This window comes from Schistocerca piceifrons, chromosome 1 (assembly GCF_021461385.2).
Source record: "Schistocerca piceifrons isolate TAMUIC-IGC-003096 chromosome 1, iqSchPice1.1, whole genome shotgun sequence".
Taxonomy (NCBI): domain Eukaryota; kingdom Metazoa; phylum Arthropoda; class Insecta; order Orthoptera; family Acrididae; genus Schistocerca; species Schistocerca piceifrons.
The window spans coordinates 222,441,348-222,585,526 of record NC_060138.1 but is presented as its reverse complement, the minus strand read 5'-3'; positions in this window follow the sequence as shown (position 1 = coordinate 222,585,526).

Here is a 144,179-nt window from a genome sequence, read left to right as displayed (position 1 = left end):
ATTAATTTACCTCATGATGCCCCAATGCAGGAGGGAAATTTTCGTTAAATTCTTCTTATCCATAACGCTTGCCCCTTCTTCGATAAAATTCTGTTTAAAACGTCATTCTTAGCAGTGGCTCTATTTTTTAGAGCGTTTTCAAAGTGGAACTTTAATTTTGATCACCCTGTATGTCAGTTTTTCCAAACCTATAATCAGTTCAAAAGACGACAGCAGAGTATCAGAATTGAGAGATCGCGGTGTATCCAATGCCGTATGTACGTGCCGTTGGATGTAAGTGCTACTCTCAGATGAAGAAGTTGGTACGGGAGAGGGAATAGTGGGCCAGTGTTAGATCCACCTGATGAGCACACTGTCCACACCCTTCAGAAAAAAAAACAAAAATAAAATCTTCACTCACATTTTGTCTCATTTACTTTCTTGTTTTCGATTAATATTAAAGCTGATGGTTTACTTAATCGACTTTTCTTACACGTTACTACCTGACTATTTCGCATCCCAGAAGATGAATACATGAGACAATCATCTTGTACTTGTTATTTTTTTCAACATCCTGCAGGCCTCGACTCATTTCTAAATATTTTAAGAACCTCCTACAGAATTCTATTCGTTAGATGCTACTAAACTTGTCCTCAAATGTCACAGAAACAATGACCAATCAGCCTAGCGACGCGATTCATTGCAAACGCAGTGGACAATCCACATTAACACTAAGAAATCTGGCAATTTCATTCACGGTGTCATCATATGCACGTTCAAACACGACAGCTCCTTTCTTCATTTCTGTAGGGCCTGCATGTCGATCGAGCTTCCTTGTTCTTATTTCATAAAACCGACATTGCATGTCATTGCCATATTTTGTATCCCGCTTGGTAGGCGGCGCGTGGGTCTGCTCCTGTAAACTGAAGGGTAGGCCGAATGTAGGAAGCTAGGAGGAGCAGGGGAGGTAGAATACTTGGTACTGCAATTAAAAGTGGTTTTACTATGTACTTAACTTTGGTTGAGATGAGCACGTAGGTGCGAAGCTGTACATCAAGTTACAAAGTTACAAGTAGTGGCTCGCCCAATATGAAATAGAAACATTGTTGCTTGGTCGTCTGCTCGGCATTAAATGGCTAGAATCCACTCCGGAGCGGCGCTCGTAGAGCTGCACAGCGCCGGCTAGAGGGCGCTATCGTCGGTGTTGGTGTCGTAGTGCCAACCTAGCAGAGCGCACCTACGTTGTGGCATCGTAGCTATCGATACCACACCAAGACTTTAGGCATCGGTGTAGGACCAAATGATTGCCTAGTACTAGTTGTATATCGTCTACAGCGCTCGGAAACGATCTCTGTGGTCATCCATGAGAGTGACTAACCTTTTGTCCCGTGGGCTGGTATTACAGGTATCTGTATTGTTTAGTAACGAAGAATCTTTAGACCTCTCAAGTATAGGTTTCCGTTAGAAGGCAGTAAAGTCCCAAATCGGTATGACAGTCTGGCAAATTCGCCGTAAGCATTGAGGCCATCATCCATCCGACGCATCAGGTTGAAGATACCCGTTTCGTAAAATACCATATCCTACAGCTTTAAGGAGACCGTAACTGTCTGCTGCGTAATTTCGTCCGCGGTAATCGTTGGCACTTCAAGGCCTTTTTTAAGCTGCGAAGATGTGATAATCCCGCGCGAGGCATCAGGATGACAGCTTGGGTATACTAGTATCTCCCACTTGAGTTGGTGTAAGTCTGCGTTACAACATTGGCGATACGCAGGCGTGTGTTACCGCGACCAGCAGGGAACTTAGCACCCATTTGACAACGGTGGTTTTCGACAAACATGCTACCTTGTATACATTCTTCATTCTCCGATAGATGTCTACCTATGTTTATCCATTGGCAGCCAAGAAAGAAATAAAGCACATTGATCTTATTTGGAGGCATTTGGTAAAAATGCCGCCATAGGTCCGGAAAGACACGAATGCCACACTGATCCTTTAGCTACACGTCGCTGTTCTTATATCCAGCTCTGAGTCTCTCTACGTTGCATGCACACTAACGTGACAAAAGTCATGGGATATCTCCAATATCGTGTCGGACCTCCGATTGCGCGGCGTAATGCAGTAACTCAACGTGGCGTGAAGGAATTGTCGCAAGTGTTACGCAGAAATACAGAGCCATGCTGCCTCTTTAGCTGTCCAATATTGCGAATCGATGGGATTAATATCGGGTGATCGGGGAGGCCAAATCATTCCAGTTGTCCAGAATGTTCTTCAAACCAAGCTGAAACCCTCTGACCCGGGGACATTTTTGGGACCATGAAGTCCACGAAAGGCTTCAAATGGTCTCCACGTAGCCGAACATAAATAACCATTTCCAGTGAATGATCGCTACACGATGGCTAGATGGCTATGGTGTGCGTTACACATTAAACCAACTGTTCGATAAATGACGGGGTCAGTCCACTCCAAACAGTTAGCTTTGCAGAATGAAGCAGCATCGATTCATGAGTGAACGAATTTTCCATTGCCCTAATTCACTGTATACTGACATGTCCTTGGAGATGGAAATGTGCTTCATCTGTCCACAGAATGTTCCATGGCTATCCATTGTCCAATTCCGCGCGAGAAAAAATTCTAGGGCAGACCTTTGTCTCGCTAGTAGGTCACCACGAGCAACTCCTGAAAGTGGGTAATTTTGTATGGATAGCAATGGAGGATATTTCGTGGAATTTTGTGAACCATGCTCACAGACATGTCCAAAGTTCGAGCAATTCCTCATCCACTGTATGTTTGCTCACCACCGCTTGACTCCTCTTGCAATGTTGCGGCCAGATCTTCGACTGACATCTGATCAATACTCTCCCTCCCTCTGCCACATTACACTTCAGAAGAACATGTCTCCTCGAATTTCATAATCATTTTCTCTAAATCCTTGGCAGACATCGAACGAATGCCTTTTTTTCGTGCCTTTGAGTGTCCAGAACTTCTCAAGAGCTACTGTCACACGGTCACCTTTCTTGTAAAAGAGCTTTACCAGCAACGCGCAGTCCTTCATGGAGACAGTTATGCACAGGATCTCAGACGAAAATTGAGAAACAGCCGCGTACCCCACGTCTTTTATTTTGCACTATGGGACTTAACTGATGAGGTCATCAATCCCCTAGAACTTAGAACTACTTCAACCTAACTAACCTAAGGAAAAGAAAATTGAGAATGCGCTAGGTGACGATCAGTTTGGCTTTAGGAAAAGTAAAGGGACGAGAGAGGTAATTCTAATAATGGAAGCAAGGCTAAAGAAAAAATCAAGACACTTTCATAGGATTTGTCGACCTGGAAAAAGCGTTTGACAATATAAAATGGTGCAAGCTGTTCGAGATTCTGAAAAAAGTAGGGGTAAGCTATAGGGAGAGACGGGTCATATACAATATGTACAACAACCAAGAGGGAATAATAAGAGTGGACGATCAAGAACGAAGTGAACGTATTAAGAAGGATGTAAGACAAGGCTGTAGCCTTTCGCCCCTACTCTTCAATCTGTACATCGAGGAAGCAATGATGGAAATAAAAGAAAGGTTCAGGAGTGGAATTAAAATACAAGGTGAAAGGGTATCAATGATACGATTCGCTGATGACATTGCTATCCTGAGTGAAAGTGAAGAAGAATTAAATGATCTGCTGAACGGAATGAACAGTCTAATGAGTACACAGTATGGTTTGAGGGTAAATCGGAGAAAGGCGAAGGTAATGAGAAGTAGTAGAAATGAGAACAGCGAGAAACTTAACATCAGGATTGATGGTCACGAAGTCAATGAAGTTAAGGAATTCTGCTACCTAGGCAGTAAAATAACCAATGACAGACGGAGCAAGGAGGACATCAAAAGCTGGCCTTAATTTGAGGAAGAAATTTCTGAGGATGTACGTCTGGAGTACAGCATTGTATGGTAGTGAAACATGGACTGTGGGAAAACCGGAGCAGAAGAGAATCGAAGCATTTGAGATGTGTTGCTATAGACGAATGTTGAAAATTAGGTGGACTGATAAGGTAAGGAATGAGGAGGTTCTACGCAGAATTGGAGAGGAAAGGAATATGTGGAAAACACTGATAAGGAGAAGGGACAGGATGATAGTACATCTGCTAAGACATGAGGGAATGACTTCCATGGTACTAGAGGGAGCTGTAGAGGGCAAAAACTGTAGAGGAATACAGAGATTGGAATACATCAAGCAAATAATTGAGGACGTAGGTTGCAAGTGCTACTCTGAGATGAAGAGGTTAGCACAGGAAAGGAATTCGTGGCGGGCCGCATCAAACCAGTCAGTAGACTGACGACCAAAAAAAAAAAAAAAAAAAAAAAAAAAAACCTAAGGACATCACACACATCCATGCCCGAGGCAGGATTCAAACCTGCGACGTAGCGGTCGCGCGGTTCCAGACTGTAGCGCCTAGAACCGCTCGGCCACTCCGGCCGGCCTTTCTCATATTCTGCCGAATGAAGTGCCATCTAGTTGTAAAACTTGTCAATATTTTTGTTGTTTCCCCTTAAAATTTCCATCTTGTTCGAAAATATTACGTTCAAATTTGACATCATTCTGAGCAATTGTTTTTTTTTTTTTTTTTTTTTTTTTTTTTTTACAGGCACTTAAGTTATAATCGCCCTGTTTTTAGGAGAGGCAATATCGTATTTTAGGTGTGACTCCCAGGTGGAAATAATACGGAGTGTTAGTTAGAAGAAGTCAAGTCGGAAGCGAAATTTAAAATACACTTTTCTCCTTTGTACGAGCATTCAAATTATGGACCACACTTCAGATTTTCCTCTCATTTTTAATACTCCTCTAACTTCTCAGTTCCGCTGAATTTTTTGTCTACTTTCTTTTGATACGCAATTGATAACATACACAGAATTTTCATGACTGATGTTGTTTGTGGATGCATTGTGTCACTGACTACTCACGGCAGGGCAGGTACCTATCCTACTTCTGTCAGTACGTATTAGAAGAACGACGCCTGCTGCTCTGTGAGCGCTTGCTACCGACGTGCGGCTAAAAATCGGCGGGGAAGTCCCGCTTTGCGGAGAGATTCCAGGGAAGCGCAGCGGCGCCTTAAATTAATCACCGGTGCCGACAAGCGGGGGCCGTCGTCTTGTGCCTATCCGGCGTCAATCCATCACGGCCTGGGGGAGGTATTTATTAAAAGTAAACAGGGAACCGGGCGGCGCGGGCCCGCACGCCTCGGCCGGATAATAAGTTTTAAAAAGCCGGCCGCAGGGACGCTGACGTCTCTCTTCCAGCGCGCCGGCGACCACGTCGCTGCCACCAGCCGCCCCGTAGCCGGCATTACAGCTTAAGTTAGCCCTAATCCATTTAAATGATGCGCTAGTGGCAAACGAAAAATTACCTCCCGTAAATGCGTGTAGAAGGAAACGAGTGGGCCGGTGTTGAAAAAAAAAATGGTGCCACGTCCCTACTTGATTTTGACGCCTTAGTGGCACAAAGTTATTTGCGACACTCATTTTCCGCAACACACGACATTATACGTATATTATTATTGGTTTCTCTGCCATAATCGTACTGCAGTTAAAGATAATTATACACCAAACACGTTTCGCTTTTATGTAAAAAGCATCTTCCGTGTTCATTCTGGAAATATCGATATATGTATGTTTATATGTACGTGCAGTTTCGTTGTTACAGATTATAAACAGTATTTCTTATAAAGTTGTCGTGCAGTTTACTTACGGTGTTTCTGCCTCTTCTTCACATACAGGGTGAAAAGTATTTAAACCGACAAACTCTGGGAGGTTGTAGGGGACATCAAAACAAATATTTTTCACTAATGTCATTTTTTCCTATGAGGAGTATTTAAACCGGTAGAGGAAGATACCTCTGGAGGCAAATTAATTAAACCAACAAACACTTTTCCATTTTTTATGACTAAGAGACAACACATTAACACAAACCAATTTCAATTACGGTAGATTTTCAAAAATGTCTCCATTGATACGTAAACAAAGATTACACTGTCGGATCATGTTATGTCTGACACGGGCAAAAACATCAGGAGTGTCCTGAATTGTTCCCCCTCACAGAAAAGTGGGGATCGAGCAGGCCACGGTACAGGACCACCTCTGCCAGTCCAAGTTTATGGCAACCGTCGGTCCAGGAATCGATGTACACGACGACTGAAATCTGCCGGCGCCCCATCATGCTGAAACCACATGCGTTGTCTTGTAGGGAGCGGGACGTCTTCTAGCAATTCTGGCAATGCTCTAGCGGGAAAATTGTAATAGTGCCTGCCATTTAATGGTCTAGGTATCAGATACAGCCCAATTAAACAGTCCCAGCAACACCGATCCACTCATTAACGAAGAACTGCACTTGATGAGCGCTAGTAACTGTGGCATGCGGTTTATCCTCACTCCAAACATGCGAATTGTGGATGTTGAAGATTCCATCACGCCCGCACGTTGCTTCTAGGTAAACAATACAGAGGATGGAAATGTAGGATGCATTTCACACTGTTCCAGGTACCACTATGAAAACTGTGCTCTGGATGGATAATCAACTGGTTCCAGGTTGTGGAGTGAAATGGACGTGCCCGCATCTCGTGGTCGTGCGGTAGCGTTCTCGCTTCCCACGCCCGGGTTCCCGGGTTCGATTCCCGGCGGGGTCAGGGATTTTCTCTGCCTCGTGATGGCTGGGTGTTGTGTGCTGTCCTTAGGTTAGTTAGGTTTAAGTAGTTCTAAGTTCTAGGGGACTGATGACCATAGCTGTTAAGTCCCATAGTGCTCAGAGCCATCTGAACCATTTGAAATGGACGTAACAATTGCTCTCGGACTGTTCTTACACTCGTCGATTCGTCTCCATTTTACGTGCAATTGCACGAGTACTGATTGAAGGATCCCGCTCCACATGCTGCAAGACAGCTTCCTCAAATTGCAGCGTTCTTATCGTGCGACGGCGTCCCTGTCCAGGTAACTGCTAAATGATCCGGTCTCATGCAGACATTGGTACACAGTAGTAAAGGTTGTATGATGCGAGATACGGCGATTAGGATATTGTTGTTGATAAACCCGCTGTGCAACTCGTCCGTTGTGGTGCGCTACGTAGTACGCACCAACCGTATCAGTGTACTCACTCCAAGTGTATCGCTCCATTAGTAAACAGAGACAATGCACTTCTACACTGGTGGACAGCAATTTCCTACAACTGAAGAGCGTAATACGCCCTGTAACAACTGAAGATCGTAATACGGCCTCTAACAACTGAAGAGCGTAATACGGCCTCCACCGGTTTGAATAATCCTCATACGAAAAAATGACATTAGGGATAAATGTTTGTTTCAGTGTCCCCTACAACCTCCCAGAGTTTGTCGGTTTAAATACTTTTCACCCTGTATTCTTCAAATCGCTGTTTTTTTTCCTTCTTTGTTATCGGAGGTTGAAGTCGAAAGAAGCGTCATTGTACATACACCCATAGCCTGAAAGCTAATGATTATGCTCCTTTGTACGTCAGATGAGTCACTTCGTTCCACTTAACGTCAACGACTGCTCTGTTTTTCCGTCTCCCCCTCCATACGCTTTATATACCCTCCGCTGTTTGTGCTGCCACTTGCTGTCTGCGAGTGATTACTGCTTGTGGTGGTCACATGGATGTTACGGACCGTGTACGTCGAAGTGAATAAGAAGTTAATGAGAACCAGAAGTCATAGATGTACATTTACGTGCGTTTAAATACGAGGACTATTCGGAAAGTTAGGTCGGAAAGGTCGCTAAATGGAAATGACAGTGAAAATTCGATGAAGCCTTGCATTGATATTTAGGGCACTCACGTCACTCTTTTCAGTTCTGAGCACACAGTGAGAACGTAAAGATGCCTAGAACAATAGTGTCTATCGTGTCTATCATCGTGTCTATCACCAAATATGGGTCCTTCTACGCAGGGGCAATGAGGACGTCCCTGCAGCGTTTTCGATAGGAAGTGTTTGATCACTCACCACACAGCTCGTACGTGGCTCCCTCAGGTTCATCTCCGTTCACATGACCCGCTGGCTATGAGGACAATATTTTGGCACGACAACGAACTGCAGACCAGCTCAGAGAAGTGTCGAAAAGCACAGCCGGCTGCCTTTTATGACGAGGGTATTGGAAAGCTGATACAATGCTCCGACTAATGTCTAAGTCATAGCAGGGACTATGCATAGAAATAGGTGGAAGGCGCAGCAGACTGTTGCAAATAAAAACAGTTTTGATTTACACTGCGGTTTCCATTTCGCAACCGATTGGATCTTGCTTTCCGAATAGACCTCGCAAATCTGAGAATAGTGGTTCAAATGGCTCTGAGCACTATGGGACTAAACTTCTGAGGTCATCAGTCCCCTAGAACTGAGAACTACTTAAACCTAACTAACCTAAGGACATCACACACATCCATGCCCGAGGCAGGATTCGAACGTGCGACCGTAGCGGTCGCGCGGTTCCAGACTGTAGCGCCTAGAACCGCTCGGCCACCTCGGCCGCCTGAGAATAGTAGAAGAGTCTATTTTAGGTCAGAGACAAATTTCATTTACGGTGACTTTTTGGAACTATGTATACTCTTCTCCGCTCTGTGGCGAGTATTTGAGTTATTTAACGACAGTTCAAACTGAAGAAGTCAACCTCTGTCGTCATCCCTGTTATACTTCTAGCAACTCTTCTCTCTCGTATTTGTAAATGTGACAATAACACGTTTTTGCAATTAATTTCTGATCCAGTGATTTATACCTTGAACAGAAGCGTCCTTGGAAGGAAGCAGAGAGTATACACGACTGAGCGTTTTAATCTTCTTTATCGACTGGGATGAATTTTTTTCTATGGGTTACAAAACAAAATCGATCAAAAAACCAGATTTAAATTTGGTACTGAAATAAACTTAGCTCCACAACATGCGATAACTAAAATAGCTAACGCCACTTCCGACTTATCAATCTGTCACAGACTAGGCATATTTCGTAAAAGAAAGACAGTGACCATCCCGTAACTTTCTTTCTTTATCGTCGCCTTGTCCCACGTCACGTAGGGTAGGGGTTGCTCTTCTGGATCCTTCTCCTCCATAGTACTCTATCCATTGCTATTCCCTCTTCCATCCTTTCTCCCTTAGGTCCCCGGATATCTTATCCTTCCATCTCATCTTCGGTCTTCCTCTCCTTCTCTCTCCTTAAATCTTTATATCTTCAGCTCTGTTTCGGATATGCTCTGCCCCTTTTCTCTGTAAGTGTCCGTATCACCTTAGTCTGCTCTCTTGTATCTTTTTCCCCATGGGTCCCACTTTCACAGCTCCTCTAACAAATTCATTTCTAATCCTGTCCTTCCTTGTTACCCCACACATCCACCTCAGCATCCTCATTTCCGCCACTTTCATCTTCCTCGTAACGATAATCTGTTATTGTAATTCTCACCTCAGACCGCTATCTTATTTCAGGAAAAACGTATGTAAGCCTTGTTCGATGACTGGTTCTCGTTCAGACGTTAGATAAAATAACGACTTTGTAAATATAAAAGATCATACGTATCCGACAACTGTGGTTATGAGAAACGCCTTGGTTGCGGAAGCTGACCGGGGGAGGCGAGTTAGCTGAGCGCGCGGGGTTTGGACGAGGTGTCTTGATTCGACCTGTCTGACCGAGCGAACGGGGAAAGGAGGGCCTAGCATGACACTGTGTTTCACAGTCTTGCAGTGAAATCTACTGAAGGATGGGCAGTGCTCACAAAAGGCACAAACTGGCTCAATGTATTTAGTAGTAACATTTGCCCACCAGCAAATTGTCCTATGTGAGTGCTGTATGGAACAAAATGTGGACCGTAGCACTAGCGCCAGTTCGTGATTGTCTGCAAATCGTCTGCATCTTACCAAATAGATGCATTAGAACAGGGGCCACCGACAATGTTAATTATGCTGAAACGTACAAAAGTGAAATCTGTGACGTTTCATTAACCTAAAAACACTATACATTTATTAGGATACTGTATCTGGTCCATAAAGTACTAATGTTGCATTATAAAAATAACTAACCTACTAAATTTTAATTAGAGATTTGTAGCAGTTTTCGTTAATATAATTTCCAAAACGACACTAATTCTGTCTAATTCTGTCAGAGACAGGGAGCCGTTGAACGGAATGAGGCATAAACAAAAACTAAGGTGAATGAATATGGTTGAACTGAATCAAGCGATGCCGACGTGATTAGATTAGGATGTGAGACAATAAAAGTAATTGTTCTGTTTTATGATTTTGGCAGCAAAATACGAGGACGTGCTGAAAAATAGTGCCTCCGAATTTCTTATTTGAAGCCCGCATCTCTTGGTCGTGCGGTAGCGTTCTCGCTTCCCACGCCCGGGTTCCCGGGTTCGATTCCCGGCGGGGTCAGGGATTTTCTCTGCCTCGTGATGGCTGGGTGTTGTGTGGTGTCCTTAGGTTATGTAGGTCTAAGTTCTAGGGGACTGATGACCGTAGATGTTAAGTCCCATAGTGCTCAGAGCCATTTGAACCATTTTTTTTATTTGAATACTGCTAAACCTTTTTAAATAAAACAAACCTTATTAACATTCTACGTATTTGTTTCTCAGCAGAGTCACCCTGACGACGAACACATTTCTCCCAACGACAGAGCGGTTCCTTGATATCGACACTGTAGAATATTTAACTTCGTTAATGGAGCCACAACCTCACTTCTGCTTGGACCGCTTTGTCATTGGCAAAATGAAATCCTTGAAGGTGTTCTTTAGTTTTTGGAAATAGATGAAAATCGTATGGGGATAAGTTTTAACATTAAGGAGGATGATCGACCACAGTGAACCCAATGCGTAGGATTGTAGGTGTAGCAGCGCTCGTGTGTCGTCTGGCATTGTCGTACTGAAGAAGAGGGCATTGGCTCTTTACTTAGCTTGCATTTATTGCGAATCTCTTGCCCAACGTAAAGTCCCGAGCGAAGGAAAAAAGCGCAGGTGACGTCTGTATATAAGAAGGGTAGAAGGACGGATCCTCAAAATTACAGACCAATATCCTTAACATCGGTTTGTTGCAGGATTCTCGAACATATTCTCAGTTCGAATATAATGAATTTCCTTGAGACAGAGAAGTTGCTGTCCATGCATCAGCACGGCTTTAGAAAGCATCGCTCCTGCGAAACGCAACTCGCCCTTTTTTCACATGATATCTTGCGAACCATGGATGAAGGGTATTAGACGGATGCCATCCATATTCCTTGACTTCCGGAAAGCGTTTGGCTCGGTGCCCCACTGCAGACTCCTAACTAAGGTACGAGCATATTGGATTGGTTCCCAAGTATATGAGTGGTTCGAAGACTTCTTAACTAATAGAATCCAATACGTTGTCCTCGATGGTGAGTGTTCATCGGAGGTGGGGGTATCATCTGGAGTGCCCCAGGGAAGTGTGGTAGGTCCGCTGTTGTTTTCTGTCTACATAAATGATCTTTTGGATAGGGTGGACAGCAATGTGCGGCTGTTTGCTGATAATGCTGTGGTGTACGGGAAGGTGTCGTCGTTGAGTGACTGTAGGAGGATACAAGATGACTTGGACAGGATTTGTGATTGGTGTAAAGAATGGCAGCGAACTCTAAATATAGATAAATGTAAATTAATGCAGATGAATAGGAAAAAAGAGTCTTGTAATGCTTGAATACTCCATTAGGAGTGTAGCGCTGGACACAGTCACGTCGATTCAATATCTGGGCGTAACATTGCAGAGCGATATGAAGTGGGACAAGCATGTAATGGCAGTTGTGGGGAAGGCGGATAGTCGTCTTCGGTTCATTGGTAGAATTTTGGGAAGATGTGGTTCATCTGTAGAGGAGACCGCTTATAAAACACTAATACGACTTATTCTTGAATACTGCTCGAGCGTTTGGGATCCCTATCAGGTCGGATTGAGGGAGGACATAGAAGCAATTCAGAGGCGGGCTGCTACATTTGTTACTGGTAGGTTTGATCATCATGCGAGTGTTACAGACATGCTTCAGGAACTCGGGTGGGAGCCTCTAGAGGAAAGGAGGCGTTCTTTTCGTGAATCGCTACTGAGGAAATTTAGAGAACCATCATTTGAGGCTGACTGCAGTACAATTTTACTGCCGCCAACTTACATTTCGCGGAAAGACCACAAAGATAAGATAAGAGAGATTAGGGCTCGTACAGGGGCATATAGGCAGTCATTTTTCCCTCGTTCTGTTTGGGAGTGGAACAGGGAGAGAAGATGCTAGTTGTGGTACGAGGTACCCTCCGCCACGCGCCGTATGGTGGATTGTGGAGTATGTATGTAGATGCAGAGGTTCATGTGTGGAAGAACTCTTGGAATTCGAAACTTGATTACAGCACACTGTTTTTCAGGCACCGACATAGCTATATTACACACAGCCATGGTACACGCTACCATTCAAAACTCTCAAACTGGGGACGGCTGCAAATATGAAGAATAAAGGTTGAAACGCCAGTTAAATCACGCAGGGCTAACAGGTAATTAGGACTGTGGGAAGTGCCAAGGGAGTTTCAGTAGGATTCATTTCACAACTGTAATTTATTATCACTTAGTTCATGTACACACTATTGACAGAATTAAATTTGCTTCGCGGCTGAAGGCCTACAAACAGATGGTTTAGAATAAGTTCAATTTTGAAAAGATATGACACAATTAAACTTACGAATAAGATAAATCGTATACATATATGAGATCAGCATGCGCAGCGGCTGAAGACCGCCGGATTATATCTTCAAAATTCGAAACATACTATGATGATTACTGAAGGCAGAAGACCACAATGTTTTAAGATGCTAACAGGGCTGATGACCCATAAGGTGCACAGAAAGAGATAAAAAAAGGCAATAAGATGGCTGAAGGCTGCAAAGTTAAATTCTGCAAATTAAGGAAATATATATAGCAACAATCGGTAAAACAATACATTAAGTTTAAAAATTTCCTTTTGCAACACCAACGGTGGAAGGCCCACAACTAACCTTGCCAAATTAAAAATATAAGATACAGTTAAATTACAACAACATTAACACTGGCAAAAGGATAATTAAGAGAACGGCACTCAGAAGTCTCCAGTGGATCGGTCTGCCCTCGATCACTTAGGCGAGGCAGGTGGTGAGTCCAACTACACTTAATTCGTGCGAATCCAGCCAAGGGACAGTCACGGACTGACCGACCAACCGCTTGCTTGCCAAGATGGAGTACACGAGAATTCGAGGCCCCCCCAAAAAATTTACAAATATCATTATCCCCAAACAAAGGCGTATGTGAACTGAGCTGCGAAAACTACACACCATGTTGGGCAGCAACAACAGGTGAGGACAAGACACTGCCTAAAAACTACGTTAGCGGCCAGGGCAGGTAACCCGAACACTAACGGCCACAAGGCAGAAAATTCCGCTGGTGCACTTGACTATGGATAAATTAATTTGGCCAATTCCACCTGGTGGCGGCTATCTCGAACACTTCACTCGTTGTTGCTCACAGGAAAACCTCCACAACAGCAACGCCTGAACCAACAGCGTAATTCTCAAAACCACTCAACCCTCACGTCCTGTGTCTGCGAGCGACGATGCTCGTACCGATCGGACAGCTCCAGACTCCGACACTGCGCAGAGACCGCCAGCGGTCCAGCCGACTACGCCGCACGGAGATGTCCTCGGACCAACCGACCTACCAACAATCCACCAAAAGTCAGATCCGGCTTAAGTGATGCTTGGTGGAAACGGTCCGGCGGGCGATGTCCACGCAGGGCTCACTGCTGCTGCAAGCCGTCGACTGGCTGGCCCGGGCTGCGCTCCAGACGCGTTGCAACTGACGGCCAGGGCCTAACTCACGACCCGAACTGCAGCCGAGAATTCTCCTCCTCGCACGTTCCGACCGACTCGCCTCAGAATGCCGACAACATCTAAAATAGTGGTACGTGGAAATAACGCCAACTACACACACAACCTGACAAACACTGCACGAAGGCTTGAACGATACCCAACAGTCACTAACCACGCACGAAGACAAATCTGGAGTCGATGCACACAGCCGAGTCATGAAAGATCGGCGAGGCAAAACACGTCGTCCGATAGGGCGACCGACCGACGATCCACCAAGACCGTGGCCCGGCTCAAGTGATGCGTGGCGGCAAAGGTCGGGCGAGCCACGTTGGCGCAGACCTCACTGCTGATCTACCCGACTGCACTAGTGCCGCATTGCAACTCCCCGATTGGTAGGTCCGGACTGCAGTCCAAACGCACTCCAACTGACTGGCAGACCCGAACACGCCATCGGAACTCTCTTACGACAGACAACGACCGGGAAGTAATAGCAGTCGGCCGGCTGGAATGGCCGTGCGGTTCTAGGCGCTACAGTCTGGAGCCGAACGACCGCTATGGTCGCAGGTTCGAATCCTGCCTCGGGCATCGATGTGTGTGATGTCCTTAGGTTACTTAGGTTTAATTAGTTCTAAGTTCTAGGCGACTGATGACCTCAGAAGTTAAGTCGCATAGTGCTCAGAGCTGTTTTTAATAGCAGTCGAGCAAAGATACTACGGGACGGGATATATCGATATGCGCTGCTAGCGCCGCTCACGGTCAGGCAAAGCAGCAACTCACTGATAGTAGTAATTTAAATTAAGGTAGTTAGGTGGAAGTACGTTGAAAACAGGGTGTAAAATATATGATGGCGGGAACACGAGCCACGCACAGCTCAAAGGTGTAGAATATTGATAGGTCTGTTTCATTTACTCGTAAAATGGATTAAGAGCATTCTCCCGTAATTGAGGATGGCCGAAGAGCAAAAAATGTAAAATATTGCCTGACAGTAGCAAGAAAAGCATCTCTTACAAAGAGAAAATTGTTAACGTCTATCATAAATTTTGTTAGAAACTCTTTCCTGAAGGTATTTGTCTCGAGTGAAGCCCTGTACAGAAGTCAGAAATAGAGGAAAATCATGTTCACGCATGAAGAGACTGGAAGCTTTCGAAACATAGTGCTATATAAGAATGCTGATGACTAGATGGGCAGATCGAATAAGTAATGAGGAGGTACTGAATAGAATTGGGGAGAAAAGAAATTTGTGGCACAGTTTGACTAAAATAATGGATCCGTTAATAGTACAAATCTTCAGGCATCAAAGAATCGTCAATTTCGCAATGAAGAGACGTGTGCGAGGTAAAAATTTCAGGCTTCAAAACATGCTTTAAATGGATGTAGATTGCAACAGTTATGCCGAAATGGAAAGACTTGCACAGGATAGAGTAGCGTGAAGACCTGCATCAAACCAGTCTTCAGGCTGAAGACCACAAAAACAGTTATAACAAGTTCATTTCGTAATATTGCAGTAGTTTAGTTAATTTAATTTTGCTAGGTATTTGCAATGTTTTTAGTAAAATGAAATGATGACGTGGCCTAAATGAGCGGGAGTCCCCACCTGGGGAAGTTCGCCCGCCAAGTTGCAAGTCTTTTCTTCAGTTGACGCCACGTTGGGCGACTTGGGTGTCGATAATGGTTGAATCATGTTGGGAGCAACACAACACCCAGTCTCCTAGCGGAGAAAATCCCCGACATTGCCGGGACACGAACCCGGGACCTCTGCTTCGTAGTCGGACGCACTGATCAATTTTTTTCCAATTTCATGGAGCTGGAAAAGAAAAATAATAATACACTTAAGTCTCTTTCTATGGTTGTATATTCCTTCACCCTTAAAATATAAAATAATTTTTCCTTCTTATGAAATCATACATGTTCTTCTTCCTTCTAAAAATGAAGCGTATGCTTTTTTGTAACTGAAGAGAAATAAGATATTTTTCTTAAATCCGATTGCTTGTCGTCTATAGAAACTGAGGTTCTTGTTTCGTTTTCAGAAAAAATAGAGAAATGAATAAAATAAATTTCTTCTCTTCCGTCGTAGTATGTTTTCTTTGAACTACCTGTATCCTATTTCGAGATCATAAGATGCATTTGAAATACAAGTAACATAAGAGTAAAAGTATTTATCTTAATTACAACAACAACCTGTATACTGGACTTAAAGTTTTAGATGCAGGGATAGCATGCTCTTGCGTACTTTGCAAGACTGTTATGCTAATTTCGTTTAGTCTGCAGTAATGATGTATTGTTGTCAGTATAACTTAAATTCCGTTTATCTCGGTGATTCTGATGTTATCACGCAGTGTCCGTACCCAGATTACCAAGGTGTTTTTCTGATCGGAGTATGGCTTTTGTTCTTGTGTCACAACTTCTTGTATCTTGGCATATTGCGGTGCCGTCCGCGGTAGTGATGCAAGTTTTGGTTGAGTCCATCCCCAGATTTCGCGTGCTGGGTTACATGTAAACTGTTGTATAAGTGTATCCTCTTCAGTACACCTATCACAGTTCGATGAATCCGCAAGAGGGATAGAGTATAACTTCGTGCGCTCTGGCAGCCTGTCGTTGACAAGTTTGTACCATTCTGTCCTAATATCTGACGTAAGCCGATTATTGAGAATGTTCTTCCAGTCTCCAGGCCAATGGACATGGGGGTATTTCGTTTGCATCCTGTTAGGAACTGAACGTTTCTTAATATGATGGTACCATTTCTTTGCATTACACATTCTGTCTCCCTGAGTTACGTAATGTTCTCGGCGATGGACGTTCTGAGAAAGCTATGCTTTGAATGTATTTTGCCAATACTGACGGGTACTACTTGGCTGTCTGGCTGAGCTGCTCCAGAAGTAGACCTGTCAGGCTGGTAGGGGTGAATTTTGATTTTTTAAGGACATCCTGAATTAGTAACACTTTTCATTTTGCGTCAGTATCTATCAATCCGATCCTACTTTCTTCAAACAGTTATGGTAGTATGCTATATTTTACCTTGAAAATATTTCCAAGACATACGAAATATCCAATCGCTGGTAGGAGACTTTCGGCTTCTGGCACTGTCGCTGACAAACTGGACGCTATGTAACACATTTTCGGCAATGTTAACTCGTTCGGAAGTTTTATTATCTGGATCATATCGAGGCTTCGCTTGGAATGCAGCTGTATGCTGGCTCTAACTTTGTTCAGCATAGATCACCAGTTGATAGTCTGCATTCTTTGTACGTCTGCCATAAGATCTAGCCCTTGACATATTATCCTTGTTGCTGTGGGCAACCATTGTTCTTCTTCCAGCAGCAAGCCTTTCCCTAAGTTCATTATCTTGGATTTCTTACAGTCGATCATGACTCCTGTCGCTCCATACTAAGTGTCTAGTAAACGTTTTGCGTGCGGTATCCGGTCTTGTGCCGATACAAATATGCTGAGATGATCTGCAAATGCTCGACAAACGATACTCATTCCTTGTAAGATCAAGCCTTGGAGTCAGCTGTTAAATTTTCTTAGGAGAGATTCGACCGCAATTTTATGGAGGGCCATCGACAGGCAGCAATCCTGACGGTGTGACCGCTTTATGTCGAATGAGCCAGTTAGTTGTCCATTGACCAAGATGTTGGACTGGATTCTTTGCAAATTGACTCTCACAAGGCGGGAGAACTTGTGGCACACACCAAATTTCCTCATTGCTTTTAGTATAAAACTGTGAGAGATCCGGTAGGAAGCTTTCGAAAAATGAATAGATATTACAGAAACTCTTGTTTTAAAGACGCCGTTAACGGCTATTATGTCACGGTAGTCACTCAGGATGTCATTTATACTGCGCCCAGGGACTGTATGTTTGGTAATCTCCTACCATGTTTTTCATTACGTCCCTTAACCTTGCGTTTAGTATTTTGTCGTCAGTGACGAGTCGTTTAGTATTTCTTGGGCACCAAGACGATGAGTTCCTCGTGGAAGCTTGTAGGGAGCTGAACACGTTAATTAACTCTTCTTCCAATATGTCCTAATAAGTGAGTAAAATTCAGAAAGTATTTCGTCTATGCCTGGTGACTTTCCTTTCGGGCCTCTCAATAGCGCTTAATATACTTTCTCCTATGTAAATTCTTCTCTGAGAGAAATGTTGTCTGCTACTGTCAGCACGTGCTCAGTGTCATCCAGAACAACTGATTCGACGCTCTCGTCTTCGCGGTCCTCGCCTATGTCGACTGCAACATATAACTCACAGAAATGTTGCAGCACTCCTGTTGTTGTATTCTCTTGTTTCCTATCTTGAGTTTCTCAGTTCCTTTCCTTTTGGATGTACGGATTGCGTCGTACAGTGACACGTTCTCTTCCCGGATAATACTGTCAGCTCTGGACCTCATTTTCAGACCCTCTAGTTTTCTTCTCTCTATTGGCATTATCTGTGCTTTACTCTGCTTTATCTGTGAACTGTTAGCGTTTATATCTCGTGTATCTCGATACAGTTCTCGAAGAAATAAGAAACAAATTTTCTCTGTACTTTTCTCACACTCGTTTTTGATGGAACCATATTGTCTAAGCAGTTTCTGTAGGTTGGGTTTCGCATGAGCCAACCACCAATTTAATCTGCTGGAGTACTTCCTTATGTTAGTTACGTAGGCCTTTCATGTTTCCAGCACCGAAATTCTTAATTCCTCGTCACTAAATAAGTTAGTATTTAATTTCCAGTATCCTTTTCGGCGGAAAGTTGTTTGCGCCTGCAAACTGATTCTGTTAACACAACCACAGCGATCGGAAAAATTTACAAGCCAGACTTCTGAGTTGGTGACGTTACGTACTATGTCTGCCGGCCGGAGTGGCCGATCGGTTCTAGGCGCTACAGTCTGGAACCGCGCGAACGCTACCGTGGCAGGTTCGAATCCTGCCTGGGGCATGGATGTGTGTGATGTCCTTAGGTTAGTTTGGTTTAAGTAGTTCTAAGTTCTAGGGTACTAATGACCACAGCAGTTAAGTCCCATAGTGCTCAGAGCCATTTGAACTATTTTTGTACTATGTCTTGTGAGATGTAAATCCGGTCTATTGCTCGCTGAATGGCTAGTGACGTAGGTGTACATCAGTGAGTCTCCGTTCGTTGTCTGCCGTGTGTGAAGCATATTTAAGTATCGAACCATATTCGAGTTCCACGCACCCTCTGAAATTTGGCTTTTAGTATTTTTGCGAATAACAGAGTTAAAATCCCTACCAAATATGAATGTTCCATGTCGTTGGTAAAACAGGCTTGAAAAGCTCGGCTTCGTCTCTCTACGATTGCTTCCAGACGGGGCATACATATGTATAGAGACTAAATTTTCTGTTTGGGATGATATTCCTTTACCGCTTAGTTTCAGCCACTTGAATGCCCTCTTTTGTTAATATCGCCGTACTCACACTTGCTTGGGTTCCCATTTACATATCCTTCTTTACACACTTTAATAACGATTACTCAAATGCACGCCAGCCCCAAAAGATAGATTTACCCTGCAAAACTTTGTTACGCTATTTCTCAGATAATAAAAAACACAGGTAAGCTCTTACAACGCCGTTACAATGACGCAGGCGGTGGTAGTGGGCCGTCATGCGGTGTTTACTAGTGTACGCTGCAGCCAGTGTTTACAAGTCGCATGCAGTCGTTGCTGTCTCGGGTAGCGTCTGCTGTACAGATGCGTTACTCGGAAAGTGGCAGCCTTTACACTTTTCTAGGTGTGTGAAAAAGTGTAAAGTATAAACAGTAATTGAAACCTCCTCTCGGAAGAATACTGTGAAACTGGATTTCAACAAGAACAACGAGTGGTCAACAGCTCTCGAAATTCAGAGGTGGCTAACTACACAGGTGAAACTAACAAGAGATAAAGTAGACAGTGTGCTTTTATTTTATGTGAGCTTTTATTTTACGGCTGTTAAAGATAAAGAATGTTCCTTACTGTATGTATACATGGAATTATTAGTTTTTAAAATCTTAATTACAGATATTTGAAGAAACACATAAAATTATGAATTCATACCCTTTTACCACCTGGTGTGGTTTCCTGATGTATTCTTTTTCTACAATGACTGTTTTGTTTCACAGTTTGTCATCCGTAACCACTTACACCTTAAAGTAGGCAAATTATTTAAGACAAAATTACGATTTGAAAATTGCTATGGCTGTGCCTGAAATTAATGATTTCTGTGTGGAAGGTTGTGTGTGTATGTGTGTGCGTCTGTGTGTGGCTCTGCACTTCGGTGGCCCACTGTTTCCGATCTCTGAAACATAAATCAGAAGCGACAACAGGGAACGAAACAACCCTTCCTTCAACCTAATACTCAAACTTATATAGAAAACTACTTCGATAAAATTGACAATAATAAAACTGATGTCATTCCTTTAAGCGGAACCACCGTACACGAATGATGCAAACGGAACTGGCTCATTAATACACAAGCATCACATGGAGCACGTTATGTGGGCCGTTAAGGTACCACACGGCAATCTTTAGACACGGAATATAGATCGTTCGGTAAGTCTGCGCTCACGTATCAATGATTTAGACACTTGCCAGCTGAAGTAAGAACAATACTATTAAGGAGCGAAGCACACAATAAGAGGCGTGAAATGTCACATCACAGTCCTTGCAACGCTTTGCTGCATCAAGAGCAATCATCATTATATTTCACTAATCGTTGGTAGGACTTGAATTACTTAACTTGATGCCAGCTGCTGGATCGATGTGGCGAAGACGCCAGACGTTGCTTAGTCCGATAGTGACAGCGTGTTTCTTCACGGAAGCGAGCACATGCGTAGCTTCACGAGGTTGCCAAGGAGCCACAGCGCCGGCCCGCTGTTACTGACCCCAGTAGGATCAAGAGCTAACTGCCGCCCGTACTCGGGCACACCGTGCTCGCTGTCGTCTCTACAACGTCTCGCTAATAGGCGCACTTCCGTATGCCGTACCCAACGTTGTTGTCCCTTTCCACTCCGTACTGTCCGCTATATACTGAGCCGGCCCAGCCTCCAAAGACAAACTTCTGCCAGAGGGGATCGATAGTGCCTAACCAATGGTAGCCCTGGCACCAGTCCCGCCACGGCTCAGCAACATTTTTTTTTTTTTTTCTGAAACCAGCTTTGTTTTATTCAGAATTCCAATACACCATATCATTCCCTATTCTTTTTAGCTACAAAATTCTATTTTTCAACGGATGTTACCGTTCAGTGCTATGGCTTTCCGTCACCTTACTGGCAGGGCCTGTATACCCGCATGATATCACTCTACTGGTCGACATCTTGCTGCACAAAAACCTCCCCATCATCCACGTACTGCTTCCTGGGGAGTGCATCCATCATTGGGCCAAAGGGATGGACGTCGAACGTGCGAGACCCGAGCTGTAGGGTGGATGAAGAAGAACAGTTCAATGAAGTTTTGTGAGCAGACTTGTGTAAGAGCGTGTGTTTCATGGAGGAGGATAAATGTGTTTACATTTTTATGACGACGAACACGCTGAAGTCGTTTCTTCGATTTTCTGAGGGTAACACAGCACAAACCACAGTGGATCATTGCACTATTTGGGAGGTTCAAAATGGCTCTGAGGACTATGGGACTTAACATCTATGGTCATCAGTCCCCTAGAACTTAGAACTACTTAAACCTAACTAACCTAAGGACATCACACAACACCCAGCCATCACGAGGCAGAGAAAATCCCTGACCCCGTCGGGAATCGAACCCGGGAACCCGGGCGTGGGAAGCAAGAACGCTACCGCACGACCACGAGATGGTGGCTATTTGGGAGGACATGAAACAGAATGACCCCTTCAGAACATCAGAAGACCGTTGGAATGACTTTACCGGCTGAGGTGCGGCTTTGGACTTTATCTTCTGAGGAGAGGTTGGTGTAGCTCCAATCCATAATTGGTCACTTTGTTTCCGGTTCGAAGTGATGAACCCCTGCTTCCTCTACTCTGACGACAGTCGACAAAAAATTTTGACAATCAGCCTCGTAATGCGCAAGGAATTCCTCTTTGCTCTTCCTGGTCTTCTGTTAGGCCTCGAGATACCCAGCGGTCACACACCTCTCAGTATCCCAAGTGGTGGACGAGAGTGTCAGCATTACCAACAGAGACGTCCAATTGTGCAGTGGGGTATTTGACCCTGATCCGTCAACGATCTCGAATGAGAGTGTCCACACGTTCCAAGATTGCATGAGTTACAGCTGTGTGCGGTCGGCAGCAAGTGGGAGATCGGACAGGTTTGCGCGACTTTGATGACAGACGCAACGTCGAAAGGCTCACTGTGCTTCTTTTTACTGCAGATCTCCCTAGACTTTGTGAAAGATCCTACGAACATCTGCGATGCTCTGGTTTTCATCCAAAAAAAAAAAAAAAAAAAAAAAAAAAAAAAAAAAAAAAACCCTCAGTGACAGCGCTCTGCTTGGAACGCAACCCCCTTACAGATGCAATTTTGAATTATATGTATGGTGGTAACACCTATAGGAATTTCATGAAATTATTGGCTCTGAAGCGGGAATACGCCACCATTTTCCACAACAAATTTCGGTTCTAGGCACTTCAGTCCGGAACCACGTGGCTGCTACGGTCGCAGGTTCGAATCCTGCCTCGGGCATGGATGTGCGTGATGTCCTTAGGTTAGTTAGGTTTAAGTAGTTCTAAGTTCTAGGGGACTCATGACCTTAGATGTTGAGTCCCATAGTGCTCAGAGCCATTTGAACCACAACAAATTCCACGTTTGCTCAAGCGAAATTAGCCGAAAAATTGTGTTGAACTGCTTATTGAACGCCTTTCATAGAGTCGCCGATAGTTTCTAAGAAAACCATTTCAAAACATATCCAATAAATTGTTAGCTCCCCTGAAAACAGCCGATCACTTCCCCCAGCAGAACTTAACGACACAGTGTTGTTCCAGATACTGCCAGATACTGTTAGGCATGACATCGCTGTCGAGACTGCCAGCAACGAATCGTTTCTCTGTGGAGCCACTGAGAGATGCATCCTGTCATTTATATTTAAAAATGCGCGCTCGCAAAACACCTACACTACTCGCCATTCAAAATGCTACACCACGAAGGTGACGTGCTACAGACGCGAAATTTAACCGACAGGAAGAAGATGCTCTGATATGCAAATGACTAGCTTTTTAGAGCGTTCACACAAGGTTGGCGTCGGTGGCGACACCTACTACGTGCTGACATGAGGATAGTTTCCAACCGCTTCCTCATACACAAACACCAGTTGAGCGGTGTTGCCTGGTGAAACGTTGTTGTGATGCTTCGTGTAAGGAGGAGTAATGCGTACCATCACGTTTCCGACTTTGATAAGGGTCGGATTGTAGCCTATCGCGATTGCGGTTTATCGTATCGCGAAGTTGCTGCTCGCGTTGGTCGAGATCCAATGAATGTTAGCAGAATATGGAAACAGGAGGGTAATACGGAACGCCGTGCTGGATGCCAACGGCCTCGGATCACTAGCAGTCGAGATGACAGGCATCTTATCCGCATGGCTGTAACGGAACGTGCAGGCACGTCTCGATCCCTGAGTCAACAGATGGGGACGTTTGTAAGACAACAACCATCTGCACGAACAGTTCGACGACGTTTGCAGCAGCATGGACTATCAGCTCGGAGACCGTGGCTGCGGTTACCCTTGATGCTGCATCACAGACAGGAGCTCCTGCGATGGAGTACTCAACGACGAACCTGGGTGCACGAATGGCAAAAGGTCATTTTTTCGGATGAATCCAGGTTCTGTTTGCAGCATCATGATGGTCGCATCCGTGTTTTCGTCATCGCCATACTGGCGTATCACCCGGCGTGATGGTATGGGGTGCCATTGATTAGACGCCTCGGTCACCTCTTGTTTACATTGACTGCAATTTGAACAGTGGACGTTACATTTCAGATGTGTTACGACCCGTGGCTCTACCCTTCATTCGATCCCTGCGAAACTGAACATTTCAGCAAGATAATGCACGATCGCATGTTACAGGTCCTGCACGGGCCTTCCTGGATACAGAAAATGTTCGACTTCTGCCCTGGCAGCACATTCTCCAGATATCTCACCAATTGAAAACGTCTGGTCAATGGTGGGCGACCAAGTGGCTCGTCACGATACGCCAGTCACTACTCTTGATGAACTGTGGTATCGTGTTGAAGCTGCACGGGTACACCCCATCCAATCTCTGTTTGACCCAATGCCCAGGCGTATGAAGGCCGTTATTACGGCCAGAGGTGGTTGTCCTGGGTACTGATTTTTCAGGACCTATTCACCCAAATTGCGTGAAAATGTAATCACATGTCAGTTCAAGTATAATATGTTTGTCCAATGAATACCCGTTTATCATTTGCATTTCTTCTTAGTGTAGTAATTTTAATGGACACTGCTCGCCGCAGCGCTGCCCCACGGCCAGCGCGGTAATTAGCGTTTCTTGACGTGCGCCAGCGGCCGCCCTGGACGGAGTCTTGTCGCCTGAGGCGGCGGCTGGCCACTCACTGGCTGGCCGCTGCCCGTTACTGCCGCAGGCTTGTTAAACAAACCGCGAGTCGCCAGAGGCAATTAAGCTTAAATGGTTCGTGATACACGGAGGGCGGCGGTCGAGACGGCGGCTGCGGGCCCTAGGCGGCGGCCAGTGGCGAATAACTAAGTAAGTGTGTGTAAGTGGACAAAGTTTGAGTCCGAGGCGGCCAGGCAATATATTCCGGGCCATTAAGTCCGGGGCTTAGGGAGCCGCGAGCCGCCTCCTTGACCTCACCTGGCGCGGCCCCAAGAGGCGCAGATATCACGCGCTACGGGCTCGGGGTGGACTGCTTGTGTGTGTGTGTGTGCCGGTGGGTGTGTGTGTGTGTGTGTGGCACGGCGGGCTCCTAACTGCAAACTGTCCTCGGACCGGCTCGCCAGCTCCGCCCTATCAACGTAAATGATTGCTATGGCCGCGACCGCCACCGAGGACGACGAGGCAGCCCCCCCCGGTAAGGACGAGCAGCCGGACGCGGAAGATCCTGCGGTCGCCTCAGGCCCCCAACGGCCGATGGCCGGCGCAGATTGCAACGAAATGTGGCGCCGCTGTCTGCGACCGGCTAATTCTTCGCCTCTCACCGTCCCCATTTTCCAGTCTTCCCCATTCTTTCTCCTTGCAAATGGTCCCGTTCGACGGAAGGCCCTCTACCACACCACTTAGACCCAAAGGAGCTCCGTTACAAGACCCTATCTGACAAGAGTTTTGTTAGACGTGCAGCTAGTGCACGCAGGGAGATCCTTAGGAATATACTGCTGGTAGATTAGAAGAATCTGCATGTCGACGTTGTGGATTTTTCCGCACACTACATCCACGTAATGCAGTCTAGAACGCAAAGTAGCAACATCATTTATCTACTACTAGGTAAGGAGAGAAATAAGGCCTTTATTTATTTACTAGCTGTTACCTGCTGCCTCCCTCACATATCAGTAGTTTTGCTATGATCAGTGATGGTGAATAAGTAAGCTAGTAATTTTACGAGATGTGTATACAGGGTGTTACAAAAAGCTACGGCCAAACTTTCAGGAAACATTCCTCACACACAAAGAAAGAAAATATGTTATGTGGACATGTGTCCGGAAACGCTTACTTTCCATGTTAGAGCTCATTTTATTACTTCTCTTCAAATCACATTAATCATGGAATGGAAACACACAACTACAGAACGTACCAGCGTAACTTCAAACACTTTGTTACAGGAAATGTTCAAAATGTCCTCCGTGAGCGAGGATACATGCATCCACCCACCTCCGCATGGAATCCCTGATGCGCTGATACAGCCCTGGAGAATGGCGTATTCTATCACAGCCGTACACAATACGGGCACGAAGAGTCTCTACATTTGGTACCGGGGTTGCGTAGACAAGAGCTTTCAACTGCTCCCATAAATCAAAGTCAAGAGGGTTGAGGTCAGGAGAGCGTGGAGGCCATGGAATTGGTCCGCCTCTACCAATCCATCAGTCACCGAATCTGTTGTTGAGAAGCGTACGAACACTTCGACTGAAATGTGCAGGAGCTCCGTCGTGCTTGAACCACATGTTGTGTCGTACTTGTAAAGGCGCATGTTCTAGCAGCACAGGTAGAGTATCCCGTATCAAATCATGATAACGTGCTTCATTGAGCGTAGGTGGAAGAACAAACTAAAATGAGCTCTAACATGCAAATTAAGCGTTTCCGGACACATGTCCACATAACATCTTTTCTTTATTTGTGTGTGAGGAACGCTTCCTGAACGTTTGGCCGTACCTTTTTGTAACACCCTGTATAGTGGTAGAGGCGTAGATATATATATAAATGTATGCAGTGCCGATACGTAGGTAAATAGTTAATGTGTTTCTATTATTCTACTGTATGTCGAGTCTTTTATTATTGTATTTTCTAATTATATTTAAAATGCCTCGATTTATTACATTCACGCAAAAGTAGAGTTTTTCTGACTCACCTAGTACTGACTGGATGCGACATTTTGCCACCAGAGCAACACATACCGACCGTTTCTTCCTTCCAGTTTAATGGTTCAAATGGCTCAAATGGCTCTGAGCACTATGAGACTTAACTTCTGAGTTCATAAGTCCCCTAGAACGTAGAACTACTTAAACCTAACTAACCTAAGGACATCACACACATCCATGCTCGTGGCAGGTCATCAGTCCCCTAGAACTTCTTAAACCTAACTAACCTAAGGACATCACACGCATCCATGCCCGAGGCAGGATTCGAATCTGCGACCATAGCGGTGGCGCGTTTCCAGACTGTAGCGCCTAGAACCGCTCGGCCACCACGGCCGGCTTAAGGACTAACATATACATACACAAATACTATCTTCACCTATAAGAAAGATAGTGATTACTCTGCAGATAAAACCTCCACTCGAGGAAAGCAAGAGCCGCTTTGTAGACAAAGTTTTAGTTCTGTACTAAAACACTTCTCTATCCTAAGTGCCCATTAGTGTCACACAGTATATCTTCTTGTATTTTGTTTTAGTTTTTTTTGTTTTTCTCTTTCAACTATTACGTATAAACACATTTGCACACGTATTTCCGACTAAACAGTTCAGAATGTCATGGAGCACTCGCTGCACTTAAAATACAGGTACACTATAGAAAAACTATTCAGATAATGGTCCAACGTCTAGTATTTCTTTACAGGTACGTCTCTGAGGGTTTACGCGTTAATCACTAGTCAAGGGTTCATACCTTCATGTCATCTCAATTTAAGGAATGCAATCATCACTATTACTCATGCAGATACGTTTTCAAACTTTAGTGATTGTAAATACCTACAGTTTCGTTTGTCTTGGAAAAGCAAAAAGTTAACTCACTGGATGTGGGATATGGGTCGTCTTACGTGGGCCGGTATACAACAGTTGCCATTTACTGTGTTTTTTCTTTAGGGTAGAAAGTTATTGGGTTGGATTTGGGCAATACGGTTTCCTCAACAAAATATTCCTGCACACGTCCTAATCTTTTTCCGTGAGTTTCTTTATAATACTGGCGTGTGAAGTGAGTGCAATTAGTGTTTCCTGTACCTTTCTGCTTGCGTGGATTCTTCTTGAGGCAAGTGGGGTTATCCAGTCGTTGACTTCTTCGCTGTTAGCTATCTATCTGATGTTATATAAGGGGTTGTGTAAAACGGCAAACTATTTAATATGTATCCAAAAGGTTAAACAAATTCCACCCAATGTGTACGTTGTGTGCTTGCATATGTGCGCATAATTCTATTAAGCTCTCAAAAAAAATACCTTCAATGGAATTACTTGGCAGATAAAATTTTCATATTAGAATGTGTTTGATGTTACAGTCTTGTACAAAATCTTTCCATCTATTCCATGTTATAACCAGTGAATGTTTTGAGTCTGTATTTGACACAATGAATTTCTACAATGTATAAAAATTCAAAAGTATTTAATCTGCTGGTTGTAAACTAATACTACTTTATCTGTTATATCAGTTCTTATTTTTCAAGACAAAGAATAAACTAATATTGATTAAAGTTTAGCTTTCTCTTTTAACGTTTCATATGAACTTACATACAATACACTTTACAGACCTGAGCTGAAACAGCGACCGAATGCTTCGCACAATACCCAAGAGAAGTATGATAAAGCTCATAGCAGACAACCGATACCGCCACTCTCTTCTTTCTAGCATCTTTGTACATTCGTGCTCTCTGTTAGACTGTTCGTTATAACTATTTGTCATTGGGTCTTTGACCTTATGAAATTTTCCACTTGTCCTACTCGGACATTTTTTTGTTCGTTTATGGCATTACAGGAGATTGTGCAATTTGAAATTTTATATATCACATGTTAAGATGGTTACAGGTTTGCCAGTTGTCTTAATGTAGTGTCTAAGAACCCTTCTGTTTATGGCAGATGCTGGTGTCGACATTATGGTATAGGCTCTATAGCCTGACGTTTTTTGAAGAGATCGTAAAGGGCATGTAGGTACCTAATGCCACCTAGTGCAGATGGTGCTGGGCCAGCAACGTCGACGGATACCATTTTCAAAGGTTTTATTGTTAATATAGAATGTAGTCCTGTTTATTGTTAGTATAGAATATAATTTTTGACAAATAAAACTAGATTTCAACAACTGTTCCACATATCATCTAATTTTCGGAAATAACAATAAATGAAGATTAGTAATTGTTCTCGAAAGAACAGATAACATTGATGACCGTGCAGCCTCTCTAGAATAAATGATAATTGATTGAAACCCTCAGCTGCTGACAGGTGTTGTTGATATACCTCAATGGGGACAGCTGAAAATGTGTGCCCCGACCGGGACTCGAACCCGGGATCTCCTGTTTACATGGCAGACGCTCTATCCGTCTGAGCTTTTTCACATTTTCAGCTGTCCCCATCGAGGTATATCAACAACACCTGTCGGCAGCTGAAGGTTTCAATTAATTAATCATTTAATAACTATAAAGGCTTAGTTTTCTCAGAAATTTCGTTACACCGTAGTGTCCACAGGCATAATACGTACCAAAAATCAATGTGCTTCTACAAGCATCGAGTATACACACATCAGTTATTTTTTTCAGTGTTACGTGTATAGAACAATACTTTACGCTGTAATTTATAGTTTTTAGAAGTTTCTTATACGAATTCTGTGTGAGTAATGTCTTTACTCTGTTCCATCAAGAAGCCGCATCTTGTAATGTAGCCATGTTAGCGCTCATATCTAGACACTATTGCCTAAATCGAGTGTCCTTCATAAACAGAATCCAGAAATCAGTGGTTTGTTCAGATAAGTCTGCAAGATCAGTTAGAGTTTGTGGGAGACACGACTAGGCTCTGCTGCTACATTATCTTCACCTTTCATGTGCACTGTCTCAAAATCATATTTCTGAAGAAATGTTGTCCGCCATGTGATCCTATCATGAAGTAATTTACAGATTAACAATAAGCACAATGCCTGCTGATCAAAAAATACTCTAAAGTGTTTATCGTAAATGTAATAGTTAAATTTCTTGGACGCCTATATAAACGAGAGAGCTTCCGACTCAGTATCCAAATACGCAAGCTGACATTCTGAAAGTGTCTGACTTGCAAAACTAATCGTGTTAACTTCAACGCCGTTGTTTTTCCCAGGCATCTGACGTAGACAGGCTTAAAGTCCGGAAAAAGATTGAAATACAAAAACCCAAATTCATGTCAGGACGACAGGATTTCAGAATTTACTAAAACATTTTTATAGCACAAAAATATGTCTGACGTGTATTCTTTCAACACCATGCTGCTGTTAAGCAACTGATTAGTAACATAACGACGAAAAGACGAACAGAAACCGATGAATGCCTTTAGTTGCCGCTTTGTTCTCGAGCTGGAAAATTCTTTATTGCACTTATTGTGTTAGGGTCAAGTGGTATTCCTAAAGAAGATATAATGCGTACTACAAAATTAATTTATTCCCGACCAAACTTTCATTTTTGAAGCTTGGCTGTCACTCCATGCAGAATTATATTTCCAGCAATCACAGGCCCCGCAGACCACTCGCTGCTTCCATAAACTACCTCCATTAACTGCACCACAAGATGATTACCTCCATTCCTTCCTGTTTTTAGCTTGGTTCCTCCAAGTGTTTACAATCCTTGGGCCTGCCAATTAATTCACCAGGTAGTCCATTCTGCGCTGGTGTTTGGCCTCAAGTGCTTTCTTCAACTGTCTTTTTTTCTGGCATACAGGCTACACGGCCTGCCCACTTCATTCTGTTGCTCTTCAGTTTCTGTAGTGTTTTGGTTGTTGTGCCAAGAGGTACATGTCCTCATTCTTCCTTCATTTTTTATTCATGGGTTCTTCCGTTTCTTCTAGGAGAACAATTTCTTACTTGAGGTTGAATGACAAATACTCTGTTTTTTGTTCTACTGATTTTTGTTTGTTTCAAACTGGTTTTCAGCTTATTGGGCCATCTTCCTGAAGATGGCCCAATAACCCGAAAACTAGATTGAAATAAACAAAAATCAGTGGAACAAAAACAGAATATCTGTCATTCAATCTCAAACAAGCTGTCACTGACACACTGTGTCACTTTATCTAGCAGAATGGGTCGTAGAACTGAATGTAGTGCAGCAGTAAACACACACAAACTGTGACCGAATTTCAGCAATGTCTCTGCCTGTGATGGACGGACGTTGCACTCGCTCCACTTGGGCGATATACATGTAGAGAATTATTTGGTGCAGCAGAAAACGTCTTCTCGTCCTTAAATATAACTTGCTCCCTGTATGAAAGTGGTTTCCTCCTGCAGGCCAGTGCGATGTTTAATCTGGCAGCCTAATGTTGATGTTTCAATGTTTCCTTAACCGCCGCTTTAAGTCCATATCTTTTTTCTCGTTGAGACGACGACGTAAGGTCGACCTGCTCAGGCTTAGCTGAAGGATGTTTCTTACTTGTGTGTTCGACCTGCAACGGTCTTCATTACTGCAGTGGAGTATACTATTGTCTCCATTCTCCATGGTAGTTCGTGGACGTCCAGGGAGGAGAAGGCCGTTGACGTGGTCTTCGTCCGCCATCCTCTTTACCCAGAGATGAGTCTGTATCCTAGGGTGCGGAATATAGTATCCATCTTTATAAAGCGCAATAATGTGACCTTTATTAAATTCCTGGAACTGCGACATATTGCGAGTAGGAACCTACTTACAAAGCAAGAGAGAAACGAAGTGCCGTAAATTGTGGAGAGCACTTATTCCTCACTTCATGATACGAAAAAGATTCCATAAATAGAGGAGTCAAATTAAACACCTTTCAGCCGTCAACTTTCAATCTTATTTCATTGGGCAACCAGTTTCAGCGTTTTACTACGCCATCTTCAACTCCTGTGTAAAGACAAGAATGGTACCAGTATGAAATAGATAACCACAAAAAAGGGGGCGTGGTGCATGTCTAATATACAGTGGAAATATGTAATAACATAACAATAACAATATGAACCAGTACAGGAAGTCACATATAATTACAGATAAATTAAGGAATAAAGTAAGAGAACAGTGCATACCATATTAACTTAAACTAGTGAGCAGAGAATATTCATCATATAAACGTAAAAGGGAATCTACTAAATGGAGGTCAATATTTCATGTTATTCGTAGATAATCACGTTATAATGCCACTGCAATGCCATTGGAACAACTGGAGTAAAATAATGTAGTCATATACTGACGGATTCAGACTGAACAGAAAACGTTTGATTACATACTGTCAGTCTTATACCATTTACTGAAGGTCAGTCCCATAACTATCTGTATCATCAGTAACTATTAATAACTAATAAAAGGAGAATTAAAGTACATCGGTGCAATTTATCGATCACAACTCATAAGATGCAACCTAGTTAATAAAACATTTCTAGTGAATCAAATGATGAATCTGAAGTAATATACACTGTAACGAATTCCCACTAAGCGGTAAGTGTTGAAGTATAGAAAAGGTAAAACAACATTATCACGAAAGTGATAAAAAAATAATATCTGACGTGTGGCTAGGTGATATAAGAAATCATAAGTTATTGAATTAGCATAAAATAAAAGTACTGCGATGCATACGCAGTATATCAGAAAGACACTAATTATATTTAGAACAACCAACGCGTTAACCTCTACATGTCATGTAGCCCTTAAACAAGTGATAGCATAACATACGACAGAAAAACTACCAGAGCACATGTGTCGGGGTGTGCCACACATGTGTAAAATGTCAGTTACAACCCTTGTGATTAGATAGTAAATTGAGAACGTGGATATCGAGGAATATACCGGAACACTGTGCCGAGTACTATCAAGGCAACAGATGTTCAGGTGAGCAACCCATGGCAACAAATTAAATCAGTATTCGCGTGAAAACTAACACTCGTCTCGTAACATAAAAACAATGTAAAGAGGGAAAGAACTCACAACACTAACAATATAATACCAACCAACGTAGCGTAGCAGCCACCGTGGTTACATGTCGAAGAATGAAGGTAAACAAGTATGTAGGTGGAGCCATCGTTAGCTGACGTCACCCGAGACTTGTCAAAATACTAGGAATCTACCAGAAAGCTAACGACATCTGTATTATTTGAAGAACGGTAACTGTACGGCTGTAGTGTAGCCTAGAAAAGTGACGTAACAACCAAGTAATGATTATATGTAAAGAAAATACATGTTGAAAATCACTAAAACAATATCGTATGGCGTTCCACGTTTATTGTAGGAAATTGTTAGCGAGAAATGTGAAAGTCACTAATACAATTATGTGTACATTCCAGGCTGGTTTCTCGTAAGTACAGTACATACGAAAGCGTTGCACTCAGTACTGAGTCATAACCCGGAAACTATGTTGATATACACTCCTGGAAATGGAAAAAAGAACACATTGACACCGGTGTGTCAGACCCACCATACTTGCTCCGGACACTGCGAGAGGGCTGTACAAGCAATGATCACACGCACGGAACAGCGGACACACCAGGAACCGCGGTGTTGGCCGTCGAATGGCGCTAGCTGCGCAGCATTTGTGCACCGCCGCCGTCAGTGTCAGCCAGTTTGCCGTGGCATACGGAGCTCCACCGCAGTCTTTAACACTGGTAGCATGCCGCGACAGCGTGGACGTGAACCGTATGTGCAGTTGACGGACTTTGAGCGAGGGCGTATAGTGAGCATGCGGGAGGCCGGGTGGACGTACCGCCGAATTGCTCAACACGTGGGGCGTGAGGTCTCCACAGTACATCGATGTTGTCGCCAGTGGTCGGCGGAAGGTGCACGTGCCCGTCGACCTGGGACCGGACCGCAGCGACGCACGGATGCACGCCAAGACCGTAGGATCCTACGCAGTGCCGTAGGGGACCGCACCGCCACTTCCCAGCAAATTAGGGACACTGTTGCTCCTGGGGTATCGGCGAGGACCATTCGCAACCGTCTCCATGAAGCTGGGCTACGGTCCCGCACACCGTTAGGCCGTCTTCCGCTCACGCCCCAACATCGTGCAGCCCGCCTCCAGTGGTGTCGCGACAGGCGTGAATGGAGGGACGAATGGATACGTGTCGTCTTCAGCGATGAGAGTCGCTTCTGCCTTGGTGCCAATGATGGTCGTATGCGTGTTTGGCGCCGTGCAGGTGAGCGCCACAATCAGGACTGCATACGACCGAGGCACACAGGGCCAACACCCGGCATCATGGTGTGGGGAGCGATCTCCTACACTGGCCGTACACCACTGGTGATCGTCGAGGGGACACTGAATAATGCACGTCATCGAACCCATCGTTCTACCATTCCTAGACCGGCAAGGGAACTTGCTGTTCCAACAGGACAATGCACGTCCGCATGTATCCCGTGCCACCCAACGTGCTCTAGAAGGTGTAAGTCAACTACCCTGGCCAGCAAGATCTCCGGATCTGTCCCCCATTGAGCATGTTTGGGACTGGGTGAAGCGTCGTCTCACGCGGTCTGCACGTCCAGCACGAACGCTGGTCCAACTGAGGCGCCAGGTGGAAATGGCATGGCAAGCCGTTCCACAGGACTACATCCAGCATCTCTACGATCGTCTCCATGGGAGAATAGCAGCCTGCATTGCTGCGAAAGGTGGATATACACTGTACTAGTGCCGACATTGTGCATGCTCTGTTGCCTGTGTCTATGTGCCTGTGGTTCTGTCAGTGTGATCATGTGATGTATCTGACCCCAGGAATGTGTCAATAAAGTTTCCCCTTCCTGGGACAATGAATTCACGGTGTTCTTATTTCAATTTCCAGGAGTGTATTTTAATATATAGGCACATTTAAATGTAAAGTAGAATCCAGTTTTAATTGACAATGACCAAAATGATCAGACATTTAAAACCTCCAGTCTGTTGTACATTAGTCTACAACCATACATGCGAAACCAAGCCCCTGTATTTCAAGTAGATAAATCCTAAAAGGGAAAATAATGACCGTTTTGCACAAGCCACCGACCGTGGTTATGGTCTAAAATGTTTAACACTGGCATGAACTAAACAAAGGGAAAAAGCAGAGGGAGAAAAAGTATATCTACACGATATTAGGCAGGTGTACCAGTTTCTTTGCCTATTCAGTGTAATAGGAAACCAGATCCCATCACCCATGACAGCGTTAAAAGTACACTGCTGGTGGCGGTACGATGTTCCACTCCCTGAGCCCGAAGTGATGCAGGGCCAGGTTATGTCAGGTACATACAGAGGTAGAAGCCACGGCGCTGTTAAGTTCTGCAATACTGCAGACGAAATTACTGTTACAGAGCAGTTATAGAGTCCAATGAGCCAACTGCATATTTTCCGGTGATGGAAAGCACTGGCAAGCAGTCATCGCTACAGCACATTACTGAAACTCGTAAAATGTAAAATATTTATATCTTAACGATTATAAAACACACGAAATCGTTTCTTGTGCTAACCTGTTTTACACAATCGGCCCTATGTTTTTCAGGGGACAGTAGACCTGCAGCGTCGCTGTTCGCCACGATCCGCCCCAGCGAGGAGAGATCACAGCAGACGTCCCTGAGAATTCTGACATCACTGGTGAGCCTCAAGGTCACCAGAAGCGCAGCCCCGCCGTCGAGCTGTCTGGCTGGCTGGCCGCTGCTCGTTGCGCGGTTTCTCGACCACTGCCAGCCTACAGCAGCGTGAGTGATGAACTCTGGAGGTAATTTCAGAATAGGGACCAATAATGGCGATTTTTTTACAGGCACTTACTTCAACCGTGTTTTAACGTGTAGAATCTGAGACATGTCTGAGACATGCAGATCATCACAACTGTTTCCTATTCAGTAACATTGGTTGTCTTGGTTCTTGGAAATTGGGACTACTGTTTCACCTGAAATTTTATTCCGTAGATATAAAAACAAAACTCCACATGTATCAGATGCAGTAAATGAAACAGACAAAAAACTGACTAAATGTATGAATAACAACCGCGAGACCACGAAAAAATGGATAAGCAATCTTGAGTCGAATATTTATTTTTTAACTATTTCTGATTCGCTGAGATTTAAAATGTTGAATACTGCAAAGTTTATTGCACATTCTTACGTTATGAAAAAGGGTTCAGAGTATTTCATTAGCAGCTGACGGAAACGGTGAAAGTATCCATAGTGTGGATGTCCTACATTAAGAATTAGCACTTCGTATCATAAAATCTTTCTGCTAACTGAGAACCACATTTTTTTCCCATGAACGAACCATTGTCCCTATTGTCAGGCGGTACAGAGAATGTGTCTGACAGTAAGTAGACGTTTTATCTGTGACTGTAGCTCCATGGTGGCAAAGTAAGAATTAAATTTGAACCAGTGAAACAAGTATATGAGAAACAGCATTCAGACAACAGAGACTTGACAAAATTCTCACACTTCGTTAATTTCCTGTGTTTGTGCTGTTCTCGTCTTTGATCTCGCAAACTATTACTAAGGTCTGAGGCTTTCGTAACTGTAGTATCGAACATCGTAATGGCATAGTTTACAGTTTTTTTCTCCAGGATCTTTGTCAATATACTCTGCACGTCGAGCGCTCTGTTTTATTTAGCCCCGAAACATATAGTCAGGTGTGAAGAACGTCTGCGAGGGGTGATGCGGGAAGAGGGGAAAGAGCCCTCCCCTTATCCCCCCTCCGTCCCACTTTTCCCTATGATCTGCGTTTAGGATTGTGAGGTGCCCGGCCCAGTACATACATGTCCGGTCTGTATGGGTTTTGTTACACTCTTTAGCGATGAAGCGTAGAAAGCACAAGTAAGGCCCGTACGAGGATAATTATGTAAGCACGATGAATGTGTGCCGGCCGAGGTGGCCGTGTGGTTCTAGGCGCTACAGTCTGGACTTCTATGGTCCTACCTCGGGTATGGATGTGTGTCATGTCCTTAGGTTAGTTAGGTTTAGGTAGTTCTAAGTTCTAGGGGACTGATGACCTTAGAAGTTAAGTCCCATGGTGCTCAGAGCCATTTGAACCAACCACGATGAATGTGTATAGAGAGGAATAAGGAAATACACCAAAGGAATGTACAGATATACCGAGACTGAGCACTTAGTTGGTGTCATAATTGTTAAATTATGAGACTGGTTTTTCTTAAGAAAAAAGGGGGAAAAGGAAGTGTAAGCTTGATATCGCGAGAAACTCAGAAATCTGTTAATAATCGACTGAAAATACCTAACTGATTATTGCTGTTTAAAATAGGCAGTCCAGCATTCAGGGTAGAATGTGCGGCTAAATGTAGCGCCGAGACACGCTTTTCTGTTTTTGGAGTTGGCACCCTTTTCTTTGTTACTGGTCGTCCGAAAAAACACTGCCTTATCAGTAGACGTGACTGTCAGTTCAGCTGTATGTCATAGTTCACCATTTATAACCTCAGAGGTTATTTCGTTTTTTTATTTACGCCTCGACTACGGAATAAGAAAATTCAACTCAAATGTGATTGTCAGCTCAGTTGTGTGTCATAGTTCACCGGTTATAGCCTCAGAGGTTCTTTCATCTTTTTTTTATTTACACCTCTACCCACGAATAGAGAAATTTAACTCAAATGTGAATACACTAGACATCACATGCTCAGTAAAATCTCCTCCCACTGGTTATGTTTTAAGTGAATAAAACAAAACGTGTACCGTAAGGAAATACACATTTCAAAAACTGCACACACAGTGCCATTATTAGTAAAGTATTGATACACCAGTTATTGATAGCATGTGGACAATTTGTACGACGTTATTTCAGAAGTGTCAGTGCATTGAAGACGTGAGATGGTTTAAATTATTTACATCAGTGGCACTTTCTCCAATCAATAACAGCTACCGTATTCACGGAGTGTCACACATGAAAATGTTTTTAAAGCAGCGCATACTGTCCTGTGTCCTGAGCACGTCGCTGCACTTGCAGCCACATTCCTGTAGCACGCGTTCGTCTCAGCTGCGTAAGCCGCCCTGCGACGCGGAAATTTTCGTCGCTGCCGGCTGAGTGTTGGGAGGGAAGAATGTGTGTAGGTGGTTATCGAAACGTCACCTGCAACCTGCGCGTCTAAACAGGGCTGTTCCACGACACACAAGATACGACAGATGAGAAACTTCATCACAGGTTTCTTTTGCACACGTTCTGTTGATTGATATATACAGGACAGTAAATTGTAAAGCATTATTTTTTAATGTAAAAGCGTTTAAATCTAATACCTCTCTTACACTCACCGTGACGCTTACATAGTTTAAGATTTTCGACGCCTTTAGATTATACCTAAATTACGAGAAATTATGGGCTGATTTTGTTGTGGATGTGCTATGTGTTTTTCCCCCGTGGTAGTTTCTGAAATTTATATTTTACGAATCGTGGATACAAGGCAAAATTTATTATGTCTTATCGCACAACACCTGCTGTACTTCTCTCCCTCAATTACATTCAGCATCAAATATTTTGTGATAGTAAACACAGCATAACTGAAATGTACGCAGACTAATACAGCAGATTTACTGATATGCACCAGTTCTTAATCCACGAAGATGTAGTTAACTATGAAAAGCTTATCCATAAAAAAGTTCGTCGTGTCATTTAAAGTTCAAACATGTGCGGATATAGCTGTTCATGAATGAAGAGTACAGTGAAACTACTGCTGGTACTCTGACTGTTAATGCTGGGCTTTGGATAAGGCTCTTGCCGCTCTTAACCGTGTTTTTCTTAACTGGTTACTTCAACAAGCAGTTTATACAAAACCACTCACCACAGGGACGAAGTTTAGTGGGTGAGGGAAAACGCTTTGGAGAGCAAAAATGCTTTGAAATGTCATAGAATTTTATTACTCTAGTCACTGTCTTTAAATCTCTTGTTCAAAATAATACTTAAGTGCCTAAGGATTACTGAATGATTTACGTGAGAGATTTTAATGAGTGTGTTAATGATTTTGAAATGTCACTTGTTGCAGCAAAAGTTGAGTTTACAACGGAACGACTCTCACATCTCTAATAACATGTTTCCTAATATTTGCAGTATCGTGGTGCTATTTCACATCTGGATTGATTGCTACAAATAACAGAGTTCTCTAGTGGTCTCTCGTGGTATACCTTGTGTATAGTCAAACGACTGTACCACAAGGACCTGCAAGAAAGTTACGTTGTGCGGGTTGCGCGCAAATCAGGCGGACCGTAGTTCACGTCATTCGGACACTTTTGAGCATTATAGTATATGTGGTTTGGAAGTATAATAATGATATTGAGAATAACAGTTTAGTTGTGTTCGGGGCAGTCTGTTACTACTTAATTTGAAAGCATAAACTATGTGCAGAATGGAAGAAATTTCACTAAATTATACTAGCAGAATAGAAAGATTAGAAAATAGTAAGCGATATGGATTACGTTCTCACTGCAGCAGCTAGGGGTTGTTTATGAAGAGTCTAGATTACATGGTTAGTTTACACATTTTATTACTCTTCCATTTCTTTATTGTTCAACAGCTATGTTTAAGGCTCTGAAGATCTTGAGTTTGTGCTCTTCACACAAGACCATTGTTAGTACAAACTTAGAAAAATTATACTACGCTATATAATTACAATTGAACTTTAGATTGGAGATATGCTGTAACTAGTGTTATTATAAATGTTAGAGTAATATTAAGTTGGTAAATATCTAAACCTAAGTGTTTGACTTATGTGAAATGGTGGAGAAGCAGCAGTTTTTTTATGTCGTTTAGGTAGTGTTGTGAGTGTTGGCAAGGATGTGGACACCTAAGCATGAAGGTATCAGCTCCACGGGAATCATGTCGTCACTCAACACTTCCATTTGTCATCCCGACGCTCGCTCTTCACTCTGTAAGTACAGCCTACTCCGTCTAGCCTGTTCATGTGGCAAAATGAATGGCAGTAAACAGTAGACTAGCGAGTCTCAGAAAGCCCGTTACTATCCACAAATATTTTTTCTGCCAGAATGCTGTATTCAGGTCCCATCTCTGAGACATAAGCTCACTGAGATCCCGTACAAGCGCCCCCCCCCCCCCCCCCCAAACCTTCCCCTCACATTTAAGAGTCACTGGTACAAACACAACACATATACTCTCACTCAATACACAATAAGATTTTCAAATACGTGGTACAGTTTTAAAACCCCTCCCGACAGACAATTTACATTCTCTTGTTTCAACATCAAAATCTCGTCTATCTTGAAAACATTTTACGTAGATAAAATATATTCCGAATCGGGCCATACGTTATCTTACATGCAGAAGTATATCCTCAAATCATATTATAATTAGGCTTTAGTCATATCTACATATTGAAAATCAGAACATAATCCTACAGTTTGTCACAGAGCATACATTAACAACAAAAAGCAATATTTTAACCTATGAAAATAGAGAATTAATAAATAATTTTAGGTACAGATCAATAGATCGATGATGGATACATGTTAGTAAAAAGAATAACCGCCCTTCTTGTAGCGGCCTGCTGTCTGTTTTGCAGGTGAGTTAGCCTGGGAAGTTCGCAGCGACATATTTCGCCGTATCCTGCTAACAGTCTGAGAGTCTACGACCTAGATTACTTATACGCTATTTTTCGAGGTTTCCTATAGTCACTTGTAGATCGGATGTATACGGAGTGAAGTCACGCTGACTAATTCAGTTTCAAATTAAATTAGAAAACATTCATTAGTTTTCGGTGGCTATTGAAAAGAGAGTTTTTTTAAACTTGCAAAAAAATTAAAACTGTGCTGGGTCGATTCTAGAACGCAGAAAAATAAATATTATTTTTACAATTTGTTAAAATTTGGTTCGTCAGCAGTTGCAGTTATTGCTTGCCAGATTAACTGCAATCGATTTCGAAGCCACATTGCTCCATCTTACAGCACATAATGTGAGAACCAACGTACACTCTCTGTCCAAAATGTTTAGACACTGATTTTATTCCTGAAGTATAAGTGACGTCGTCATGGTAACTATGGTGCCTTCTAGAACTAAACACTGTAAAACTCGATGTTCAGTCCATCAGTCAGCTGCTGGCAGCCAGTGTTAAATAGTGGACGTCCGACCATAGTGAGTCAGTAGAACAACGAACTGGACATTTCTAAATCAAGGATTCAGGACATTCTTCAGAATGTTTTGTAGCAGTGAAATGTGTATGCAAAGTTTATCCCGCAGACATGACTCATGGAAAAAAAACGCGAATAACCGTTTTCTGGAAAAAATCATCGTGGGTGACGAGAGAGTTTACCATAAAATGACAAAGTGCAAAATGGATCTCTGATGTCTCCCAGGACCGTAGAAAGTGAGATTGTGGAGCGCGAGTTGAACAACATCCCAAAGAAGGACTTTTCTGACAGTTTCACATGGTTGTATGAACTTTCAGTGCTCTGTGCTCAGTCGGATGGAGACTATGTAGAAAATGTGAACTATTAAAACTACCATCATAACTTTTCTCCGTTTGTTATTAATCCAATTTAGAAATTTTTTGGACTGACAGGGTCTAATACATTTGCAATTATATCTGATCATCTCTGTGGCGCACAGTATGTAACTTGAGCGAACAATCGGTATAGTTCGTATAAGATCGGTTATCTTTGGCTATGCCACAGTTATTCATTTATTTGTTAATATCAGCGTTTCCTGGCATTGTGAAATTACTAAAAGGTAGTATAGATAGTAGTAATGACTCGTAGACTCCTCCTAATGTCTGATATTTATTAATAACAATTATTCGACTCACGTACTTTCCCTACGTATCTCTTTGCTGACGTCACGAGCGGTTTCTGCCTTGGCACCTCAGCGCACTGGCTCTGAAAGCGCCACATGGCCAACCGCCTCTGCTAGCCAGCCTGGGAACCTACCACTCGCTCCTTACTCGGTACGTACTGCTTCGCTGATACACTCACATCACGTATGTGAAATAGCAAAATTGGAAATAAAGCAAAATGCGATCTAGTCTGCAAATAAGGCGTACCTTACAAATGCTGTAGAAACCCTCTGTTGCAGCGTCTGCCCCTTGAGTTCTCTGAACACTGCAGTGATGCTTTCGTGCTTACTAAATGAGTCTATAATGAAATGCGCTGCTCTTCTGTGGTATAGAGCAAAGGATGACGGCCACTATTCAAGTATTGGTCAGACCAGGCTTATGTAAGCTGTGTCATGTGTGGATGGACTACACTTCCTGAGGATTCTGCGAATCAATCTCAGTCCGGTATCTACCTTATCTGCAATAAGTGTCGTTCTTCCACTTCACCAGACACAAACTCCTAGATACTTTGTGGCTGTAACAGCTTCCAGTTATTGTTGTGCAACTGTGAAATCAAAAAGTAATAGCTTTTTCTGCCTATTAATCCACAGTTCGTTATGTTTGTTTATTTTGAGGGTTAGCTGTCAGTCCCTGCACTGAGCGTTGATACACTGGAGGTCCTCCTGCATTTCGGTACAATTTGTGACTTTTCTGTCTGTAACAGCATCATCCATGACAAACGTCAGGGAACTTCCGACATTATCCACTAGGTATATACGTGTATTGTGAACAGTGATGATCATTATTGTAACAGTCCTCTAAGGTATGCCTGAAGTTTCTTTTACATCTGAAGAAAGCGTCCTGATGGCGACGTAATTTGAATAGAAGTAATTGTAGACTAAGCGATAATCAATAGTACCAGAGAAACTCAACGTTACAGAACTGTTTTGTGCCTAAGAGTTACGGCATATTTTATCTTTAATTGTAGAAGGCCACTTCTCTTCAAATATTTGTTTTGGTATAACAAAATACATACATTATACAAATTGCGTCCTACTCCACACACGAGTAGGAAAAGAATTAGCTTGGACTGCTGTCGTTCACTGAGCACACTGAGATCTGCTCAACGGAACAATTTCTATTGAGTGGCCAGCAGTCGTACTAAAATTGAACGAACATCTAGGCAGAAACACATTTTCAGACATCAGTGATGTTCCAGAGGCCACGATAAAGAAAATGAAAGATTTGTTGGAACAATCTCAAGACACTTGGCTAAAAAGATCTTGTAACAGGCTCATAAAATATATATTTATGAATTGAGACTCGCGTTAGAAAGCAAACATACACAAACTATAAAGGGAAATGTAGAAACATCCTGTGTGCCAAACACAATGGAAAAGCTTACCGGTTCGCCATATCTAATAAACAATTCCCTATTGTGTCATGATATAATAAAGAACAATTATTTTATTTAAACTATTATTCCGCTTACGCTCTACGAAATCTCAAAGGTTTGGTTCGATATATTACGAAAAAACAAGAAGAAAAATAAGCATAACGGATTTACTCAGTCATTCACAAAATAAAAGAAATATTTTAAGAACGAGAGCGGACGGAGCTCTCAGCTTATTGTCAAGAAATCACGGCAACTTCTCCTATATACGAGGGTTGGAACTTCAATAGTGGCAGCTATTTATTTACGGCTCGTACAAAATTGATACGTGTTTAAAAGTTTTACTGACCTTCAAAGTAGTCACCAGCATTGGGTATAACCCGTTGCCAGCGATGTCGAAGTCGTAGGATACTCAGTTGTGTTGACAGTTCGAGCGGTGCGGTCTATTGCCCGAAGAATTTGTAGCGGTTCTGAAGCGAATGCCGTAAAGTGTTTCCTTCAGTTTAGAAATCGAGTTGAACTCACGAGGGCTTAAGTCAGGGGAGTGTAGTGGGTGGTATAGCCCCATCAGTCAAACAAATCAGTAACAGCTTGCACTGTACGTGCTTGAGCATTGTCCTGCAAAATGATGGTCAGGTCCTGCAGAAAGTGTCATCACTTCTGTCTCTAAGCTGGTCGTAAGTTGTGTTCCAAAAATGAACAGCATATATATATATATATATATATATATATATATTCCATAAAGAACACAGTATGTCATTCTCAACGAAGACATATTTTCAGACGTAAAAGAAACTTCAGGCATATCCCAGGGGACTGTTATATGATCATTACTGTTCACAATACATGTATACAGTGTTAACACACAATATAATATCAAATGTATCACTTTTAAGTATCGCTTCGTTCTTCCGTAATGATCAATGAAACTGTTATTACACTTCAAACATAATGCCTGTAGACATAACATTACGAAAAGCGAACAACTCTCGACTGGAAAAAGAGTCAATTTCTCATAGCTTAGCTATCTGCACGTTTATAAAATAGTTCTCAACTCAATTTCACTTCCTTGACGGCCACAAGTATATCATAAAGAACAACTTCATTTAAAAACGGTTGCGAAACGGTATTTCTTTACAGCCAAATATCCCAGGAGACTGGCAGCTGTGGCAAAGGGGTACCCAACTGGGAGTTGAGAGGAATTTCCAATTCCGGTATTTGCCTTCTAATGGGGGGAAACTTACCGAAATCCTTAGACGGGACCTGGGGGATTGAAATATTTTTAAATATAACTTTTAATTAAGTGTTAAATGACAACCACACGGTGCTGAGATTACCCTTGTTTCAATGTACTATACCATCGAAGTGGTTCTTTGACTCTGTGAATGGCTTTTATTTAATCAACAGTGGTCTAATATGTTACACAAATTCTCCACTTCTTTCAGTCCGTATTATTGCAGAAAATTCGTCGTTCGTATATGATTGGTCATTTATAAGCTCTAACTGTTTATCAACGCCGTTTCCATCTTACGTTTAGTAAAATTATCTCGTTGGTAGTTGTTCTCATTCTTGCAACATCACTGAAATATAGGTATTGTCTATCTTTCACTGCAGAGGATAAAGATATTAATATTAGAGTTAGCCATGAAAATGGAATATTATCTAAAAAAATAAAGTAAAGGAAATAAAAAATATGGCTCACATACTTTAACAGATTGCAAGAAGGAAGAATATCAAAGTAAGTTTTATCATGTTGGCTGAAGACGCAGGAAGGTCAAGAAACCGTTGGTAACATCTTGCAACTGGAAGGAGAAAAAGAAGAAGGAGAGGAAGAAGATCTTTCTTTGCACCGTTAAACAAACATAATCAACGCCCTACTACCATAATCTGTCAAAAGTCAGTTCCTATTACTTAGTACCGTTTTGCTCTCCCTGCCATAAGAATGAAGACACTGTAATAGTATTCGGGAAGCGTGAGGCTCTAATCCCCACAGCATCATCCAGTAGTGATTACTCTGTCGTTGCCTGCACTCACTTCAGGCGAGTGCTGGGCTATTTCTTTAACGGCATTACCTTGATAACTGCGTCGAGTTACTTCTCTGTACGAGAAGTAAAGCTCTCATGTCCCTACCTCTCCGATTTGCCTGGTTGTCTGTATCACCTCTCATTTGATAAATGGACAAAAGAATTGTGCAGAACAGTTACTCGACAGAAGACAGAAATACGATCTAATAGTCTAAATGAACTTCTAAAATTACACCCATCTTCTTGTGATAGAAGCATCTAGCATTATCATGTCAGATTAATATGTTGGAGCGCGAGTTATTTTCTTAATTTTCCTTGACAAACAAACGTCGGTCTTAAAGAAAGTCTTACGGAAGTATTCATTCTGATTCTGATAATTGCTGCTTTCAACTATGTTATTGCTTACGTGCAAACATTGTGGTTCTCCGTAAAGTCCATTATTGCGAATTGTGAGAAACGTTTCTTTCTAATAGAGAGCAACATCAAATACGGTGTAAAAGAAACTAATAGTCTATGGGAAGCGATACACTTTTCCTGTGTTATTGCTCTACCTTGCGTTTCCACTTTTTTGTTGCCACTAATTACGCGCAACGAAACATGTCAGGGAGGGGGACGTAGTACCGAAACACGTCGCTAGATGGGGACGGCGTTGCCAATCGTGCTGTTTCAGGTTGCCTTCTCGAAACAGCCTTTCGTCAGAACTTAAAACCAGATTAACTGCCACACTACTAATTGTTGCCTATGACACCACTAATGCTTCGCATATAATTGTGACAGTTTCCTTAATCAGAACATACCCTCTCACCGCCGGTGGAACATTTAAAGATGAAGGTGCAAAATGGTATAACGCTGTTAGCTGATGATCCCAGTACAGGAAAGGTATATAGGTGGAAAACGCGATTCTGTTCAAACAATACCGAATCCGGGGACAGCAGTAATACGTTCGCGAATATGTGTTGTGTACCTTCTCCGGAAAATGAGAAAGATTAATATCTATAAATGAGTTCAAATTTAAAGAGTTCAAAGTTTAAAAAAAGACATACGCCTCCTCTTGTTTTACTGAGAGAGAAGCTTGAATTGCATGTCACACGTGATGATCTGACTTTTATCTTCTATGTACTTCCATTATTGTGGCTACAGTTGAGTTCACCGGTACAACAAACTTTTTAAATGTTAACATTGTTCCACACTCACTATCATTAAATGGTGTCAAATTTCTATTTATATTACGTCCATTTGCAATACTCGGTGGTTACAGCTGTGAAACTAGTTACGTTGTTCTTAGACCTTAAGTCAGTGGTTACCAACCTTTTCTACCTGTGGCACCATTCGCATCCACAGATTATCTTATGTCCCCCTATGTTTATTTTATTTATTTATTTATTTATTACTTCTTTCGAAAACCTTTATTTCGCAGTAAACTGCAATCCACACTTCGCTGTAAAGGGTTATCAAATGTAGAGTAATACGAAACTATGGCGTGTCAAAGGATTTGGTAGACGAAATAGCGATGTATTTATGTCTTCCGTTAAGTACGTAATGACACTGTTTTCATTGAACAACACTTTTCACATCCAACTTTTTTTTATGTGGTGAAAATCACAGGAAAAATTCAAAAATATCAATGAGACAATAACATTGTTTTTTCCTCGTTCAAGTTACTACCGTGGTTTTTTTTTCATGGTGTCGAATACAGGCAATTTCAAGATTTTTTCCCAACAAAAAATTCTTTTTGTTTATTTTTCAACGCCCTGTGAGCTTATTAGATGAGTTTCTAGACGCACGGGCCGCAGTGAGTCGTTCGAAGGGCATTATGACACAGAATGTGACAATTGGACGTCGTCTTTTTCTATAAACGTGAATCCACACGTAATGCATACATCATCATGCAATCTCCTTTCAGTTAAGGATACAGACTGCAGACTGAATATATTGTGTAAGCAGTAACTTAGTGATGTGCGAGGCAAAGCTGATGCTGCCAACACTACAAAAAGTGCACTGGCTGTCTGTAATAAGATTACAATTCTTTTGATTTGTCTGACAGCTTGTTTCGTTCTACTGAGCTGTTTGCGTCCCCCCCCCCCCCCACCTCCCCCCCTCACCCGTCATCAGGCCCCTGGGTGGCGTGGGGAGGGGATGTGCGCTCCCCAGTTTCGGAACCACCGCTATAGGCAATGCGTGGCCACTTTGATCGCTTATGCGAATGTTGGCAATGTTTTCGTCAAATGTTGATAATACTATTTCTGTTGCACTATGTTTTTGCTATGTTATGTTGATGTGTAATTCTAGTATCGTATTTGGAACTGGTTTCCACGCCGATACTGTCGAGTAATCAATTCATATTGAAACCGCTTAACTGAAATTTTACATAATTTAAAAAAAAAATCCTATGTGGAAAGATAATACCTTGTAATTTCCATGAAGCTGCTTTCTGGTTGGAGAAGTAGAGTTAAATACTAGTATTGTTGCACATATTGCTCATGTTAATAGTATTATTGATAAAACAGAAGGATAAACAACTAAATTAGCATTATTTGAATTCAATTCGTGAACATTACATATTTATTTAGGCTTTCTTAAGTAACGTGCACAAATAAATGAAATATTTTGCTTTATACAGGTAATTTTGTTAATTCAATGCATGTAACACTGCAGTATATAGCGTTAAATATGCAAATACAGAGCCTAAGGCAAGAAAATTTAAATGATGTAAACGGCAATTTTTTTGATTTACAATCTGTGTATGGAAACCTGTATTATTATGAGTGAATACAGGAAATTAATACAAACAACAGTGTCCGTAAATTACAATATGTGGACTTCTATACTGAGTCTTTGAGGTACTGAATAGATATTTTGTTTGGTTATATACTGTTGGCGATATACCAGAGAAAACTTCTGCGAAGCAGCTGCTTAAAAGTCCAGTACTTCCGTAATAAACTGAAATCGATAATTCGAAGCATTTCTTGCTCTCGACAAGGCGCGACTAGGATGTGCATGCCTAACGTCTCACCCTTGTGTGTGTGTGTGTGTGTGTGTGTGTGTGTGTGTGTGCGGCTCGTGAGATGCACAAAGATGTTCGAGTAAGAAGGGTAGTAATTAAATTTATAGTTTAGCAGCGAAACTGATGTTTCAACTACAAAAACATTTAACCTGACTGAAAAGCTAGATAGTTGAGTTGATACTGGGTCGGAGAAACGTTTTGAGTGTTACAAATGTTTTCGTGAGGGCCGGGAGACAGTGGATGACGACGAAAGCAGTAGCCGACAAAGTGACTTCTAGGATGGTAACGAAAGCGCCGTCTGTGCACGAAGATCTCAACAAGCAGAAGCTACTCCTCATGTACTGACATGAGAACAAGTGCACTATCGACTGAGTCTAATCACTATTTGTTATCGACGTTCAACCGTGAGAAGAACTTTTAGACAAGGTTGCTGCTGGTGAAGATACATGACGACCTGATTATGATACTGAAACACAGTGTCGGAGCTGCGAATGAGATGGCGGAACTCCACTAAGAGTAATGGATAGTTACGCCTTCTGAAATCAGTGGCGAATACGATTTTGAGAATATTTTCAGATATCAGTGCCATCATCTACAAAAAAACTGATTGCGAGATTGTAGAACAGAGAACAAGAAATTGTATCAGAAATTGTTAAAACACTCGCTCGTTAGATTCCGAGTACCTCCTCCGAATCTCTCCACCTCTCGTAATTTTTTTTCTGTTGCGTGAGAACTCATTCGGCAATATCAAATCACCACTTCCTTAATATTTCGTTCATAAGGGATGGCATTATGAGGGCTGTTACTGTTGATCACTGCAAATAAAACAGTTTCTGCGTCAGTCGCTCACCCTTCCACACTCTCTATTATTAATTTGTCTCCTCTGATCAGCGTCCTTTGCCAGAAAATGTATCTTAAAGGTTGAAGAATTGAGTAGATCCAGAAGTCTGCGACCTTCCGAAAGAAGGCTTTTTAACACAATTTTGGAGTTGAAAACTCGTGCTGAGCACTGAACTTCTTGCTAGCTTAGCCAGTTGATATATGGACACTTCCGTGTGGCTTGGTACCCAATATCCGACATGACACACATCTTTTTATTTCTTTTGACATAATCACAGAATTCGTTTTCATGTTCGGACGTACATTGCCATCTGTTTTTTGGTAGCAAATGGCGAATAAAGCGTTCTCAATATACAAGGTGTTTGTGGTATAAGAGCAAATATTGTGATAATTTGTACCTTAGTATGTACTTGCTTCATGGAGTTAGGTGTTTTTTCTCTGTGTCTAACAGTCTTCCCGAAAACACGTCACATAATTTATTACCTTATGTTTTCTGCGCAGTCGTAACTGCACCACTAACTGGACTACTCCTGTCAGTATAGACTAACCATTTGGAGTCCACACTTCAGCACTTGACCTGCTGCCCAGAGAAATATGCATTAATGGCTTACTCTTGCCGCATTTACCTTCAGGTGCTAGGTAAACTTAAAACATATTGCTTCTAATAGCTATAATTATTAGTCTGCAAATAGAGTAAATACAGATGTAACGTTCTTCGGTACACTGTCCACAGTCACCAAAAAAGTACCAGTATGTATGTCACGCATGCACTCTTTGTACGTCATATTTTTCCCTGAAATTTAACACACATAGCCAGTTAGCTCATTCAGACACCACTTCTATCTTTTCCCAGTTACTCTTCATTCTCTTTTCGGTTCTCAACGCGAAGGTACTTTCTTTCCCACTATCTTCTCAATAAGAAAGGCAAAGAGAATGTTCCTCATTAAAAGCAATATACCTGTATCAAACGCCAGTCTTAATTCGACGAATAAATTTCTGAGAACGTACTTTGGAGCACAGCATTGGACGGTAGTGAACGAGAGTGTGTGGGAAAACCAAAAAAGAAGAGAACGGAAACGTTTCAGATGTGGTCCTACATATGGCTGTTGAAAATTCGGTGGTCTTGTAGCATAAGAAATGATTAGGTTCTCCGTGGAATCGGCGATAAGAGGAATGTGTGGAAAATAGTGACAAGGATAAGGGACAGAATGATAGGACATGTTTTAAGACATCAGGGCGTAACTTCCATGGTACTTCGTGGTAGGCCGCATCAATCAGCCAGAAGACTGATCAGAAGAGTTCCTCTTTCAGTCTTCCTCCCCAGTTTAAATCTGTCTGACTGTAATTAGTCTTTGTTGTGCTACTTTTCATGAACTAATGTAAACAACATTTTTTTTCTACTCTAGCTATTCCTTTCTTCAACTATTTACAGTGTTATTATTTATAGGTGTTTCATCCCATATTAAGTGTATTTTTATAACGTATATGTGATTATGACAATATAAAATATGTAGAAGGTCTGGTTAAATGTAGTGTATGATGGCCCGGCTCCTGTCAGGATAAATAAATAATTAAAACAGATTAAGATACGCTGCCTGAGACTTCTTGCTTCTGATGATGGTGAATCCGGTCATGATTGGAAACGTATGTGATAATGCTCGGAAGAAAAATGTAGTGAGTAAGAGAAGTCAATAATTTTTTTCCACTGTTAATATCTACTTTTTTTCTTTCCATGAATGCTTACTGCGTTGGCCAGAATAAATGCGATGCCAAATTGCTTCCACTGCTTCTTTTTTTTATTTTCTTTTTCTTTTTCTTTTTTATTTGTTTTTGGAATTCAGGTAAAAGATGGAACGCACTTTCATCGAATGATACGACTGATGCCTGTAGAGAGCGTTGGGAAACACAATGGAGTGTGTTAGTCATAAGAGAATGTTCCGCTGTATTCATTAACAATTGACAAAGACCCGCTACGTTTGTCATATTTTCCCATACTTTTCTTTTTTTCAAATGGGAAAAAAATTCATTTTATCGTCTCATTTGTATGGTATCTAACTTAAAAAAATGTATTGTCACAAACTAGAACTAGTGTTTTGCTTTCCGGTCGAAAGATGATTAAGCAATGCTGATGCTCAACATGCGAACAGCCTTCATACACTTGTCCGTGAGAGACACGATTCTTCTAAATCCACTTCGTAACAGTGGAATCTTTGCCCTTGTCCATTACTGACAGTCGCACTGTACGCTAATTCCACCGGTAATTGAAGCCTTTTACAGCTGAATGGTTACTTAGTTGAAATGGGTGGAGCTCGTGATATAAATGCTACCTTCCCTTTTTATTTTCTACTTAATGTTGCCGCTTCTATGATGAAGTTTACAAATTTGTTTGCTCTGGTATGCCGGAAATTTTGGGCGAATCGAAGACTTCTATTGGGAAGTTTGCGTTTTTTCTTGGTCCACCATTGTGTCAATGAATTTAAATATTTTTTCTTCCCCTGGTATCATATTCTGTATTCGCCGATTTGCTAGTTGAACTAGGTTATTATTTGCTGCCAAAATTCTTTGTTTACGCAGTTTCTTTCAGTATCTCTCTATAAGCCGATACACATTTTAGAGGAGTTGCTCCTCTGTCTTTATTACGTTGCACAACTCGTTGATTAAGGGATTTTGCCGTAGTGCATATCCATACGATATGTGCCATTTCGAAATTGTATTTAAACATTCGAGTATATTCAAGGACATTCGAAGACATTCCTTAACATTCGGAAAATGTCTATAAAAGTTCGGGAACAATAAAATATAGAACAATCTAGTAATTTTTTACTTGAAAAAATATATTGATTCGCAGGAGAAGCTTATTACAAGACATCCTGATGCTTACCGCTGTAAGACATAATGGCAACCACTTCACTCACGTGCCCACGACCTCAACAGCTGCCACAGTACAATCGCTGTACTGCACAATGGGGGAACCAACAGTAGCAACAGAAGGGAAAACCAGCGGTTGATGATGAGTAGTTTTGGAGGTATCCTCAACTTCAGCATATCAAGCGAATGTTGATACCGCTACACGACCCCATCCAGAATGATGTGCTGCAGTGCCATATACAGGGTGCTCTAAAATTCCCGTTACAAACTTCTAGGACTTGTAGAGGGATCTAAGCAGATAATATTTTGAATTGGAACCCACATTCGGCTATTTAAAGTTTCCTTCCTACAACAATTTGAAAACATGTCGGTAATGCGACCCCTTGTACAAATAATTTATTAGGCGTGACTTATTACATCACATGTTTTACAATTCCACTAATTAATAACCGAAGAAATAAAAAGGAGACTTAATCATTTTTCACAAAAACTGTTATTTATAGTTGAACAATTTTTGTCCTTTTCAAAAGAGGTTAGCGCTCTAGTCCACTACAAGTGTAGTTCGATGTGGCGACCTTTAAGATCTGTTCACGCATGATGATGTGGTACACACACTACCACACCTGCTGTCTGTACAGTATGTCCTGCAACGACCACAGCTCTTACTATCAGATCTTCCTCTGTCTCTACGGGAGTGTCATAAATCGAATTCTCCGCCCGACCCCAGAGGAAAAAGTCCAACTGAGACAGATTCGGTAATCGTGGAACCTTATCCATCTGTGTCCGAAACACTGGTCCAGATGTTCTCGAACATGACGTGAAAGGCGAGCGGATGCGCCACCATGCTGAAACCAAGTCTTGACGGACGTTCAGTGGCACAGCACGCAACAACACACCCAATACTTGTTCTGGGAAAGGTCAGGTAGATGGGACCCATTAGCGTGGGTGGAAATATGTACGGTCCAGTCACATAACCATCCAGAGTAACTGGCAACACTTTCATCCCAAATCTGTGTTAGAATCCCTGAACATGTGCGTCATGTAGGTTTCCGCCTGTGCAGATATGGCTGCTTCGATAACTAAGAACACAATCCCTTGTTAATTTGCTTTCATCTGTGAAGAGAATGCGACGTGGAAACACTAGGGACTCGTCGATGCGGAGGCACAGAAACTGCGCACAGAACTCAACGCGTGGTGCAAAATCGGCTGGGGTAAGTGACTGTGTCATTTGGAGGTGGTAAGGATATAGTTGTTGTATGCAGGACATACGAGACGGTGCTGAGAACAATACCGATTGCAAGCGCAATTGATCGTATATTCCTTGACTGGTTCTCTTCAACGTGATGCAGTACGACTTCTTCCAATTGGGGTGCGCAGCGTCTTCTTGGAGCACCACAGTCATGCCTACTGACAGTGGAGGTCCCATTCCTCGAAGCCGCTGAGTAATTGTGGCGAAAAGAGTATGCGATGGAATCGGACGTTGTGGATAACGTTCTTGATAAAGACGACGAGCAGCTGTTCCATTAACGTGAGCTTTGCCTTACAGTAGGATAATGACAGTGTATTCTGCAAAAGTGTACTCAACCATGTTATTCACATATACGTGAATGAGGCTCAAACCAGGTGAGAGAGGTGGGATAGACGTCTACACTGTTGCATACCTATCGAGCAAACATTTTTTCAAAAGTGTGTAACACAGGAAGGTACGTTTCTGGAGATGGGTTCCAGTTCAAAATATTATTTAGTCAGTCCCCCCCCCCCCCCCCCTGCTAGTCCTAGAAGTTTTTACGGGGATTTTAAAGAAATCTGTATAATTCATGAATTGTGAATTCTCAAATTGATGTTCATATAGACTTACAAAGGATATCAAAATGTACTCTATATGGCCTTCCGAAGGTTCACAAGGAAGGGGTTCCTTTCCGTCCTACAGTGAGTATCATCGGCGCTCCGACATATCGTGTAGCCAAGCATCTTGCTTCTCTGTTGAGTCCACAAGTAGGTCGGTGTGAACATCATATCAGGAACTCAGCTGATTTTTTACGTCGTTTGGAGGGACTGAGGTTGACTGACTCAGATATTTTAGTGAGTTTCGATGTGGTCTCTCTCTTCACTCGTGTTCCTCTGTCTGATTCGTTGCGGTTAATTGAAGCCAGGTTTGGTGATGATTTAACTAATCTCTTTAGGCATGTGTTGACATCCACTTACTTTTTATTTAATGACCAGTATTACGAGCAGACAGATGGAGCTGCGATGGGTAGTCCGTTGTCTCCTTTGATCGCAAATTTGTTTATGGAAGACTTCGAGGAACGTGCATTGAATCCCGCCTGTTTCTTTAGATACGTTGACGATACCTTCGTTGTTTGGCCTCATGGTAGGTCGAATTAGAATGTCTTTCTAGGACATCTGAACACGATCCACCCGAACATTCGTTTTACGATGGAGGTGGAAGAGGAGGGTTGTCTTCCCTTTCTTGACGTTTTGGTTAGGAGGAAGGATGATGGATCATTGGGACATGCAGTCTACAGGAAACGTACTCACACCGACTTGTACTTACAGGCTGATAGTTGTCACCATCCGGCTCAGCGTGAAGGGGTACTTCGTACCTTGGTACACAGGGCACATGTCGTTTCTGACGCTGAGACTTTGTCAGCTGAGCTCTACCATCTTGAGGTTAAATTTCGTGAAAATGGTTATAGTGATAGACAGATTGAACGTGCTTTGCGCTATCGACCAACTGTACATCGGATGATTGATGATAATTCTGAGTCAACACGTAAGTCTACTGCCCTTTTTGCCTTACGTAGGAAACACGTCCAACAAGATCGGTCGTATTTTACGGAAATACGATGTGAAATGTGTTTTCCGACCTCCATCTAAAATTAGAGCACTTTTGAGTTCCGTTAAGGATGATATTGGACTGCGTAAGGCGGGTGTATATCGTATTCCTTGTAGCTGCGACATGGCATATATTGGTCAAACTATCACGACCGTGGAGGACAGATGTACTGAGCAGAAACGGCACACACGATTACAGCAGCCAAATAGATATGCTATTGCCGAACATTGCTTGGATACTGGTCACCCCATGTTATATAATAACACTGAGATATTGGCATGCACGTCCAGCTATTGGGACAGTGTTATTAGGGAGGCAGTTGAGATTAAATTAGCGAGCAACCTCGTTAACAGGGATGGAGGTTTCGGTTTAAACTCTTTTTGGAATCCGGCTCTCTCCCTTGTCAAAAAACAGAGGGACAGTGTCAATGCTACCTCACCTGCGAATTCATAGTCTCACTATCGATAGCTATGACTTTGGTCATCTTTGGTGGCACTAGTGTTCAGTGTGTGTGTGTTATCTTTCCTGCATCAGTCCGAGAACCGAGGTTTTAAATTTGCATGTACGCCGCCTGTCCGTTGCAGTTTGCCTTGAAAATGGCGGGGTGTTCTCCCACCGAAATATTGGCGGTCGCTGAAAGTGTTACCTGTCTGAATTCCCGGAAGTTATTTGAAAGTTGTATACTCCAGGAGAAACTCAGGTCTCACAAAAATGTACTCTGTTAACGAGATATTCGAGACTAGACTACAAGGTTCAAATATGTGCTGGTATGAGTACCGAGCGACGTAAGACACTTGGGTCGGCTTTGGGAAGATGCTGGTTCAAATCCCCGAACGCACATTTAAATTTTAGATTTTTACAAATCGATTAAGGAAGGGAGATGAGATAAAGGGGGAACTGCTTTTTCCTCCTCATAACTGCGTACAAATTTTCTTCCTGTATATACGAATTTCGTACACTTCTCTTAACTTTATTTGGGTCATACCAGGAGAAGGTAATCGGTGACAACACCAAACCAAGATTCAGTAGCATGTAAATATTATCCAATTTTCGCGAGAATTATCCCAATGATTTGACCTTCGATCCGGTTACCGAACTTTCCAGCGTTTTGTACGCCGCCATCTTCGGTGCACACAGTATCTCCGATGGATTTCATGCGCAGTATCGAGTTCTTTAAGGATCCAACAAAGAGGCGGCCGATTTACCTTGTAAAACAGAGTAAACAGCCTATGTAACCACGGCGTTAAGCGGAACCGGGCGTTGGCGGAGCCGACGTTCGCAAAACCTGTAAATCGATAAACAGCTTTATGAGCCAATTAACACAAGAAGTCCTTATGTTTAAAATATGCATGAAGATGCGCTTATCGGAGGAATCGCGGCTCCTGCGAGGGTGGCGGCGAAATTTCCGGTCAGCATTCTGGCTTCGCCGAGCCATCGGCGCCATTTTTATGTTAATTAAAAGCCCTTATCTTTTATCGCTAAATTACCGGCCGAGGTGGCGTTAACCGTAGCTGGATGGCTGCTCGGGACTTCGATACACTGCTTCTCTTCGAAGGGCGATAAAAGTTTACTTACGCGAAGTGACTACTTGGCATGACTTGTGTAGTCCTGATTCGTTGACATTCTTTGATATTCTTCTGCAGCGTCTTATTAGTCTTAAGGTACGAAGGTGACTGAGCATTTCTTAGTTGATGTTTTCCAGGGATGTGTAACGCTAAACATAAATTATGAGCATGATTTGTCCGTTGAAATTGCAGTTCTAATCTTATCAAAGCTTGTAGAAATATTTATCACATAATGATTACTAAAATATTAAACTTTCATTCCGTTCAGAACTAATGTCCATCGTCAACATCAGTATGAAGGGTGATCGACGGGTACGAATTTACTTTTGTATTCGCCGTAGCCTCCGAATGTCATCTTGGGAACGTATTACCATATCTGAAGCACACTGTGCATCGTTTGTAAAAATAACAAAAAATGTTTGAAGAAACGCAAAACAGTTACAGTTTTGTTGGAGTGTAGGACCCCGTCATTGTTGCTAGTATTGTGTGTTTGAAAACGAATATCGAGGTTTAAAACATTTTTGCGTTCATTACATTCGTATTACAGTAATAAATAACACATCAAATGAAAGAGCAACTCAAACAGTTTTTTCTTAAAAGTGTTCAATGTTAGCATTATTCGTCACATGCTGTACATTGAGTCGATAGGCGAGCTCTCCCCACTGTCATCCGGCTCGTCGTGGTCAATCCAGTGCTCAGGTACGACGTCGTTCAACAAGTTGTGTACTGAGTCATGCCAATCAGGCAGCGCACTATCTTGCTGCCAAACAAATTTCTGTCGATCGGCTTCTTTCAATTGAGGAAAGAGCCATCTTCCTAGCGCATCAAGATAAGAAACACCACTTACAGCTGATTCACCGAAAAAGGAAGACCTACAAACGTTCCGCCGGGATATGGCACAAAAAATTCAATTTAGGGGAGTCTAATTCCAGCTGTACCGTCTCTTGGGGATATGCTGATCTCTAGTTGAGGACATTATGTGTGTTCACATTTCCGTTTAGGTGAAATAACGATACATCACTGAAGATGACACGAACCAGAAAATATTCATTGTCATGGAGCGAAATTTCATTTGCAAAGCTGGCACGTAAACTGTAGTCTGTAGGAAATTAGGAAATTTGTGGTAAGGTCATCGGTCCCTAAGCTTACACAGTACTTAATATAACTTTAATTAACTTATGCTAAGGATGATACACACACCCATGCCCGAGGGAGGACTCGAACCTCCGATGGGGGAAGCCGCGCGGACCGTGACAAGGCCCCCTTAACCACGCGGCTACCCCACGCGGCTAGTCTGTGGTCTTCAGAGCTTGTAACAACTGGAAACTATATGGAAGCAGTTGTAAGCACCTCCATAACTAGACACAAGAGGTTATTGGAACTGATAATTCACGACTAGCCTCGCGAATTGATTTCATGGCTGTGTACATGCTAAGTGAAGAGACGGATGAAAATTTATACCAAGACCGGAAGTTGAACCCGGGTCTCTACTCACTAGGTACATTATGGCAACTTGAAAAAGAAAGAGAGTTGGAGAGAGAGGGATATTTTATATATGTGCGTATGATAAAGCTCTTCCCTCGACAGTTTCTCTCCTTCATACTTCCTCTGTGTTCCCACAGATTACGTGCCACTGATCTCATTTGTACTAAGACTGCAGTACACGCGAGGTGCCTATTTACTTCCACCGCCCTGAATGGAATGCGTAAGTTCTAAGAAGTGTTTACCAACCTGCAGTCTTCTACAGTTGTTATCGCCGGCCGCTGTGGCTGAGTGGTTTCAGGCGCTTCAATCAGGAACAGCGCTGCTGCTACGGTCGCAGGTTCGAAACCTGCCTCGGCCATGGATGTGTGTGATGTCCTTAGGTTAGTTAGGTTTAAGCAGTCCTAAGTCCAGGGGAGTGATGACCTTAAATGTTAAGTCCCATAGTGCTTAGAGCCATTTGAACCATTTTTGAGCAGTGGTTGTCCCCTGTGCAGAAAACAACACATAGGTATTGAATCCGTTATCTTGAAGCTGTAAGGAACTCTTAGCGAACCCATTTCGACACTTTTCGTAAATTTTAAGCTTTTTTCCTGCATATTTGCGTGCTTATTTTAAGATTTGTATGCTGCATATAATCCGGTCCCTACTCATAACATTTTGCATTTATAGGAATGGCTCTTCTCTGTACATAAAAGAAATTGCAATATGGATGGAATTTTTATCAGCACACCACACAGGCTTGGAAATACTGGAGTGCAGTTTGGTAGCTTTCAGGCAAGGCGCTTATGTCGTAACACCTTTCGTTTCCGTCACTGTATTACACGCTCACAGTGTAATTATTGTTAAGTCTAGTGACCTTTTGCATGTGAGTACAGGCATTGGAAGACTTGAACCTCTAGAGGCATCTGAAATATTTGCCTGAAAGTGAACAGTTGAGGAAGGTGCTATACAGAGTTGGAGCGAAGAACAAGGCAACGAAAAGTCCTAGTCAGGGGACTGACACAGTCGTGAGATCTGTGGTTGGATATCCAAAAGTAGGTAGAGGCGCATCGAATAACAAGCAACAGGCAAATGTAGGGGACACCACAATTTTGGATCTATGACTTGTATTAGGAGGAACAGAATGCTTCCAGAATGAAATTTTCACTCTGCGGCGGAGCGTGCGCTGATATGAAACTTCTTGGCAGACTAAAACTGTTGCCTGAACGAGACACGAACTCGAGACCCTTGCCTTTCGGCGGCAAGTGCTCTAACCAAAATTTCTTTTGAATTTTGTTCTTTGTATTTGCTCATAGCGGACGTCACATGACATCAATTGAAGTTCTTTGTTGATCCCTTCACTCAGTTTTTTTATTACAGCGATCAGCCTGCTCTCTGACCGAACACGCTGAGCTGCCTCGCCAGCAACCCGAATGAGCCACCCAAGTACGACTCAAGGCCCGTCGTCACAGGTTTACCTCCGCCAGTACCTGGTCTCCTACCTTCCATACTTCACAGATGTTCTTAGTCCTGGAAGAAAGGATATTGCGGGGGCATGGCTTTGCCACAGCCGGGTGATGTTTCCAGAATGAAATTTTCACTCTGCAGGCGAGCGTGTGCTGACATGAAGTTTCCCGGCATAAGCTCAAGTTTCAAGCAGGTTGCTGCTAATACTCAAAGAAATTAGCAGAGATTAAAAGAAATGCAAGACCTACTAACAAAATACAAACTTATAATAACCTTAAGAAATTAATATTGATAGCTACCTAACTGCCAATTTGTTTTTGTGTACCTCGCTTGAAATATCATTTCGAGTCGTGGTACGTACTTTGACCAGTACACGTGAGAAAGGGTGTCACATTAAACAGCAATTCAACTCTGTTTATAAATTCATTCTCTTTACATGTTCTCCTCTAAGTCAACCGTTATATGATGTTCTTCACCCACTCTATACATATGAAAACAACTTTTAGCTTTGCGTGGAAAATTAGTCTTCGTATGCTCGTTCCTTCAGAAACACCGAAGTTCGTTAGTCCAGTTAACACAATGAAAAAAGATGGAGGAAGACAGAAAACTAAATCAAAAACATGCTTTGAGTGGGGAACGGTATAAGCAGATTAATGTAGTACATAATTCAAATACTCAGAAGAAGCGAGTCGGAGACTTTTAAATGAAAACCGCTGAAGGTATTGTAATGCCATTGTCTACAGAAGAAGTTGCGGTCCCTATAAGAGCGCTGAGAGGCAAACATCCACGTGACGACAGAGAGAGCACGTGCACCCAAAGGCCGTCCACGGCTTTCACAAAGCAACATTCCCAAGTGTCAAGAAACGATCTTGGTGAAACTTGGCAGGTATTAAAATATCTAATTAGTCATTATTAGTCTGTTTATTTATTTTACTTATATTTGTTTTATGCTTCAAATTGTTATTTTACGTTATACGTCAAGTTTTTACTTTATCTTGTTTGTTTTTTAGTTTACCGTTCCACATACGTGTATTCTGTTGATTGAAAATAATACGTGCCTCATTATTATGATACAGCATCCCTACAATAACGATAATCTGCAGATGAATGCTTAAAAATAACTTTTTTTTACAACCTGCACGTAAAATGGACGAAATTTCTTCACGTAATATTCACGACAGAGAACACAATATAAAACAAAAATCGGCAGGATTTCAAATTGTCGCGGGTGACCCTATAAATATCCTGAATTGTATCAGTCATATTTCAGTGCATTCGTAAACCTTGGCGAAGAAAATTGATTATATACTAGTGACTGCAGCTTGATTATATTATTCCTCAAGCGGAGACTGACAATAATCTTTCTACAGAACTGGATCTGAAAATCTGCTGACAAAGTTATTCCAACAATGAAAGAAGTATAAGCCTCACGATTCTACGAGTGCCGCCGAGTCCTTTGAGATCACCAGATGCACGAATTTCTTGTCCTACGTACAATGGTCAAAACGGACTTTTGAACAGTGATCACCTGCGTTTTCAAAGTTTTAAAAGAAACTAACGGTGAGTTTTGAACCGAGAATTCCAGAATCTCTTTTTGAAGCCCCAAATGTCCTTGCATCGAAATCTGGAAAACGAACGTGTGACCATGTCATAAGATATTTGAAAGCTGTGTTGTTTGCCAGTGAGAGAGAAAAAATTGTGTTACTCTTAGATTCTCGGGCTGTCAATGTAAAAGAACCTACTTCATATGGGTACCACGGCAACAGATCTGTTGAATGAAGGCGGCATTCTTAGGCTGCAGTATTTGTAAATCATACGAACAGTTCCATTTCAATTGTAGTTTGTAAATCACTACGATCGGTAAGACAACGTGGAACTTCGGTTCCATTTTCCTATCTGTAGCACCTTCCTCTGGGTAAACACTCGAAAATTACTTCATAACCGGAAACTAACCGTGTAGTCATGAAGAATTCTTAATGAATATTTATTCTGTGCTTAAACGTCATCTTCATACAAGAAGGCACTGTAGGCGCTAACTATAGCATGTCGATAAACAAGGATAAAACAAGAGCTTTGGGATATTACACACAAGATGACAGAAATAGACCCCTCCAGGAACCGTCACGCTAATACCGGGTAACACGCCGGTATTGATATCCGCCTCAGTTTGCCGAGGAGCAGATTTCTTGCTTATCTGTATCGCCTAGAAATAATAGAGAGAAAAATTAACCATGTAAATAAGCTGTGAATGTTAATGATAATGGAGACTATACTTGCCGGAACGTCATCGTCCCTTAGTTGCCACACAAGGTGTAAAATATGATATTTCCAAGAAAATATTTCGTGTATCTTCAGTCCTAATAATTGAAACAATTTGTTGCAGTGATTATTTGATCACTTTGTTCTTTTAGAAGTGTGAGATAACGAACTGTCCTTAATAGATATGCACTGTAAGTTGTTGCAGCTGGGTGAAAAGCAATACACACTGTAAGCCGTCGAATTATGGTACGCTCTTAGTCTATTAGATAAATCATTTGCATTACATTACATACCTTTCATAATGATACTTATGTGATGTACCAGTCGGATATTTTCGGCTCATCAGTTATCATATACACTGAAGCGCCAAGGAAACTACTATTGGCATGCGTATTCAAATAAAGAGAGATGTAAAGAGGCAGAATATGACGCTGCGGTCAGCAACGCCTATATAAGTCAACAAGTGTCTGGTGCAGTTGCTAGATCGGTTGCTGCTGCTAAAATGGCATGTTATCAAGATTTAAGTGAATTTCAATGTGGTCGTATAGGCGGCGCACGATCGATGGACACAGCTTCTCCGAGGTAGCGATGAAGTGAGGATTTTCCCGTACGACCATTTCACAAATGCACCATGAATATCAGGAATCCGGTAAAACATCAAACCTCCGACATCGATGTGGCCGGAAAAAGATCCTGCAAGAACTGGAGCAACGACGACTGAAGAGAATCGTTCAACGTGGCAGAACTGCAACTCTTCCGCAAATTGCTGCAGATTTCAGTGCTGGGTCAAAAACAAGTGTCAGCGTGTGAACCATACAACGAAACATCACCATCACTCGTGTACACTTGATGACTGCACGACACAGAGATTTACGCCTCCCCGGGACTATCAACACCGACAATGGACTGTTGATGGATGGAAACATATTGCCTGGTCGAAGATGGACGTGTAGGGGTACGGAGACAACCTCATAAATCCACGGACCCTGCATGTCAGCAGGGGACTGTTCAAGCTGGTGGATTCTCTGTAATGGTGTGGGGCGTGTACAGTTGGAGTGATATGGGATCCCTGATACGTCTAGATACGACTCTGACAGGTGAGGTGTACATAAGTATCATGTCTGATCACCCGCCCCCCATTCATGTCCGTTGTGCATTCCGACGGACTTGGGCAATCCCGGCAGGACAATGCGACACCCCACGCTTTGGTTCTACAGTGTATAGTGACAGATACAAAGGATGTGGCCAACTGAGTAATAGGAAACTAAAAATATTTATTAAATTCCAATGTCGAAAACTTTACCAGTTTAAGGCCACTCAATATTTTGTAAGAAATATGAACAACCCGGTATTGTCTCATCGAGAACTGTCGCCCTAGCCAGTTCTACATCTATATCTACAGGGTGAATCAACTGAAAATGGGCCCCCTTCTATTTCGTGAACTATTCAAGATTCTGGACAGAAATTTTTGGCGAATGGAAGTAAGCATAGGGCATATAATTTTGTTTCATGCGTAGTTCGTGGCAAACAAAATATTAAAAGAAGCATGCTTTCTTTTAAATGGAACGATGTATTTTTTAATGGCTCTCTACATCTGTTGAAAATTTAAGTACAGGGAATAACGCTTGTTAATGTAATCGTTTCCAAGGTGGCCAAGGTGACCAGAATGAGCCATTGTAGTTTAAACATCGCCAAATAGGGTTTCCATCCCAGGCTTCGTCGTTCTATCAAGCCTGTCGGCTGTTTACTTCTTTCCGCAAAAACTGTTCACTTAACGCTAGAACATTAAGGAGAGTACGTTTTTTACGACACCATCGTAATTATTTTACTGTTCCATATTTTATTCAAAGGACGTCACGACTTATTGTCTGTGCACTAGTTATTTATAATTATAAAGTTTTCATTGGTATGCCATATTCAAAATAAGTACAAACTGTCCTATCTTACACCCTATACTGAAGAGAGGTGATTTGCGGAACCGCGAATTGGTACCAACTACAATCGTAAATTTTACGAGGGTCTAGTACTGTGTGGTTAAACGTAAATATGTAGGCACATTTGAAAAAGTTTCCCTATTCCTCCAACATGTCAGAAGTTAGCATGTAGTTCCGTTTCAAACAATCATAGGTGATCCTGTATCTGTTCTATATCGTATAAAGTAGGGCCAAGAGGAAAAACGTTTTATTTTGGTATCGTAGGCCTATCTTCATGCTGCGTATATCGATGGAACCCAGCATGGGCGACTGCCTTGGAGTTTACACCGCAATAACCTATCACAACCGTTCAATTTTAGCACTCCTCGGAAGCTTTTGTGAAAAGTTTCAACAACAGGTTATACAGTATAACTGTACTCGTCCTTTCAAGAGCATTCGAAACCTCTAAATGGGTAGATGGTCACATTAAAAAAAAAACATACATGCTTCAATATATCGATTGATACAAGAGTTCAGAGAATTACCCACGAAGCATGATTACTTGGGCCTCTGGCTCCTATCATTTTCAGATAGCCTCGTTTCTATATCTTGAAGCGTTCACGAAATAAAATCAGTGCAAGTTTTCGGGAATTCTTCTCGTATATTTCGCCATTCGCCAACCATGTTAAGCGTGTAGTAGAGGGTACTTCTGTCCATCCCTCCGCAATCCCCCCCACCACCACCACCCACTCTGCCGATTTTTTTGCAGTCATTAATTTGTACATTATAAAATTCCGGTTTCAAAAAATCACCTATTGCTGACGGAATAGATTGTTGTTGGGGAGAGCTGAAACGAAATTTTACGATGCGAAAAAGGCATCGGTATATTCTTTAACGATCGATGCGAGGAGCGCGGAACGTCAGCACCCCCTCTGGCTGTCAGGATTTTATGACGGGGGCCGTTTCTCGCCGTGAGGTGTACGGATGGTGGCCATCCTTCACCCTAAGTCATTCCCCGAGACAAAAATGGCGTTACGGCGCTGCTGCGAGCCGCCGATAAGGGCCGAGGGCTCTATTGCGGCGCGATGTACTGTGCGCCAACGTGACGTATCGGCCGCGTCAACTTCTAATCCAGCCCCGTCAGGCGTCTTGAAGCGCAAATGAAACATTGTTATTACAGACAGGGGATCCAGCCATAAAATGTGGAATGAGCGGTATCACTCTTGTCCGCCACCGGCCGCGCCTTCCAGACTTACTGGCAACTCCAGCCACTGGAAGAGACCTCGATGCCCGCCATTTCTCTCCAGAGATCGAGGAGAGCGCACGTGTGGAAAATATACGTCAGTAACGTCACCGTTCTTTTCATCTGAGCCAGTTTTGTGTATTTGGTTGATACGTAAACAGTGCAAAACTTTGTGAAACTATACTTTCACATTGAAGTAAGTTAGTAGTACTGTACACAGAAAGTCCCATTATTCCCTATGTGCTACATAACTGTTAATTAATTGTTTCTTGCTGTTGCAGGGTCTCATGCACATTTAAATCATTTAAATCCATTCTTCCAAGGAGGAAGCGATCGTAATGAGCACATGGGCTCATGGATGACCCCAAACAGAAAAATCAGTGGAAAATATTCAGCATGATTATACTACAACGTTTCAGAAACCTTCCCCTCGAAAACCTACAATTTTACGTTGTGATAAAAAGCTCCACCAACAGGACTAGAAACGTGTGTCTAAGCTGCAGCGCATATCGAACGATCGCCAAAAAAGTTCATTCGTAAGCGGTCACATGAACTGAAGGTTCCATACACGGCACGACAAAAATATATTAAGAATGATTTGAAGTTAAAGGCATTTAAATCTCTGTTCGTAAACTAACTGACACTAACACCAAAAAATGTCACCAGGCTTGTGGGCGAATGCTCGATGTTTTCACGTCTCTTCCATCAAGTTCAAATGGTTCACATGGCTCTGAGCACTATGGGACTTACCGTCTGAGGTCATCAGTCCCCTAGAACTTAGAACTACTTAAACCTAACTAACCTAATCAGGCAGGATTCGAGCCTGCGACCAGTAGCAGTCGCGCGGTTCCAGACTGAAGCGCCTAGAACCGCTCGGCCACCCCGGCCGGCTTTCCATCCAGTGAGAAAGTGTTTCCTCGGACGAATGCGCAATATATCGCAGTGCAAAAGCATGAAATTTTGTTCCTGGAGTAAAGAAAACGGACGTTGTTATGAAGAGCTTAAGCTCCAGCCATCACATGTCACGATATGGGCTGCAATGTCTGCAATCCTCTTTGTAGGTCCATATTACTTTGACAATGCTGTGCACTGTATTGCGTATCTCGGAGTGTTATGTGACTGAATTACTCTACATCTGAAAGATTTGGGATTGGTCAGTCATGTATGGTTCCAGTAGGACGGCGCACCAGCCCATTAGGCTATTGCCGTTACAGATTATCTCAGTGAGGTAGTTCCTGATAGATTGGACGTGGTTCTGTCCATTTACCTGGAATGGCCATGATGGAAGTCCTGATCTTTAATCTTGCAACCACGCATTATGGGAGCAACAGAGGGTTGCTGCCACACGTTACGAGACAACTGACGAACTTGAAGGATGCTGTTCGATGTGCGATTACTGCCATCACGCCAGCAATGTCGAGGAGAATTACATACCGCACTTGCAGCAGAACTGTGCTTGTTATGAAAAGGATGGTGTAGACACAGTCGTACTGGAATCAATAACAAAGAACTGTCACACTACTTCATAGTTGTTCTCTGCCTTGATCCCACATTGCTACAATGCGACCATCTATGAATATGTGTCCACTCGGTAGGCTGTAATGGGATATTGTCCTCACTCTTTACTAAGTACTGAATTCTCAACGTCTGTGCAGAAAACTAAACTCGAGGTTATGCATTTATTCATTTGAATGTTGGTAAAAGTGTGTACAGGATATTCAGGACCTTATATATATTAATTTTGAGGTATAATAAATCTCATTCATAGGATCGTTTATTATTTCAATAAACACTTTCTTGTTGCCTCTTGAAGGCTCGAATCCTGGGGGAGCGGGCCCAGGGTTCATGATCCACCTCCCATACACAACACATTTTAATTAAGGAGTTTATATTTCTATATATACAACTTTCAGATCTCTGAGGCAGCCATCCATAACTGCCAAAGTATTTTCCGTGTAGGACGTTGTGCACCCAGAAGGTTCTTCAATCCATCTGCCAACAATTGTGGCCCTGTGACATGACATCGTTGTTTGAGAGCATAGAGTTCATGAATTGTTGCAAATGATCTCCAAATAGCTGAACGTAACCATTTCCAGTGAATGATCATTTTAGTTGGACCGGAGGAAGCAGTACATTCCATGTAAACACAGCCCACACCATTATGGAACCACCACCAGCTTGTGTAGTGCCGTGTTGACAACTTGGATCCATGGCTTCATGGGGTCTGTGCCACTTCCGAACCTTACCATCAGCTCTCACCTAATGGAATAGGGACTCATCTGCCCAGCCCACGGTTTTCCAATAGCCTAGGCTCCAACCGACATTGCCACGAGCATAGGAGATGTGCTGCAGGCGATGTCAAACTGTTGCCAAAGGCACTCGCGTCGGTGGTCTGCTGCCCCACCCCTTTAACGCCAAATTTCGCCGCTCCCTCCTAACAGATACATTCGTTTTACGTCCCACAGTGACTTCTGTGGTTATTTCACACAGTATTTCTTGTCTGTTAAGGCCGTCGGCCACTGCGTTGTCCGTAATAAGAAGTTATGCACGAAATTTGGTACTCTTAGCACACTCTTGACACTGTGGATCTCGGAATATTAAATTGGCTAACGATTTCCGAAATGGAATGTCCCATGCTTTTCCCGTTCAAAGTGTGTTAATTTCGCCATGGGGCCCTAAACATGTCGGAAACCTATTCACACGAATCATGTGAGGAAAAATGACAGCTCCGGCAATGAACTGCCCTTTAATACCTTCAGTACGCGGTACTACTGCCATCTGTATATGTGCATATCGCTGCTCCACGACTTTTATCCCCTCCGTGTAATTCAAACGCTAGTCTCAGAACGTTGAATAGATACTTGACCTCGTTGTCTAATTTGACAAACATTGTAAACGATCTTGGTACCTAGTAATGAATTTCGTATTTCGCATGGGACAGTCCTTATCGTGACTTTTCCTAAGAGTATACTTCACATGTTTTATCAACTTTCTGCATGGGATAGTGACCATACCCATGGTTACACAAGTACGTCGTGGCCAACTTTTGAATGGAATGACCTTTCTAACAGAGTGTGTGAGAGAGAGAGACAGAGAGAGAGAATTGTTCAAATGGCTCTGAGCACTATGGGACCTAACATCTGAGGTCATCAGTCCCCTAGAACTTTGAACTACTTAAACCTAACTAAACTAAGGACATCACACACATCCATGCCCGAAGCAGGATTCGAACCTGCGACCGTAGTGGTGTTCTGAGTATGTTAGTCAAGAAGAGTATATGACATTGAAAACTGGTGGCTGGATGATCGGAAAAGATGAAGCCAATTGCACTGGAGCGCCAAAGAAACTGGTATTTGCATGCACATTCAAATACAGAGATAAATGAACCTGAAGACTACAGCGCTTCGGTCGGCAACGCCTATAAAAGACAACAAGTGTATGGTGGTGTTGTTAGTTGGTTATTGCTGCTACAGTGGCAGATTATCAACATTTAAGTGAGTTTAAACGTGGTGTTATAGTCGGCGCACGAGCAATGGGACACAGTATCAATGAGGTAGTGATGAAGTGGGGATTTTTCCGTACGACCATTTCACGAGTGTACTGTTAATATAAGGAGTCCGACGAAACATCAAATCTCCGACATCGTTGCGTCCGGAAAAATATCCTGCAGTAACGAGACCAACGACGAGTGAAGAGAATCGTTAAACGTGACAGAATTGCAACCCTTCTGCAAATTGCTGCAGATTTCAGTGCTGGGCCATCAGTAAGTGTCAGTTTGCGAACTATTCAAGGAAACATCATCTATACGGGCTTTCGGAGCCGAAGGTCCACTCGTGTACGCTTGGTGACTGCACGACACAAAGCTTTAGCCTTACCTGGGCCCGTCAACACCGACATCAGACTGCCTGGTCGGACGAGTCCCGTTTCAGATTGTATCGAGCAGATGGACGGTTACGGGTATGGAGACAACCTCATGAATCCATGGACCCTGCATGTCAGCATGGGACTATTCGAGCTGTTGGAGGCTTTGTAATGGTGTGGGGCGTGTGCAGTTGTAGTGATATGGGACCTCTAATCCGTCTAGATACGACTCTGACAGATGTCCACCTCGAAAATAATCAACTTTGGATTCTACACATTTTTTCGTGTGAAGCTTATTTTCCAAGTTATTCTGGTTTGTCAACTTAAAACTTACACCCTGTACAACACCCTATCCCCTATACAAAAATCAGCTCATGGCTAAGTTCACCTCCTCGTCTCGCTAGTTAGCGTTCTATGGGCTAAACGAATCAAAATCTTGCTTCATTCATTTCGAATTAGCTGACTGTGATGGCACATGAGAGCAATTAGGAGTGCGATAACTGTGTGTGTGTGTGTGTGTGATCTCAGCGAGTTACTGTAACGCCAGAGAACAACTCTCTGTTGTTACCATTCTGTGTCAGAGAGAGAGAGAAAGAGAGACGGATGGCTGCTAGGTATTTTACGTAGCCCATGTTGAGCACCGTGACGGGAGTTTTAAATACGCGACCGGCCCCCACCGAGGGCGTGGCTGAAAATACCGGGCGGTCGGCGGGGCGAAATTGCCGTGGCCGATGTTTCCGGTGGCGGCGCGTGACGAGCGGCCGGTCGCCCTGATGGATGGCTGACAGCTGGCGCTCCGCGAATAGACCGGAGGTCCGCGCGGGCCGGCGCGAATAGACCGGCGATTTACACGGGGCGCGGCAGCGGTCTGGCACTGCTCTGTCACTCTGCAAATACACCCAGGCTCCGCGTGTAAAGATAGCCAAAGGCGTCGGTGATAATAACTGCTTTTGTGGACAAACGGATTAAAGTGGTTTACAAAAAGTCAATACCTTCAGATGAAAATACGAATGAACGAACTGTGAATGGAGATAGGGCATGCGGATGGGATTTGTGTTACGCGTTGTAAAGGTACTTGAATTAAGCAACCATTGCGGCACCTCACCTCAACCTCTCGATACCAGCAATGTTCTACTGTGTTTCTGCAAAATAGTTAACATATTTCTGTGACAACATTCAGATTTGATTTCATTAATGTAGAGGTACTTTCATACATCGATATGTTTATATTGCAATGATATTATTCTTATGTGCATTTTTTTTTTGTCACTATGATCTTTGACGTATTTGTAACTCTGATTTTTGGGCACGTAAGCGGTTATCAGAGAGTCAAGTCTTGGTCGTCATGTTGAAAATACGCAAATTGTAGTCAGTTTATGAAATGTGAACTTTAACAGTGACGAAGATATTTTCAAGTATGTTTTATATTGTGAAGTGATGTTTTGTGAGTTACGTGATATTGCAACAAAAGAAATAAGAAAGAAGTGTAACTTAAATTCGGAGTGCTGATTACTTTTTTATGTCACCATTGTGCTAATTTGCAGAAGTTTAATCTTCAAGAATGGTTTGCGAAGCGCATCTTTAAAACTTTTGAATATCGCAGAATAACACCTAGGCCTCTTTGCATCCGAGCTTGGAATCATCACCACCTAAATTTTCGACGATTGAGCCATGAGTTCACAACGAGACCAGCGTGGGAAACACGAAAAGGTGAGTGCCTAGTTTATCCATTATTTCATGAAATGACTTTATTAACTGTGCTCTAATGACACCTACCACATAATATAACTTTGTTGTTGCCCGAAAATGCAATATTTAGCAGCGTGAGCAACACTATAATCATAATTTTTGACCTTTGTTGTGCTAGGGTTCTTAGAGCGTGTATCCCTACAGCCGATCGCTTCAACGCATACAGTTAACAACAGAAGACGATATGGTCCACTACCAAGAAGAAAAAAGAAAAAGGAAAAAAAATCATTGCTCGCGTCGTGAAGGAAGTAACTCTCATGCGGTATCAGAAAAAGACCTTTACTGTGCCCTTACACCGTGAGTAGTTTGTGGAATAATTCGACTGAATTCTCTATACCGCTGGTAATTCAAAGATCAGTTGCACGCTCTCAGTACATATCTACTCCATGACATGCCATGGTGAGCTCTTTGTTCATCTTAAATTTTCCCGTACTAAAATTTGGCTCAAAATTAACTTAACGCACACTTTCCTCTGCATCGTGAAACTGCATGAAATCTTTTCCTATCAGTCTTCGTACTTGTATTCAGTTTATTAGCTTGCTGCTAGTGCAGTGAAGCACGCAGATCTTCTAAAGCGACTAGGTTCAGCGACTTTTGCAATGAGAATAATTGCCAATTTTGAGGGTACAGAAATTAGTAAGCTAACATACTTTGCATACTTTCACTCTCTGATGTCATACGGATTAATATTTCAGGCTAAACATTTAGACAAAAAGTATTCACTGCTCAAAAGAAAGTGGTTAGAATAATGTGTGGGGTTCATAGTCGCACATCTTGTAGGTATCTTTTTAAAAGATTGGAAATTCTTACAACAGGCTCATAGTACATTTACTTATTAATGAAATTTGTTCACAACAACATGGACCAGTTTAAAAACAACAGTGACGTTCATGATTATAATACCAGAGAAAAGAAAGACTTACACTATCCTTTACTCAACCTATCTTTGGCACAGAAAGGGGTAAAATATGCTGCTATAAAAATTTTCGACAAATTACCTGATGAAATAAAATGTCCGACAGACAGCAGTAATAGCTTCAAAAATAAATTGAAATCACATCTCCTTGACAACTCCTTCTGTGCCACAGATGAATTCTTGAACAGGAATAAATAAATCTGTAAGTATAGTATATGAATTTTGTGCCATTTAAGGGAATGGGATAAATGATAGAAATATTAATCCTTAACTCTGTATTCTAATATACATACATATATTACAAAATCTTGTTTCATATGTGCATTTCTTGTGCACTTGACACGTTCCACATCATGACGGCTACCGTACCGTGCGATTGATCAATAGAACACACAACCAACCAACTAACTAAGTAATTGACCCTATATGTTGTCAGTCCAACTTCATACACGTACACACTATCGATGGGTATATATAAATGATTACAGTTGCAGTTCTCTGTGGCAGGTAGAATGGTCGCCAGAGTTCATCAGTCTTGTTGCTGTAAAGGCCTTGAGTAGCTTTACATGCCGAGTGAAACCTGTGAAGGGCACGAACAATGAACAAATTAAGAGCATATGGACTACCAGACCAATTGTGTGATTGGATTGAAGAGTTCCTAGATAACAGAACGCAGCATGTCATTTTCAATGGAGAGAAGTCTTTCGAAGTAAGAGTGATTTCAGGTGTGCCTCAGGGGAGTGTCGTAGGACCGTTGCTATTCACAATATATATAAATGACCTTGTGGATAACATTGGAAGTTCACTGAGGCTTTTTTTGGATGATGCTGTAGTATATCGAGAGGTTGTTAACAATGGAAAATGGTACTGAAATTCAGGAGGGTCTGCAACGAATTGACGCATGATGCAGGGAATGGCAATTGAATCTCAATGTAGACAAGTGTAATGTGCTGCGAATAATAAGAAAGAAAGAGCCTTTATCATTTAGCTACAGTACAGCAGGTCAGCAACTGGAAGCCGTTAATTCCATAAATTATCTGGGAGTAGGCATTAGGAGTGATTTAAAATGGAATGACCATATAAAATTAATCGTTGGTAAAGCAGATGCCAGACTGAGATTCATAGGAAGAATCCTAAGGAAATGCAATCCGAAAACAAAGGAAGTAGGTTACAGTACACTTGTTCGCCCACTGCTTGAATATTGCTCACCAGTGTGAGATCCGTACCAGATAGGATTGATAGAAGAGATAGAGAAGAACCAACGGAGAACAGCGCGCTTCGTTACAGGATCATTTAGTAATCGCCAAAGTTTTACGGAGATGATAAACTCCAGTGGAAGACTCTGCAGGGGAGACGCTCAATAGGTCGTTACGGGCTTTTGTTGAAGTTTCGAGAACATACCTTTACCGAGGAGTCAAGCAGTATATTGCTGCCTCCCACGTATATCTCGCGAAGAGACCATGAGAATAAAATCAGAGAGATTAGAGCCCACTCTTTCGGCAGAGATGCCACAGATCACCATTTAACCTACTTTACAGAGCAGAAGAGTCGTGGACGTCCAGCCATTTAGCGTATAATGGTAGTTTTTCTGTCCTACTTCTTTCCATAGATGCTCATCACAGTAACACGTGAACATTCGACCAGCCTTGCCGTATCGAGATACTCATTCACAGGCTCTGCGTAATAATGAGCTGGCCTTTGTCAAAGTCGCTTATCTTAGAGTATTTCCCCATTTGCAGCCCATACCTTTGCTAGAGTGATCCCAAGTTCGTATCTTCTCCGCTCTGTTACCGCGTCACGTGCCCACACTGCTTCTAGGTGGCATGCAACATTGTGGTTGGCAGTGGTCATAACGTTTTGGCTTATCAGTGTGCATCCTCTGTGTATGTGTGGCAGCTTCGGCTCCATAAGAAATAACCTGTGTAACAAAAATTGTGAGGGAGTGACATTTGAGGAGCAGCGGAGTCTAATGAAGGGACTTGGAAGTCTTAAGACGGTTGGATGCGAGTGTGGAGCAAATTTCCGGAAAATTAATATTCGTCGAAAGAAAGATAATTTCAATACTGGTAGAAGGAGAAGATGCTTTGAAGATCTCAGGGAAAGTGGTTTCCAGACTGAAAACGACGTAATTTTAAGCGGAGAGCCGAGTAGAACCAGAACCCTGTGTTACAGTTAATTAACTCTGGGTGGGATTCACATCGTCATATGCATTGACAGTAGTCAATATTTTGTTATTAAATTCCATGAGAATATCGTACCCTACACGGATCTACTAATACACATCTGTTCGCTTAATCTTTGCATAGCCGTTACACCAAACATAATCGAGATACTTGACCCTATATCTGCTTTCAATAACAAACAATAAACCGTCAGTAATTATCACAAAACAGAAATACGAGTGCATTAGTGTGTGGTCTTGTTATTCTCAGTCAGCCACAAAGGGAAAGGTAGCCGCAAGACCGGTGCAGAGACTTGTTTAGTATTTGAAAATTCTTGTGATAAGCCGAACCTGTCGAAAGGGCGGTGATACGGCACTTCAAGCTCACATTGCCCCGCTAGGCGTTACTGTGGACATTTTGTATACCGAGATATTAAACACATTTTTGGTATCAGAGAAGTATAGACAGTTTGGGGAGAGTACTGGGTACTCTTGTGTTAGCCAGTTACAGTCGTAGATATTGTATGTTACGTCAACGATTTACATGCTCAACTAACTTTTAAAAACCTGTTTCAACTAAATCCAGTAGCAGCTGCGATGATTACTGAGTCAGAGGGATGTTTCACTTTTTTCCGTCACTGTATTTCAAATTTTCGCATTTCGTTTCCTTTTTAAAACTACCGGTACTAACTTTCATAGATCAGTAATCTATGAATTACATGTAATCTTTTGATATATATTACATTCTGTTTAATTTTTTTTTAAACTTTTGCGGTGATTTTCGTTTCTGCCCGTTATTAGTCCTTCTGTACCCATGTCACTCGGTTCAGTTAGCCTATTAAAAAAAAAAAAAAAGGTTCTATTTGCTCTGAGCACTGTGGGACTTAACATCTTTGGTCATCAGTCACCTAGAACTTTACTTAAACCTAACTAACCTAAGGACATCACACACATCCATGCCCGAGGCAGGATTCGAACCTGCGACCGTAGCGGACACGTGGTTCCAGACTGAAGCGCCTAGAACAGCACGGCTACACAGGCCGGCTAACCTATTAAAAATATCACCTGTACGAGAACAGAACCGCCAATACATATTTGTGCCGACGAATTCAGTTATAATCCTTTGACTCATACTAAAAATGGACATCCTACATTTTTATCTATATCTACACGATTAATTCAAAGAACCATTTTCAGTCTTTGTCTACCGTTACACTTAACAACATCACTTGGGAAAAATTAGCAACTCAATCTTTCCGTGTGTAATTTTTCTTTTTTTGCTATAGTAATCCTTACGTAAGTAGGTGGCACAACATATCTTCCCATTCGGAGGAGAAAAGTTGGTGACTCGAATTAGGTGAAAATATTTCATTGCAGGGAGAAACGTCTTGTTTTAAGGATTGCCATCCCAACTCGCTTTTCATACCCGTGACTCTCCTGTTTTCCGATAATACAAAAGGAGTTGCACTTCTTTGAACTTTTTCGATGTCCACCAAAAATGCTGTCTGGTAAGGATTACATATCGCGCAAGAGCACTCCAGAAGAGAACAGACTAACGTCGTACAGTCTCTAGTAGATCTGTCGCATCGTCTAAGCGTTCAGTCAACACAAGTTTTCTTTATGATGTTTCCTGTTTAAGTTGTCTTTATTGTAATCCTTAAGTATTTTGTTGAATCTAGTACCTACCAATTTTTTGTTTGTTGTGTAACAGAAATTATGTGCCATTTGAAACTACGCATTATAATTTGATTTGTAAGACACTGTTTAATTCTGATGTTGGGCTTGGTTGACGCAGTTGTAATGATAACAAAGGCTGAAGGAGGACAGTGTGAGTGGGAGGGGAGGGCTAGTGAGTTAGGGCTATTACTAGGAGAGTAACGGGGCCAACAGTTGGTGGTTCAGTTTGACAGTTTCAGACGACGTTGTGCATCTTCGATTCTGATAAACAGTTTGTCTCAACACCGACAACGGCCATACTGGAGCAGAGTGAAGCCACAAAGAGACAGTGTGTTTTTTATGCCCAGTAATAATAAACAAATATTACATTAAGTCTCAAGATTTCATTAAAGCCATTCAAATAATCTCACATTAATACCTTGATCTATAACCCAGGAGAAAAGGACTGCAAACTCTTATTCCTTAGAACATCACGGTATTAGATAGCAACGCTCGTGCGATGCTCAGCTTGTCCTTTTCTCACATGATGTACTGCGAAACCACTGATAAGGGCAACAGGCTGATTCCACATATCTAGATTTCCGCAGAGCGTTTGACTGGACACAGTGCCCCACTTCAGACTGTTAGGGAAGGTACGAGCGTATAAGAGTAGGTTCCCAGACATCTTAGTGGCTCAGCGACTTCTTAAGTCATAGAACCCAGTATGTTGTCCTCGACGGCGAGTGTTCATCAGAGACAAAGGAATCGATAGGAGTGCGCCAGGGAAGTGTGACAGGATCTCTATTATTTTCTGTATATGTAAATGATCTGGTGGACAGGGTCGGCAGCAATGTGCGTTTGTCTGCTGATAACGGTATGGGTACGTTGAGGTGTCGAAGTTGAGTGACTGCAGGAGGATATCAGATGGCGTTCACAAAATTTCTAGTTGGTTTGGTGAATGACAGCTGGCTCTAAATGTAGAAAAACGCAAGTTAGTGCGGATGAATAGGAAAAACAAACCCAGAACGTTCGGATACAGCATTATTAGTGTCACGTCGTTTAAATGTATGGACTTCACGTTGGAAAGAGGTATCGAAGGTAACTAGCATTTAAGGATTGTGGTAGGGAAGGCAAATGATGGAATTCGGTTTGTTGGGAGAATTTTGGGAAAGTGTAAAGGAGACCGCATATAGGACGCTGGTGCGACCTACTCTTGACTACTACTCGATTGTTTGAGATCCGCTCCAGGTCGGATTAAAGAAAGACATCGAAGCATTTCAGAAGCGGGCTGCTAGGATTAGTTACCGGTAGGTTCAAACAACACGCAAGTATTGCGGAGATCCCACACGAAATGAAATGGGAATCAGTGCAGATAAACCGGCATTTTTTTTCGAGAAACGCTATTGAGAACGTGTAGAGAACCGGAATTTGAAACTGACTACAGAAAGATTCTATTGCCGCCAACAAACATTTCGCGTAAGAACTACGAAGATAAGGTACAAGAAATAAGACCTACGAGGTGCATTCAAGTTCTAAGGCCTCCGATTTTTTTCCTCCGGACTGGAAAGAGATAGAAACAAGCGCATTGTTTTATAATGAGGCCACGTTCATTGTCAATACGGTACGGCCCAGAGATGGCAGCACCGTATGGCAGATGGAATTTTACCTCCAGCGGCGAGAATGAGAACTGTTTTAAATACTTAAAATGGCGACGTTTTCCTTACTTGAACAGTGTGCAATCATTCGTCTTCTGAATTTGAATGGTGTGAAACCAATTGAAATTCATCGACATTTGAAGAAGACATGTGGTGATGGATTTATGGATGTGTCGAAAGTGCGTTCGTGGATGCGACTGTTTAATGAAGGCAGAACATCGTGTGACAACAAACCGAAACAGCCTCAGGCTCACACAAGCCGGTCTGACGACATGATCGAGAAAGTGGAGAGAATTGTTTTGGGGGATCGCCGAATGACTGTTGAACAGATCGCCTAAAGAGTTGGCATTTCTGTGGGTTCTGTGCACACAATCCTGCATGACGACATGAAAATGCGAAAAGTGTCATCCAGGTGGGTGCCACAAATGCTGACGGACGACCACATGGCTGCCCATGTGGCATGTTGCCAAGCAATGTTGATGCGCAACGACAGCATGAATGGGACTTTCTTTTCGTCGGTTGTGACAATTTGATGAGACGTGGATGCCATTTTTCAATCCAGAAACAAAGCGCCAGTCAGCTCAATGGAAGCACACAGATTCACCGCCACCAAAAAAATTTCGGGTAACCGCCAGTGCTGAAAAAATGATGGTGTCCATTTTCTGGGACAGCGAGGGCGTAATCCTTACCCATTGCGTTCCGAAGGGCACTACGGTAACAGGTGCATCCTACGAAAATGTTTTGAAGAACAAATTCCTTCCTGCACTGCAACAAAAACGTCCGGGGAGGGCTGCGCATGTGCTGTTTCACCAAGACAACGCACCCGCACATCGAGCTAACGTTACGCAACAGTTTCTTCATGATAACAACTTTGAAGTGATTCCTCATGCTCCCTACTCACCTGACCTGGCTCCTAGTGACTTTTGGCTTTTTCCAACAATGAAAGACACTCTCCGTGGCCGCACATTCACCAGCCGTGCTGCTATTGCCTCAGCGATTTTCCAGTGGTCAAAACAGACTCCTAAAGAAGCCTTCGCCGCTTCCATAGAATCATGGCGTCAGCGTTGTGAAAAATTTGAACGTCTGCAGGGCGATAACGTCGAGAAGTAACGCCAGTTTCATCGATTTCGGGTGAGTAGTTAATTAGAAAAAAATTCGGAGGCCTTAGAACTTGAATGCACCTCGTATTACGGGGGCATACAGACAGTCGTTTTTCCCTCCCTGTGTTTGCGAGTGGAACAGGAAACGAAATGACCAGTACAGGTACATGGTACCCTCCACAACGCACCGTACGGTGGCTTGTGGAGTAAGTATGTAGACACATGTAGATGTTGAGGTTCTGGATTAAAGAGTACAGCAACTAAACATATGGTCCAATGAGTCGCCTGAAGCGAACAACTTAGTGTCAGCAGGCTCCGCTATGCACGAGATTAATGTAGCAAACATAGTTACGGTGATCGTCATTTTGGACGTATTATCCATTTGTGTAAGTCGGCATTAGTCCCTTTCATTTCTCAAAATATTTCTTCGTGTCGTTTTCCTCTAGCTGCGAGAGAGATGCACAGTTTTGGTTTCATTTCTGCTGTAAACTTGCCAGTGGCCCAGATTGTAATGGTGTGCAGTGAACTGGCGCTCTAGAGGGCACCCTGCATGTTACGCCGCGAAACGCTACAGTCGCGCGTTATGTAGGCTGCTTGTGTGCGAGGTGGCGATTTTCAGTTAACGTTAAAATGTAAATGTCGTGTGACTAAGGCTTCCCGTCTGGCAGACCGTTCGCCGGGGGTACGTCTTTCGATCTGACGCCACTTCGACGACTTGCGCGTCGATGGGGATGAAATGATGCAGATCAGGACAACACAACACCCAGTCCCTGAGCGGAGAAACGTTGATGATGCGCAGTCTGGTAGAGAACCAGGACGTGTAGTGAAGTACGTTAGGTTGGGCCGACTTGCGTACAAAAAGTGCTCCGTATTCTTGGGGGAAGGGTCATGTGAGAAAATACGCGGGTACATATAAGCCAACGTAGCTTTCACTGTTTGAGAGATAATTTAAGGAGATTTTACACATGCTGTTATAATGCTATTGGCTCTAATCTGGATTATTTCCTAGTTTTTGTCAAATTATTTGATCAGGACGTTGCTGGATACTTTTACAACACATAAGGAACAGTTTTGAAGAGTAACTTAACTTATCACTTTCGAAATCTTGTAGATTATTCTCAGTACTTAGACAAACATATCAGGTTACCAGTTTTTTAATATCTGTATTAGAATTCTCGCAAATATTTTTTTAAAATTTGTGTGTTCATACACGGCAGTTTTTATTTCACATATATTTAAATAAAGTTGACAGTAATGTATTGTGAAAAATTTTGTACCACAGGAAGCTGTGTTATAGTATTTGCCAAGTCTGTATCATATTTCACCCTTTTATCTCCAATGGTTCAGTAGAAGATGTTCCTTATACACTGAAAAATGGAAGTTGCGGGAAATGCAGAAAGAATATTTAACAATATTTTATTAGCATTGATGCCAGAAACAAGCATCTTAATGTTGGCCGTAATCATACATCTGGTCTTCTTGACTTTCAAGTAGCTCTTTTCATCCAGTCTGATCCGGCTGCTGCACCCTTTTGGCAATTTCTTTCATTGACACTTCAGAACTAGCAATTCCCACATCATAAATCTTCTTCAGTAAATTTTCAGTGAAGCAAACTGCATCAAATCCTAGTGTCATAAGGGTCCTGATTCATTCAGTGTTACCATCACTGAACCAGGCAAGCATGATATAAGGAAACTTTAACAATAGTAGGTGAGCAAAATGTTGTCTTTGGGCATCTATTCAAGATGAGGATTTCAGAGCTTTCGTTCGGGTTTTGTTTTCCACCATGTGTGCATTCCCTTAATAAATCATAATTAACTGGATCTTTAACGGGATCACAGCCCCATATTCTCTGCAGATGTCGTCTCTGATGGCAGTAGATAATGGAATATAGCATACAAGGATAGACTCATGTAGGAAAAGGGATATGGCACTGCGCACCAATTGATATAAGATGGCTTTCGCATCATGTGCAGCAGGGATTAAACTCTGAAAATTGGGGACAATATTTCTAACACGCTACAGAACTACGTTTTGGCAAAAGATGCCAACATTTTTGGCCATTTTACATACTGCCTCCTCCCTCCCCACCTTCAGTTCTGAACCTTGTAAGTGGGCTATGAAACAATAATAGCGACAAGAGAAGCTCTGCTTTATTACGTAGTATATCATTTGAGCATAGCAATAAGTGCACAGCAAACTTCAGAGGGTTGTCTTGGATGAAGGGCTTACACTGCACTGTAGAGTATAATTTAGCGATGTATAGTCTCTAATACGTTATAACAACTAACATATTACTATACAGTGTGCAGTGTTATAAGTGAACGATTCAAATACAAGAACCCCCCAGCAGATATGACCTCTATCCTCTCTCATGGCTTCGATTCAGCTAAAGGAAAAGGAAAAAAAAATGCTACAAGGTTCTTTAAGTACGTCTATCCAGCTGAAGCATTGTGATTACTGATGCTGTAGTCTCGGAAGACGAGAGCGTCCACGTCATATCATGAGGATGTAGAGAAAAGGGCAATAGGTCATCTTCGAAAATGTTGAATAAACATTCTGGTACAACCTCACATATTCACATACCCAAGTCACGGTACAGAAGGAAAACTTCACTGAACCACGCACTTGATGTACTGCAGGTCAAATGGCTCGTTGAGCCATGAGAGCGTCCGACATCACTAGAAATAGAGGCAAAATCGCAACTCTTCGGACCGCACTACATGCCTTCAGACCCCTGCTGTCCACTTCCTGTGTTGTTTGGCACACTGAAATCCTCAAGCATTATGTGTCACTATGAGCAATGCGATCACAGCTTTTGCAATCTTGAAAAACGATAGTGTTCGGACATGTTCGAAAGAACAGACACCGAATATGTATAATTGCGGCCATGATGACCAATGTTTCCTTCAGTGCAGATGAACAACAAGCCCGAACTCTTACCGGAACCAGCGAGATGCCGCGAGGAATAAGGCCAATACATCAGTAGTGTGTGGTAGAAGTGGAGAATTTGGGTCTGACGGGAGACGTGCTTGCGTAATGCACGCAATTACGGTGGCAACTGGGTGCACATGGTCAGCGGATCTGTCTAGTAAGCAGGGGATCCGGATTCGAATCCCGGTCTGGCACAAATTTTCGTAGCTAATGCCTTCAACTCCTTTGTGCCTTAGTCTAGTGTAGTGGTTCACAACAGATGATCCGCGAACCCCCAGGGGTCCGCGAACTATGCCAGAGGGGTCCGCAAGATGCTATTAGAATGAAAAATATATACTAACTATACTTCGTATAACAGATTTTTTGTTTTGGTCGCTTCCTGCATGAGCAGAGTGATTTCAGAGCGAAAGTTTCAAATTTGGAACCTAATGTTTCAGAAATGATGGACTCAAAGGTCAGATTGAACTCACCTCATTAAGAACTGAAAATTAAAACTAACTGTATACTGATGGAGTACTCTGTTATAACTGTATTTTTTCAAATAAATAATACCTTGTATGAAATTAGTGTTTTCTTATTTTTCACACGTCTACTTAATGCAAGTGTAGTACACTTGAAAGACCAATACACTCAGTTTTAATTTTTTTCTGTCATTTTCAGTTCATACTCAATTTTTATTTTTTTTCAGGCGTTTGCTATACTAAAAATCCAGATTTGAAAACAAAGATTTTGAGCAATAATCAAAAATTTAACAATAACAATGATGGCTAAAATGAAAAAGTTTTAAGATCAATATTTTTCCAATAATGAATATTTCAAAGATTTTTTTAAGTACCAAAAACAGAAAACGAATAAAAAGACTCTTAATTTGGCTTTTTTAGGTACTTGATACTGTGATATGACAAGGTACCAATCATGCTCGATGAGGGGGTCCTCGAGAAAATTTTGTTGAGATCCCCTGGTCTAGTGTATGTGCAAATTTAGTTGTATATGTGTATACAGAGTAAAGTCTATGACTTGTCGAATGGTATTACACATCAACAATTTAGCTGTCGTTACAAAAAAAAAAAAAGAAAAAAACACTTTTGGAGGGGGTGAGGCAGTGTTTAGAGAATGCGGTATGGGACTGGAGAACCTCTAGTGTGTAGAGTATTTTGCTCTGTGCCGCTCGTGGCACCACCGGAGTGGCCGCACGGTGGAGAACGAGGGGCTCAGAGAGCCTCTGGCAGCGCGCAATGAAGGCCGTCCTTCATGTTGGAAGAAAGCGGCCGCGTCCGTCATCAGGGCCGGTGACGTCACGCGCGATGGATGGCTGACAGTTGCCGGCGGGGCGGCCGAGGAAACGGCGAGGCGGGCCGCGCGCTGATGGATGGCGCCACATTTCAAGATGGCAGCGGGGAAAAATCCCGCAGCGGTAATCAAGGCGGCCGATATAGCCGCGTGCTTCTGTCAGTCATCTGTCTCGCTAATGACTTCCATCGGCGTCAATCTCCCGCCCCGTCTGCTGCCGGCCGCCATTTCTCACGCACCGACCCCACGGCAGGGGCAGCGCCGCCGGTCGCCCGCTCGCTCGCTCTGTGCACAGCTCTCACCTCCAGAAACGAGGGCCGGCAACGTCTCAAGGCTGCAGACATGTCGCCGTGTAGGGCATTCGGGCACTTCCAGTAAACTACTTCTTACTGCAAACAGATCATTCTATGTAACCATACATAATCAACAATAATTACCGCATATTCCAGTCCAATGCAAGGCTCTTGTATATCCTCTACAATGTCTAAGCTCGTCTCCGTAGCGAAGCTGTAGCGTTTCCGCTTATCACGCAGGGGGCCCAGGTTCGATTGCCGGCAGGGGACTGTTGTGTGTCTTTTATCATCAGTTTCATCATCATTGACCCGCAAGTCGCCGAAGTGGCGTCAACTAAAATGGACTTGCAATATGGCGGCCGAACTCCCCCGCAAAGAGCCTCCCGTCTAACAATGCAATACGCTCATTTCCATTTACAATGTCGAAAACGCCTAAATCCCCTTCTCCCTCACATACGATTCATCTCACTACTACACAATATGTCCCATTTCTGTTAGCACCGAGGGTGTGAAAAATACAAGCCATGGATTATACTCACAAAATCACTACAATTGTTCAAAATAGCCTCCTCCTGAACCAACACACAGCTAAAATCGTTATAAAAGCGATTTGCAGCAGACACTATAGTCCATTTTTAGAACTGCTTTTAGTACTTTGGATGTCCTCAGTCGCCACGGTCGCAGGTTCGAATCCTGCCTCGGGCATGGATGTGTGTGATGTCCTTAGGTTAGTTAGGTTTAATTAGTTCTAAGTTCTAGGGGACTGAAGCCCATAGTGCTCAGGGCCATGTCCTCAGTCCCATCGTAGATGTGTGGTTTATTGCCAATTTCAGTTCGGGAAACAACCAGAAGTCGGGCGAATACTGCGGCTGATCCAGGACTGTGATCCGTTTACTGGCCAAAAGTCGCACACAGTGTTCACTTTGTGGGATGAGTCATTGTCGTGGAGGAGCGTCAAGGAACCTTCCTCGCGGTATCTAGGTCGAATTCGATGAATTGTTGCCCACAAATGATAAAGGATTCATATATATATATATATATATATATATATATATATATATATATATATCAGTTCATGACCTGCATCTTTACAAATTTCCTTTTTCTGGCGTCCAGGTAGTCCGCTTATAGCAACCTATCAAAACTCTGGAATCTCTCTCTCCACATCCACCACTGCTGGCGGCTCACCTTCAACTGCGCAACGCTACGCACTGTTTACATCCAACTGCCCAACACTACACAAGCGAATATTCCAACAATGAGTCCAACTTGCCACAGACTGCACACAGCACATTCAGTGATTTTCAAACAGAGCACTACGTGGCGTTAGCAACATAAAAAGCTCAACAGCCGCCGACCGATGTGGCCGTGCGGTTCTAGGCGCTGCAGTCTGGAACCGCGAGACCGCTACGGTCGCAGGTTCGAATCCTGCCTCGGGCATGGATGTGTGTGATGTCCTTAGGTTAGTTAGGTTTAGCTAGTTCTAAGTTCTAGGGGACTAATGACCTCAGAAGTTGAGTCCCATAGTGCTCAGAGCCATTTGAACCTAAACAGCCTACTTACAAACTTACAAACTAAATATGGAACCAATAATACGGGTTCTATAAAGATCGTCGTTTGTCAGACCTAGCACTCCAAAAACGCCAATTGTTTGCAGGAAATATCCTCCACGTGTGATGAGACAAATGCGAAAATAAACATTAGATGTATTCAAAGTGCGTACAGAATTACAGATACATTAAAATTCTAAACCTTGGAGGAGTTGTGCGTCTGCGGATGAAATTTACAATCGACCTCTATTGATTAGCTTCCTATAACAGACAGCATTTTCGTCTTCGAGCGTTATTTCTTTTACAAGAGTGGATTTTTGCTCCCATCTTTAACCTCCATACCGACCCAACATTCACATTTTCCTTGCTTATGTTTAACTGTTGACTTGAATCTAAAGTAATAACCTGCTGTATAACGTTAATACACTACTAGCCATTAAAATTGTTACACCACGAAGATGACGTGCTATAGACGCGAAATTTAACCGACAGGAAGAAGATGCTGTGGTATGCAAATGATTAGCTTTTCAGAGCATTCACACAAGGTTGGCGCCGGTGGTGACACCTACAACATCCTGACATGAGGAAAGTTTCCAGTCGATTTCTCCTAGACAAACAGCAGTTGACCGGCGTTGCCTGATGAAACGTTGTTATGATGCCTCGTGTAAGGAGGAGAAATTGCGCACCATCACGTTTTCGACTTTGATAAATGTCGGACTGCAGCCTATCGCGATTGCGGTTTATCGTATCGCGACATTGCTGCTCGCGTTGGTCGAGATCCGATGACTGTTAGCAGAATATGGAATCGCTGAGTTCAGGAGGGTAATACGGAACGCCGTGCTGGATCCCAACGGCCACGTATCACTAGCAGTCGAGATGACAGGCATCTTATCCGCACGGCTGTAACGGACCTTGCAGCCACGTCTCGACCCTGAGTCAACAGATAGAAACGTTAGCAAGACAACCACCAGCACGAACAGTTCGACGACGTTTGCAGCAGCATGGACTATCTGCTGGGAGACCATGGCTGCGGTTACCCTTGACGCTGCATCACAGACAGGAGCGCCTGCGATGGTGTATTCAACGACGAACCTGGGTGCACAAATGACAAAACGTCATTTTTTAGGATGAATCCAGGTTCTGTTTACAGCATCATGATGGTCGCATCCGTGTCTGGCGACATTACGGTAAACGCACATTGGAAGCGTGTATTCGTCATCGCCATACTGGCGTATCACCCGGCGTGATGGTATGGGGTGCCATTGGTTACACGTCTCGGTCACCTCTTGTTCGCATTGACGTCAATTTGAACAGTGGACGTTACATTTCAGATGTGTTACGACCCATGGCTCTACCCTTCATTCGATCCCTACGAAACCCTACATTTCAGCAGGACTGCATGTTGCAGGTCCTGTACGGGCTCAGCTGGATACAGAAAATGTTCGACTGCTGCCCTGGCCAGCACATTCTCCAGATCTCTCACCAATTGAAAACGTCTAGTCAATGGTGGCCGAGCAACTGGCTCGTCACAGCACGCCAGTCACTATTTTTGATTGACTGTGGTATCGTGTTGAAGCTGCATGTGCAGCTGTACCTGTACACCCCAGCCAAGCTCTGTTTGACTCAATGCCCAGGCGTATCAAGGCGGTTACTACGGCCAGAGGTGGTTGTTCTGGGTACTGATTTTTCAGGATCTATACACCCAAATTGCGTGAAAATGTAATCACATGTCAGTTCTAGTATAATATATTTGTCCAATGAATATCCGTTTATCATCTGTATTTCTTCTTGGTGTAGAAATTTTAATGGTCAGTAGTGTATCTGCGTGAACTATCTCAGCTGAAGCTATATTAGCGGTTAAAGACGCTACAGTCTGTAACCGCACGACCGCTACGGTCGCAGGTTCCAATCCTGCCTCGGGCATGGATGTGTGTGATGTCCTTAGGTTAGTTACATTTAAGTAGTTCTAAGTTCTAGGGGACTTATGACCACAGCAGTTGAGTCCCATAGTGCTCAGAGCCACTTGAAGCTATATTGAAAACTGTTGCACGATGTAGAATTTGTGGCGTCCTGTATGAGCGGCAGCTCGCGGTAACAGAGCACCCTGTTACCAGCTGTGGCGTCAGTTTAGTTGCATTAGTGGTCGCGGCTTAAGGGTCTTCAGTGTCATGACTTGAGCTTCCGCTCAGTGAAGGCAGGTAAATGCGTCTGTGTCAGAGGGACACTCTCGCTGTCACGCCTTGGATGAGACCGGACTGTCCCGTCTGGCGCTGTGCGTTGCTGTCAATACCACTTGGGCTGAAATCTGGCAAAAATTCTCTTTCGTTATGCGAATTACTGAGCGGCGACCTTTAGCCTCCTTATCGTTTGTTCGGACGAGACTGTAATTTACACGATTACTTTTCGTATGGTGTTGCGGACACCGAATTACTGAAATTTTACTCCGTGTTTTGTAGTACTACCTTTCGTTTCTATTCTGATCTCCTTTGTTAGTATTTCCGAGGAATGAAATTAATAATCTGTCCCAATTCCTGATGTACTTATCGTGGTTTGAAACCGACAACGAACCGTGCACTTGTAATGAAATTATATGATGGCTGATACATTCATCAATTTGATGTAGGCTCATCCACACATTGATGGTAATTTCTCAAGCACTTGTAATTCAACGAATTAACAGCTCTATGTCTTAATCAGATTTCGCTTAAGCGATGCTGGACAATGTATTTGATTGTGAGCCTACAGGTATTGGCCATGTGTGTTAAAAGTAATGATGTACAAAGGACTTCCATTAATTTTCATACTTGAAAATATACATTGAATTAACCAAAACTATTAATGATAAAGGGTTATAAATCAAATATAATATTTCACACATTCTTTTCACAGACCACACCGGATTCTAAGTTAACCCTAAGTAGAACGTATCTAAGACTCGCAGAGTATAACTACAGAGAAACTCCGCTGCAGTACTTGTTTTTATCATTATGAGCAGAAGAATTGTGATTATTCAGTTGACGCCGTAATGCGTTAAGAGTGATTTTTTCAGACTAACAGTAATGTTGTAGGAATTTTTTGACAATTGGCGTTTATTCATGATCAGTTGTGCGTATTCTTTGATAATTTCAAGTCAGATTTAGTATGAAATTACAGTGGTTTCACCAGCTGATAAAGATAAGAATCTATTGTCACCGGGAAGAGATTACTTAAATTGCAGAAATATTCTTGCATTATAAGGAATTTTAGTTGTGTCTGCACATGAACTTTGTAGTTTTAGAGTACGATCAAACTGGCCACGCACATGATAGGTTCAAAGATTCAAAGTAAAACACACACACACACACACACACACACACACACACATATACACTCCTGGAAATTTGAAAAAAGAACACATTGACACCGGTGTGTCAGACCCACCATACTTGCTCCGGACACTGCGAGAGGGCTGTACAAGCAATGATCACACGCACGGCACAGCGGACACACCAGGAACCGCGGTGTTGGCCGTCGAATGGCGCTAGCTGCGCAGCATTTGTGCACCGCCGCCGTCAGTGTCAGCCAGTTTGCCGTGGCATACGGAGCTCCATCGCAGTCTTTAACACTGGTAGCATGCCGCGACAGCGTGGACGTGAACCGTATGTGCAGTTGACGGACTTTGAGCGAGGGCGTATAGTGGGCATGCGGGAGGCCGGGTGGACGTACCGCCGAATTGCTCAACACGTGGGGCGTGAGGTCTCCACAGTACATCGATGTTGTCGCCAGTGGTCGGTGGAAGGTGCACGTGCCCGTCGACCTGGGACCGGACCGCAGCGACGCACGGATGCACGCCAAGACCGTAGGATCCTACGCAGTGCCGTAGGGGACCGCACCGCCACTTCCCAGCAAATTAGGGACACTGTTGCTCCTGGGGTATCGGCGAGGACCATTCGCAACCGTCTCCATGAAGCTGGGCTACGGTCCCGCACACTGTTAGGCCGTCTTCCGCTCACGCCCCAACATCGTGCAGCCCGCCTCCAGTGGTGTCGCGACAGGCGTGAATGGAGGGACGAATGGAGACGTATCGTCTTCAGCGATGAGAGTCGCTTCTGCCTTGGTGCCAATGATGGTCGTATGCGTGTTTGGCGCCGTGCAGGTGAGCGCCACAATCAGGACTGCATACGACCGAGGCACACAGGGCCAACACCCGGCATCATGGTGTGGGGAGCGATCTCCTACACTGGCCGTACACCACTGGTGATCGTCGAGGAGACACTGAATAGTGCACGGTATATCCAAACCGTCATCGAACCCATCGTTCTACCATTCCTAGACCGGCAAGGGAACTTGCTGTTCCAACAGGACAATGCACGTCCGCATGTATCCCGTGCCACCCAAAGTGCTCTAGAAGGTGTAAGTCAACTACCCTGGCCAGCAAGATCTCCGGATCTGTCCCCCATTGAGCATGTTTGGGACTGGATAAAGCGTCGTCTCACGCGGTCTGCACGTCCAGCACGAACGCTGGTCCAACTGAGGCGCCAGGTGGAAATGGCATGGCAAGCCGTTCCACAGGAGTACATCCAGCATCTCTACGATCGTCTCCATGGGAGAATAGCAGCCTGCATTGCTGCGAAAGGTGGATATACACTGTACTAGTGCCGACATTGTGCATGCTCTGTTGCCTGTGTCTATGTGCCTGTGGTTCTGTCAGTGTGATCATGTGATGTATCTGACCCCAGGAATGTGTCAATAAAGTTTCCCCTTCCTGGGACAATGAATTCACGGTGTTCTTATTTCAATTTCCAGGAGTATATATATATATATATATATATATATATATATATATATATATATATATATATGCTGGTGCAACCAGCGGCTCCACAAAATCTACCCTTCATGGACACGTGGAAAACTTTTAGAACGAATCGCACACAGCTTCCACCCTCAGAACTTCTGCTTCACGACACCACCAACCCTAACCAGTTATGTGACATACTAAAATAAAGTACATTGGTTTAACCACTAACCATAAAGTATCATGAGAACAGTATCTACTAACCATCAAGGAAAAGGCTATAATAGACGAAAATCAATGATATGGTATCACTAACTAACAGAACATAGGCGTTCCATCCCTCCACCATATTCCACACCTACAAAACCTTAATCCGATAAAACCTCTCATATTCCAATTTCGCCTGAATTTATACTCCACCAAAATTTTACCACTCCCTACAAATCTTGGCTGCCTTGCACTCTGTCTCATCTTCCATACCTCTTTACCATCCTCCATTAGGATTCTGGATGAAATTAGTTTGCCTTCTTACACTGCACACTTACGTATTCCCTAAATTTGCAAAATTGGCACCAATCAACCTATAGTTTGAGTTCTGATTATTAACGGTTGTACTCTGCCACACTCGTACAAACACATACTCTGTATCCTCCCTCCCCCACCCCTCCCATAACTTTAACCACGTCCCCTACTTGATCATGAAATCGACCCACGTATCTACCCATCCTTCCAGCTTTAAAACAGTTCTCCTTTTCTAGGCTCCTCTTTGGGATCACCTGCTCCTCCCTCCTTCCACCCCTACTTTCCTCACTCTTTTCCCAAAGGAGTTGCGATCTTCTTCCCCAAATCATCTACCCCACATCCTTCCCTCCCTCCACAGGTATAGCTCATTTCCTCTAACTTAAATGAAGTGAAATCAGTTAACCATGTTTTAAAGAAAGATGACAATAGTTTTCTTAAAATATTCAGTAGAGAAGCATATGTTTTAATAGTTCTAAAAATATGTTCGTGTCTGGCAGCATTCGTTGTCCTGGGAGCTTCTGCAGATGGGTAAGTCCACCAGGATGCTGAACGTCGAACCTGTACTCTTTGGAAAAACTGCATGTTGCCTTACCTGTGCCCAGTGATGATGTTAAGCACACCACAGCTGGTATCCTTCTTTTGACTACCACATCTATGGAAACTGCAACAATGGTCGCCATGTTGAAAGTCTGGTGCTGCAGACGTCGTCGCTTTGTCTATGTGCATACTTGTCCACTGCAAACAAACCTATTTCCAGACTCACGGTGGGAGATATGGCTGTGTGCCTAGCGAAAATTACATTAGTCCTCTCAGGCGCTAGTCGCATGGAGTCGTTGTGATCCAGTATGGTGTTGAGAATCGCCCACCTGAACTCATCACCTAACGACAACAGTGGGATTCAGACCAACGAAAACAGGAACGCAGCTAAATGGTAAACTGCAGCCTGGACAGATTATAATTTCGCCATTGTTGAATTCTCACACGTGATGGTACACCTTCTTACATGAGGCGTAACACAACCTTCTTACGAACAAACACCATACAAATGTAATTTTTGTGCAAGAAACCTGCCGGACAATCTTTCGTTATTTTACGCTGAAATGCTAATAGTTTGCATATTCAAGCATGTAGTATATTCTTCGTGTCAATTTGACATTTTTTGCTTGCCTCCTTCAAGATTCTGTATTTTTAATGGTCCGGAGTGTAGCGTAAGCGTAATGCGGAAACAGAAAGTTTACTAATCAATAACTGGGACCACTCTGAAACCACCCGTGTTTATGAATACATTCTGTTTAGAAGAAGCGCGTCTGTAGATGAAGTAGTCTACTCGCGAGTAACGCGCATGCGCACAGGGGTCTGGGCGGCAGCGCGCTTCGCGGATTGCCACCTCGCAGGCGCCTCCCAGAATGCACCGCGGCGACGTCCGGCTGGCCCGCGCAGCCCCAACATCGCGCCTCGCCGCGCAGGCACAACCGTAAACAACAATTCCGGCCAGCGGGGGTAAAAGATTCGCCGCAGGCGCAGCCGCCAGCCATCTCGCCTGGGTCCAGACGAGTGAGCCGCCTACGTGACGAAAGTTTCAACGCGGTTATTGTCCCAGAAAATTCGAACACAACTCAGCCAGTGAATTGCTTCTCCCCACGGCCTGCACAGTGTAATAGCATGTGCTAGCTTAAGACATATTTCACGACTGCCTTGATTTGATTCTTTAAGATGCAATTCTCCGCGCAGAATTCTCGCTCCCCCTCTCACTGGCGTCCTTTTTCGCCGTCACGGGGCCCAGCAGTGACAGATAGTGCGCGCGCCTTTGTTTACCGCCAAGAAAACAGCATGTTTATTAATGCCTGCCGCGTCCCGGTTATCTGACTCGTTTTCGCGGACCGGTTCCTCCTGCTATAGGGCGACAATTCGGTGCGAGCCGCGGCGACAGACCATTTCGGGATTATTTACGCCTTCTGAGTAGCTGCTCTCTAGGCTACTGAAATCGAGTGTAAAAGCACTTGCTGTTTGTCACCTAATTGGCAGCGGCACCCTCCTCGGAATAATTATTTTTCCCGAAGCGACCTTCGTCTTCTTTTCTCACCCGCTGGAGTTTTGTCAGATTTAATTAATGCCCCCACGGCTGAGTAATCCCGCTTCTGATCCGCCGAACGGCAGTCCTGTCGAGCGATAATTGCTCTTCCAGGCTTAACGTCTAGGCTCTCGGGAAATTTACCGATTCCTAAGAAGTTCCCCTGCGCATTTGATTCATACCGCTTGGCAGAATTTTTCAATTTTTCTTAATACCGTGATGTGATGTGAAGGACAGGACCGGTGACGCGTCTCAGTTTACACAGGACAAAAGAAAAACGACAGTTCGCCAATCTCCATAGGAACGAAATAGCACAAGCTTTTTAAATGAAAGTTCGAATATGACGAAAGTTAACGAACATTTTTGCGTCGTTTAGTTCAATGAGAATTATTATAGTGCAGCTGAATTGGGATATGAGTGTGACAACTACATGAGACTTCTTTCTCACTCCAACATACGAAAGGAAACTTAACAGCTATGTAAGGGAAGGTGATGTTATTGTTGAGCATTCATTCTCAAGCGTACAAGGTACATCTGTGCGGTAAAAGTTATCATGAATTATAGATGCTTAACGCCAGTTTCGAGCCGCATTACAAAGTTAACACACTAATACTAAATTCCGCATTATACAGATCAGCCTACCGTATTTTACAGGTAACAGTTATATCACGAAATGGGGCGTTACAGGTATGAAGGGTATATAAGGCTTCCTTCACTGGCGTTCACATGATGCGCAATTTTCAGATAGTGAAAACAAAAATGAAACGTTGACTCTTTAAACTAGAATAAAATATTCGACATCTGAAGGAGAATAGGATGAAATTCAGTAAGTGAAACTAAGTGTCTATAATCTAAGACACAGGGGAGAGATGTGGCAAACGATTATTACTAGAAAAAAAATCCGCTTCAGTTCCAAATAATTTCTATTTATTGCACGACCGGTTTCGAAGCCTAAAGCTTCATCTTCAGGTGCCTCCGGATGGCCTTCTAAACTGGTCGAGCAATAAACAGAAATTACTGGTAACCGAAGCGAATTTTTTATTCTATTAATATGTTTCTCAGTTGAGGATCCTCGCTTAATCAAATATTTTGTTCGGGAAATACGAGGGTGAGTCAAATAAAAACCTTAAATTCGTAATAACAAATCGAAATTTCGCGCCGTTATCCTGTAAGTTGGTAAACGTGCTACAATCAGCGTGCATAATGGCCTGTAGGTGGCAGCATAGTATAGATGCACACATATCGTCGCAGTGTCAGAATCAAGATGGCCACCTCACTTGCGACTTGCACCAGGAAGAACAGCGTTCTGTTATTCAGTTTTTGAATAGTGAAGATGTGAATCCTATTGAAATTCATCGACGAATGAAGGTTCAGTACGGTGATGCATGTTTGTCACAGCAGCAAGTCTACTAATGGAGAAGGAAGTTCGCAAATGGTGTGACTTCAGTGGAAGATGCTTCTCGTCCAGGTCAGGCACAACTAGTTGTGACTCCACAGAACATTGCAGCAGTTGAAGCCATAGTGAAGGAAAACCGCCGAGTAACACTGAATGACATTGTAGTATGTTTACAGGTTAGCCATGGGTCACCCCACACTACATTGTGCATGATGTGCTCCAGTTTCACAAAATGTCCAAGATGGGTGCCGCGGCAGCTGACTCCTGAAATGAGAGAACGACATGTTCATGCTTGTGAAGCACTTCTTCGGCGCTTTGAACGAGAAGGTGATGGCTTCCTTGCAAGAATCGTTACTGGGGACGAAACCTGGGTTCACTTCCACCAACTGGAAACGAAGAGAGCGAGCAAGCAATGGCGCTATTCCTCATCACCAAGTGATTTCCATATGTCTGGACCACTCAAAGACGCAATGGCAGGAAAGAAGTTCCATTCTTATGGAGAGGTACGCCACGCGGTGCATGAGTGGTTGCGCGAACTACCAAAAGATTTTTTTTTTCTAAAGGAATTTATGCACTTTGTAAGCGCTGGAGGACTTGCATTGAGCGTGGGGGAGATTATGTTGAAATGTGACACAGCTTTATACTCCTGCACAATAAACAACATTTAAAAAAAAAAATATTTACGGTATTCATTTGACTCACCCTCGTAGTAATGGAAGACTGGATGATGAGGATAAACAAAATTTTGTTCAAAACAAACATTATTGGTTAATTTATCAAAACAAACATTATTAGTTAATTTATCTCTTGAAGAAACCACTATGGCAGAGAAAAGTTCCACAACACGAATGAAAGTGTAACGGCAAGTGATAGACTGTACACATGCAAATATTTCATCAGCGGTCAAAGGTCTTCAATGAAAAATATCTGTTTACAATTGTGAGCCTCTTATCCGTCTTTTTACGATGTAATTCTACAGCTCTTGTACATTTACACCTACACATATATTGCGCAGGCCACGATTAATATCTGAGAAAAAAACGAGTGTCTCTGATACTCACTAATCCTATGAGAAGTGTTTGATGTTGACAGCAGAGTGCTCACACACTTTCCTCGAATACAGTTTCTCTTAAGTTTCTCAGGAGGGTTTGGCGAAGGCTACGCCGCCTTTCTTGCAGCCATCCCAGAGCGTCTCTGTTACACTTTCATATGGTTACACTTTCAATTCACCATCACCAATAGCCTCCCGTATAAAAGATACAGGACAGCACAAACTAGAAATGTACCGCTCAATGGTTCACAGAGCTCTAAAAGCCACTGTGCTATGTGAACATCGAGAATAAAATAAAAGTAATAAAACAAACAGCTTCAACTGATGCGTATAAACTCACTTAATAGACAAATTAGTTAAAAAATTAAAATTAAAATGAACGCAATAACCATTAAGAACCAGGAAAACATACTAACAACACACATCCCCTTCCGCGATAATCTGTCTCAAACAATTGACAGTATCTTCAAGCGGCAAAAAATAACAATTGCATTTCAAACAAACAATAAAGTTTCCAAAGACTTCCTTACAACCTAAAAAGTAATGAAGGTAAATTTTCATTCTCTGCCACATATAAAATCGTATGTAGTAAATGCCCAGCTCAGTACATAGGTCAAGAAAGCTGTAATTTCCACACCAGATGCAAATAACACATCAACGCCTTCCGATACAACACACCACATAAATCTGCAATAGCCTCCCGTATAAAAGATACAGGACATCCATTCGACATTGTAGAAAGGAACCTTGAAATAGTACGTACACTGAACAGAGGACACAGAATGTCTTTAAATGAAGGACTAGAAATCCACGTCCACAGAGAGAAACATGGAGAACATTTACTCAACGACAGTAATGAAACAGGCTCAACTAACTTTCTCGAAAGCTTTGGCAAAGTACTTAAAACATTCTCATAATTTACAGTTTCAAAGAACAGCAATTAATGTCGCCACTCTCATTCAGTTCTCAGTAAGTTCAACCAACAGTACATATGCATGCCCTATTGTAATCTTTTTATATATAAGAAATTAATATAATAATTGAATTGTGCACATGTCCATGTTCCGGCGCTGCCCATTCACATTTTTAAAAGAAAAAACATATTTTTGTAAATGACCACTTGATCTTTTATTTTGAATCCAGTGCTGCAGCCCATTCTTAAAAAATACAAGAAAACATACTTATGTATATATAACCGCCTAATATAGTAACTAAGTTGTATACGTCCATATTCTGATGCAGTCCATTACCATTTTTTAAAAAGAAAAACGTATTTATGTGAAAACCATTTAATCTTATGTCTTTGTGTCCAGTGCAAACAAACGTACCTGTGACATGTACAACATCTTTGAAATGACAGTGTAAACATAATCTATAGCGGACGGGACAGACATCATGCAGTCGTATGCAGATTTTTTTCCACTCTACCGTATCTGTAAGTACAATTCACCATCAGCAATTCTCGTTGTTTAATCTCAAAAGTGCCTTTTCTAAATAAACAATTTTTGTCATTAGCAAAAGACGCAACATCAGCTTGTCTGCTTTGTCTGCTACTATAAAAAGCCGTCTGGGACTCTTCAACAACAGTTATGTAAATAAACAACTCTCCACCTGAAGATGATTGTGAGAATCATCGAAATACTTAGTGGCAAAATAAACAAGTGACTGACGCTGAACTTTTTTATTTGTATTTATCAACAGTTGCGGCCCGCATAATGCCGTCCCTTGCAGACGAAATATTCAGATAGTGACCTGTTACTAATCTAAAAGTGCACCCAAGAATTCATTCGACGTCGCTGTCATGCCCTCTTAATAAAGACTCCAAATGCTAGAGCAATGTCTTAGAATTGCTCCGACTGATGTTGTGTGTACGATTTTCTTTACAGATACGCTGCACTTCCCCAGAATTCTTTGCAACAAACTTAAGCCTCCCATTCGTTCTTTCCTGATTCTGAGCTTGATGTGAGTGTTCCATTTCCCATGGCTTAGTAATGTTGTTGCTGCTGCTGGTTTGATGTAGCTCTGCACACTATCGTATCCCGTGCAAGCATCTTCATCTCTGAATATTTGCTGCAAACTACATTGGCTCCATCTACAAACCATTCTCCCACACACACGTTCCCTCCATTACAATTCACTGATGCCTCAGACTTCAGACAAATACCGTGAGAAGCAAATTTCCTATTAATTAAATCTATATTCCTTGTTAATTAATTACGTTGCCATTGGGAGTCTGTATTTTATATCTGCTCTACTTCCGCCATCGTTAGTTATTTAACGTCCCAAATAACAAAACTGATTTACCTACTAATTGGTTTCGTTTACCGACCTCCTGCATCACGTGGTACTATTGCTGAAAAGTTCAAAGGAGATTTGAATCTCCTTTCAAACAGGCACATAAAATTATAGTTCAGGGTAATTCAATCTACCCCTGATATGTTGGAGAAAATACATGTTTAAGGTCGGAGGTAGGCACAAAACATCGTCCAAAATGGTTTTATGTGCTTTCTCCGAAAACCAGTTTGGACAGTTAGTTCAAGAGCCCACTATAAGTGTAAATACTCGGCATCGTAGTAACAAATAACCGTGACCAAATAGGGGAGCATTATGATGGTTACAGGTATCGGTGATCACAAGGTCATTGACGCGAGAATGAATAGCGCAACATCCAGACCCACCAAAAAGAAACGCAATAGATATCTATTAAAAAAAGGTAAAAGTTCGTTTGACATCTTCCTAAGAGACAACCTACATTCCTTCCGAACTAGGTACGTAAGCGTAGACGAGATGTGGCTTAAATTGAAAGAAATAGCATCTACTGCATTAGAGAGATTTATATCAAGTAAATTAAGAGACGGAACTGATCCCACATGGCGAACAAAACAGGCCAGAACACTGTTGCAAAAGCAAAAAAGTGCGCCAAATATAAAAGAGAGCAAAATTTGCAAGATTGGCGGAATTTTACAGAAGGTCACGACTTCAGTGCGACACGCTTTAATTAGTTTCCACAACCCCGTGGCAAGGAACAATAAATATTCTGGCTACGCAATAGCGATCGTAATGTTACCGATGATTGTGCCACTAAATCGGAATTACTAAATACGATTTCCCGAAATTCCTTGATCAAAAAGGACGAAATAGACATTACAGAACTCGAATCCAGAATTAGTGCTAACATAAATAAGATAGAAGTAAGTGTAGCAAAGCAGCTTAGATTCCTTAATAAAAGCAAGTCCTCCAGTCCAGATAGTACACAATTATTTTAGTCTTAGAGTATGCTGCTCCTTACTTAATCATATACGTATATCGACGGAAGATCTGTACCTAAAGACTGGAAAGATGCACAGGTCACACCAATAATCAAGCAGGAGTAATCCGCTGAATTACAGATACAGATCACTGACGTCGATTTGCAACAGAATTTTGGAACATATCCTTTGTTCAAAAGTAATGAGTTACTTCGAAGGAACGATCTATTGGCACACGATCAGCACGGATTTAGAAAATATTGTGCTTGTACAGCACACGAAATATGGAGAGGGGATCTAAAATTAATACCATATTTCTAGATTTACTAAAGGATTTTGACGCCGTTCCTCACAAGCCGTTCTAATCAAACTGTGTGCCTATGAAGTACAGTCTCGGTTGTGCGACTGGGTTCGTGATTTTGTGTCAAAAAGGTTCTGTCAGTTCATTGTAACTGGCGGAAACTCATCGAATAAAACAGAAGTAATTTCTGGCGTTTTTCAAGGAAAAGTTATAGGTCCTCGGTAGTTTCTTATCTATATAAACGATTTAGGAGACAAGATGAGCAGCCGTCTTAGATTCTTTGCGGATGATACTGTCGTTTACCGTGTGGTAAAGTTACGAGAAGATCAAAACCAATTACAAAATGATTTAAACAAGGTATCTGTATGGTACAAGAAGTGGCACTTGACCCTAAATAATGAAAAGTGTGACGCCGTGTGACGTTATCCACATGAGTATTAAAAGTAATCCGTTAAACAACGGTTAAATAATGAAACACAAGATTCCAAAAACTGTAATTTTGGCGAAATATCTAGGAATTTTTTTTGTTTGAGTCATCTGTCTTCTGACTGGTGTATACGGCCCGCCACGAATTCCTCTCCTGTGCCAACCTCTTCATTTCAAACTAACACTTCCACCCTATGTTCTCAATTATTTACTGGATATATTCCAGTCACTATCTTCCTCTACAGTTTTTGCCCTCCACGGCTTCCTCTAGTACCATGAAAGTAATTCCCTGATGTCTTAACATATGACCTATCATTCTGTCCCTTCTCCTTATCAGAGTTTTCCACATATTTCTTTTCTCTCCGATTCTGCGTAGAACCCCCTCAGTCCTTAAGTTATAAGTCCAACTAATTTCCAACATTTGTCTGTAGCACCACTTCGCAAATGCTTCGATTCTCTTCTGTTCCGGTTTTCCCACAGTCCATGTTTCACTACGATACAATGCTGTGCTCCAAACGTACATTCTCAGAACTTTCTCCCTCAAATGAAGGTCTATGTTTGATACTAGTAGACTTCTCTTGGCCAGGAATACACTTTTAGCCAGTGCCAGTCTGCTTTTGATGTCCTCCTTGCTCTTCATTGGTTTTTTTGGTACCTAGGTAGTAGAATTCCTTAACTTCACCTACTTCGCAACCATCAATCCTGATCTTAAGTCTCTCGCTGTTCTCATTTCTTCTACTTCTCATTACTTTCGTCTTTCTTCGATTTACTCTCGGTCCATATTCTACCCATTAGACTTCATTCCATTCACCATATCACGTAATTCTTCTTCACTTTCACTCAGTACAGCAGTGTCATCAGCGAATCGTATCATTGATATCCTTTCACTTGAATTTTAATTCCACTAATGAACCTTTATGTTATTTCCATTATTGCTTCTTCGATGTGCAGATTGAACACTAGAGGCGAGTTACATCCTTCTTAATTCGAGCACTTGGTCCTTGGTCTTCCACCATTATTATTCTCTCTTGGCTCTTAAACATATTTTACATTACCTGTCTATCCCTATGGCTTACGCCTATTCTTCTCGGAATTTCGAACATTTTACATTGTCGAACGCTTTTTTCAGTTCGACAAATCCTATGAATGTGTCTTTATTTTTCTTTAGTCTTGCTTCCATTATCAACCCAACGTCAGAATTGCCTCTCTGGTGGTTTTACCTTTCCTAAAGCCAAACCGATCGAATCTAAAACCTCCTCAATTTCGTTTTTCATGCTTATTTATATTATTCTTGTTGGCAACGTGGATGGATGAGCTGTTAAAATGATGTGTGATAATTCTAGCACTTGTTAGCCCTTACAATCTTCGGAATTGTGTGCATGATATTTTTCCGAAAGTCAGATGCTGTGTCACCAGATTCAAACATTCTACACACAACATTAATATTCGTTTTTTTGCCACTTCCCTCAACGATTTTAGAAATTCTGATGGAATGTTATCTATCCCTTCTGCTTTATTTGTTCTTAAATCCTTCAAAGCTCTCTTAAAATCTGATTCTAATACTGGGTACCCTATCTCTTCTAGGGCGACTACTATATGTTCTTCTATCACACTAGGTAAATCTTCTCCCTCATAGAGGTCTTTCATATACTCTCTCCAACTCTCCTCTCTCTCCTCGGTATCTAACAGTGGAATACCTGTTGCACTCTTAATGACAGCACCCTTGCCTTTAATGTCACCGAAGGTTGTTTTGACTTTCCTGCATGCTGAGCCAGTCCTTCGGAAAATCATTTCTTTTTCGATTTCCTCACATTTTTGATGCGACCATTTCGTCTTATCTTGCCTGCATTCCTATTTATTTCATTCCTCAGCGATTTTTATTTCTGTATTCCTGAATCTCCCTGAAAATTTTTGTACTTCTTCTTTCATCGATAAACTGAAGTATTTGTTCTGTTACCCCTGGTTTCTTCGCAGCTACCTTCTTTGTACCTTCTTTTTTCTTTCCAACTTCTGTTATTGCTCTTTTTATAGATGTCCATTCCTCTTCAACTGCACTGCCTACTTAGCTCTAGTTATTGCTGTATCTATAGCCTTAGAGAAATTCAAGGGTATCTCGTCATTCCTTAGAACTTCTTTGCGTATTGTTCTTCCTGACTGATCTCTTAAACTTCAGCCTACTCTTTATCACTACTACTTTGTGATCTGAGTCGATAACTGCTCGTGGGTAAGCCTCACAATCCAGTATTTGATTTCGGAAACTTTGTCTCACCATGATGTAATCTAACTGAAATCTTCTCGTACCACCTGGTCTTTCCCAAGTACACCTCGTCCTCTTGTGATTCTTGAACAGAGTATTCGCTGTTACAAGCTGAAATTTATTACAAAACTCAATATGTCTTTCTCCTCTCTCATTCTTTGTCCCAATCCCGTATTCTCCTATAGCATTTTCTTCTACTCCTTCCCCTACAACCGCATCCCAGTCCCCCACGACTATTAGTATTTCGTCTTCCTTTATTTAGTGTATTACTCTTTCAATATCTTCTTCATATACTTTCTCTGTCTCTTCGTCTTCCGTTTGGGACGTCGGCATGTATATCTGAAATATCGTTGTCGATGTTGGTTTGCTGTCGATTCTGATAAGAACAATGCTGTCATTAAATTGTTCACAGTAGCACTCTCCCTGCCGTACTTTCCTATTCATGGCGAATCCCACTCCCGTTATATCATTTTCTGCTGCTGTTGATATTACCCCAAACACATCAGAAGAGAAATCCTTTTCTTCTTTCCAGTTCACCTCATCCCTACTCTATCTAGATTGAACCTTTGCATTTCGCTTTTCAGATTTTCTGGCTTCCCTACCTCGTTCAAGCTTCTGATATTCCACGCCTCGCCTCGTAGAACGTTATCATTTTTTGGTTTATTCATTCATTTTCTCATGGTCACCTTCCCTTTGGCGGTCCCCTCCTTGAGATCCGAATGGTGAACTATTGCAAAATCTTTTGCCAAAGGAGAGATCATCATCACACTTTTTCAATTACAGGCCACATGTCCTTTGGGTAAACACTATGCATCTTTAATGCAGTGGCTTCCATTGCCTTTAGCATATTCAAGCCGTTGCTCATTGCTGATTCTTCCGACTTTAGGGGCAGTTTCCCACCCCAAGGACAGGAGAGCACCCTGTACCTCTATTCGCTCCTACACCTCTTTGATAAGGCCATTGTTAGAATGAGGGTGACTTCTTATGCTGCAAGTCTTCGGCCGCCAGTGCTGATTATTTACCGAAATTAAAACAATGACGGGTTTTGAACCCGGGAGCGACGAGTTCTGATTACTCATCAAAGATGCTACTCCGAGACCACAGGCATAAAGACTCTTCCTCTACACGACGGGGGGTATCTACGTATAAGAATTCCAAACAACTTAAATTGAAACGACCGCAAATGCAATGTGCTGGGGAAGGCGAATCAAAGAGTAAGTTTTATTGGTAGGATGCTTAGAAGATACAGCAGTTCTACCAGAGAGACCTACACTACGCTTATTCGTCCTGAGATCCTTAGTAGATAGAACTGACGGAATACATCAAAAAAGTTCAAAGGAGGGCACTTCGTTTTGTATTATCGTCAAATAGGGAGAAAATGTCACAGATATGCTACGTGAGTTGGGGTGGCAATCACTGAAACAAAAGTGTTTTTCTTTGGAGAGACATCTTTTCACTAAATTTCAATCTCACAACTTTCTCTTCGGAATGCGAAAATATTTTGACTCCCGTTTAGATAGGAAGAAATGATCATTGTAATAAAATAAGAGAAACCAGAGGTCGCCCGGAAAAAGTTATGTGTTCACTTTTCCCGCTCTCTGTTCTAGAGTGGATCGGTAGGAAAATGGTGTGAAAGTGGTTCGATGAACCCACTGCCAGATAGCTGAGTGTTTTAGAGTCTGATTTTCTAATCTAATTTCTTGTGTATCGCTTGATTTAATGCGACTACTTCCATTACCCTTCTCTTGCTTTTGTTGATATTCATCTTACAATGTCTTTTCAAGACACCATCCATTCTGTTTATTGATCTTCCAAATTCTTTGCCAACTCTGACTCAGCTAGAATGTCATCGGCACACCTCACTCTAAAGTTTACTTCCCTTTATCAATTGCCCCTTTACTTCTCAAAAAAAAAAAAAAACTCTGAGTCAGAACCGGCCTTGGAAGGCCCAACGGTACCGACCGGCCACCGCGTCAACCTCAGGCCACAGGCGGCACTCGAGGCGTATTCGGAGGGGCATGTGGTCAGCAAACAGCTCTCCTGGCCGTATGTCAGTTTACGAGACCGGAGCCGCTACTTCTGAATCAAGTAGCTCCTCAGTTTGCCTCACAAGGGCTGAGTGCACCCCACTCGCAAACAGCGCTCGGCAGACCGTATGGTCACCCATCCAAGAGCTAGCCCAGCCCGACAGCACTTTACTTCGGTGATCTGACGTGAACCGGTGGTACCCTTGCTTGGAACGTGAGTCGTATGTAGACGCAAGTTTGACACTCTACTACGGCTCTGCCATCTGCCATAACGGTTCGAAACTTCACCGGCGCCGGTTGGAGTGATCGAGCGGTTCTAGGCGCTACAGTCTGGAACCGCGCAACCTCTACGGTCGCAGGTTCGAATCCTGCTTCGGGCATGGATGTGTGTGATGTCCTTAGGTCAGTTAGGTTTAAGTAGTTCTAAGTTCTAGGGGACTGATGAGCTCAGAAGTTAAGTCCCATAGTGCTCAGAGCCCTTTGAACTCAACTGGCGCACAGAACGAACATCAAATGTGAAGCAGCAACAAGGACGTTTGTGTATGTATATTAACGGTTTTCTTTTTTTAAAAATGTGGAGCATTACTTATTGAACGACCCACGTATTGAGTTGAAATAGATAAGGTGAAAATGGCTCTGAGCACTATGGGACTCAACTTCTGAGGTCAACTTAGAACTAGTTAAACCTAACTAACCTAAGGACATCACGCACATCCATGCCTGAGGCAGGATTCGAACCTGCGTCTGTAGCGGTCTCGCTGTTTCAGACTGCTGCGCCTAGAACCGCACGGTCACTTAGGCCGGCAGAAATATTTATGTTGAGGTATTTAAGTAATCGTCACAAACCAGGGAGAAGCACATCTAAATGCTGAACAGGTTCTAACATCTCTTGTTCATATTCAGAGTCAACAAATAACAGTACGGCTGTCAGCAGTTTCTTGCCTCATACAAGCCCAAACAGCCCAGCAGAAACAGGCGCCAGAAGCTAAAGACGAAATTCAGCTGCCGCCTCTGCCCTTCTGACAGTTCGATGAGTTGAAGGAAATATGGGAAGAATGTATGACACACTGCGTCAACATTTTGACGCCTACAAAATCACAGGTGAATCACGTCGTGTGTTTTTCTTTTCATCACTAGGAGTGTTCAGATACGGCCTCCTTGTGAAATTGTTTGCCTCGGTGAGCCCCACACTCAGCTCTATTGGGTCATAATTGCAAGATGATACGAAATTTTGAGACTCAAGTACATGTTGCTGCTGCAAAACAAATTTTTCTGCACACGATGTCGTGGTGACAAGTCCTATAAAGAATGAATTGCCGAATTGCAGGGCATGACTAGATATTGTAAATTCAATTGTGCCCGTGGCGGAGCTTATCAGGATCAAATGCTTGTAATGTTATTATTCACAATGTATCAGATCAGAGATTGAGGATTCTAAAGCATCGCAACCCTAGCCTCACGGAAGTACTTAAAGTTATCGATGAATTCGAAGTTCAACATTTAGCAAATCAAGATTTCTGTCTACTAGTTACCATTTCACTTGAAGCAAACAGTTTGCAAAGCCCAGCACCGCGTAAACAAGACTGGATTCACTACATATAGCGTTTGCCGCGTCGGTGCAACGCTGATTACATTGCCCCAGATTCACTCAAAGTGAAGTCGTGTAAAATGATGTCGCCCCTCCCTGAGACAAGCAGAATACAATTTTTGTCATCGCACGGGACATACAAAACTGGTGTGCTTGCAGAAGATTAGAAAAGCATCCTCTGTTTCAAGCGGTAACAACGCAAAGCAGGGTTCAAAATGGTTCAAATAGCTCTGAGCACTATGGGACTTAACATCTATGGTCATCATTCCCCTAGAACTTAGAACTACTTAAACCTAACTAACCTAAGGACATCACACACATCCATGCCCGGGGTAGGATTCGAACTTGCGACCGTAGCGGTCACGTGGTTCCAGACTGAAGCGCCTAAAGCCGCAGGGCCACACCGGCCGGCTGCAAAGCAGGGACAGATGGATATCAATGTCATTTCATATTCAGATTCTGTGCTATCTCCTCCTCAAAAACAGACACACGCGTTTAATGCGAATACCACGTACTTCAAAGAGGCTCTCCTACTCTCAAATTCACGAATGCGCTCTACTGCGCAGTTGGAAACCGAGAACACTGATTCACAACACGGAAAGATCAATTATATTCAGAGAACACACCGCAAACTGTGGATTACATTGCAAATTTGTAAGCATTCAGTGGCATTTCAACGAGATACCGAAGCTTCTGTCACAATACTTAACCTAGATACATATGAAAAAATTTGCCAAGCACCTTTGCGAACATCAAGTCTGCATCACACCGCCTACAACGGCGGTAGAATTTCAGTGCTTGCAACGTTCCCTTTACCTACAAAATACAAAAAATCACGTCTAAGGGAGACCCTTTCACTGTCGCCCACTCACGCCCGAGTGCAAATATTTTCGGCGTTTATGCGTTTGATTCCTTCGGATTAGACGTACAGGACGCCATTGACATAAATGTCTCCCATGCCAGAAATCAACGGCTCTGTGACAAGTATCTATATTTGCTCAACGCTCACATTATGCTGAAACCTAATGCGCAGCCCAGATTTTGCCGCGCACACACTGTGCCGCATGCATCATGCGACGATGTGGCTACAGAAATTCAGAGATTAGAATCTTTTAGTGTCTTAAAACCCATTTCAGCAAGGCACTGGACATCAGTCTTAGTCGTCATTCGTTAAACCAAAAGGGAAGCTTTGTCTTTGTTGGGATTTCAAATACACAGTAAATTCACAGATGGTAGTTGAGAAGAGATTTTGGATCGCCTAACAGGAGCACAGTTCTTCTCAAAAATTGATCTTGCAGAAGCCTATCTTCAGTTACTATTGGACGAAGAGAGAAGAAAATTTTTGTTGTGAATACTCATGTCAAGTTATTTGAGTCTCAATGCCTACTTTCCGAAGGTGCTTCCGTACCTGCGTTATTTCAAAAATTTCTCGAACAAGTAACGTCCAGGGTGCCTTCTTGCTTGTCCTGACGACATAATTGTCTTCATCAGACAAACACCGGAACAACATCTTGTTCAAGTTTTATCTGAGGTGAGCCTCAATTGTAGCTTGCAGAAATGTTCGTTTTTCAACACAACGACTGAATACTTAGGACATATCAGGGACGCCAATGATCCTCGTCCTTCGTCGAAACATTTACGTGAACTGCAAGCTCTTATTGAAAGACTGGCTCACTACATAAAGTTCATTTCTTATGGGGCGTAAATTACGGCGCCTCTGAACCGCCTCGGACTTAAAAATGTTCCGTTTCATTGGACGAAAGATTGTGATCAAGTTTTTCAAAGACTAAACCTGCATTGCCTCGTCAACCTCGCTGTATTCCCTACAATCTGCTCAATTCTCTTGTGCTTACAGCTGATGTGTCGTGTCGTAGTATTGGGGTTGTTTAATCCCACAAAATTGGAAAAACAGGACGCCCCATCGCATTTACTTCGAAAACTTTGAACAGTGCTCAGATCAATAATCGTCAGCTGGAGAAGAAGGCTATGGCTAAAATGTATTCTACTACCAAATGTTATCATTACATGTATGGTAGAAAAATTTCCTGGTCATGGACTGTAAGCCTATGACTGCACTGTTTCATCCATCGCAGCAAGTCCCCAATCACACGGAGGAGAAGCTTCGGCATTAGTCGCTATTATTGTCAAATTACCTGTATGAAATTCTGTATCACACGACGATGCAACATGCAAATGCCGACATATTTCTCTTGTTTACCTGTTGGCACAGATACAGCATTCGAGGCATCGGAAGCCTTACATATTGATTCTACTGGTTCGCCAGCATTGGGTTCTTCTCCTGTTTATTCACGACAGATCGCACAAGCCACGGAGCATAACCAGTCACTACGATTCATAAAAAGTTACATTCGCAAAGGTTGGCGGCACTCTCAGAAATGTGTTCCCAATCACATAGTTCGAAGATACTTTGTGCACCGCAACAGTTCATCTCTTATGAATGCTGTTATTCTGCCTCACACGCCTAACTAACACACGAGAGTGTTAATTCCCACCTCATTGCAACAGCAGGTGTCTTCTACATAGAGGTCACTGCGGAACGGTGCGCATTAAGCAGCTGGAGCCCGAACATTGTGCTTGGCTCGGTTTAGACAGGCAAATAGAACGTGTGACAGCATAATGTCACGCTTGTGCAGACGATCACGCCACTATGCTCAAGGTGTTTTTCTTCTGGCCGCATTCTGATACTCCATGGCAACACCTCCATATAGACTTTTCGGCCTTCATTTGGCAAATGCGTTGGTTGATTATCGTCGATGCCTACAGCTAATACCCTTCCGTTATCCCAGTGCATTCTACAAATGCTGAGAGCACTGTCAAGGCGTTCGCTTCAGTGTTTTCTCTCGAAGGCTTGCCACAAACGATTATTTCCAAAAATTGACCTCCTTTTTCTTCCAATTAATTTACACAATTTCAAAAACACAATGGAATATAGCACGTCAGGACAGCACGATTCTCGCCACAGTCTAAGTGCGAAAATGTCAGACCTTCCAGCTTCACATTCACGTGAAGATGCCTTACCAGTGTTTTTGAGTTCATACCGTACTTTGCCTGCTCCTGACATTTCGTAGGCAGAACTTTTGCATGGGAGACGCCACCGGACCTTGCTGCATTTGCTTCATTCTTACCATTCTGCTCCAGCTTTAGACCTAACAATGAGGTTTCACTCAAACATCAGATTTCAACATCGAGTGTACAACAAGCCATGTTTATGGGAAGCCGGCGTTGTTCTCAGAAAAGCTGTCAGACCTCTCTCAGATCAGCTGGCAGAACACAGTATAGTGTTCACGGCACTGCAGGCACGTATCGGCGCCACCAAAATCAACTGTGACTCTGTAAATTCAGAAATCGTAGCGTAGATCAAACTGATTCAGATTTCTTCTCTGCGCGACGTCCAGCAGCCTTGACGCAGCCGCATACGTCATCCGCAACGCAGCTTACCGGGTGGGCGACTCCTCCCGCGGCAGTCCCTCCGATGGAAGCGTCTGCCTGCCCACGTGCGACGCCGTTGATGACAACACCTCAGGTTGCCTCTTCGATGGACTTCGACGCCATCACCATCGGCCAGTCGCCGGCACCCTCTACAGCACCCTCCAAGCTCCTACCTTTGCCGTCGGATGCGTCCTGCGCCTGGTTTGTCGTGGCAGTTTCCCTGGCGCTTGCAAGACGCAGTGTCGGGACGCGGGTTTGGTCTGCTCTGTCCCCAGGCAAGCAACCAGCCTCATCGGCATCCACGGCACAGGCCTCCCCACGTACCTTCCAAACTGGGTGGGGGATGGTGCGGAATCGCCAAACTACCCGGTCGGTCGCATTTTTAAATACGGGTGCTGTCAGTTACGCCATCGCTTTTCCTGCAACCGCCACCACTGCACGAAGGTGCTCTGGCTCTGAGCACTATGGGACTTAACATCTGTGGTCATCAGTCCCCTAGAACTTAGAACTACGTAAACCTAACTAACCTAAGGACACCACACACATCCATGCCCGAGGCAGGATTCGAACCTGCGACCGTAGTAGTCGCGCGGTTCCGGACTGAGCGCCTGAACCGCTAGACCACCGCGGCCGGCTACGAAGGTGCTACCAAGGACGATTACGCTGCTGCCAATTAGATGCAAACAGCCTCTCTCCGCAGCTCTAGCAGCAGGTGTACTTAAGTTGGAACATTCATGCACAGACCCCATTTTTTATGTGTTTGCCAGACCAGTAACATTTACAGACTGTCATAGTTTCCAGGGCTCAACATCCTCTGAATAGCCATTGCACTGAAGAGTGACAGATTTATAAATTTTTTGTGTTTGTATACATTTCTACATTCAAATCTGCTGTTAGTTTCTGACGCTGCAACTTCAGCAACAAAGTTATGCATTATTTCTTCTACGTGATATCAGCAAGTGATGCTGAGAGAATTAGATTAGGAAATGAGACACTTACAGTAGTAGCTGAGTTTTGCTATTTGGGGAGCAAAATAACTGATGATGGTCGAAGTAAGGAGGATATAAAATGTAGACTGGCAATGGCAAGGAAAGCGTTTCTGAAGAAGAGAAATTTGTTAACATCGAGTATAGATTTGTCAGGAAGTATTTCCTGAAAGTATTTGTAGGATGTATAGCCCTGTATAGAAGTGAAACATAGACGATAAATAGATTGGACAAAAAGAGAATAGAGGCTTTCGAAATGCGGTGCCGCAGAAGAATGCTGAAGATTATATGGATAAATCACGTAACTAATGTGGAGGTACTGAATAGAATTACGGAGAAGAGGAATTTGTGGCACAATTTGAAAAGAAGAAGGGATCGGTTGGTAGGATGTGTTCTGAGGCATCAAGGGATCACCAACTTAGTATTGGAGGGAAGCGTGGAGGGTAAAAATCGAAGAGGTAGACCAAGAGATGAATAAACTAAGCACATTCAGAAAGATGTAGGTTGCAGTAGGTACTTCGAGATGAAGAAGTTTGCACAGGATAGGGTAGCATGGAGAGCAGCATCAAACCAGGCTCTGGACTGAAGACCCCAACAACAACAACAACTGGTATCAGATCTAAATATATTAATACCTGAATTCTCTGTTCACGAATGGCATCTGTTCCTCGCTGCTGCACCCACAAAAGAACCACACAGCGTGCAAAAGAGTACATAACAATATTGACATTTGGAGAGATAGTGAGTGGTGGTGTGGATGGTCGAAAATGGAGTGCCAAGTGGAGAAAATGGAACATTTCCGGCTATTTTTCAGATTGAGTTGAATAGAGGTGCGAAGGCAACCAGAGACATTTGCGCCATGTATGGAAATAATGCCACAGGACAGAGTACGGCAAGGTAATATATTTTCTCGTTTCAAGCAGGATCGTTTTGGCATTTGTGACTCTCCGCTTTCAGGAAGGCCTTCGGGGTTTGATGAAGATCGTTTATACGCATTAATCCACAATGATCGACCTCAGTGTGCTCGAGAGCTGACAAATGTGATGTACTGTGATCATTCCACCATCGTGCGACATTTTCATGCTACGGGGAAGGTTCAAAAATAGGGTGTGTAGGTACTATATGCTGTAAGCCAAAATCTCAAAAATCAACGGTTGGCCATATGTGCATCTCTGCTTGCTTGTCATCAGTGGTGGATGCTTCTGGTGGCGCAGCGACGGTGTGGTCCAAGGTGTAACGAGCGCTACTGACATTTACTGTCAGCAGCTGAGACGTCTTGCAAACGCAATCCAAGAACAACGACCAGGAAGACTGCATGACGTGATGCTACTCTGCGATAACGCCCGCCCGCATTATGCTAGAGTGCTAAAAAACACTACACAAGAATTAAATCACAATTAAATCAAGACCGTAAGCTGTCGAGAGGTGTTGATATACATCAACGGGGACAGTTGAAAATGTGTGCCCCGATCGGGACTCGAACCCGGGACATGCCCGAAAGAACAGATACCATCTACATATAGTTAAGGCTAACCGACCATTGACGTTCTGTGCTGGCTGCACACGCACTGCCCGAACTCTTACGGGACTCGGTAAGACTGTCTGCCGCGAGTAATGAGTGTAATGGGCAGGGGCACTACGAATGTGGTTTGTGGACTTTAAGTTGGGAATGTGGGTCTCACGGGGACCGTGTAAGGGATAAATCCCTGCAGTCTCACTATCCTCTGTGGCCTCGGTGGTTCAGATGGATAGAGCGTCTGCCATGTAAGCAGGAGATCCCGGGTTCGAGTCCCGATTGGGACACACATTTTCAACTGTCCCCGTTGATGTTTATCAACGCCTGTCGACAGCTTACGGTCTTGATTTAATTATCATTCCATTCTGAGAGAGCTGCATTGTCACCTATGGTAGCTGTTGTTTCGGACATGTGCGAAAGAACACATACCATCTTCACACAGGCATTAGGTTTGCAAGTCATTCTGCATTCACTTTTTTCCCCTGATCTTGCGCCCTCGGATTTTCACATTTCCCGCTCTCTGTCGAATAACCTTCAAGGAACTTCCTTTCCCGATGAAAATGAACTCCGACCATGGCTGGACGAGTTCCGAAAACCACGTGATTTGCACAATCGCGGAATCGAAAAGCTACCCCAGCGTCGGCAGAATGTTGTAAACAGTGAAGGAAACTATATTATTGATGACTTAAACCTCTGCTACGTGTATCTCCAAACCAACATATGCCTAATACGAACATTTCATTTTAGACTTGTCCACAATTTTATTGCACCCATTTCGTTTTATTTTATTCGTAGGTGATTTCTACCACTGTGTACCTTTCTTTTCCTTACCATTTTCTAATTTCCTTCTTTTCTCAATCAACTGAAGTATTTATTCTGTAAGTCTAGGTTACTTCGCAGTGACCTTCCTTGTACCAATATTTGTCCCTCCAACTTCTGCCTGCTATTGTCTTTTTGAGGAATGTCCGTCCCTGTTCAGCCGAACAGCATAATACGGTGTTCATTACTGTAGTATCTACAGCCTCAGATGACTTCAAACGTGCATCTTCAATCCTCAATGGTCCAGTACCTCATTTTTGCTACATTGCTCCTTCATAGGTTTCTCTTCAGCATACTCTTCACCGCCAATTAACTCTGGTCGGGATGTGTTCGGAAATTATCGAAGAGCGCCTCATCGGCGTGGCCTGCGCTGTTGGGGGGGTGAGATAGGGAGCGGCGCGGACTCGGCACCCCATCAGCGCGCGTCAGGCGGAGACCACGGCCGCTGCAGGCACCCGCTAGGGGCACCACCGCCGCGATGGACGGCTATCGCCAGCCGGCCGGCGCTAACTCGATACCGCAACAACACGGAATTATCGCAATATATTTAGAGGCGCCCATAAAGCATAGGGCAGGTAACAGCGGCCCGGCGGCCGGCCACTGCGGTGAGCCTCAGTCGTCCCCAGCGATCGCGCGCTATCTATCTGTCCCCCGGCCGCGCGCTCACCCGCGCACGCACGCACACACACACACACACACACACACACACGCATGCGCGCGCCCTGTCGTAACGGTGCCGCTGATATGTTGACGCGCTCGCCGACCCTCGCCGTCCGCCGTAATGACGTCGGCCGGACCCTACGTCACCGCCAGCTTTGTGCAAATGCCTTTCATCCTGCTCGCTGGTGAGTGGCACCGCGACCGGCGTGAAACGCGCGGTCTGCGATCTCTTCGCCGCCAAATGGAGCGGCAGAATTGCGGCCAGATGAATCTCTACTCTGAGGTATTTTTAATCTCAGCGCCGTATTAACCCCAGCCAGATATGCATACCGGATGGACAAAGGACCAGTCTGAACTTTCCACAGAGCTGTTATGACTGAACGAGCACTCGTCCTTCGTGTTACTTTTCGATCACAGCATTTGCGTTCCCCAATACAGCCAATTTAGAGCTCTGGAGTGCAACATCAAGCGAGACGATGAATGTATAGATCTGCCACGAGAAATTTTAAAATCCGCGTCTAGCTACCACATTTCGACTATGAAGTTTATTACGTTCCAGTATCTCAACGAAATATTTCAGAGCGTTAATCGGTTTCGATTTACGAGGGTACTCATAACGCCTTAATTATCGCCTCGAAAACGTAAAGTAGCGTGATTAATTTCTTATCTTTCGTAGATAGATGTTTGCAGTCTCACTGAAGGAGCCGCCACAGGAGCCAAAAAAGATGGTGGAGCTTTTTTAAAAAATTACATTTTTTTTGTGCTGATCACTAAAACGTTACGTCAAACTCCCATATCCTAGGGAACATTTCCTTGGTTCAAACGTCGTCAAAGTAATTACTTTTGAATGCATTATGAGAGTGACAGTGATCAATGTGTTACAAATATTTACTATTAAAAACAGTCTTGATCGCGATTTATTTATTAAGATGACCGGTTTCGACCACTACTATGGTCATCTTCAGACCATTGAGTGGGAACCTCTTTCTGGTGGAGAGAGGGTAGTGATTCTTCTAGATTTAAAACTACTTAAACCTAAGGACATCACACACATCCATGTCCGAGGCAGGATTCGAACCTGCGACCGCAGCAGCATCGCGGTACCGGACTGAAGTGCCTAGAACCGCTCGGCCATCGAGGCCGGCTGTCCGAGGTTCCTCCCAGTGGATTCTTTATTGTTAAAAGAAATGTGCTCGCTAGAATTCTCCACCACGAACGTGGCAGATTTCAAAATATCTTATTTTTGGTTTTTCTGCGGCATTCAACAACGATCTAACAGGAATGTTGCAACAATTTCTTAAGAAAAAGCTGTGGATCTGAGTTCTTCTTTCGCCCACTTAGTCTCTGGAACCTAATGAACTCAATAGCGACAAAGCTAAGTTCTGATCATCCCTTTTCTTTTCATGTTTCGGTCGCAAGTTTTAGGTTGTGTAAAAACTTAGCTTGTAGAGGTTCGACGTCACATGTACATGAACTGCTAAGAAATGAAAAACTCATAGTATTAGAGGGAGCTGTAGAGATAAACAATTATTGGGTTACACAGAGAATAAGATGCATAAACTACCAACGTTAGATTAAGTGATACTCTAAGGGGAAGAGATTAGCACAGGAGGGAAGTCGAGGCAGGACAGATAAAACCTGTTGGAAGTACGAAACAGACCCTGACAGTAATACAAAGAGGCTATGGCTGCTCTGATATATGAAACCGACATGATTGCAATTTTTCAGTTGGGTAACCATTTATAAGAAAACGCTAGATAACACCAGAGATGTATTTCCATATTCTAGAGGCTAACACTTTTAAGAAAGGTTAATAAGTACTCAAGGTTAAACACGATGCGTAATAACTTAATGTAAGTGAACGAATAAACATAAGTTGCAAAATTAGATAATACTTTATAAGGCATAAGGAAGAAGAGATCCTGAAAGCCTCACAAAGAGCTAGACCATGAAGTGAAAAAGAGGAAGAAGAAGAGGAAGAGGAAAACTTAATTACCCTACAAAACAAAGCAATCTTTTGGAATGTTTATCTGGATCATATTGTACAAGAATTTCCACATTTCTAGTGTTTCCAGGAAGGCAGCGAATAATCTATCAATATTGAAAGGTCTCTGTTGGATTCCTTTCATGTTAATTTCTTAAATCTGTTGTCATTTACGGCATAAATTCCCCTTCTAAATTTACTGTGGTGTTTCTGACTATCTGGGAGGAGACTGAGCAGTGAAACGTGTTACTTTTACACATAAACAAGAACGATCTGTCACACCACTACACTTTAAAACACAGTTTATATGTAATTCATGTCACACAGTCTCATACAGAACCTACATCCGCTTTCTTTTATATACTGTATATGATAAGATCCTGTCATCCCCCTTCCCTTCTGTGTGAGAGGATGAATGAGCAACTGTATTTCTAGTTGCATGCTGGATGGTAGCAGTCAAGCCTGTCTGCTAGAGAACAGTAGAACCAACGTCGAAACAGGTAGCTACGCTTTCTAAAAGCAAAGAGGTTTCTATCCTTATTATGGTCCTGTCCGTCCCTTGTCATGTTGGTATAGGAAGCTGCCTCTCTGGCCGTTTGTATTTGTGAGGCACCCCTCAGGAGGGAACCACGGCAGTCTGTCCGCGGCGAGCGTCTGAAGTGGTAAGATCTCCGGCTAAGCGCGTGTCTGCTAAGTCCGTAGGACAATGGATTTCTTAAGTTCAGCCTAACTGAAAATTTAATCACCTTTATTTCAGGTTTAGCTCTAAAATATGTAATGTTATCTTAAATTGCAACGCAGTGTATTTTGAGTGTGAAGTTCAGAATATCTTCCAGTAGTTGCTTTGTCACTACTTTGTGAGTAAAGTGGAACCACGTGTTGATCAGTAACTCTAACTAAGATCATCAATCTTAAATGCGAATGTTCGTGAGATTATAACGTCTCGTCTTGACAATATTTTTCAATATAGCAACTTTTCTTTATGTTCAACCCAGGTGGGGTGTACTTTGTGAGACCAGTACCACGTGCTTATACAATTGTTTGACCCATCAGGTTAGTAGTAAGACGATAGTAACCAGTTCGAGGTTTTTCTTTTGTAAATTGCTTTTCGATCTAATTTATTTTAATTATCAAAATTATTGTGGAGTTACACTCTTTGTGTAAACCAAGTTGACCACGTGAAGCATGTGGTGTAATCATCAAAGTAGCCCTCAGCTATTCTTTTCGGGAAGATTTCACAGAGAGTTAGTATGAATTTAGTATACCAGTTTGTGGTAATTACATGACGGACAGGATTGCGCTACGAACGTAACTTCTTTGGGTGAAAATTGAGTCGGTTGGTTGTGGTTAATTTCCTCTTGCATATGCTTCAACGTTCTTCGTGTGTTATTTTATGAATGGAGTGTTGTATGCAGTCTCCCAATCTTGACTCCATATTTAATGTGTTCCGTAAGATTACAAGCTCACTTTTTCACAGTCCTAAATAAGGCACCAGCTTAGTTATGATTCAAGTTCAATATGCTGAAATTTCAATGATAAATGTTAAAATAAATTTCCAAATGTAAACTGATTTATTTCTTTTTATTTAAATTCTCTACATATATATATATATATATATATATCAGCAGTTGTCGTATGACTATTAGAAGATTACAATTAATGTTAGTCTGGTTCGGAATTTGGTAAGCTAGACTGGATACTTGGTGAAACAGTTGCTCAGTAATGCAAGGTTAACTTCCCCAGACAGCTCACAGCTTTTAAACCACTTTTATGGTCTTGTATAGCAGCACCGCTTACACCTCAAATTAATGCAGCAACATTACAATATGTACAAATTTCACAGCGTTTAGTGTGAAAAGTCATGGTCGGATGTTATTCTCTACTATGAAGGAACGTCATACAATTAAGAACATCGTCCCAAACATTCCTCAGGTAGTGCAGATAAGAGAACGTCCTAAATTAAAATTTGCTATCTATATTTGAGCTTTGTATGCATAACATTTATTTATAATTACTTGTTGGTTGGTACTTCGGGCATTGGAACTGGTTTCCTCCAATCAGAGCGCTCATCGTCACGACCAAACTGTTCGCCATTACCAAACAGCCACAACAATTGGTCAGTACACGTAGAATTCCTTGTCCGCCTTTCTTTCTTCGTGTGTTTGGATTTTTTGATCCCGATTCCTGTACCTACCCCTTTTATTTAGCATTTCATCGCACATTATAACACACACGCACACGCACACACACACACACACACACACACACACACAGACTCACACACACACACACACACACACACACACACACACACACACACACACACACAATGATTCTAAGGATATGGGCATCTTTCATGCACGAAACTAACCTTTCGTAGAAAACAGGATTCACTGTGGCATAACAATTACCATCATCGAAGAGACCGGCCTACATTCGATAAGCTTCCTATATGAGGCCAAGCTTTTTGAAGGCAGGAAATCATCTTAGCTACTGGTTCTCGAAATTCATAAAAATGGAAGTGTAAGGCAGAATTTATGATAGGACGGTGGCTTAGTGTGGTGGTCAAGATATATTCTTGAAACGCAGAAGGTCGCGGGTTTGAATCTTGTCGTATGTTTTGAAATATTTTATTTATAAATCAATCAAAGAGAAATTCACTATTATTTATATTCAATAAAGTGTTTTAAATGTATTTTTTTATTTCTAATACTTTGTCGCGTCGTCTTCATTATCGTATTGACATTTTTATTTGTTCTTATTATTTCTTCCCATCATTCTCTTTTCTTTTGGCATCAGCATGTGTCGCCTTTAACCAGAAACCAGGACTGCTCATCGGTTGGTAAAGTGGCAGCTCTTGTAGACAGTGTGAGGATAGTTTCAGGTAATCAATGAAAGCGAGAAATTACAGTTTGCTTTTAGCGTTCGAATTGAAAGTTTTCCTTCTTGAGTTTAGTCTTAGAGGTTAGCTTTAACCGCCATGAACAAAGCAATAGTTCTGCCACAGGTTGTTGATCATAGTTTTCTCTGATACGTTGCACATCACGAGGCTGAGGTTAGGTTAGGACATGAGTTGAAATTCAAGGCTCCGTCTGCCGTGCTTCAGTCATTTGTCACTTAGAATCAGCTGTCGACAGAGTATCTCGTGCTTCTGTAGTACATAACGGTGACCGTTTCCATCACTGCTCCTCGTTATACGTTAACTTTCTGAGTGACAGTAGTTTCCACATGAATACACCATTTTATTAATTTTTTAAACGTCAGTGCCTTTAGTATGAAAACACCGGTTCTGTCGGAAGATAGACACATCTTGTGGTACTCTGAGGTACGTCTACGAATGTAGTGTATTGTAGCAGTTATTTATAATGTTCAAAGCAACAGACGGCGTGGAGACTGTGCTGCAAGATAGTGCAGCAGATGGATCAAGAATATTAGACACGAGATGGAATTGTGGAAGAAGATGTGATCAGTACCACACCCTAAAGCGATGTTGTTGGTAACAATGATGATGACGATGATGTGATGATGATCTTGAATCAAACACAGATGACAGTGATCTTTAGTGAACATCATTTTGAACATTTTTGAGAAGTAGTTAATTATAATTTCTAAAGATTATTGTTGGGATATCTTTGATAAGCGCAATATGGATAAAGACCAATTTTTGACTGTAGATTCATGGTGTCGTAAGTTTTACATTCATCTAATCTCATTTGTTATTTTCGATAAATAAATAACACCTAAGTTATAGGTGTGGCTCTCGTGCATGAATGTGTCAACAAATTACGTGAATTTCGATTTGATGCGCCATTTTAGAGGGCAATATTTCGGCAGGTGCCGCCTTCGGTGTCGTATTAATCACGAACAGCAAGTAGTGGTGCCACAACTGCCTACAGGCAGCCGAAGCTGCCTTTTGCACACAGCCCCCTCCCCTCTGCAGCCGTAATGCGATGTCGGGGCACGGCTGTTCCGGACAGCCACCGCGCCTATCGTCAAATTATCGAGACTAAAGAGTATCAGATTGGGTCATGCCCTCTTTCTTTTTTTGGTGTATCTAAAGTTACTGTAGCGTAAATTTCAGTTTGTAATACAGCTTTCACGAGTGGTGTCGAAATGAAACCATTAGGCCACTGGGGCGCTACGTAGTTTTGATACAAGATTTATTAATTTTAGGCTCATTTTTGCTTCTTATTTACGGCTACAATTTGTTTTAGGCGTTATGAGTCGATGGACGTTTCGAGACATGGGATAGCGTTCAGGAAAAAATGAGAAATTGCTTTCAAATTCATCACATGAAATTACAGGTGGGTAAAACTCTAGGTATGTCCCAGTGGTTCCAAACTGAAACCAGCTCCTCAATAGAATTGATCGTTTACTCTTTGCTAATTTCTTCAAGCATCCGTTGTTTAGGATGATGATAAACGTTACTTTTTGTGAAAGTTTAAAATTATGTTTTCTTTCATATTGTTGGGACTCAAAGGGTTAAGTAGCAGCACTTGTGACCCACTGTGTTTGTGTATCGCCTATAAGTGAGCAGCAGCCGTCAGCTGATAGCCAACGTGGCAACACTGTAGCGGGAAGTGACAGATGTCAACTAACAGATAATTTCAGTCGGTATGATGCCTCTATGGCAATTAGTTACAGAATATGTGTAAGTGAATACAGCGAGCCAAATTGCAATTGAAAAATGTTTGTTCAGTCTCTGTCACAAGAATGTAAATTCAAGTTACCATTTTCGGCTTACTTTACTTATCAACCGTTCTGACGATGCCTTACAATCGCCAGTGATCTGCCAAGAATCTCAGCATGAAACAAAAGCGACAAGTTAAATGAAAATATGTTTAATGTCTCCCACTCGTCCGTCTGCTCTGTGCCGTTCAGTAGTATTAAAATTCCACTACCAAGTGCTATGATAATTATTAATACGACTTTACTTTTAGTTGTGTGACAAAAAGGACATTTTTCAATACTGAGTGGAGATAAACTCTGCATTTAATTAGTAGGCTATTTAACGATTGTCAGTATGGTGTAATGTGAACACTGCATTTAACCTAGAATTTATTAGATATTACATCGTTAACATTTCATACCTTCACATAATTTCTAAGCTGTATATAATAAAATATTAATGTATTTCGAGTTACCACTTAATTTTTTTACGGCTGCAAATTCTTTGTTAAAGCTTTAAAAACGTCTTTGACTCTATTAAAAAAAAAATTGTTTTTGGTCGTCAATCTTCTGGCTGATTTGATGCGGTCCGCCACGAATTCCTCTCTTGTGCTAACCTCTTCATCTCAGAGTAGCACTTGCAACCCACGTTCTCAGTTATTTGCTGGGTGTATTCCAGTCTCTGTCTTCCTCTACAGTTTTTGCCCTCTACAGCTCCCTCCAGTACCATGGAAGTCATTCTCTCATATCTTAACAGATGTCCTATTACCCTGTCCCTTCTCCTTATCAGTTTTTCCCACATGTTCCTTTCCTCTCCGATTCTGCGCAGAACCTCCTCACACCTTACCTAATGAGTGTACCTAATTTTAAACATTCGTCTGTAGCACCACTTCTTAAGTGCTTCGATTGTCTTCTGTTCCGGTTTTCCCACAGTCCATGTTTCACTACCATACATTGCTGTACTCCAGATGTACATTCTCAGAAAATTCTTCCTCAACTTACGACCGATGTTTGATATTAGTAGACTTCTCTTTTCCAGGAATGCCCTTTTTGCCATTACTAGTATGCTTCTGATGTACTCCTTGCTCCGTCCGTCATTGGTTATTTTACTGCCTAGGTAGCAGAATTCCTTAACTTCATCTACTTCGTGACCATCAAATCTGATGTTAAGTTTCTCGCTGTTCTCATTTCTACTACTTGTTATTCGTCTTTCTTAGATTTACTCTCAAATAATACTCTGTACACATTAGACGGTTCATTCCATGCAGCTGATCAAATAATTCTTCTTCACTTCCACTCAGGATAGCAACGTCATCAGCGAATCGTATCATTGATATCCTTTCACCTTAAATTTTAATTCCACTTCTGAACCTTTATATTACTTCCATCATTGCTTTTTCGATGTAATGATTGAACAGTAGGAGCGAATTACACACTTTTTAATCCGAGCATTTCGTTCTTGGTCGTCCACTCTTATTATTCCCTCTTCGCTGTTGTACGTATTGTATATGATTCGTCTCTCCCTGTAGCTTACCCCTACTTTTTTCAGAATTTCGAACATCTGGCACCATTTTACATTGTCGAACGCTTTTTCCAGGTCGACAAATCCTATGGACGTGTCCTGATTTTTCTTTAGTCTTGCTTCCATTACTAACCGCAACGTCAGAATTGCCTCTCTCGTGCCTTTACCTTTCCTAAAGCCAAACTGACCGTCATCTAGCACATCCTCAATTTTCTTTTCAATTCTTCTGTATATTATTCTTGTAAGCAACTTGGATGCATGCGCTGTTAAGCTGATTGTGCGGTAATTCTCGCACTTGTCAGCTCTTGCCGTCTTCTGAATTGTGCGGATGATGCTTTTCTGAAAGTCAGATGGTATGTGGCCAGACTCATTCATTCGAATCACCAACATGAATAGTCGATTTGTTGCCATTTCCCCAAATGATTTTAGAAATTCTGATAGAATGTTATCTATCCCTTCTGCCTCATTTGATCTTAAGTTCTCAAAAGCTCTTTTAAATTCTGATTCTAATACAGGATTCCTTGCCACTTCTAAATCGACTCCTGTTTCTTCTTCATTCACATCAGACAAATCTTCCACTTCACAGAGACTTTCAGTGTATTCTTTCCACCTATCCGCTCTCTCCCCTGCATTTAACAGTGGAATTCCCGTTGCACTCTTGATGTTATCACCCTTGCTTTTAATGTGACCGAAGGCTGCTTTGGCTTTCCTGTATGCTGAGTCTGTCCTTCCTACAATCATTTCTTTTTCGATGTCTTCTCATTTTTCCTGCAGCCATTTCGTCTTAGCTTCCCTGCACTGCCTGTTTATTTCATTCCTCAGTGACTTATATTTTTATATTCCTAAGGCTCCCCAAACATTATTGTACTTCCTCCTTTGATCGATTGTTTGAAGTATTTCTTCTGTTACCCATAGTTTCTTGGCAGTTGCCTTCTTTGTACCTAAGTTTTCCTTTTCAACCTCTGTGATCGCCCTTTTTATAGATTTCCATTCCTCTTCAGCTGTACTGCCTACTGAGCTATTCCTTATTGCTGTATCTATTGCCTTAGAGAACTGCAACCGTATCTAGTCGTTCCTTAGTACTTCCGTATCCCACTTCTTTGCGCATTGTTTGTTCCCGACTAATGTCTTCAACTTCAGCCTACTCTTTATCACTACTATATTGAGATCTATATCTGCTCCTGGGTACACCTTACAATCCAGTATGTGATGTCGGTATCCCCTACTGATCATGATATAATCTAACTGAAATCTTCCCGTATCACCCAGCCTTTTACAAGTATACTTCCTTCTCTTGTGATTCTTGAACAGAGTATTCGCTATTACTAGCTGAAGCTTGTTACGGAACTCAATTAGTCTTTCTCCTCTCTCATTCCTTGCCCCAATCCCATGTTGTCCTGTAACCTTTTCTTTTAGGCCTTCCCCTACAACCACATTCCAGTCCCCCATGACTATTAGATTTTTAATACCCTTTACATACCGTATTACCCTTTCAATCACCTCATACCCTTTCTCTATCTCTACATCTTCAGCTTGCGACGTCGGCATGTATATTTGAATTATCGTTGTCGGTTCTGGTTTCCTGTGGATTCTGATAAGAACCCCGTCACTGAACTGTTCACAGTAACACACTCTCTGCCCTACCTTCCCATTCATAATGAATCCTACTCCAGTTATACCATTTTCTGCTACTGTTGATATTACCCTATACTCATCTGACTAGAGATCCTTGTCTTCTTTCCAGTTCACTTCACTGAACACTGCTATATCTAGATCGAGCCTTTGCATTTCCCTTTCAGGATTTTCTAGTTCCCCTACCACGTTCAAGCTTCTGACATTCCACGGCCGGGTGCGTAGAACATTATCCTTTCGTTGATTATTCAAATTTTTTCTCATAATAACCTCTCCCTTGGCAGTCCCCTCCCGGAGACCCGAATGGGGGTCTATTCCGGGATCTTTTGACACATGTCCTGTGGATACACGTTACGTGTCTTTAATGCAGTGGTTTACATTGCCTTCTGCATCCGTATGCCTTTGATCATTGCTGATTCTTCCTCCTCTTAGGGGCAGTTTCGCACCCTTAGGACAAGAGAGTGCCCTGAACCTCTGTCCGCTCCTCCGCTCTCTTTGACAAGGGAAAAGTCTTCGACTACCAATGCTGATTATTAGTCAATATTTAAGCAGCGGCGGGATCCGAAACCATGACCGAAGACGTTTTGATTAGGAATTAAGATTGCTACTTTTTTTCTCGTTGTTGATCGTTGTATTTGGTCATTGCGGACGTCACATGACATCCGTTGAAGTTCGTTGTTGAACCTTTCACTCAGTTTTTTTTACAGAGGCCAACCAGCTCTCTGACCGTACTCGCTGAGATACTGTGCCGGCACAGGTAGTTGTCATGTAACTCGATACATAAACCAATATGTGTGTTGTCTTTTCTAATAGGATGGAGAGCGCACTGCAGCAGAAACTGTTCGATATTCAGATACATTGTCACCGACACATAGAAAAACAACTTTCTTTCTTAGCGTTTGTGGCATCTATGTGCGTGCAATAAATGGACTAACATTTTTTGATCATTGAAGTTTAACGATAATTAATCCATTTTAAATATCGATGTGTATAAGGTCTACTCGTGTCGAAAAGAATCAGGTACTACATTTATTCGAAGGACAAAATCAGTTTTCACCCTTAGTTTCCATGTAGTAACCAAAGGCAACGGATAATATTGCACTATCGATACAAACTATGTTTGATACCTCCAAAATTTTTTATTTTAGAATGTCTTATGGCTCTGAAAAAATTAACATGTGTAAATGTGTTATCTTCTAGAACCGACGTATACAGTCTGAGTGCGGACAATCAGAACTGAACGTCTTTAGTGAAGTAAATGTGTGTAAAAGAAGACAGTAAGGATGGTTTGCAAATATGTTAAATATCCCTTTTCCGCTCTCCATTTCCTCCTCTCAGAAATTCCAACAGTGTGGCACGAAACTTAACGTGACTTGGTACGGCAGTACTCTGGCTGTACACTAAGTGATCAAAAGAATCCGGACAACCCCAAAAACATACGTATATCATACTAGGTGTGGTGTGCTGCCACCTACTGCCAGGTACTCCATATCAGCGACCTCAGTAGTCATTAGACATCGTGAGAGAGTAGAATGGGACGCTCCGCGGAACCCACGGATTTCGAACGTGGTCATGTGCTTGGGTGTCACTGCTGTCATACGTCTGTACGCAGATTTCCACAGTCTTAAACATCCCTACGCTCACTGTTTCCTATGTGATAGTAAAGTGGAAATATGAAGGGACGTGTACAGTACAAAAGCGTACAGGCCGACCACGTTGTGGACTGACAGAGACCGCCGACAGTTGAAGAGGGTCGTAATGTGTAATAGGCAGACATCTATCAATACCTTCACACAGTAATTCCGAACTGCATCAGGATCAGCCGGCCGCGGTGGCCGAGCGGTTCTAGGCGCTTCAGTCCGGAACCGCGTGACTGCTACGGTCGCAGGTTCGAATCCTGCCCCGGGCATGGGTGTCTGTGATGTCCTTAGGTTAGTTAGGTTTAAGTAGTTCTAAGTTCTAGGGGACTGATGACCTCAGATATTAAGTCCCATAGTTCTCAGAGCCATCTGAATCATTTGTATCAGGATCCACTGCAAGTGCTATGATAATTAGGTTGGAGGTGAGAAAACTTGGATTTCATGGTCGAGCGGCTTCTCATATGCCCCACATCACGCCGGTAAATGCCAAACGACGCCTCGCTTGGTCTAAGGAACGTAAACATTGGACGACTGGACAGTGGAAAAACGGTGTGTGGAGTGACGAATCACGATACTCAATGTGGCGATCTGATGGCAGGTTGTGGAACTGGCGAATGCCCGGTGAACGTCATTTGCCAGCGTGTGTAATGTCAATAGTAACATTCGGAGGCTCAAAAAATGGCTCTGAGCGCAATGGGATTGAACATCTGAGGTCATCAATCCCCTAGAACTTAGAACTACTTAAACCTAACCAGCCTAAGGACATCACACACATCCATGCCCAAGGCAGGATTCGAACCTGCGACCATAGCGGTCTCGCGGTTCCAGACTGAAGCGCCTAGAACCGCTCGGCCACACCGGCCGGCCATTCGGAGGCGGTGGTGTTATGGTGTGGTCGTGTTTTTCATGGAGGGGGCTTGCACTTCTTGTTGTTTTGCATGGCACTATCCCAGCACAGGCCTACATTGATGTTTTAAGCACCTTCTTGCTTCGAGTGTTGAAGAGCAATGCTGGGATGACGATTGCATCTTTCAACACGATCGAACACCTGTGCATAATGCACGGCCTGTGGCGAAGTGGTTACACGACAATAACATACCTGTAATGGACTGGCCTGCACCGAGTCCTGACCTTAATCCTATAGAACACCTTTGGGATGTTTTGTAACGGTGACTTGATGCCAGGCCTCACCGCCCGACAACGATACATCTCGTCAATGCAGCACTCCGTGAAGAACGGGCTGCCATTCCCTACGAAACCTTCCAGCACCTGATTTATCGTATGCCTGCGAGAGTGTAAGCTCTCATCAAAGCTAAGGGTAGGCCAACACCATACTGAATTCCAACATTACCGATGGAGTGTGCCACGAACTTGTAAGTCTTTATCAACAATGTGTCGGGATACTATTGATCACATAGTGTATGGGGAAGATAGGCAGCTCTGTGCAACAGAGGTTCAGGACGGTCCACGTATGACATAACCTCGCTAGTGTCCAAATGTTAATCGTAATCTAAATGTCCAAAAGTTTAACGGAATTCCGAACAGGGCTCCAGTAACTACAGGGTAAGCTAGACTTTAAATGCAAAAGAAACGGTCAAAAACTTGTAATTAGGCAGGTTCTGAAACACAAGATGCAGATTACAAATACAAGAACAAAAGGATTAGAAAGGAAAAGCAAAAGAAAAAGGACTAGATCTCACGCAATAACAAAACCGTTAATAGTCCAGTTAGCCCCGCCGGTTCACATGCTGACCACTGACGTGATGTCGGACAGTGACCTGCGTTTCGTTTTCCCCAGTGCAACCAAGACATCCTCTACAGCATCTAGATTCTGAGACCTGTATAGCCATTCCAACTTGTGGATGTCATCAACTCTGCCGGCCGGTGTGGCCGAGCGGTTCTAGGCGCTATAGTCTGGAACCGCGCGACCACTACGGTTGCAGGTTCGAATCCTGCCTCGGGCGTGGATGTGTGTGATGTCCATAGGTTAGTTAGGTATAATTAGTTCTAAGTTCTAGGCGACTGATGACCTCAGAAGTTAAGTCGCATAGTGCTCAGAGCCATTTTTTTTTTTTTTTTTTTTGTCATCAACTCTGACGATATCACGCACCACAACAAAATGATGTATACATTATTTATAGCCCACGAAGACCGAATTTGAACCTGTTGTTCTTTTGAAAAATTGCACTACTTGATCTCGTTACTTCTGCGCAGTAACAGTATTACTCCTGTAACAAACAAGGACGCGAACGACTTCACTCGTATACCCCAGGATCCAGCCATCATCAAGTTGATCTTTATCCGTCATATTGCCACTTTCCCTCCGGACAATCTTCCATTATTTAACATCAATATGTTCACAATGAACGAGCCCATCTATACTCTCTGGCTTCTGCCATAAAGAACAGCTGCTCTTCACTGCCACAAATCTGTAAATCCCTATGCAGCTCTGCAAATAGTCATCCTACTGACATGGTGAGATTTTCAGCTGACGATGAGGCCTGATACGCTGCAAACCACGGGCGTTTCCTGCCATATAACTCTTTGGCGGGCTTTAAATGCTTTCTGAGGATTTTAACCACCACATTTACGATCAAATGGCGTCTATTTCATATTATTTTCGGTAGTAGCTTTCCCAAATAAATGCCTCGTGTTGCAAATATGCCTTGGTAACAAGCAAATCAGCCCAGTTGCTCAGGCAGGCTCCCATGAAAACTAATGAACAATCAGTTAGATGAAGTGTAAATTTCCGATATATTGGAGTAATATTGCAAAGGAAGAACATAGATGAGTCTGAAATGGCTGCCAACTTTGCTGTGGCTGCTGTTGACTGCAGCACATTACAGTAAATCTCACAGTGTGGACTAATTATGATTTACAGCTGAAGAGCAAAGGGATTATCTGTCAGTCGGTAGGCTGGGTCTTTCTCCGTATGCCTCCGACACTTGTGAGATGAACAAAGGTAACATAAAACGTAAGGTCTGTTTCTGCTTGACTACTCATAAAGTGAAATGGCAAGAATACGTATCAGACACAGAAGATCTACAAAGATTTATGGCACACAGTACGCTGTCAGACTCGCAGTTTGACTTCAGCAGAAGAGTATCCACAGAAAATGCTATTTAATATCTTCTTATTGAGGCAATAGCAGGGTTAAACGATGTGTTGAGGACAGTAATATTTTCTCTTACTTAATAAAAGCAAATGATTGTGTGGACAGTAAAATACTTTTGCGTAAGTTGCAGAGCTGTAGTGTAACGTTCCCTGGCAAACTCACGCTATTAATGAACAAGAGTTTATTTGTACCGTATACGCCGCTCTGAGCAAGTTTTATATACCGTAATTATTGAACAAAAAAATATTATTGAATTTTGTGTAAAAGACATTTGTTATTATCGTAATATTTTTGTAGTAATATTCTCTCTGTATTTAGGATAGTAATTTTTCTATATTTATTATGTGATTGTGAAATGTGTCAGTATCTGCGATAACAGAGATGTGAAATTTAGCCAGAGGAGAATAATATTGTCAAATTACAAAGAAATGTTAATAGTCAGCAGTAGTATAAAAGAACCATGTACAGCGTATTCTTTGGTCTTCTCTGTATAGAGCTGAATGCGAGAGGAAGCTGTGTCGAAGCGATTTATCAGTGGGTAGACTTCTTTTGTCTCTGTCTAGATTTAGCCGCCATTAGAGGAGGCGTTACAAATTAATGTGATTTCAATTATTGTTTGATCTAAATATATCAGAATTTATCAAAAGTGTGTATTATTAATGTAAATTAGCTTGCCCATGTCATCTATAAAATTTCATTAAAGAATTTTCAGCATTTTTAGCGGTGTTGCTGGGCTGTGCCGCGACCGATCGATTTGCAGCGGCGGCACATTTAAGAAACAGGAACAGAGAGATAAAAATTAACAGTGAATTAAGAAATTGTTCTTCTTTTACAGTGATCCTGAGACTGATGAATTTTAAACTAATTATACGTTTGTGCATTCGTAGGCGGATAGTTAATGTTAGTTAACATTGAAATTTAACAATTTTGGTTCTTTCAAATAACTTAAATGTATAGCGAAGTAGGTTTGATCAGTGATAATTAAATGTCGGCTTGGCAATAATTAACCATTTTCTGCTAATAGAGATAATCTTGTGTTCCACAGCTAACGCCGGGATAGAATTCAGTAAATATTTAAAATAACAAAAAAAAAAAAACCACTGCATTTAGAAAATGTGTGCCAAGGCCGAATTATGTAAAGGATTTAATTCTCAACTAAATATTCTTAATCAGTTAATATGAGTTCACGTAATTCTTAAATGTACGTAATTCTTTTGAAATTAAAATTTTTTTTATTACCACACGTAAATAAGAGAGAGGTTCTACAACAAAGTTCGTACTTACAGAAGACAGTTAAAGAGAGGCAAATTAATTAACTAAAAGCAATAATTATTATACTATCTTTAACGAAAATAAAAGCTATTTCGTTAAAGTAGGGATAGGGAAAAATCTTAACAATGTTTCGTTTCATGGCTGCAAAGTAGGAAGCAGAAGGTTGTCCTCCAGCGTCAACGAATCGAGTTTTGTTCTGGGTTCGTTGCCCTTCTTGATACACACTCTATGACAAAAAGAAGAAGAATGCGCACCACGAAGTAACGAACCGAATGAGATGGAAATCGGCATAAGTGATGTACATGTACACATAAATAAATGATCGCAATTTCAGAAAAATGGAATGAGTTATTCAAGAGAAAGAGCTTTGCAAATTGAGCAAGTCAGTAAAGCGTTCACCATCACCTGGCCCCTAAGCAAGCAGTCATTCGGTTTGCATTGACTGACAAAGCTGTTGGATGTCTTCTTGAGGGATATAGTGGCAAATTCCTCACTGGTGCGTTAGATCGTCAAAATCTCTAGGTAGTTGGAGAGCTCTGCCCACCATGTCCCGAATGTTCTCAAATGGGGAGAGATCCGACAATCTTGCTCGCCAGAGAGCGTTTGGCAAGCACGAAGAGAAGTAGTTGAAACTCTCGCCATGTATGGGCGGACATTTTCTTGCTGAAATGTATACCCACGATTGCTTGCCATGAAGGGCAATAAAATGTGGGATCTGAATATCAGTGACACTCCAGTCCGCTGTAAGGGTGCCGCGGATGACAATCAAAGCGGTCGTACTGTGAAGAGGAACAGCACTCCAGACCATCACCCCTCGCTGTCGCGCCTTATGGCGGGCAGCAGTCAGGCGGGTATCCTACCGCTGCCCGCAGCTTTTCCGTACACGTCTTCTCTGATAATTCAGGCTCACTTCTAAAGGGGCTCATCAATGAAGACAATTCTACTCCAGTCAATGAAGTCCCATGCCGACGTGTGGAGACGCACCGAATAGCGGTTGGGTTGCAACCTGACTATCGCTTGCCTAACGGCCCGTCAAACAGGAGTGGTGGTCTGGGGTGCCATTTCTTTTCATAGCAGATCCGTTTAGTTGACATCCGCTGCACCCTTACAGCACAGTGGTATGTCGTCGTTATTCTACGCCCCGATTTTTAACGCTTCATTGTAAACCATCCTCGGTTTACGTTTCAGCAAGATAACGGCCGCCCGCACACGGCGAGAGTTTCTAATGCTTGTCTTCGTGCTTGTTAAACCCTATCTTGGCCAGAAAGACCGCCAGGTCTCTCCCCAATGGAGCGCTTTTGGAGAATTATGAGCAGGACCCTTCAACCATCTCGGGAATTGTGATCATCTGTTTATCGGTAAATGTAAATCACATCTATGGATATCTCTCCCATTCGGATATTTTCGTCTTTGCGTGTCTTTTTTTTTTGTCTTAGAGCGCATATGAATCATCTGCCACTAAACATTACAGACAATTAAAAGAAATTTGCACTTACAAATGACACAAGTGTTGTGGTGAGCCGGCCGGTGTGGCCGAGCGGTTCTAGGCGCTTCAGTCTGGAACCGCGCGACCGCCACGGTCGCACGTTCGAATGCTGCCTCGGACATGGATATGTGTGATGTCCTTAGGTTAGTTAGGTTTAAGTAGTTCTAAGTTCTAGGGGACTTAGAACTACTTAAACCTAACTAACCTAAGGACATCACACATCAGTAGTTCTAGGGGACCTGGACATTGACGTTGACAACAGAGCTGAGGAACTGATGACAGCAATAACTCGAGCGGTAAAGGCTGCTGTACCTACTAGGAGGAAGGCCGTGGCGGCCTCTCCGTCACCATGGTCAGCTGAACTAGAGGAGATGCGCCGGTCTGTTAGAAGGCTCAGGAGGCACTACCAGCGCAGTGTCGTCTGGCTAGAAAAACAGCGATGGTTGCAGCTATCTACATCTACATCTACATCTATACTCCGCGAGCCACCTTACGGTGTGTGGCGGAGGGTACTTATTGTACCACTATCTGATCCCTCCTTCCCTGTTCCATTCGCGAATTGTGCGTGGGAAGAACGACTGCTTGTAAGTCTCCGTATTTGCTCTAATTTCTCGGATCTTTTCGTTGTGATCATTACGCGAGATATATGTGGGCGGTAGTAATATGTTGCCCATCTCTTTCCGGAATGTGCTCTCTCGTAATTTCGATAATAAACCTCTCTGTATTGCGTAACGCCTTTCTTGAAGTGTCCGCCACTGGAGCTTGTTCAGCATCTCCGTAACGCTCTCGCGCTGACTAAATGTCCCCATGACGAATCGCGCTGCTTTTCGCTGGATCATGTCTATCCCTTCTATTAATCCAACCTGGTAAGGGTCCCATACTGATGAGCAATACTCAAGAATCGGACGAACAAGCGTTTTGTAAGCTACTTCTTTCGTCGATGAGTCACATTTTCTTAGAATTCTTCCTATGAATCTCAACCTGGCGCCTGCTTTTCCCACTATTTGTTTTATGTGATCATTCCACTTCAGATCGCTCCGGATAGTAACTCCTAAGTATTTTGCGGTCGTTACCGCTTCCAATGATTTACCACCTATGGCATAATCGTACTGGAATGGATTTCTGCCCCTATGTATGCGCATTATATTACATTTATCTACGTTTAGGGAAAGCTGCCAGCTGTCGCACCATGCATTAATCCTCTGCAGGTCCTCCTGGAGTACGTACGAGTCTTCTGATGTTGCTACTTTCTTGTAGACAACCGTGTCATCTGCAAATAGCCTCACGGAGCTACCGATGTTGTCAACTAAGTCATTTATGTATATTGTAAACAATAAAGGTCCTATCACGCTTCCCTGCGGTACTCCCGAAATTACCTCTACATCTGCAGATTTTGAACCGTTAAGAATGACATGTTGTGTTCTTTCTTCTAGGAAACCCTGAATCCAATGACAAACCTGGTCCGATATTCCGTAAGCTCGTATTTTTTTCACTAAACGTAAGTGCGGAACCGTATGAAATGCCTTCCTGAAGTCCAGGAATACGGCATCAATCTGCTCGCCAGTGTCTACGGCACTGTGAATTTCTTGGGCAAATAGGGCGAGCTGAGTTTCACATGATCTCTGTTTGCGGAATCCATGTTGGTTATGATGAAGGAGATTTGTATTACCTAAGAACGTCATAATACGAGAACACAAAACATGTTCCATTATTCTACAACAGATTGACGTAAGCGAAATAGGCCTATAATTATTCGCATCTGATTTATGACCCTTCTTGAAAATGGGAACGACCTGCGCTTTCTTCCAGTCGCTAGGTACTTTACGTTCTTCCAGCGATCTACGATAAATTGCTGATAGAAAGGGGGGCAAGTTCTTTAGCATAATCACTGTAGAATCTTAAGGGTATCTCGTCTGGTCCGGATGCTTTTCCGCTACTAAGTGATAGCAGTTGTTTTTCAATTCCGATATCGTTTATTTCAATATTTTCCATTTTGGCGTCCGTGCGACGGCTGAAGTCAGGGACCGTGTTACGATTTTCCGCAGTGAAACAGTTTCGGAACACTGAATTCAGTATTTCTGCCTTTCTTCGGTCGTCCTCTGTTTCGGTGCCATCGTGGTCAACGAGTGACTGAATAGGGGATTTAGATCCGCTTACCGATTTTGCATATGACCAAAACTTTTTAGGGTTCTTGTTTAGATTGTTTGCCAATGTTTTATGTTCGAATTCGTTGAATGCTTCTCTCATTGCTCTCTTTACGCTCTTTTTCGCTTCGTTCAGCTTTTCCTTATCAGCTATGATTCGACTACTCTTAAACCTATGATGAAGCTTTCTTTGTTTCCGTAGTACCTTTCGTACATGATTGTTATACCACGGTGGATCTTTCCCCTCGCTTTGGACCTTAGTCGGTACGAACTTATCTAAGGCGTACTGGACGATGTTTCTGAATTTCTTCCATTTTTGTTCCACATCCTCTTCCTCAGAAATGAACGTTTGATGGTGGTCACTCAGATATTCTGCGATTTGTGCCCTATCACTCTTGTTAAGCAAATATATTTTCCTTCCTTTCTTGGCATTTCTTATTACACTTGTAGTCATTGATGCAACCACTGACTTATGATCACTGATACCCTCTTCTACATTCACGGAGTCGAAAAGTTCCGGTCTATTTGTTGCTATGAGGTCTAAAACGTTAGCTTCACGAGTTGGTTCTCTAACTATCTGCTCGAAGTAATTCTCGGACAAGGCAGTCAGGATAATGTCACAAGAGTCTCTGTCCCTGGCTCCAGTTCTGATTGTGTGACTATCCCATTCTATACCTGGTAGATTGAAGTCTCCCCCTATTACAATAGTATGATCACGAAACTTCTTCACGACGTTCTGCAGGTTCTCTCTGAGGCGCTCAACTACTGCGGTTGCTGATGCAGGTGGTCTATAGGAGCATCCGACTATATATAAGCTATACCGGGAAGCGAAAGACAATTTTCACAAACATTTACATGAAGTAAGATCTAAAAGCTGGGAACACTTTGTTCTAAACCAATTTGCTCTAGACCCCTGGGGAGTTCCCTATAAGCTTGTCCGGGAAAAAATCCGCTCTCCGATGGAGCTCTCAACCGTCAGGCGTGGGGATGGGATGACGGAGTCTTGGCAGGAAACTGCTGAGGTCCTTCTCCAGTCCCTGCTGCCTGATGACACAGCGGATGGAGAGACAGACGAACAACAGCAGCTGCGAGAAAACTATAACAGCAATGTATATGAAAACGATACGGCAGTCTACCCATTCTCTGAAGAGGAGGTAGCTGCCCATATAAAATCCCTGAAGATAGGGAAAGCTCCCGGGCCGGATGGCATTGTGGCGGAGGTGGTGCGATTTCTGGCCCCCCAGATAGTTGCCCCTCTAACTCACCTATACAACGAGTGTCTCAGACAGCAAAAGTTCCCCCGAATTTGGAAGAGGGCAAATGTAGTGATCATTAAGAAAGGAGCTGATAAAGACCCAGCAGAAACAAAATCCTACCGACCAATCTGCCTGCTTGATCTGCTTGGGAAGGTTCTGGAGAGACTGCTGGCTAACAGACTGGCTGCACACCGAGTGCTGTGCGGGATGAGCAGCAGGCAGTTCGGCTTTAGGCCTGGGTGATCGGCATCTGATGCAATTGCCCTGTGGGCTGAGGTCTGTGGCTCTACCCCGTACAAGTACGTTGTCGGCATCATGGTGGACATAAGTGGCGCCTTCGACAACCTGTGGTGGCCTTCGCTCTTCTCCTGTTTACGGGAGAAGGAGTGTCCAGGGCCGCTATATGGGTGTCTGAGGAGCTATTGCGAGGATCGGGAGGTCTGGCTGTCATTCCCTAGCACAAGGGTTAGGAAAACAATCACTAAGGGATGTCCCCAGGGCTCCGTACTAGGTCCCCTGTTTTGGGACATCCACATGGAACCCTTACTAGACAAATTACAGCAAAGTGACGAAGTGCTAGAGGTGATAGCCTACGCCGATGACCTCCTCCTTCTGATTGGCGGCCGAAGCCGAGAAGACTTAGAGCCTAAGATAGAACGAGCAATAGAAACACTACAACTTTGGTGCCGGAACACAAAAATGACGATTTCATCAGCTAAGTCCACATACCTCCTTCTGAAGGGACAACTAGTTCGAAATCCAACAGTCAGAACAGAGGGCTCACCAGTTCTCAGGCGACGTGAGACTCGATACCTCGGGTTCATCATTGATGAAAGGTGGTCATTTGGCAGGCACATTGAAAGTGTAACTTAAAGAGCTTTGCAAGATTTCAATTTACCAGGTATAGACTGGGACACTCAGATGTTTAGGACGGGTGGTAGGGACAGAGCATGGAGTGACATTATACTGAGTGCACTATCCGAAAATTACCTCGAGCAATTAAACAGAGAACCGACTCGTGGAGATAACATCTTGGACCTACTGATAACAAACAGACCCGAACTTTTCGACTCTGTATGTACAGAACAGGGAATCAGTGATCATAAGGCCGTTGCAGCATCCCTGAATATGGAAGTTAGTAGGAATATAAAAAAAGGGAGGAAGGTTTATCTGTTTAGCAAGAGTAATAGAAGGCAGATTTCAGACTACCTAACAGATCAAAACGAAAATTTCTGTTCCGACACTGACAATGTTGAGTGTTTATGGAAAAAGTTCAAGGCAATCGTAAAATGCGTTTTAGACAGGTACGTGCCGAGTAAAACTGTGAGGGACGGGAAAAACCCACCGTGGTACAACAACAAAGTTAGGAAACTACTGCGAAAGCAAAGAGAGCTTCACTCCAAGTTTAAACGCAGCCAAAACCTCTCAGACAAACAGAAGCTAAACGATGTCAAAGTTAGCGTAAGGAGGGCTATGCGTGAAGCGTTCAGTGAATTCGAAAGTAAAATTCTATGTACCGACTTGACAGAAAATCCTAAGAAGTTCTGGTCTTACGTTAAATCAGCAAGTGGCTCGAAACAGCATATCCAGACACTCCGGGATGATGATGGCATTGAAACAGAGGATGACACGCGTAAAGCTGAAATACTAAACACCTTTTTCCAAAGCTGTTTCACAGAGGAAGACCGCACTGCAGTTCCTTCTCTAAATCCTCGCACAAACGAAAAATGGCTGACATCGAAATAAGTGTCGAAGGAATAGAAAAGCAACTGGAATCGCTCAATAGAGGAAAGTCCACTGGACCTGACGGGATACCAATTCGATTCTACACAGAGTACGCGAAAGAACTTGCCCCCCTTCTAACAGCCGTGTACCGCAAGTCTCTAGAGGAACGGAGGGTTCCAAATGATTGGAAAAGAGAACAGGTAGTCCCAGTCTTCAAGAAGCGTCGTCGAGCAGATGCGCAAATCTCTGACGTCGATCTGTTGTAGAAATTTAGAACATGTTTTTTGCTCGAGTATCATGTCGTTTTTGGAAACCCAGAATCTACTATGTAGGAATCAACATGGATTCCGGAAACAGCGATAGTGTGAGACCCAACTCGCTTTATTTGTTCATGAGACCCAGAAAATATTAGATACAGGCTCCCAGGTAGATGCTATTTTTCTTGACTTCCGGAAGGCGCTCGATACAGTTCCGCACTGTCGCCTCATAAACAAAGTAAGAGCCTACGGAATATCAGACCAGCTGTGTGGCTGGATTGAAGAGTTTTTAGCAAACAGAACACAGCATGTTGTTATCAATGGAGAGACGTCTACAGACGTTAAAGTAACCTCTGGTGTGCCACAGGGGAGTGTTATGGGACCATTGCTTTTAACAATATATATAAATGACCTAGTAGATAGTGTCGGAAGTTCCATGCGGCTTTTCGCGGATGATGCTGTAGTATACAGAGAAGTTGCAGCATTAGAAAATTGTAGCGAAATGCAGGAAGATCTGCAGCGGATAGGCACTTGGTGCAGGGAGTGGCAACTGTCCCTTAACATAGACAAATGTAATGTATTGCGAATACATAGAAAGAAGGATCCTTTATTGTATGATTATATGATAGCGGAACAAACACTGGTAGCAGTTACTTCTGTAAAATATCTGGGAATATGCGTGCGGAACGATTTGAAGTGGAATGATCATATAAAATTAATTGTTGGTAAAGCGGGTACCAGTTTGAGATTCATTGGGAGAGTGCTTAGAAAATGTAGTCCATCAACAAGGAGGTGGCTTACAAAACACTCGTTCGACCTATACTTGAGTATTGCTCATCAGTGTGGGATCCGTACCAGATCGGTTTGACGGAGGAGATAGAGAAGATCCAAAGAAGAGCGGCGCGTTTCGTCACAGGGTTATTTGGTAACCGTGATAGCGTTACGGAGATGTTTAATAAACTCAAGTGGCAGACTCTACAAGAGAGGCGCTCTGCATCGCGGTGTAGATTGCTCGCCAGGTTTCGAGAGGGTGCGTTTCTGGATGAGGTATCGAATATATTGCTTCCCCCTACTTATACCTCCCTAGGAGATCACGAATGTAAAATTAGAGAGATTAGAGCGAGCACGGAGGCTTTCAGACAGTCGTTCTTCCCGCGAACCATACGCGACTGGAACGGGAAAGGGAGGTAATGACAGTGGCACGTAAAGTGCCCTCCGCCACACACCGTTGGGTGGCTTGCGGAGTATAAATGTAGATGTAGATGAACAACCTCATCTTCATTGGGCATAAATGTTTCCATCTCCCACCACATCTCATCAAACTATACCACAATAGCATACTCACCTCCATAGTGGGTTACGGTTCGGGAATCTGGGCACACAGGCTCACGAGGGTGGTGCCCGTCATGACAGTGAGAAGAGTGCAGAGGAACATGATTATGAGATCTGTGGGGGCATACAGGACCACACCGGGAGGAGCCCTGTTAGTTATAATGGGACTCTGCCCCTTAGATATCAAAATTCGGAAGCAGGCCGCTTGGTACTGGGCAAAAAAGGGGAACTTGGAGAAAATAGAGGAAATTCTAGGAAGCAGGATTGAAAACAAAGTTGAGATTAGGCTAAGAGGGGATCAGTTGTGGCAACATTCATGGGAAGGCGAAGAAACAGGGCGCATGACTTATGATTTATTACCAGATGTTAGGGAAAGAATGGGAATGTCATATTTTGAACCAACCAGGGGACTGATTCACTTTCTCACTGGACATGGACCTTACTCGACATACTTATGTCGATTCGGGAAAAAGGCGACACCTGCGTGTGACTGTGGTGTTCCGGAGGGTACTCCTGACCATGTAGTCTACGAGTGCCCCCTTTTCAATGATGTGGCCTCAGTTCTACGCGACCAACTACCTCATAATGGCACGTACAGACTGCTGAGACATCAAGACACGTTTCAGACTATTAACAACCTGGCTAACTGGGTATCACAGAAAGTCTTAAAGGACTACCTGAGAGAACCAAATTAGCACTCATTAGAGACCCACTCAAATACTGATAAAGTCTAGCACCCTATTCCCAAACCGCCTAGGCGCGGAAAGGCAGACTCCTCCAGTCTGGAATCCGCCGTGACTCGCGATAGGGGGAGTGGAGTGTAACTTCACCGATTAGACAACGCACCTAATTTGACCTTAGGATAAGTTAGTTGTAGGACCTAGATTATAGATACTATTCTTAGAAACCTGCAGCGACCAACTCCATGGCCCGCCCAGTGTCAGGGGCACGCTCATTGGGGTTAGCTCATTGAGCAAGGCCTTATAGTAGGTTTATACTTTCAGCTGACACATTTGTAACGCTGCAGGCTTTAGTGACTAGTTTATAGTTAGTTAGTTAGGTTACCACTTAGTACTCAATTAACATACTAATTTTCCCATTGTAGTATCCATATAGCTTGCGTACTAACTGGTTACTAAATCACACTTAGAATAGCTGCAACCTACATAAATGTATAAGTACCTTCGGCCCATTAATCACATAAGGCAGTGGGCTACATTGTATAATTAATATGTTTTTGGAAATAAAGAAAATTTTTTTTTTAAAGTTCTAGGGGACTGATGACCACAGATGTTAAGTCCCATAGTGCTCTGAGTCATTTGAACCATTTGTTATGGTGAAAGACATGAGACGCAATATAAATTATATAGCTGATAGACTATCAAGTATCATCACTACGCGAGATTCAGAGATCAGATTAACAAATAACGACAACAAAACGCAATGTATACAACTTACGAAGCTGAACTATAGTAAAAGAGAAATTATACTGTCATAAGGTGGTCGAAGGGTCAGAGATGTCGAACCATTTTAAATTCTGCTATCTTTGAAGTATCACGTTCAAGACCTTCCGCAGAAACTAAATGGTGCCTGTTTTCACTGTAGAAATAGTATCCAGTGTCTCCGGCGTCAAAGACGAAGGCTCATTTACTTTGCTTGTTTTAAGTTTATAATTGAGTATGACGTTCTACACTGGGGCAACACTGCTCACTCGCCAAGAATATTCTTAGCGCAGGAAATGGCAGTCATATATATATTCCAGAGATGCCACAGTATAGGAGACGGAAAAACCATATGCACTTGGATAAAACTTACTGGAGCATTGTACAGAAAAGGTTGCAGCATTGAGCTGGTTTCATTTTGAAAACGCTTCCAGCAAAGCTGGAAAAAAATTTGTGTGATAAGCACCAATCATTTTAATCCAAGCTTAACAGTGCCCTGTGGCCACTCTTTTCACTAGTTCCTACTAGTAATTCTGGAATCTTCCCTATATTGTTTATATTCGATACTCTGCCACAATCATTTTCCGTGTTTCATTATCCGTTAAGCCACTGCACGGTGCGTGGCCGAGGGTACCTTCTGCCACTGCTAGTCGTTTCCTTTCCTGTTCCACTCGCAAACAGAGCAAGGGAAAAATGTCTATCTATATGCCTCCGTATGACCCATAATGTCTCGTGTCTTATCCTCGTGATCCTTACGCGAAATGTACGCTGGCGTCAGTAGGATCGTTCTTCAGTCACCTTCAAATGCCGGTTTTCTAGATTTCCTCAATAGTGTTTTTCGAAAGGAACGTCGCTTTCTCTCCAGAGATTCCCATTTGAGTTCCTGAAGCATCTATGTCATACCTAAGTGTTGTTCGAAGCTGCCGGCAACAAATCCAGCTGCCTGTCTCAGAATCTTTTCGATATGTTCCTTTAATGAAGGCTGGTCCGAACCCAAACACTCGAGCAGTACTGAAGAATAGGGTCCTGCTACCTTACTATATGCGGTCTCTTCTGCAGATGAATCACACTTTCCTAAAATTAGCCCAGTAAACTGCAGTTGACCATTCGTCTTTGCTACCATAGTTTTCATATGTTCGTTCCATTTCATATCGCTTTGCAGCGTTACGGCCAGATATTTAAACGACGTGACTGCGTCAAGCAGGACACTACTAATGCTGTATTCGACGATCACGATTTTGTTTTTCCCACCTATCCATATTAACTTACATTTTTCTAGGTTTCCATTCCAGAGCTAGAAATCTTTTCGATGTCATCCTGTATCATCCTGGAGTTACTTAATTGCGACACCTTCCCGTACACCACACCAACGCCTTCGAACAACCGCAATTTGTTGCCTGCCCCGTTCGCCATATCATTTGCGAATATGGAAAATAATAGAAGTCTTATTATACGACCCTGGGGCATTCCTGGCGATATTCGTGTGTCTGATGGAGACTCGCCATCGAGGACAACATACTCGGTTATGTTACTTAGGAAGACTTCGAACCATTCACATGTCTGGGAACCTATATCGTATGCTCATATCGTCGTTAGCAGTCTGCAGGGGGGGTACGATGCCAAATGCTGCACGGAAATCTATAAATATGTAATCTGCCTGTTGCCCTTCATCCTTAGTTCACAGTATATCACGTGAGAAAAGGGCAAGCTGAGTTTCGCACAAGCGATACTTTATAAAACCCTGCAGATTCATGGACGTAAGTAAGAAAGTGTGTTATACTCGAACTGAAAATATGTCTAAGAATTATGCAGCACGCCAGTGTTAACGATATTGGACTGTAATTTTGCAGATCCAATCTTTTGCCCTTCTTTTTTTACGGGAGTCAACTGCGGCTTTTTTCCAGTCGATTGGGACATTGGACGAGATTCGAGGGATTCGAGACAAATGCAGGCTAAGAAAGGGGCCTTGCCATAGAGTGCTGCTTGCGAAAATGATTGGTATTCACTCCGGCTCTTGCAACGTATTTCTTTTCAGCTCTTTCAGTCATTTCTCTACGCCAGGGATGCTTATTACTACGTCATTCACACAGGACTCTGGGCGATGGTCAAACGACGGTACGTTTATACAATTATCTTGCGTCAATGATTTATTATAGGCCTACGCGAAATTTATAACATGAGCTTTCGTTTTACTGTCTCCTGTTGTCACACCAGACTGGTAAATGATTGACTGGATAGCACCCTTCGACCCGTTGCGTGATTTTACCTAGGACAAGAAATTTCTCAAGTTGCCGCCAAGCTCTTTCGCTAAAGTATGACGCTGGAAGATATTTATGCTTTCCGTAACAACGATCGGTGTCCTGAAGAGTCTAGTGTTGTAGACGCCTCTAACTCTCAGGGTGTCTTGCTGCAAATAGGCCCATTACCTGATTTGAGGTACGTGACGTGTCTGTACCGTCCTTTACGGCTGAGAGCACGAGATGGTGTGGTCTCGAACGCTTCGCATGGGGCCTCTGAATTCCTGCATGGTATTTACTATGGACCTCCTATGTTCATCAAATCCGTATTCATCTGACAGTCTTGAGATGCCAACCAACGTGAAGAGCAGTGTTTAGCGGTACAATTAACCGGAGAACCGAAAGGTCGCTATCCTGCTGCTAAAGTTTAACTAGGTGATTAGTGAGTCAAGTACTCTGGCCCTAAAAATGTCGATAACGCAAGCTGAAATGATCTGACGCTGACCAGACTTTGACTGATCAAATCTACTGAATTTTCTCTACGTAGGTTCAGCTGAGAGCATGTGACGACAGAGATCAGTACGCCCTGACAATGCCGGAGCGGCAGTCTACCTCGTGCAGTGACGTGACTTGCAGCTGGCGGGATGTGTGCGGAGGACGAGGTACGTGGAGGCAGCACATGTAAATCGGTCGCGGCCACGAAAGAAATACAAAAATCTCACGGTCTAGCGATCACGCAGACGGATCGCAATTTACTCTCTATAAGAGCCGTGAAATCATGGTAAATTTCAATGTGTAGCACACCCATTCGCTGGTCGTACCAAGGACCAATTTGGCTCAATTATACAACAGAGCGCACAAGGACACCGAACGTCAAGACTGGCAAACCAAAAACGAATAAGTGTGCCCTCGGCAAACGGGTAGTCCGAGACTTTTAAAGTCACACTGCCAATACGGTAAGAACTTCACCGCAGGCTCCCCAGTCCAAACTACTCGCAAGTGAAGTCAGTTTCAGGACAGGTCCCAAGTACCAACCACACATGCCAGAGCTTCCACTAGAAGACCCTTACCAGACTAAAATCACGCACCCAGTGCTTCGCACCTCTCCAGCAAAAAATTCCTGCAAAGTGCACGAACGACACTGCCTTCACCCCGTCTTGAACCAAACATAGGGCTCTACAGGCATTAACTCTCCACTCCCACATGACTGCACAAACTCATGCCGAACCAGGGCAAGAATTAAGAAACCTTCGTCTCTGAAAAAAGAGAAACCGCCAATTACTGGCTTTTTTAAGTTTTCACAGAGGCGGAAGAGATGATTTTCTCCAAAGTCGTGCCTCTTCCCATGGCAACAAGGGAACAGACACAGTCTCAAAGATCTTTATCTAAATCGCCTGTGCCTTGGAACTTGTTAGTCCTAGCTATGAGGTGTAATAAAGATTCTATCTCTAAACATTTCTCAGATGCCAGTGTATACTTATACAACTGGGGCCGCCGAGGGTAGTGGCTCGCTGGCCTACTTGCACTATCAGCAAACACAAAAACATGTGAATTTTTATTACATGTGGCTCTGTACACAATGCCCAGTTTACGACTCCACTGTACAGACGTGTTCCTTTAGACCGTCACCCCTGACTAGTCTTCTGCTGGCACCATGGCAGGTATCGCAGAATTGTTCTGCTGGAGCCCTGTCATGATAAGGGGCAGCCCTGTCTGCCCTGTACAGCTGTGGGCCTGTCCGGCAAGATTTACTAAGTGATGGGCTCGCCGCCAATTGCGTTTACTCCCCATTTCTATGATCTAAGAATCATAAAAATACCTCATGCTCTTAGCGCCTTACCAGGCTCCATCAACATCTGCTCAGGCCATTAACTTTCTAGAGTCTCGCTTAAGGTGTGTCAGGTTGTAATAAAATCTTTAATAATTTTCTGTATGCGAAAATTAGATGAGAGAGTAACTCTCTAGGTTATCAACATTTAAGTGAGACAGAACGTGGTGTTATAGTTGGTGCATAAGCGGCTGGAAACAGCATCTCTGGGGTAGCGATCAAGTAGAGATTTTTTCATAGACCATTTCACGACTTATACCGTGAATACCAGGAATGTGACAAAACATCAAATCTTCGACACTACTGTGGTTGGAAAACGATTCTGCAAGAATGGGACCAACGACGACTGAAGAGAATCGTTCAACGTGACAGAAGTGCAGCCCTTCCGCAAATTGGTGCAGATGTCAACAAGTGTCAGCGTGTGAGTCATTCAACGAAACATAATCGATATGGGCTTTCAGAGCCGAAGGCCCACCTGTGTACCCTTGATGACTGCACGACACAAAGACTTACACCTCACGTGGACTGTTGATACCTGGAAACATGTTGTCTGGTCAGACGAGTCTCGTTTCAAACGCATCGAGAGGATGGACGGTTACGGGAATGGAGACAACATCATGAATCCATGGACCCTGCATGTCAGCGGCGGACTGTTCAAGTTAGTGGTGGCTCTTTAATGGTGTGGGGTGTGTGCAGTTGGAGTGGTATGGGATCCTTGATACATCTAGACTCCGACAGGTCACACGTACATAAGCATCGTGCCTGATCACCTGCATCCTTACCAGATAGGGCTGATTGAGTACATCGAAAAAGTAGAGAGAAATGAAGCACTTTTTTTATCATCGCGAAATATGGGAGAGAGTGTCACAGAAATGATACAGGGTTTGGGATGGACATCATTAAAAGGAAGGCGTTTTTCGTTGCGACGGAATCTACTCACGAAATTCCAGTCACCAACTTTCTCTTCCGAATGCGAAAATATTTTGTTGACACCGATTTACGTAGGGAGGAACGACCACCAAGATAAAATAAGGGAAATCAGAGCTCGTACGGAAAGATATAGGTGTTCATTCTTTCCGCGCGCTATATGAGATTGGAATAATAGAGAATTGTGTGGTGGTTCGATGAACCCTCTGCGAGGCACTTAAATGTGATTTACAGAGTATACATGTAGATGTAGATGTAGATTGACTCCCTAGACATTCACAGTTGCTACAGACTGGCTCCAGGAACACTCTTCTGAGTTCGAACACTTTCGACGGTCTCCAAACTCCCACCAAACTTCCCAGACATGAATATCATTGATCATATATGGAATGCATTGCAACGTGCTGTTCTGAAGAGATCTCCACCTGCTTGTACTCTTACGCATTTATGGACAGCCCTGCAGGATTCTGTTGTCAGTTCCCTACAGTACATCTTCAGACATTATTCGTTGTATGCCACTTTGTGTTGCGGCACTTTTGCATGCTCGCTTGGACCCTACACTATATTAGGCAGATTTACCAGTTTCTTTGGCTCTTCAGTGTATAATCTTTCGTTACATGTAGAATGTGGATAGCCTCACATCTTCTTACTCTGTGCGGTTGAACAGAAATGCTGATGATTTGCATTTTCAACACATTTTGCTTTTGTTGCACGTCGCCTTCACTATCTTGGAATTTTAATTCGCATCTGTGCGTAGTCCTAAGATAAGTGATGATCTGAGGGCGTTAGTCATAAAGTTCTCCCGTCTACACCGCCTCAGACCACAGCGGATGGTAAACCTGTACCCCATAATGAGGGAGGCCACGCACGGGCTGGGACGAGGTCCATATCGGCGTGGCCCGCCAATCTGCAGCCCGGGCAGCGTCGTCAGGGCGCCACTGTTCGCAGCGATGCTATCTGCGTGACGTATGCAAGCGCCGTCCGGCCATCGGGCCTTACTGCTCGCCGGCGGCTTAAGCACCTCTTCCCCGGCGATGGACGGCGCCTGCCGCCTGCCGTCTGCGGGACGTCCTCGCCAGCGACGGACCGAATCGTCCCAGAGAGGGCGGCCACACAGCCGAGGGACCGGTCGTTGGGTTCCAGAGTTACTCTCGGAGGACATCGCCTCCTGCTTGTAACGGTTACATAGCTCCCTGTCTGTCGTCTCACTACCACAGAAAACAGCGCTCAGGCAGAGAGATTTTCGAACAGTGCTCAAGTCCACCAAGCAGTCTACGACTTTTCTGTGATACCTGCATTTCCTGGGATGTTTGGGCGTGTACTGAGGGTTAGTGTGTACCGTAAACGACATCAGTTAGCGATCAACCAAGAACTAAATGACACGCTTAAAGTTATGCACCACAAAGGATATTATCATATCAATTATACATTTAGCTGCGTCAGTTATTGATTTTGTTTCAAGTTGATTTCAAAGCTTTTTACAAAAATGGTTCAAATGGCTCTGAGCACTATGGGACATAACGTCTGAGGTCATCAGTCCCCTAGAACTTAGAACTACTTAAACCTAACCAACCTAAGGACATCACACACATCCATGCCCGAGGCAGGATTCGAACCTGCGACAGTAGCGGTTCCAGACTGTAGCGCCTAGAACCGCTCGGCCACCCAGGCCGGCAAGCTTTTTACAGCTTCAAATATTTAGGTACAGTTGTCGGAATGGTATACATGTCGTAAATTTACAATCCTGGATGGCTATTGTCTTGGTCTAGGAACAGAGCCTAGTACAGTGGCGACGGGTACTTCCGTAAGATTCACTAAGGCTGAGTGCTCAGTACAAAGACTGTATGCTACAGCCTCTGGATGGAAATCCCTGAACATGTTGTGGTGGTCACGGAAGCTCGGAATGCATGGACAAAAGTGTCACTTTGGAGCCACAAAATATCATTTCGCAAGCTTCTTGCTTCTTTTTCGTGGCCTTATCCTGTATCTTCACTGAGTTGGTATGTTTCTTTGGATTTCGAAACGTTAGTGGTAGAGGCTCGCTGGATGCCCTCCATCCCGCCACCCCTTCCCGCCTGGGTGGTATTCGTGTACCCCATCTGTCAGTGTCTAGTGTTACCCCTTGCGAAAGTGTGAGACAGTTTTTCGAAATGTTTGCGAATAGTGTAAATGAGGCTTGACTTGGGTACTAGCCCGGTATTTACTTAGTCGGATGTGGGGAAAGCAATTAAAAACCACTCCCAGGCTGATCCGCATGCTAACCCTCGTTAATATGCCAGGCGAATCCGATCTAAGGTCGGTGCGCCCTTCCGAATGGAAGCGTGTAAGGTAGCCCCTATTTGCTGATTAGAGCGCATTTTACATGTAAGGTTCAAATGTGTGTTAAACCTTATGGGACTTAACTGCTAAGATCATCAGTCCCTAAGCTTACACAGTAGTTAACGTAAATTATCCTAAGGACAAACGCACACACCCATGCCCGAGGGAGGACTCGAACCTCCGCCGGGACCAGTCGCACAGTCCATGACTGCAGCGCCCTAGACCGCTCGGCTAATCCCGCGCGGCGTACGTGTAAGGTATCCCCTATTTGTTAAAAAGAGCGCATTTTACATATAAGGTACCCTTTATTTACAGATAAGAGTGCATTTTACATTTTTTCCAGTTTTACTATTTCACATATGTGATGTGAATGTATGAGCGCCGCAGTACGTAGCGAGTAAGGGGCGAGCAGTAGGTTCACACGCTGGCTAGCAGAGATGGTTAGTCACCTGGCGCTTTCAGGGCGAGTGGGATGAGGTGCCGATGCAGGAATCGCTCGCAACAAGAGAGATACGCAGGGAAAGTACATTTATTCCTGCGTGAATCAAGTCATTGTTTATTAATAAGTATTTGATAACAAAAGCTGTCATTTGCCACTCAAAATTGGGAGAGGTTTATGGGTCAGAAATGCCGTCTTTCAGCAATTTTACAATGTCAGGAAACGTTGATATTAATAAGTAAATGAATAACTTTGGCATAGCCGAATATGTACGATCTTATACGAACTATACCTATTGTACGTTCAAGATACACACTGTGCGCCATAGTTGGCAGTCATTGATAGGATGCTTTTCGATCTAGTCATGCAGTAGATAATGCTCTCGTAACGTTGATAGCTTACGATCAGCGTGAACAAGTTATTTTACGGCGTTTCTTAAATAAACGCCCCATAATGGCATCCTGTGCAAAAATCATTTGCACAAGGAAAACTTCTTCGCTGCGCTGCTACGGCTCTGCAAGGGGACGTACAACTATGAGAGTATCTCCACATAACAAATAGTAAGAATTCCTACGCGGTGGCTCACTAATGGTTTAGTTATCGCAAAACTCGGGTGGAAAAGAGTGGGTAGTTGTACTGTAGGCCTAACGGACTAACCAGCTGAACTGAGACATTTTTGGAAGTTTAGTAGGAATGGGGGCTGTTGAAAGCAGCATGCTAACGCGCGATGCTATACGGGTGTATAAGTACACTCGGCAACGTTACATAAAAAAATACAAAAATTAGATTCAGTAGACGTGTCTAATAAATAAGGT